This window comes from Somniosus microcephalus, chromosome 16, assembly GCF_052327205.1.
Source record: "Somniosus microcephalus isolate GS21.2 chromosome 16, FLI_Smic_1.0, whole genome shotgun sequence".
Taxonomy (NCBI): domain Eukaryota; kingdom Metazoa; phylum Chordata; class Chondrichthyes; order Squaliformes; family Somniosidae; genus Somniosus; species Somniosus microcephalus.
In genome coordinates this window covers 77369740-77491635 of record NC_141002.1, presented here as the reverse complement: position 1 = coordinate 77491635, position 121896 = coordinate 77369740, and the positions used below count along the sequence as shown (strand labels likewise).

Genomic DNA, 121896 nt, shown 5'->3' with positions numbered 1-121896 from the left:
ATAGTGAACTCATGTGCAATAGGCTGTGCCAGTCATCACAAACAAGCTGCACATTTATGGAATGGAAGCCTCTGCAGTACATATAACTTTCGGGGTTTACATTAGTGCTACATGGTTGCAATTAATACCCCACAACCCTGGGAAATTTGGCAATTTGGAGAAATTTGATGACCCTCGTAGTCATCTGTGTTAGATAGCTGTCAAATTCTATAAATTGAGCTGCCCTGGCAAAGAGAGCATTGGTGACTTGTGTGTTATAAAGGAGTACATGTGGCGACACGCCACCACTGGACATAATCCGCTCACGGCGGCACAGACAGTCTAAGCAGAAGCCCCCAGCCGGGGGCCCTTTTCTCCAGCAACTTGTTTCCCGCAGGGACAGGCTGCCGGGAGCACTTCCTGTCTGGGAAGTATCTAAGTGGATGCGCGGGCTTTTCTAGTTCCTGTTTTGCCATGAGGCTGAAATAAAAAGCTGTACTGTTTCACTGGCTCTGGTCTCGACTCCCACGTTTGCCGCGGTATCTCAACACTGGTGACCCCGACGCTCAGGACGAATCCTAAGCTAGCATGGCGGATACAAACGCAGTCACGGTTAAATTACCAGACTTTTGGGAGAACCTCGCCGAAGCCTGGTTCGTTCAAGCTGAGTCCAGATTCCGGCTGAAAGGCATTACAGTCGACGCCACGAAGTACAACTACCTCGTCGCCTCGCTCACCTACGCTACAGTCCCCAAGGTTTGGGCAGCGCTGCAGAATCCACCAACGGAGGGCAAGTACGAACATCTGAAGGCTGCGCTACTTAAAAAATTTCAAACGTCCTCTTACCAGCGCCACTGCCAACTCCTGGACCTCCCCGGCCTTGGTGACGCTTCACCATCAGACCTGCTTTCCCACATGCTGTCCCTCTCAGACGACAAAAATCCCGGCGCCCTTTTTCGCACGCTTTTCATTCGGCAGCTCCCCGCCAGCATCCGCCCGCTCATTGTGGAGTCCGACTCCACGGACCTGAATGATATAGCCGAAAAGGCCGACCGGCTGCTTTCTGCACAGGCCGCTCGCGACGTCGCGCCCGACCTCACGGCAACGACCACGCGGTCTTCCCGGGCCGCTAGGCCCGACCGCCCTACCACTCCGGGTCACTGCTACTACCACACCCGTTTTGGCGCTAGGGCTCAATGCTGCACGCCACCGTGTACCTTCAAACCCCCCCCCGCACCGGCCCCCGCGATGGCCGCGGGGCAGAAGGAGCCCCTACTGTACGTCACTGACGACAGAACCAACCGCCGATTTCTGTGCGACACAGGGGCCCAGCACAGCATCACCCCCGCCTCCGCCCTCGAGATCCAACGCGGCACACGGGATATCACACTGGCTGCAGCCAACGGCTCTGACATCCGCACATATGGCACCCGCATGGTCACGCTCGACCTCGCGGGCCGCCGCTACCGCTGGGAGTTCCTCACAGCCAAGGTCCTCTGCCCACTCATCGGCGCCGACTTCCTACGCGCCCACGGCCTCCTTGTCGACATTCCGAGGCACCGCCTCGTCGACATCAACACTATGGCCCCCATCCCCGGCGCCTTTACCCCGGCCCGTTCGGCCGGCCTGACGACCTACTGCCTCGCCAGAGCCACGGACGACTACTCGGCACTCCTAGCTGAGTTTCCCGCCCTCACTAACCCGACCTTTTCGGCCAAAGCCGCCAAGCACGGTGTGGAACACTATATCCCCACCACCGGCCCCCCAGTTTCAGCCCACGCCCGCAGACTCAACCCGGCCAAGCTGGAAATCGCGCGGGCCGAGTTCACCACCATGGAACAACTCGGCATCATCCGCCGCTCCAGCAGCCCTTGGGCCTCACCCCTCCACATCGCCCCCAAGCCCGGCGGAGGCTGGCGCCCTTGCGGGGACTACCGCCGCCTCAACGACGCCACCACCCCCGATCGATACCCGGTGCCACACATCCAGGACTTCTCGGCCCGACTGGCCGGACGAACCGTCTTTTCCAAAGCCGACCTGGTGCGCGGTTACCACCAAGTCCCCGTACACACCGCGGACATCCCCAAAACGGCCGTCATCACCCCATTCGGCCTGTTCGAGTTCCTGAGGATGCCCTTCGGCCTCAAGAATGCAGCACAGGCTTTCCAGCGCCTTATGGACTCAGTCCTCCGGGACCTGAACTTCCTATTCGTCTATCTAGACGACATTCTCGTGGCCAGCTCCTCCAAACAGGAACACCTCGAACACCTTCGCATCCTGTTCGGGCGCCTAGCCCAACACGGGCTCATCCTCAGCCCGGCGAAGTGCCAATTCGGCCTAACCGAGATCGATTTTCTCAGTCACCGCATCACCCCTGCTGGGGCCGTCCCCCTGCCCAACAAGGTGCAGGCCGTCCAGCAATTTCCCCGCCCCACAACCATCAAGGGCCTCCAGGAGTTCCTCGGGATGGTGAACTTCTACAACAGGTTCATTCCCAGAGCTGCAGCCCTCATGAAGCCCCTATACGACTCCCTCCGAGGAAAATCCGGCAAGATGGACGTAGCCTGGACCACTGACACGGCAGCCGCCTTCGGCGCCACCAAAAACGCGCTCGCCGACGCCACTCTGCTCGCGCACCCGAGGGCCGATGCCCGGGTCGCGCTCACCACCGACGCCTCCGACCACGCGGTCGGGGCCATGTTCGAGCAGTGGGTCAATGGCGCGTGGCAGCCACTTGCCTTCTACAGCCGCCAACTGCGCCCCCCGGAGGTCAAATACTCCACTTTCGACCGCGAGCTTCTCGCGCTCCACCTGTCGGTCCGCCATTTCAGGTTCCTCCTGGAAGGCCGCCCCTTCACCGCGTATGTGGACCACAAGCCACTCACATACGCGATGGCCAAGCACACCGAACCCTGGTCCGCTAGGCAGCAACGCCAGCTCGCGGCCGTGTCCGAGTTTACTACGGACATTCAGCACGTCTCCGGTAGAGACAACGTGGTCGCCGACTGCCTTTCCCGTCCCGCCGTCTGTGCGAATCACCTCGCGGTCGACTACGCACAACTAGCAGCGGACCAGCTCACGGACCCAGACCTCCTCTCGGCGGCTACCAGCCTGCCAGGGCTACGCCTAGCCAAGGTCGCGCACGGGCCCGAAGCCACGGCAGTCACTTGCGACGTCTCACTCGGCCACCCCAGGCCGGTCGTCCCTGAGACCTGGCGCCGCCGTGTCTTTGACGCGCTCCACGGGCTCTCTCACCCGGGTTCCCGTGCATCCGTCCAACTCCTCTCCAAGCGCTTCGTCTGGCGCAGCCTCAGCAGAGATGTTCGGACTTGGGCCACCTCCTGCCTCGCCTGCCAACGGGCTAAGGTACAGCTGCACACCAAAGCACCCCTGGGAGACTTCGAGGTACCCAGCCGCTGCTTCGACCACGTACACGTCGACATCGTCGGTCCCCTGCCGCCATCGCAAGGCCAAACTTACCTCCTCACGATGGTCGACCGCTACACACGCTGGCCTGAGGCAGTGCCGCTGTCCTCCACCACCACAGCCGACATCGCCAGGGCGTTCGTTAACACCTGGGTTGCGAGGTTCGGCGTGCCGGCCGACATAACCTCCGACAGAGGCGCCCAGTTCACCTCCGAACTCTGGACGGCCACAGCACGCAACCTCGGGGTGACGCTCCACCGCACCACGGCATACCACCCGCAGGCCAACGGACTTTGTGAACGCTTCCACAGGTCACTCAAGGCCTCACTCCGCGCCGGCCTGCAGGACAGTACCTGGACTGACCGCCTGCCGTGGGTGCTACTCGGCCTACGCACCGCGGTCAAGGAAGACCTCCAGTCCTCGGCAGCGGAGTTAGTCTACGGACAACCGCTGCGCGTCCCAGGCGAATTCCTTCCGGAGCCTACCAAGCCTTGGTCGGCCGAACAGCAGCGGCTCAACTCTTTCTCTTCCGCTCAGCAGTTCGCCCCACTTCCGGTCAACCGACACGGCGAACTCGCACCTCACGTCCCGCCAAATTTACAGCAGGCGCGCTTCGTCTTCGTGCAGCACGACGCGCACCGCGGGCCCCTGCGACCCCCGTACGACGAACCGTACGAGGTACTACAAACCGGGGACAAGGTCTTCAAGCTGCGACTCGGCGACAGGGTCGACACAGTCTCCATCGACCGGCTCAAACCAGCACACACCGAACCAGGGGAACAGGTCCCCGTGGCCCAGCCTCCAACTGGAGGCCGTCCCCCCGGCAAGCCAGCACAGCCGGCGGCGAACCGCCCGACCCAACCAACCAGACCGGCGACCACTCAGAGCCGCTGCGGCAGAACCATTAGACCACCGTCACGACTCGTCCACTCCTCCTAAGCGGATTCTGGGGGGAGCTCTGTGGCGACACGCCACCACTGGACATAATCCGCTCACGGCGGCACAGACAGTCTAAGCAGAAGCCCCCAGCCGGGGGCCCTTTCCTCCAGCAACTTGTTTCCCGCAGGGACAGGCTGCCGGGAGCACTTCCTGTCTGGGAAGTATTTAAGTGGATGCGCGGGCTTTTCTAGTTCCTGTTTTGCCATGAGGCTGAAATAAAAAGCTGTACTGTTTCACTGGCTCTGGTCTCAACTCCCACGTTTGCCGCGGTATCTCAACATACACAGCAAAATGGCTGATCTGGCAAAAGTCCCCTGTGTCTCCCTGGAATGAGCTTGTGACATAAATGTTTACAGGCCACAGTGAAAGCTGTACGTGCTATGGTCCTTAATTGCAGATCGGGCTGCAGCAGCAAACTGAAGTTCTCCAAAGCTTAATGACTGAAGTACAGCCTCCTGAGACAGAGCTCCTAGGGCTGGTCTCTGAAATTGCGCCTGGATCTATAGATCCTGCTTGATGGGTAGTACTGGGATGGTCTGGCTCGCCTCTGATGCTGCCTGATTAATCTAGCCTCCCTTACAGCTTCTCCTCCTCTTGCATGAATATCAGGTAGTGGCATTCCCATTGGCCAATTTCTAAGCCAACATCTCTTCAAAGTGATTGCAGCCGCCAAACTGTAAAAAATTGTTATTTATTATGGAGATGATTGCGCATGTCTAAGTGTAAATAATCTGCAGATTCAAAATAAAGAGTTTCACTGAGATTGAGGGAGCAGCTGATACCTGATGCTTGGCATCTCCACTTTGGGGGTGATGTGCCTCAATAAATCCGAGACTCGATGTTAGCGAAACAAAACAAGGCTTTTATTGACTTAGAAGGTAACACACAGAGGAGAATGTATCTTCCATCCAGAGGTCTGCCGTACTGGATGTGCTGCAGGCTGGGCCAGCTTACATAGGAGCCAGGTATGGGCGGAGCCCTACACACAGTACAATACAATGGAAATGAAACTGAAACCAACCACAGTCACAGGCAGAGAAATACTGATGAGTGATGAATGGAATATTTCATCACATTCACCCCTTCTATAGATTTAGTCTGTTCGGGGGTTTGATAGTCCTCTGCGACCGACGTGGCTGTTGTGGTGCCGCGGGTGTCGGCTGGGTGTCCCCGGTGGCCTCCTGGGTCTCTGCCGGGGGTGCCGCCAGGGTTGTTGAAGGGGTAGTTGGTGGGGGTACCGTTGGTCGATGTTCTTCCGGGGGTGATGAAAGAGTAGTGGGTGGGTAAGAGTTGCTGTGGTCGTTGTTGCTGCTGTTGTCGTGGTTGTTGTCGTTACCGGCTGGGGCGACGTCTTTTATGGACACGGTGTCCTCCCTTCCATCGGCGTGCCGGACATACGCGTATTGGGGGTTGGCGTGGAGTAGGTGCACTGACTCCACGAGTGGGTCCGTCTTGTGGCCCCTCACATGCCTTCGCACGAATACCAGACCTGGGGTGGAGAGCCATGACGGTATGGATACGCCTGAGGTGGATTTCCGGGGAAAGACAAACATTCACTCGTGAGGCGTGGCATTAGTGGCAGTGCACAATAGCGACCGTATCGAATGGAGCACATCTGGGAGGACTTCCTGCCAGCGGGAGATAGGGAGGCCTTTGGTCCTTAGAGCTAGAGTGACTGCTTCCATACTGTCCCGTTCTCTCGCTCCACTTGACCGTTACCCCGGGGGTTGTAGCTGGTGGTACGGCTCGTGGCGATCCCCCTGGACAGCATGTACTGGCGTAGCTCTTCACTCATGAAGGATGCCCCCCTATCCGTATGGATGTAGCTCGGCATACCGAACAGGCAGAACAGGCTGTTGAGGCATTTAATGACTGTGGCACTGGTCATGTCTGGGCAGGGGAAGGCGAATGGGAAACGAGAGTATTCGTCCACAATGTTCAGGAAGTAAACATTGCGGTCGACGGACGGGAGGGGGCCCTTGAAATCTAAGCTGAGCCGCTCAAAGGGCCGTGTAGCTTTGATTAAGTGGGCTCTATCTGGGCAGTAGAACCGAGGCTTGCACTCAGCGCAAGTGCGACAGTTCCTGGTCAGGGACCGAACTTCCTCAATCGAGTAGGGTAAGTTGCGGGACTTTATGAAGTGGAACAGCCGCGTGACCCCTGGGTGGCAGAGGTCATTGTGGAGGGTCTGTAGCCGATCCCCGGTGGCGCTGGCACACACCCCTCGTGAGAGGGCGTCGGGGGATTCGTTAAGGGCCCCTGGCCGGTAAATGATGTCATAATCGAAGGTGGAGAGCTCGATCCGCCACCTAAGAATCTTATCATTTTTAATCTTCCCCCTCTGTTTATTATTGAACATAAACGCTACCGACCGCTGGTCGGTAAGTAGAGTGAAGCGTTTGCCGGCTAGGTAGTGGCGCCAGTGGCACACTGCCTCCACGATGGCTTGGGCCTCCTTTTCTATGGAGGAGTGTCTGATCTCGGGCCCTTGGAGGGTCCTCGAGAAGAAAGCTACGGGCCACCCCACCTGGTTGAGGGTGGCCGCCAAGGCAAAGTCAGATGCATCACTTTCCACTTGAAAGGGAGTGTTCTCGTCCACTGCCTGTAGCGTGGCCTGCTCAATATCCTGCTTAATGCTTTTGAAGGCGGCATGGGCCTCAGCAGAGAGCGGAAAAGAGGATGCTTTCAAGAGGGGGCGGGCTTTGTCGGAGTAGTTGGGGACCCATTGGGAATAATAAGAAAATAACCCCAGGCACCTTTTCAGGGCTTTGGGAGTGTTGGGCAGGGGCAGCTCCCGTAGGGGGCGCAATCGGTCGGGGTCTGGTCCGATTTCCCCATTCTCCACCACGCTGCCTAGTATGCAGAGGCGCGTGGTGTTGTAAATGCACTTGTCCTCGTTGTAGGTGAGGTTGAGTTTTTGTGCGGTTTTCAGGAACCTCTCGAGGTTCGAGTCGTGATCCTGCTGGTTGTGACCGCAGATGGTGACGTTGTCGAGGTAGGGGAAGGTTGCCTGCAAGTGGTGGTCATCGACCATGCGGTCCATCTCCCTCTGGAAGACCGAGACCCCATTCGTCACCCCAAAGGGGACTCTGAGGAATTGGTAGAGGCGTCCGTTCGCCTCGAAGGCGGTGTACGGGCGGTCCTCTGGTCTGATAGGGAGCTGGTGGTACGCTGACTTGAGGTCGATGGTGGAGAACACCCGGTATTGGGCGATTTGGTTCACCATTTCTGATATGCGGGGTAGCGGGTAGGCGTCTAGTTGGGTGTACCTGTTGATCGTTTGGCTATAGTCGATCACCATCCGTTTCTTCTCGCTACCCCTTACCACCACCACTTGGGCGCGCCACGGGCTATTGCTGCGTTCAATAATGCGCTCTTTCAGGAGCCTGTCTACCTCGGTCGCGATAAACCGCCTGTCCTCCCAGCTGTACCTCCTGCTTTTGGTCGCTATTGGCCGGCAGTTAGGGGTAAGGTTCGCGAATAGCGAAGGCGGCTTTACCTTCAGGGTAGCCAGACCGCACACTGTGAGGGGCGGCTGGGACCCACCGTAATTGAGCGTGATGCTTTGGTGGTAGCACTGGAAATCCAGGCCCAAGATCACGCTCGCACATAGATTCTTCATGATTAATACTTTAAAATTATCGTATACAGTTCCGTTAACGGACAATTGTACCGTGCAGTAACCCATAATGGTCGATGTCTGGGTTTTATCAGCCATAGAGATGGTACCCCGAGTAGGGACCACCTTTAGGGAGAGTTGTTGTACCAGTTCAGGGTGGATAAAACTCTCCGTGCTTCCACTGTCAATTAAACATTTAACCCTGCACCCGTTTACCTCGATGTCCACCATTGATTTGGATAGCGGGTGCGGCCTGGTCTGGTCCACTGTGACCGATGCCACTGTAGGGCCCTGATCGAGACAAGATGGCGTCCACGCTGTCTGCTCACAAGATGGCGGACCCCACGAGGTCGGGCAAGATGGCGTCCAAGATGGCCGCTCCCGCGGCGCACACGCGGCGGTGGCGGGTTTTCCGGCGGGGTTCCCTCTGCACACCTTCCCGAAGTGCCCCTTCTTACCGCACTTAAAGCAGGTGGTGCCTTTCGCCGGGCACAGGTTTCTGGTGTGCTTCGGCTGCCTGCAGAAGTAGCAGTTGGGTCCCCGACGCATCGCGGCTGTCGTAGGGCTTCTGGGGGGAGAGCGGGGCCCCGACGGTGTCGGGCTGCCGGGCGGGGAAGATGCCTTCCAAGATGGCGGCGCCCTTGGTGCACACGTGGCGGCATGGACGGCGCGGGCTGAAGAGTAGGCGTCCGAGTTTCTCTGGGCCACATCCAGGGATCGTGCTGAGTCCGCAGCCTGTTTCAGGTCCAATCCCGTTTTTTCCAGCAGTCTCTGCCGGATGTAAGTGGAGCTGAGGCCTGTGATAAAGGCATCGCGAACAAGCTCATCAGTGTACACTGCGGCTTTTACATCTTGGCACTTGCAGTCTTTGCCAAGCGTTTTCAGGGTGCCTAGGAACTCCTCCACCGATTCCCCAGGTCGCTGTGCGTGAGTAGCGAGCAGATGCCTAGCATACACCTCATTCGTAGGCTGCTGGTAATGCGCCTTTAAGATGTCGCAGGCGGCCGGGTACGTGTCGGCGTCTTGGATGAGGGGGTAAACCCGGTGGCTTACCCAATTCCGCAGAATTCCGAGTTTCATACTCGCAGCGTCCGTAGCGTCTTTGACGGCTGCGGAATTGTCCAGGAAGAATTCCATACACATAAACCAGTGTCCGAAGCGTGCCGATGCGTCCGAAGCATGCTGGTCCAAATCCAAACGTTCGGGTTTCAAGAGTTGATCCATTGTGTTGAAAATTAAGTCAATAAAATTGATGTGCCTCAATAAATCCGAGACTCGATGTTAGCGAAACAAAACAAGGCTTTTATTGACTTAGAAGGTAACACACAGAGGAGAATGTATCTTCCATCCAGAGGTCTGCCGTACTGGATGTGCTGCAGGCTGGGCCAGCTTACATAGGAGCCAGGTATGGGCGGAGCCCTACACACAGTACAATACAATGGAAATGAAACTGAAACCAACCACAGTCACAGGCAGAGAAATACTGATGAGTGATGAATGGAATATCTCATCACAGGGGGATGAGCCGGTTCTGACATTTTACCCAAGTAGGTGCCACAGTAAGTTGAAAACTGCTACAATGCAATCTTAATCACGTGCCCAATATCAGGCCCTTCGTTGCTCAACCTTCGAACAGAACTATATAAACCTGGGGGAGGTAGAATGGTTGTTGCAACTGTAAATTGCTTAAATTTAAAAAAAACCTCTTGTTTACACGAAATCGAAAATCATTAGGGGGAGGGGGGGTTAACGTTACTAGAAGTCGATTTAGAAAAGCGTTTCCCTTTAAGTGAATGGTTTGTGTTGTTGGCTGTCGTCACTCTGGAGGGTTGGAGTTCAGTGAAGGTGTGGTTCTGTGTTAGAAAGACTCGAGCCTCCCATCATATGAAAGCTCCTTCCTCAGTCCCTGAGCGCACCGACACAGATCCTCCAGTAGCATCCCGACCATTCACTCATTGGTGTCACATTCGTTAAACAAGGTAAGATAATGCGCACAATTGTAAATTGGAGCCCAAAATATTACTCTAATTTGTAAAGCCTGCAATTATAATTTGCAATGAATTATAATTTTGATATATTGCATTGTTTCATGAAGGCAGAGTAAGATCTATTGGGATAGGTTTGTGCATCAGAAAATTGTGAAGAAAATAATCTTTTGTCAGTGCGCGGAGGCGCTCGCTCGGTTTTCATTCATCTTGCTGCAGTGTCTCCAGTTAGTGGATTGAAGCAAACACGCGCTATTGTTGACGGGGGCGGAACAGAGGCCGGCGGGATCTGTTCATTTATTTTATTTGCCCGTGGATCAGCTCGTAACACGGCGGATAGTCGGTACCGTAGAGGTGATGGGGTGTGTATGTTTGGGTTTGTATGCAAATTTGAAGAAGCGGTTCTGTCTGCTCAGCTCACTGCGTCTCCTCCTCTCCCCTGTACTGCACATACAAGTAAATAGACACACAGACAGAGACATGGATACGCATACTAATACAGACATAGACACACAGAGACAGAGACATGGATACGCATACTAATACACACACACAGACAGACAGACAGACATAGACACACAGACATAGACACACAGAGACAGAGACATGAATACGCATACTAATACACACACACAGACATAGACACACACAAATACGTAGACACACAGACATGGACATGCAAACACACACACAAATACATAGACACACAGACAGACATGGATACCTATACTAATACACACAGACACACAGACATAGACACACACACAAATACATAGACACACAGACAGACATGGATACCTATACTAATACACACAGACACACAGACATAGACACACACACAAATACATAGACACACAGAGACATGGATACCTATACTAATACACACAGTCACACACAGACATAGACACACACACATAGACACAGAGACAGAGCCATGGATACGCATACTAATACACACACAGACAGACAGACACACACAAATACATAGACAGACAGACAGGGACACGCAAACACACACACAAATACATAGACACAGAGACATGGATACGTATACTAATACACACAGACATAGACACAGAGGCAGAGCCATGGATACGCATACTAATACACAGACAGACAGACACACACAAATACATAGACAGACAGACAGGGACACGCACACACACACACAAATACATAGACACAGAGACATGGATACGTATACTAATACACACAGACATAGACACACACACAAATACATAGACACAAATACATAGACATATAGACGCATACAAATAAGACACACATACAAACACACACATACATACAAATACACATCCAAACACAAACCCAACACACACGCACACAGCAGAGAGACATTTTTCTCTATTTTTGATCGTATGATCACGTTATTTGTCCTTGCAGTGTGCGGTGCATTTGATCTACGGCAGTCTCTCTTCAGCAAATTACCATCCAAGGTCATTAGAGTGTCTCCTCTCCCCCTCCCCCTCGCTCCCTTCAGTTTGTTTGACCCACACCTGTCAAGTTTGAATGGTAATCTCTTCAGATTATTTCTAAAATGATTTCATGTTGACTTCCTATTGCTTTATATTCGATGATCACTGGGGGGTATTACTGTCGATGACGCGGTTCCCTAGAGCCGATTATCTGTCTGTGGACAGGCGCGGGGTTTAAAGGATTGGCAACCCCACACCCCCGTCAAGGACGAAGGTCTCAGACAGATCTTAGTGCGTGTGTATACATACACACATACACACGAGGTCGGTTTGTGCAGAGGCAGCCTGGTGCCCGGGTGGGTGCAGGACGCAGTGTTTCTGATCCAGCCGCGCCTTTGCCTTGCAGCACCCCGCGATGCTGTGAAACAGACTGCAGGGGAGCAGTGAATGTCACTCTTGGAACCGGCTTATTAAATAAAATGATTAATTCCTGAATGTGTCAGAACGATGCCAAGGGAATCACCGAGCATCTTACTCTGACACGTGCTGTAATGATTGTTTTGTGTGTGTGTGTGTTTTTGCAACACATTTTCATTTTAATTCTACAGGCTAGCCTACTGCCCATGAAATGATTTGCCAGTCAACCCGTATAATGCGGTAGCGGGCTGCCTGATTTTAAATAGGATTGCGATGTCAGGGGTATTGATTTCCTGGGGACAGCTTGACAGACATTGGAGTGTGATCTGTTTGATCTCTCTCTCTGGCGATGCAGCAGATTTTAAAAAAAGGTTTCATCTGAAATAATGGCATAACATTTCTTGATATTATGAACATTGCTTTCTAGTTAAATAAGCAACAGGCTGAAAACAGTAAACTATAATTTTCTGCTTTAAAGCCGCAAACTACCTCCTCGAATGGCTCAATCCTACTTTTACTTTGTCCTGTTTAGTTCTCAAATATTAACATTGAACGTTGTGATGTTCAGTTGGACTGGTTTGGTGTGTCAGCAAGTTTGCAGACGCGAGAAGCGGAATCCCAGTTTATCATTGTGAGACTACCGCAAATCATTGAGATTTAAATCATTTATCTAATTGGGAAAGAAGATTTGATAATCGTATGGTAGTTATCGACCATTTTAAAGTTGTACATTACTAATACACGTAATGTGCCCCGGTTTATCTTAATAACACTGGTGCAGTTACAAAGATGAGTGAATTTATTAAAAACATTAGTTGCTTGCTTGCCATAAATAAACACAACCATTAAGAATCCTGCCAAACATATTAACACAACCTTTTGCTTCAAACACAGATTTGTAAGTAAAACTTAGTGAATTTTAGGAATTTGAAACCATACAGAGGAATAAATATGGCTAAATGATTGTGCTACTGATCAATTAATCCTCTCCAATGTGCACATCCTGATCGTAACGTGCCAGAATTAATCAGATCTTTGCATAAATTTTACATTATTTGGAAATAAAACTCTACCTAAAAATAAAGTCAGTCGTTTAGATCTAATGTTGCTGGAGATTTTGGTGCCTGGCATTGGAACTGTTCAAGAACCATCGTTAAATAATGCCAATATTCTGGTGCTGTTTCTGTCTCACACAGTTCTATTTTATTGAAATGTCTGGTGGGTGGGGGTGGGGTTTCTGTGCATTTGTACCAACATCATATCCTATCCCTGCTCTTTATAAATGGATTCATGATATTGTTACATGAAGTACTGAGGGAACCTTTCTTCCAGGTGAACTGAAGGGTGATACCATTTGTACTTAGACAGTACAAAAGTGATGGATCACCTTTCATAGAATCATAGAGCACAGGAGGTGGCCGATCGGCCCATCGTGTCTATGCTGGCTCTTTGAAAGAACTATCCAATTAGTCCCACTCCCCTGCTGGTTTGCCATAGCCCTCCAAATTTCTAATTTTCAAGTATTTATTCAATTCCCTATTGAAATTTACTAATGAATTTGCTTCCACCAGCTTTTCAGGTCATGCATTCCAGATCCTAACAACCTGTTGCATAAAAAAAATTCTCATAAATTTTCCCCTGGATTTTTTGTCAATTATCTTAAATCTGTGTCCTTTGGTTACCGACCCTCCTACCAGCAGAAATAGTTCCAACCCATCTACTCTTATCACTCATAATTTTGAAAAACTCTATCAAATCTCCCCTTAACCTTCTCTGCTTTAAGGAAAACAATCCTAACTTCTCCACAAAACTGAAGTCCCTCATCCTTGGCACCATTCTGGTAAATCTCTTCTGTATCCTCTTTAAGGCCTTGACATTGTTCCTAAAGTGTGGTGCCTGGAATTGGACACAATGGGGGCGATTTTGTGAATGGAGGCGCGTTGGAGGCGGGACTGCTGCTTGTCGGGTTTCAGTCCCGCCTCCATTGATTTGTGGCCAACCCACGCTATTTTCCCTTGATTGACCTTGTTAAGCCCGCTGGGCAGGCTTAGCGGGCCAATTAAGGGAAAGCTGGTTGCAGAGCACGTCAATGTATGATGTTTCATCTGTCAAAGATCTTTGACAGGTGAACTGACATCGTTTGACAGCTCTGTGAAGCTGACCCTGGCGAGGTTCGCAGCTGTCGGGAAGCCCACAATTGCAGGTGTAAAATGGGGAAAAGCCTCAAAACTGCCTGTTAACTACCTGTTAACAGGCAGTTAATTGGCTCTAATTCCCTTCCCGCCTCGAGGAGACGGGTCTCTGCGCGACTCGGGGACCTGCCTCCCAGAAGATGGCATGGAGGCGGGTTGGGAGCGGGGTCGGTGCCCGCACCCAGTTTCTGCCATTTTCCCAGCAGCCCCGCCTCCATACCCGCCTCCCCAGGGCTGGGAAAATTCCCCCCATATCTCTATTTATAAAGCTAATGATCCCGTATGCTTTTTTAACAGCCTTATTAACTTGTCCTGCCACCATCAAAGATTTGTGTATGTGAACCCCCAGGATTCTCTGTTCCTGCACCCCCTTTAATATTGTACCATTTTTATGTAAGTTTTTTTCAGGCGGGGTTGGAAGTGGGTTTGCATCCAATTAGGAAAATCTGAAGGTGTCAGAAATTGTATGGGTGGCAGAGACCAGCAGCTTTCAGTTGCTTCATGCAAAGGATAGAAACATAGAAGATAGGAGTAGGAGTAGGCCATTTGGCCCCTCGAGCCTGTTCTGCCATTTAATGAGATCATGGCTGATCATCCAAATTCAGTACGCTGTCCCTGCTTTCTCCCCATATCCCTTGATCCCTTTAGCCTTAAGAAATATATCTAACTCCTTCTTGAATATATTTAATGAATTGGCCTCAACTGCCTCTTGTTGGTTGAGATGGAGCAGTATTTGCATAGTTTACTCCTACTTTCCTGGCTGAAGGCCATGAAGATCATGTGGAGCTAGTTAGGTATCAGAAATGAGGATAATAATAATATATAAGAGGGCAATTACAACAACAGCAACAACAGGCATTTATATCGCACCTTTAAAGGTATTTAAATGTCCCAATATGCTTACGATAAGCCAGATAAAAAAGGAATTGCACACAGGTCACCTAGCTTTGGTGGCAGTAGCAGGACACTAATTTATTTTTTCTGTAGTTATATTCAATAAGTTGATAGCAAGCTCTAATAAATGTTAACATCCATTTTTAACCACAATTTAGAGAAAAGGTAACAAAATGGAAAAAATACACTTTTTGGTTGGTATTTTCTATGACAGACCGATGCAAAGGACATAGTTAGTACTGGATTACTACTTTTCATTCCAAAACACACAGCACCTATCACCTGTAGCCTGATCATCTTCAACACAAGAAGTGACTCTTTTTAATGTTAATGGAAAAGTACCTGACAGCTTCCCTACCAGAATCAGTAGGGCGCGGTTCTTCTTTGAAGGCCATCCATTGTATCTGAAAGTGTCTTTGAAAGTGTGGAGGTGGCTTAGACCTTCATTTTGTTGGTGAGCAAAATAGCTCCAGTTGCCCCAGAACAATATACTTGCAAGTGTGATGACTTTTATACATAGAATTAATTGACTTGTGCCAAGTTTTCTGAGAGTTTCTGGCTTTTGTAATCCCAAGTGGAAGACTGGTTATCGCAAACTAAAGCGTGGATTAAGGTACATGCTAACAGCACTGGAAGTCCCAAATAAATTAATAAATTAATTTTGCTTTATGGGAAATGTGTGAAGAAGTAGAAGAAAAATACTTGTGCCTTTAAGAATACAGCAAGCTAGTTGGGATAATAGTCTAAGGTATTAGCTTCCATTGTTGACTCTCAACTTAGCTGAACTAGAAGGGAAGTAAGCAATGGAAGGTGATCTCTCCTACTAGATCCATGAGTGATGCGATTTTGAAACTTTTATTGCACGTTAGAGTTGCTGCAAAGCAATTTCCACACCAACCCTGAAGTTACAGTATAAATCTTTAACTATGGTCTGATCTGACTCTGGAGACAAGGGCTATGAGAATCCCTGGAGAAGGCAGTCTCACACCACTTGGGGTTGATACCACTTATAGTATAACTCTAGAACCGTGTCAAAGCTGGTTTCCAAAAAGTGTTCAGGAGTCTGTTGAATTTCCTGGATACTTGTTAAACTCAACTGGATATATTTGGAACATGGGCATTCCCGCCTGTGCTCTCATTTTAATGTTAACTGCTGGAAGAGGAGGGCCTAGAGTTCACTGCTGTGCAGGAGAATTGCAGTATGCACAGATTAAGTATAAATGCAGCATTGATCCAAAACTCAGAGCTGTGAGGGGCATAGAGTCAGAACATCTTGGAGCACAGAAGGAGGCCATTTGGCCTATCATGCCTGTACCATTTCTCTGAAAGAGCTATCCATTCCCGCCCTGCCCTTTCCCCATACCCTTTTATTTTTTTCAACTAGTTTACCCACTTCCCTTTTAAATGTTATGGATTCTGCTTCTAATTCTGGTAGAGCATAGAGTCATAGAGTCATAGAGTTATACAGCACAGAAAGAGGCCCTTCGGCCCATCGTGTCTGCGCCGACCATCAATCCCACTCTATGACCCAGTCACCCTATGCATTAAAAACATTTCCTAACCTTTTATTTGGTGACAATCTAACCTCTGGTTATTGACTCTCCAACCAGCAGAAATAGTTTTTTTTTCGATTAACCTTATCACAATCCCTCTTAAGTATGAACCTCTATCAGATCTCCTCTTAACCTTCTCATACTGAGGTCATTCTCATACTATGGGCTGGATTTTATGAATGGAGACATGTTAGAGGCGGGACTACTGCTTGCCGGGTTTTAGTCCCGTCTCCAGTGACGTCTGGCCAACCCACGCTACTTTCCATTGATTGGCCTTGTTAAGCCCGCCCTGAGGGTTTAGCCGGCCAATCAATGGAAAGCCGGTGACAGATGATGTCAGCGAATTACATTTCATCTGTCGAGATTTTTTGACATATGAATTGTCAGCGTTTGACAGCTCTGTGAAGCTGTCAAACACTGACAATCTGTCTTCTAAGGTGAGACCTTGGACGCAGGCTCACTTAGAAATCTCTCCTGAGCAGAAAGCAGAAGGCTGCTGCATCTGTGAATGCAGCGGCCATTCTGCATTCTCTGCCGTTGAGATGAGGCAGCGCTGCAGCCTTAAGGGTTGAAGCCGGGAGGAAGAAGCAAAGGTAAGTAAACTTCTTGGAGCACTTTACACTCACCTCACACACTTACCTCTCCACACTTGCACCCATCACTCACCTCCACAGTGGACATTTTGGCCCCTCATACCCCCGCAGACCCACTGCTCGCCTGGCTGACCCTGGTGAGGTTCGGAGCCATTGGGAAGCCCACACTTTAGGGGTCAAAATAGGAACAAGCCAAAAAGCTGCCTGTTAACTACCTGTTAACAGGCAGTTAATTGGCACTAATCCCCTTCCTGCCTCGAGGAGACAGGTCCCTGCGAAAGTCGGAGACCCGCCTCCTGGGAAGATGGCACGGAGGCGGGTTGGGAGTGGGATGGGTTTCCCGGCAGTCCCGCCTCCATTCCTGACTCCCCAGGGCTGGGAAAATTCCCCCCATATTAGTTTTATAAGTTCCAAAACTGGGAGTACAGCAAGTGATAAAGCTCATGCATATGCTGCAGGAGTTACTCGTTTGAACTTGAGTTTCAGGTGCATTGGTGGCTGGGTTAAAAAAATTTAAGTATTGTTGTTATTGGTTGCAAATATTTATCTAGGTTTATAATCTCTTCACATAACCACTTTCTGCACACACTGCTGAATAAACAAAAATGTTGTTCAGATTGGACACCAAAATACCACTAGTGCTTCTAAAGCTAATGCTTTGAATACTACAGTAATGTAGATACAAAGGAACAGGATTGGGGCATTCAGCGTATTGAGCCTGATCCACCATTTCATTAGCTTGGGAGCTCTTTCTCTTTTAAATTGCAATTCCCTAATCTTTCTCCATATACTTTAATACCCTTACTTCCCAAGAATCTATTTCCCCTTTAGCAATGGCCTTCTAGGGCAGTGTATTCTACAAACAATTTATTTTAGTTTATTTAACAGTGCAGTTTTTACAGAAAAACCCTGCCGCATTCTTAATGATCACAGTTCTTCAATATGCACATTTAATGTTGACTGTCTAACATTAGTCCCAACAGAAAATAAATTAAGAAATCAGACATGAATTCAAGTGAGAATATGACATCCATCTGAACTCAATCCCAAGTACCTGCTTATAATTTTAAGTACACAAATTATGCTGCAGTAGAACTGAGTTCACCATAGTCGTTACACAGATTAGGAGGGAGCGTTCGATGGAATGCAAACCTTCCCGCCCCTGTACTAAAAAAAACCCTACATTTTCCATTTCTCCTAGCAAGCTGGCTAGATAGTTAAAAAATGTCAGTTTCTTACACAATATTGGGCAGGTACAGCTCAAAAATGAAAAACTGTTTTCCATTTATCAGGAGCACAAGGCGAAACATTAACCAACTGACAATGAAGCGTAAAACTTTTCCATCAGCAAAATGAATCCTTTTGCTGCCACAGTAAAGATTTTTGCTATGTAGGAAAATTTACATCGGTTTCTAAACCATTTGCATTACTTTGGGGAGTATGTAATAGAGTCAGAATGGTACAGAAGGAGGTCATTTGGCCCATCCAGTCTGTGCTGGATGTCTCTTACAAGCTGCAGAGATTGCTCAGTCTAGTTAATTTTACAATAAAGGACAGCAGTGTCTTGGCAAGAGAAACCTCCATTACTCTACCCCTTGAAAGTTTCTCCGACTTAATGGAATTATTATTATTATAATCTCATTCTTCAAATGTCATGTGTTGCTTACTTGTGTTATGCATTTCTTACACAGAACTTGAAACCGCAAGTTCCCTGCAGAGAACTGCTCTAATAAGGTAATTTATGAATTCTGCAAGACTTTTATGTTTGAACCTTTGATCAAATTGGCTCAGAATTGTTTTACTCCTGCAATGTTGGATAATACAGCTATTTTATGCCCTTCATTTCTTACCAATTGTAAGAGGTACCTTCAGTGACTACGAACAACAACTCGCTCTGAGGTTTGTCACCTCACAGTTCTTAATGCAAGAATTGCTGAGACTTGAAAATTCTTTGGGTTTAGCAGTTCTATTGCCCAATATTATATATTCTATCACCGCACAGTTATGCCATCTTTTTGTGCAGGCAAAGCAGATGTAATGTTCTATGATTGGGAATAGCTCCAACAAAGCTGTTTTAATCCAATTAATTCAAAAGTTGCATTCATCAGCTGCTTTCCCTAAGCAACCAGACTCATTATGCATGAGCAGAACAGGAATAGTTTACCAATGAAATATGCGACTTATATTTACTATTTTTAAAGACTACACTTTTCCATTTCAGAATTTTGCCCACCTTCATTGCATCAAGAATCAACTTCTCAAATACCCCCTGGCGGGCCTCTCCTTCTTGGCGATTCACAAACTCCAATTAATCCATGTATCTGTGGCCCACGTCCTTCTACTGATATTTACATCCATCCCCATCAAACTCAACTGGCTCACCAACCCCCAACATATTAATTTCAAGGACCTTGACCTCATCTTTAAATCCCCCCATGAACTGACACCTCTCAAGCTGAGCAATGTCTTCCGACTATATGGCCCAGCATGCCTCTTTCACTCCTCGGACTCCTTTGCTCCAGTCTGCCATTTGGGACAGACCCTTCAGCCACTATATCCCTTCCCTCTGGAACTCTCTTCAAACCAACCCCTGCCCCCACCCCTCTCCCCGTGCCCTCAAATGCTCCTTAAAACTCTTTGACCGCGCTGTTGGCCCGTCTCCTTAATTTCTCCTCCCCCTGCATGATGTCCTTTTTCTCCTCATTAAGCAGCTGAAACGTTATGCTAGTTGAAGGGTGTTATACAAATGCAAGCTGTTACTTTGCAGCTGATCTTCAAGAATAATATGAAGAACATAAGTTATGGTATATAATGACAAACCTTTAAAATGTTTCTAATATTTGTTGTTTTCGGTGACCAAAATGTAACTGTTTTCCCCCCAGCAGATTTTGAAGTACAGAATACTCTTTCAGACTCACTAAGAATCCACCTCAGGCCTTCAGTAACTGTGTTCTGTTTGTCTGTTGGGTTCCTCACTCGCCTGCTTCACATCGAGTTACATTTGACTGAAAGTATTGCTGCTAGACTTTTGTAGAGTGTTACAGAATCTGTGATCTAGTGTTTCCAATGCCTAAAAACAGCAAAGTTGCGAAGAGGGAACTGGACGAAGATGTCACAGAGTCTGTCAAGGATCTTCTTTCCAATGAGGACATGAATGACGATCAGTTTAAGAAGAGTGCATTATATGTAGATGATTCCCAGACTGACAGAGATGTGGACATTGAAGAAGGATCTGATGCTGAAGATGAAAGGCCTGCCTGGAATAGCAAACTTCAGTACATTCTGGCACAGGTTGGATTTTCTGTTGGTTTAGGCAATGTATGGCGATTCCCATACTTATGTCAAAAAAATGGTGGAGGTAAGTGTACAACCACCAACATAGTTTATCTTAGAGCTGCAAAACACATCGGGCAATAAAATAGTGTTCTCCTCAACGGAGATGAGATTTAGTTTATATAAAATAATTCTTTGCATTTTTCAAAACCTTGTCATTACTATGACCACTGTGTTTGAAATTTAGAAACTTGTTGCTTTATCTTATAATTAAGCATAATTAGTTTTAGGATTAACACCTGCATTCCAATCTCAAATTTATGTGCAGCCATGTCTAATAATTTAATTGGACCTGGAGTTTCTGTGATCTCTACTAAGCCTAAGAAGTATATCATGAAGCTCACTTATCCTATAGTGACACAAGCACTTCATAATGACTCCATTCTCTGCTTTGAACGACAAGGCTTGCTTGCACATTTAGGAAATGTTATACACACAGTTAAAAGAAAAGCAGATGAATGAATGTATGTCAGTTTGAATAGCTGTGTGTTAAATTCAATGGTTCTTAATATTGGTGGAAAACACATCTATGTGAAAGAAAAGTATAAAAAACTGATCTCAATGTAATAAACCTCCGCCAATTTACGTCACAAAATTGATGAATCAAAATTAATGTGTTTCACAAAAATATGGTACAGATCTTTGGGACTTTACAGTAAGTAAAATATCAGCAAAGACTGAGCTGCACAAAGAATTGATATGAGACAGTGATGGCAGGTTATAAAACCATGTTGTCTCTTCTTCAGGTGCCTACCTTGTGCCGTATTTGATTTTGCTGCTCATTATTGGGATACCACTGTTTTTCCTGGAGCTTGCAGTGGGTCAAAGAATCAGACGAGGCAGTATTGGTGTGTGGAATTACATCAGCCCAAGACTGGGAGGAATAGGATTTTCAAGCTGCATTGTATGTTGATTTTTTTTTTCTTTACATGATTTTTTTTGTTTTGTCTGTGCAAGTTCACAAAGCATGTTAACAATGCCTGAGGAAATACTTTGATCTTACCCCCATTTCTTCTGTAAAAAACGACAGAAAAAGTTATTTCTTCTTGATCCAATCACGTGAGCATTCTTTCACAAATGAAAGAAGTGATTCATGCCATGGTGTTTTAAGTCGTACCATCATATAATGGAGTACTCCGCAGTATGTGGAATTGCATCTTTCTTTTATCGCCTCACCCCTTTGAGTTCTTTAGAAGAAACAAAAATGTTCAGGGTTGCTTACAGTTACTATAAAATTACAGATCAGTCACAACTGTAATTGAAACTAACTGTGCATATAATTATGAGCTCTGATTTTGTGGCTAGCTCTTTGTGCAAAAAGTTGGTCAAAAGTGCACTGAGGTGATTGCTTGCAGTTATGTGGGGTCAGGTCATTTGAATAATGAGCATAAAATCTCAGTACAGCTTTGGCCTTCCATCGGCAGCTATCCTAATGGGAAATGCAGTGTTCAATTGCCACAACTTCTGTTGCTGCAATGAAGTGGCAGCTGGAAGTAAGACTGTTCAGAGGAAACTGAGTTTTAACGTCTTGCGCCTCAAGAAATCAAACCTAACCAGCAACAAAAATTAATGCACCAATGGAAATGTACAAATAGAAAAGCAGGGGCTGTGGGCCCATGACTCCTCAACCAGTACTCTCTACAAGTTCGATCCCTCATCAAGAGTGCTTGATGGGTGAATCAGCCTTATTAGGGGAATCATGACCCCAAAAAACAGATGGTTTGGGGTCGGGTGGGAGGTTAAAGTGTTAAAAAAATCTGAATCCCGACCCCAAACCGCTTCCTTCCAGTTTTAATGGGGGGGGACTGAGGAGCGGGCGGCCAATCCACTCTCAGGAGGCGGGTTAGCACTTTAAATATTCTAATGAGGCTGCGTGCCTCATTTTGAAGCTCCGTTTTAAATTTAAATGTGGGTGGCTGGGATTCCTGGGCCACAGGGAACCAGGCAGCTAAAGGAAGGCGAGGCATGCTGGATCCAGGGGGTAAGCGCTTTTCCACTTACCTGCTGGGTTCAGAGTTCCTGCCATGCCGACAGGCTCCACCCCCGACCCTTACGCCCACCGTCGCCAATCTCTCTCCCCAGCCTTCCCCCCACCCCCGCAAGGCTACTTATCCCACCACCACCCCCCCCGCCGGCTTCCGATCCCCCCCACACACTCCTGGACCGATCTCCCCCCTCCGACGATCCCTGGCCCTGACCCCCTCAGATGATCCCTGGCCCCCGACCCCCTCCGATGATCCCTGGCCTTCCTCCTCTCTGCTCCCCGGGCCTACCTGCCCAACAGCCAGCTAGCCTCTCAATCTGGCTGGCTGCAGGTAGGAAACAGAGAAAAAGAATATAAATCCGGCCTTGCCGTTAAATGGGAAACCTGTTCTGCCAGGTCCCAGCCCCGCAGCTCCCCCCTACCTGTCTCCAAGTAAAAATTCCGGCCATTATCTCTGTTTGGCCAAAGACCACTAGTTATTTCAAGTACTGCAATTCTCTAAAAGTTAGTACAGTATTAAAAATATCACTCTCTGTTTTACTAATTTGGTTTTTGGGGAAAGGAAAACCTTGGTACACTACAGAATGCAACAGTTTTAACTCTGTTATATGAAACAATGCTTATTGTGAACATGCACCATAACATCTTTCAGTCAAAACTCCAAACACGGTGTTGTATGTGGAGCAGAGTGTAATTAATAGTAGCTGCAACAGCACTTCACCATTCCTCTCCCCAGAACCTGCTAGGCTTTGCCTTATTTATCTAACTTCTCCCTTTTCTTCCCCAGGGATGGGAGGAGCCATTACTCCACCTTCCCACTCTCCAGTTTGTCAGGATTGTTACATAATGATATTGAAAACGAACCTGAATGTGTTATTCATCAATGATTTTATTCTTTACACACATTGTTAACATTAAGCAGTTTTGCCACACCATTATGAGAATTATCACTGGCTTTCTGTAGTGTACCAAAGGTGACATATGAGAAATGGAGGATCAAAAAGGCTCAATAAAATAACTCTCAAGCTTTCTTGTTAAACTTCCTATTTATAGCTGTATTTCTTCTAGTTACCCCTCATTGGTTTATTCTTCCCGTGTGACTCACTTGAACCCCAGTCCCCCGAGCTGCCAATTTGCATCTTCAAGCTGCAGGTTGCACTGTTTTCAATAGCTCCATTTGCCGGAGGCATCTGAAGATCAGGCCGTTGATTTGAAACCTTGCTGTCTCTTCCCGCTCTTGGCTGCTACCCAATTTTCTTTCCCTGTTCGCGATCCACCCTGAGAATTGATGCCATCTCCCTGCCTCCAATCTGTCCCCACCTAAAGGCCAGTAGTTGTCCCCTCTCCCTGCTGCCAATCTACACCCATTCCAATGAAGAGCAGATTGCCACTTTCTCAGCTGTGAACTGGGAGCCAGCACTAACTTCAAGGCATTTGCTGCATTTTTATTAAGCTAGTAAAAGCATCTTAAGTGCTTTAAAGAACTTCAAGCTGGTATCCAGGTCATATCTGGGAACATGGCAATAAGGCCTTTCTGCGAGCAGGGGCAGGTTGCCACAAAAGGTTTTCTTGGCACTGAGTTGGGAGCTTAGAGCATATATACTGTATGTCAGTAAATATAGAATGCCTATACTTTATTACTGACAAAGTCACCATATATCTCCCATTGCTCCCAGACCCTGGAAACCCACCAGTGCTCTCATGTCCCATAACCTCCCTGTCAATATTCCCATCCCCACTTCCAGGAATCTCTCTCCCAATTTTTCTAGCCCCCGGGATCCCCTTCCCGTGGCTCCACACCCAATTACAATTCTCCTAGATCCCACCCTCCCAACACAGCCACACCTTAGCAACTCCCTTCCTCTACTTCTAGATTCCCATCTTACAACTCCCATACCCTAGACCCCTCACTCCCACCACTCCCACACCCAAGGACCCCCTCTCCGTAATACTCCCAAAACTCAACAACCCTTTGATCCTCTCATGCCCCTCTCCCAGGAGTCCCAGACTCCAGAACCGCTCTCCCAACATCACCCTTACTGATCTATAAAGCGGGATACTTTATCATCTTCCTATATATCCTGGGTTTAAAAAAAATTAAGGCATAAAATTCAACGCATAGCTAAATGAACATAGAATGATCAAGACCCATTGATTTACAATTCCAAGAAAATATGGATGTATCCATTCAAACTGGAAAATGCCACCAAATCTCCCATAATAGAGTGCAATAAAAATGCAGTCTGACTGATTCATCAATCACCATAAATCAGTGATCTGGATATATTCTACATTCATTGGTGTAAATCAGCATATTCTCTGAATGTTTAGCAGCACCTTGGGAAATACATGTCCCATAGCGTTGTTCAGAGTATTGGAGCTTACATTATTTTAAAAGGATAGGAGCATTATACTGTGCAACACACAGTATTATTCTGCCGCTGAAGTGCAGCTGTGTGTAACTTAGGGGGGAATTTTAACCCCCAAGGGCAGGTGGCAAGGTAAAAAAATGTAAAATTCTCAAACCCGACCCCAACCCACCCACTTCTGGTTTTAATGGAGGCAGTTTGGGGGGTGGGTCAGTCACAAATCTTTTAAGGAGGCTGCGTGCCTCTATTTTACCTGGATTTAAATTTTCAACACGGAGGCCAGGAATCCTGGGCCTCGGGAAGCCCGACAGCTATAAGGAGGTGAGAAGAGCTGGAACCATGAGGAAAGTGTCTTTATTGCACTGCTTTTGGGCAAGGAGGAGCCGGACTGTTTCCCCCAGGCCTAACAAGCTTACCTCAATGCGATCGGACACCCATGATCAGCCGCCGATCCCTATGTGATCTCCGATTTGACTCCCGATGTCCGAGCCCCCCATGATTCACGATTTCCCCCCCCCCACCCCTCCTGTGTTTTCTGGTCTGGCCCAACCCCCTAGCAATGTCAGGATTACCTGGCATTCGCTCCCCTGCAGCTTTCCCGCCCAACAGACAGCCTCTGAATCTGACCTGTTGAAAAAAATTTTAACAACGTCCTGCGGTTAATTTCTGTAATACGTCCGGGAAACCCATAATTCCAGGTTTTACTTCCAAAAATCCAACCGGCACCCGCCCTCCTCCCAGCCCCGAGAAAATATCAGGGCCTTAATGCGTCCCTTTAAGGCAAAAAGTTGCCATTGTGGTACCTTCTTGGTCAATTAGAAACTAATTATTATTAGACATCTTTAGGCCAATTACAGGCCAGATTAGCTTTTGTTTTTCTATACTATTTAAACTGCGACTCCTGAAATCAATTAGAAAATATTTTTTGTTTTATTGTTAGTGGGGAAGATTATCTGTACTTTAGAAATAATTGGCTTTATTTTTTAAGTGTGAAACAGAAATTTGCATGTGTGACAGCGTGACACAGGAAGTGTGATGAATGTGTTCCAAAACTTTTAGAAATACAAGAGATACATATAACTGTATATACCAGAATGCAGGTTCTTGGTGAAGCTGTATTGCTACTCCAATCTCTCAGTTGCCCTTCATATACACAATGCACAGCCCCGACTTCCTCCCACTTTGACACAACCCAGCTTTACTTTCACACTCCCACTGATTTATTCAAAGGTCTGACGTTTCATTAAAATACTGCATATTAAAAAGGGGCAGCTATGCAAAAAAATGCAGAGTGCTTATTAGAACATAAGAACATAAGAAATAGAAGCCGGAGTAGGCCATTCGGCCCTTCGAGCCTGCTCCGCCATTCAGTGAGATTATGGCTGATCTTCTGCCTCGATTCCATTCACTGGCCTTATCGCCATATCCCTTGATGCCCTTACTAGTCAGAAATCTATCGACTTCTGTTTTGAATATATCCAATGACTGAGCCTCCACAGCCCTCTGGGGTAGAGAATTCCAAAGATTCACCACCCTCTGTGTGAAGAAATGTCTTCTCATCTCAGTACTGAATGGCCTACCCTTTATCCTGAGGCTGTGGCCCCTGGTTCTAGACTCCCCAGCCAAGGGAAACATTCTCCCAGCATCCACCCTATCAAGCCCTGTACATAAGAACATAAGAACATAAGAAGTAGGAGCAGGAGTAGGCCATACGGCCCCTCGGGCCTGCTCCGCCATTCAATAGGATCATGGCTGATCCGAATCTAGACTCACGTCCACTTCCCTGCCCGCTCCCCGTAACCCCTAATTCCCTTATCTGCTAGGAAACTGTCTTATCTCCATTTTAAATTTATTTTTTGTTTTTCTGCACTTAAATACATGGCAGATCTAAATAAAATTGCTGCCCCCTTTTCATTAGTGACTAATTAATTAAATAAGTGGAATAGACTACTAATGTGATTTCTTTTAATTCATTGAAAGTCACATTGTAGAAAACAAACCCGTTTCTTTGATGGTCATGACTCAACAGGCACAAGAAATTTATTCGCTATAGAAAACTGGAAAACTATAGAATGCTTTAATTTTGTGCATTCATATCAAATCTCTACTTTAACAGGCGTCAGCTCTGCGTTAAAAGGAATTTGATATGTCTACATTAAATATTTGGATAATAATATTGCACAGCATAATTTGCAGATTATAATTGTTCTAAATGATAAGGAAAATTTTCAAAATATTAATAACATAAATTCAGTGCGGTATCTTATATTTAACAGAATGAAAGGATTGTAAAATACATCTTGGTGATTTGATTGTAGGTGTGCTTCTTTGTAGCTCTGTACTACAATGTCATTATTGGCTGGAGCTTCTTTTACTTGTCCAAGTCCTTTCAGCATCCACTGCCCTGGGATCAGTGTCCCTTGGAGAAAAATGGCACCAAGACCTGTGAGTATACAACAGCAGATGTCCTGTTGTTATACGAGATGCCATTGTGTATTAAGTGATGGAAACAATGTGATGTCTTTCGGTTTGTTTCAGTTGTTGTGCCTGAATGTGAAAAAAGCTCCGCCACTACCTATTTCTGGTATAGAGAAGCGTTGGATATATCGAACTCCATCTCAGAGAGTGGTGGTCTGAACTGGAAGATGACTATCTGCCTCTTCATAGCTTGGCTTATGGTGTGTCTTGCCATGATCAAAGGCATTCAATCTTCAGGAAAGGTTAGTGTTTTTCTTGACTCTGCCAGAATTAATCACTGTATTAAGATTTCCAACTTTAATTTGTCTGTAATATACCTATTTTGCAGTGAGGCAAAATATTTATTTTCTATTCACATCTGTAAATATGAATGTTAACATTTATATATTTTTATGTAGAATATTGTGAAGTAGAAATTACAGTCCTGAAAATTTCCAGGTCTGCTCCCAGTGTGGAGTCTCGCTCAACGGAAGCACACATTGGAGGATTAAGCATGGAGATCAGTGTGCTTGATTCATAGTACTCCCAATGTTCTGGCCATTAATTTTAATATATTGTTTAGCCCTGAAATTGAGAGAATCCAGTCCTCTGGATACAGAAACTCACAATTTCAGGACTAAAGCCTACAAAACCGAAATTCTTCATTTAACATGAAGAGTTGTCAACCTGGTTAGACTTTTTAATTTGGGGGAATAAGAATGCTTCCATATTTCTTAACAAGTAATTAATCTATACGTAATATATTCCAAAATTAGCACTTCCACTTTGAACTGATGTGTTCTTTGCTAGATCTAGCCAAGCCATGAAAAAAGCTTGAGCTGCTCCTATTGCCGTTCCTATGCTGGGCTTGGACTAAGTTTGGTATTCAAAAACTATAGGGTGGATGTCACAAATCCATGCTCCAGTGAATTTATGGTATGTCCTTGATTTGAATGTGAACTGAATCATATGAGGGCTCACTTGATCAGAACACGCCAGCAACCATCGAACAATTGGTAGAGAGACTACAACGCTGTAGCTGTTGAAACAACATTACATTTGCACGCTTCCAGTTACATCCCCTAGTTTCTTTGCAGCCTCTTGGCACCACCTGCTCGCTAGTTCACACCTCCATTACGCTGAGAATGAGGATAAATGTTACATGTAAATGTGACCACTATCTCACCGTTCCAGATGTCACCAACAAATATTGGTGTTTGTTATGTGTGTTGTTTACTTAGAGTAGCTCAGGTTCCATTTTGGCTCTTTGGGTCAAGAGATAATTCTACTTAAGCATCTCTGGCTTTAAGAACATAAGAAATAGGAGCAGGAGTAGGCCATTCGGCCCCTCGAGCCTGCCCAGTGTGCTTACCCGGCTCTATTCTTTTCCTCCATCTCCTCCCACCTCCAAGCAGTTATTCTCTATCCATCTCCCACAACAGTGCATCCCCTCTCTTCTTGCCCCACTCAAAATAATGCACCTTTCTTCCCTCCACATACCACCAGTGTCTTTTTAGCCCCCAAATCAGGCCCCCAAGAAAGTGGGGCCAATTTTTGTCTCACTACCCCACCATTTACAACTGTAAATGGAATCAGGTGGAAGAATAATTAAAATATTCAAGCAGGAGTCCGCTGACATTGTCTGGACCCCAAGGCCTGTTTTCTGTCAGTCAGCACTGCAGTGTTACTCTCTTAACCTGTCCACAAACCATGGGCGGTACAGGTCGGGAGGAGGCCATTATAGCATGCTTTAAAGAGATTTTTAGCTGCAGTCAGGAAAAGCTGAAGCAGGTCTGGCACATGTTTCCTTCAATCTCGTGAGAGTTCGGAGCCTTAAAATCCATCTCCTTGCTGGCATGTGTGCTCATAAAATGTCTCCGCTGCTGAAGTCTGCCGCTCTATTTAACTCCCGTTGCTTCCTTTAAGGTGCAGCTGTATGCCAATGTTGGGCATTTGTCCTGCCAGGTTTCCCACCTTCCCAAATGTCAAGCTCCCTATAAGCAGCTCACTGATAGCTCGCCTTTTCTATTTAAATGTGGCTATAACAACCAAAATCAATCGGGCCTCCTGCCAACGTTATTAAGCAAGCGGAGATGCCCTGCCCCCATCTGCCCCCCACACCAAAATCAGCCACTGTATCTTTAGCTTTCTCTTTCCCTCTCAAGGGCTCGCTCTTCCTCTCCCATCCACCCTCAATTGGATCTATCCCTTTCCCTTCCCTCAACACCATGGGGTAAATTTTCATCTTCACCACCTGAATGGCAATCATGGAATGAAAATCAGACAGGTTTTACAAAAGGCTGAGGTTCTGTCCCACCAGGTGATCCCCCCAGACGGTGAAGATGAAAATTTACCCCCATTACTGAAATAAAGCCAGGAGCTCATTCACTGGAGACGGAATCCCTGTGCACGCATGTCCCAGGGAGTCTGTGTTACATGAAAAAAGTGTATCCTTTTTTATGGGTTTGAGCCCCAGCCATGCAATAGTTCTTAGGAATTGTAGTCTTTCCCGTGAACATGCAGTTTGTTGGTTTACATTGGGGTCTCTGAACATGGAACGTTAGGTGATTGTGTGGAGATGGTTAGGTATGGGTGAGAAGGCTGGACTCGAAGTTCAGGAAATCATAAGGGGAGAGGAATTGGAGCGGAGTTAATGGGTATGTTTATGATTTATGTGAATATTTTATGTTTACCTTTAATTTTAGGTCATGGTGGGGTGGGGGGAAAGAGGAACTGTCATGTCAGACTGGAGGATGGTAGACAGTGGTGTTCCCCAAGGGTCAGTGCTGGGGCCACTGCTTTTTTTGATATATATAAATGACCTGGATATTGGAATACAGAGTAAAATTTCAAAATTTGCCGATGACACCAAACTTGGGTGTGTGGCAAACAATGAGGATGATACCAATCAACTGCAACAGGATATAGAAAGGCTAGCAGAATGGGCAGACAAGTGGCAGATGGAATTTAATACAGAGAATTGTGAGGTGATGCATTTTGGCAGAAGGAACAGGGAGAGGCAATATATACTTAATGGCACAGTTTTAAAGAGTGTGCAGGGACAGAGGGACCTGGGAGTTAATGTGCATAGGTCCCTGAAGGTGGCAGGACATATTGAGAGAGTGGTTAGCAAACCATATGGGATCTTGGGCTTCATAAATAGAGGTATTGAGTACAAAAGTAGAGAAGTTATGCTGAACATTTATAAAGCGCTGGTTAGGCCACAATTGGAGTATTGCGTCCAGTTCTGGTCACCACACTTTAGGAAGGATATGAAGGCCCTTAAGAGGGTGCAGAGGAGATTTACCAGAATGGTTCCAGGGATGGGGGATCTTAGCTACAAGGGCAGGTTGGAGAAGCTGGATTTGCTTTCATTAGAGCAAAGGAGGTTGAGGGGTGATTTGATAGAGGTGTACAAGATTATGATGGGTTTGGATAGGCTAGATGGGGAAAGGCTGTTCCCACTAGTTGATGGTACAAGGACTAGGGGACACAGATTTAAGGTTTTGGGCAAGAGATACAGAGGGGATGTGAGGAAAAACTTTTTTACGCAGAGAGTGGTGAGGACCTGGAATTCGCTGCCGACGGAAGTGGAGACACTCAATGTTTTCAAGGGGAGACTAGATAGGCACTTGAGGGAAATAAACTTGCAGGGCTACAGGGATAGAGCGGGGGAGTTGGACTGACTGGATTGATCCACAGAGAGCCGGTTACGGACTCGATGGGCCGAATGGCCTCCTTCTGTGCCGTATGACCATGACTCTATGGTGGGGTGGGGGGAAAGAGGAACTGTCATGTCTGGTGTTTCAATTTTTTCCCCCCTCAAATGTGATTGGCTGGAGAATGTGAAATTAGGAAGAATTGTTTTGTACGTATGATTGATGAATACCAAAAAATAAGAATATAGACACTTAGCCAACAAGAAAAAGCAAATTGACAGAGACATGGCAGTCATGACATAGATGATAGCCTGAACATACATGACAGACACAAGAAATGTAAATCTAACCATACAAGGATAAGCAGTGGCCTTGTGAAGACATTTTGTTTTCCAGTATAATTTCCAGGATGTATTACCAGAAAAAATAAACAAGTTTAGAGCTTGGTAGACAATTCAATGTTCTGTATTTATAAAATTAGTCGAAATGTACCTTGCTACTGCCTACATCTTCAACAGTGGGATTGATAGGGCTGTTTCCTGCCTTATAGCAGCTATCTTTTTGGTAAAAGAAAGGTTGTTTGTAATATGTAATATTAAAATCTATACATGTTTGTATGGAAGTCCTTTGCCTGTCATTTATTAAACTGTTTATTTGAAACAGGCTAAACTGGTAAAAAAGAAAGACTTTATTTATACAGCGCCTTGCGTGACCGCAGGAGGTCTCAAAGTGCTTTACAGCCAATGAAGTACTTTTGAAGTGTAGTCACTGTTGTAATGTAGGAAATGCGGCAATTTGCGCACAGCAAGCTCCCACAAACATAATTTGTTTTTGAGATGTTGATTGAGGTATAAATATTGGCCAGAACACTGGGGGTAACTCCCCTGCTGTTCTTCGAAATAGTGCCATGGGATCTTTTACGCCCACGGTTTAGCGCCTCATCCGAAAGGCGGCACCTCTGACAGTGCAGCACTCCCTCAGCACTGCACTGGAGTGTCAGCCTAGATTTTTGTGCTCTAGTCTCTGGAGTGGGACTTGAACCCACTGAGCCACAGCTGTCACTTGGTAGCAATGTTCCCTGTAGGCTGCACTATGTTTTGCGCGGCCTGTTTCTTTCAGTGCACGGTCCCTTTAAATTTGTGCGGTATTTCCAATGTAAAAGCTTGTGAGCGGCCTGCGTGGGACCGTGCAGATTACTGCGTGGTTGCGCACGCGTGCAGCTTAGAGAGAGCATTGCTTGGTAGACAGAGGAATTTTTATAAAAAACACATTTGGTTCCTTGCTCTCTTCTATAAAGTAACTTAGATAACACCAGACTCTCTCTGCAGACAAAGGCTAAATATTTATTCACATAGAAGATCCCCATTTTCCATTCTAAGGAGTTAGGTTCCGATATTGCCAGCTATTTCCCCCCCTGGAAGCAGAGGTCCTGATTGTAGCCATTGGTTGCCCTTAGAAGCAAGGAAGCTCCTCAGCCATCCGTCTGTGAAAGCACCCACAGTGAAGCAGGCTAGATTTAAATGAGATTGGCTCCAAAGTGCGGTTGTAAGATTGCTGGCTGCTCAGAACTCAGAATTTTAATGATGCCATCTGCCCAGCGATGCTCATTTAATCCTACAGCAGGACTTCATCTGTGCAGAGGAGTTTATGACTTGAGTAATGAAAAGGACTTAATAATTTTTTTAAATAATTTCTTTGTATCGTGCTTTTTTCTACCCCCATGTCAGTTGTCCAATCTCATTTCATACACAAATTAAGGGGGAAAATGAAAAAAAAAACCTACAGCATGGCACTTCTTCACCCTTTTGTGCACAGCCCTTTACAATTTCTGGAACTTTCTTTCACATGGGCTCCTCTTTTGTCCTTCGTGTTCTGCTTTCATTAACCTCTAGCTGAAAGTTTATTTCAATACACAAGCAGAAACCCATGAGGAGTAGGTGGCTGTGCATTTACTGCGGTGTTAAACACGCATCAGGTGATTTTAAACCATGTGATCTCCAGCACAGCTACCCTTAACACCCGCATTCTGTATATACGAGTGTTTCCTTTCCCCAATGTCACTTCAACATGTGTCATGCATCAGTGTGTACTATGCGTTTACCCACACAGTGTTAGTTAACCCTTACTCAGCTCCCTGAGGGAGATGCACTACTTCAACAGATCGCCCCACCTTGCACACATATTAAAATTAATATGTGGATGCAGATAAGTGCTATTCAGCCTCAGTATTCCGGCCATAAGCACAGAGGTGTACTGGTCAGAAGAAAATTCAGCTAACGGTCTGATTTCCAGATCCTAAAATTGATGGCACAGTGGAGCGTCCAATTATCCCCTTCCTTATTTTCTGCCAGAATTTTTGCAGGACCACCCCTTGCACAGGATATCCCCACACTCCACAGTCCACTAGTACCAATCTCCTCCTGTTTGGCATAAACCAACCCGACAGTCGAAAAGAGATTAAATTCAAATGTTATTATTTATATTTTTCTTCATTACCATCTCAAGGATTTTGCTGTACCATCAAGCAAGACCAAATTTTGGGACCTTTCGACTACCTATTATCCCCTTGGCGGGGAGTCTCTCCTCCATTGCTGCCTTCATTATGGCAGATAACGATGGTTCCACTTTTTTTTTAATCGTTATCGGCACCAGACAATTCTATGGTGGAAACAAAAACTGTAACTTAATTTATGGAGCTACAAAACGTATTGTATATAATTTTCAAAAGACATGTTTGCACTTATATGATGTTTTATATCACAAGTAATGGCTTTTGGAGAGCAGAGACATTTGTCATGCAGTAGTCACTCTCTGTTAGCAATGTCCAATGGATATCAATGCGCTGAATGAGCAGTTCATCCATTTTCGGTGGTATCAAAAGGATTGTTGGGCCGGACACCACAAGTACTCCCTACACTTCTTCAGACTAGCATTTGTGCAGCACCATTTCTGGAAAGTGGTTTGATTGCTCCCGTACCTCATATAGCTATCCTTCCTTATTTTGAGATTGAAAATCATGGAATAAAAATATTCACAGGAAAAACAGCCAAGATATTCCAGGAGCATTGCATTCATTTAAAAAAATGCCCCTTGGGAGGCCACAGACCCTCATTTAAAGGATGAAATGGGCTTATAGCCTCCTCCGTCTTAGCGTACTGCATGGTAGGCCCGCCATGCACTCATGGTCAATAGGCCGAACCTATGCTAACTATTCAGATCTTCCCACTCAACAAAAGTAATAAAATAGGTTGATTTAATATACACTGAACTGGCTCTAATGTCCTGAGGCGGAGATATTTCTGGATATTCCAGTCATTTCATCAGAAAAGTTCAAAGGCGATTTTTGAGCTTAGGTCATCAAAGACAAGTGAAGCCTATCTTCTGGGTGGGGAAGGCTGGAAGAGAGCACGCTATTCCCCAAAATAAATAACTGATATAATACCCTTAGTCCATTCTTATGTTATGTTTAGTCCATGTAAAGCTGCAACAGTGATCCAATATAAATGTTGTTTTAAAAAAACCTGTGGCATTTAAAAACCACTAGAAAAAATAAAGTGTTGATCAGATTTATTTTTTAAGACAACTCAGTGGAGGCTCAAAGGTCAAACTCACTAGCATTGAAAAACAATGGAAGAAATGTATCTATTGAGTAACTGGGCATGCAGAGCAAGAAGGTCCCAGGTTTGACCTCCCAGTCCGTGCTTAGCTGGCTGTTCTCAGCCTGGGAGTGTGGATTGGGGAGGGGAAAGCAGGCAGTTTTGCCACTCCTTATTGCTATCAAGGAAACTCTGATAAAAGTCTGCCAGTGCCCACAACTGTCTCCGAACCTAGACATTTGTTCATTGATTCTTCAAGCTGACTCCACCCTATCTACAAGTTAACTTCATCCCACTACAGGACCTCTAATTTTGGGCTCTCTCCTCGCTATCCTATATTTACAACCAGGACATATCTCTCCTAATCTTTGCCATGCCGATGTAACCTGAATCTTCTCGGTATCTATTCCCGGAAATAGTGGAGAACCAAGGGTCTAGCGAGAATGAGGAACTGAAACAAATTAGAATTAGTAAAAAAAAAATCACTGGAGAAATTAATGGATTTGAAAACCGATAAATCCCCTGGACCTAATGGCCTACATCCTCGGGTTTTAAAAGAGGCGGCTATAAAGATAGTAGATGCATTGCTTGTCATTTTCCAAAATTCCATAGATTCTAGAACGGTTCCCGCAGATTGGAAGGTAGCAAATGTAACCTCACTATTTAAGAAAGGAGGGAGAGAGAAAACAGGGAACTGCAGATCAGTTAGCCTGACATCAGTAGTAGGGAAAATGCTAGAATTTATTATTAAGGACATGGTAACAGGGCACTTAGAAAATAATAGGATTGGGCAGTGTAAACACGGATTTATGAAAGGGAAATCATGTTTGACAAATCTGTGAGAGTTTTTTTGAGGTTGTAACTAACAGAATAGATAAGGGGGAACCAGTGGATTTGGTGTATTTAGATTTTCAGAAGGCATTTGATAAGGTGCCACAGAAGAGGTTATTAAACAAAATTAGGGCTCATGGATTGAGGATTGGTTAACGGACAGAAAACAGAGAGCAGGAATAAATGGTCATTTTCGGGTTGGCTGGCTGTAACTAGTGGATCAGTGCTTGGGCCTCAGCTATTCACAATCTATATCAATGATTTGGATGAGGGGACCAAATGTAATATATCCAAGTTTGCTGATGATACAAAGCTAGGTGGGAATGTAAGTTGTGAGGAGGATGCAAAGAGGCTTCAAGGAGATATAGACAGGCTAATTGAGTGGGCAAGAACATGGCAAATGGAATATAATGTGGAGAAATGTGAAGTTATCCACTTTGATAGGAAAAATAGAAAAGCAGAGTATTTTTTAAATGGTGAGAGATTGGGAAATGTTGCTGATCAGAGGGACCTGGGTGTCCTTGTACACGAATCACTGAAAATTAACATGTAGGTACAGCAACAATTAGGAAAGCAAATGGTATGTTGGCCTTTATTACAAGAGGATTTGAGTGTAAGAATAAAGACGTCTTACTGCAATTATATAGGGCCCTGGTGAGACCACGCCTGGAGTATTGTGTACAGTTTTGGTCTCCTTACCTAAGGAAGGATATACTTGCCATAGAGGGAGTACAACAAAGGTTCACCAGACCGGTTCCTGGGATGGGGGGGTTGTCCTATGAGAGGAGATTGAGTAGACTAGGCCTATATTCTCTAGAGTTTAGAAGAATGAGAGGTGATCTCATTGAAACGTACAAAATTCTTACAGGGCTTGACAGGGAGATGCAGGGAGGATGTTTCCCCTGGCTGGAGAGTCTAGAACCAGGGGTCACAGTCTCAGAATAAGGGGTCGGCCATCTAGGACTGAGATGAGGAGCAATTTCTTCACTCAGAGGGTGGTGAATCTTTGGAATTCTCTATCCCAGAGGGCTGTGGAGGCTCAGTTGTTGAGTATATTCAAGACAGAGATCGATAGATTTTTGGATATTAAGGGAATCATGGGATATGGGGATAGTGCAGTAAGGTGGAGTTGAGGTAGAAAATCAGCCATGATCTTAGTGAATGACGGAGCAGGCTCGAAGGGCCAAATGGCCTACTCCTGCTCCTATTTTTTATGTTCTTATGTTCTTATTCATGTGTGCATTTTGGCTGTTGCTCTGGAATGAGACCATCACTTCTATCTGCTTTTTTCCCCCATCACAACTGGTTTCACCATCCATCGTCAGATCTTGCTGGACCACATCAGCCACTATCGGGCTTTGCTGTGCTCTTCCAAAACTGCTCACTACTCCAGGATCATCCTGGAATGCAAAGATAACCCCAGTCCTTTTCTCTACTACCAACAATCTCCTTAAACCCGTCTTGCCTTCCCCCCTGCACCCACATCTCCAATAAGTGTGAGGAGCTCCTGGAATTCTTTGTCACCCGCATTGAGGCCATCTGTTCAGCTGCTTCTGCCGCATACGGTCTTCCTCTTGCCCACCAAGCCACACCTCTGCCAAAATTTCCCCTGCCCTAGTCCTGAACCCATATTCTCTTCTATCTCCCCTCATGCGACTTGAGCCCATAATCTAGGCTGATTCCTCTGTGCACTCCCGTGCTTATCCAACTGTGCCAGAACATGCCCAGCAATGGCTTTTCATGCCACCCCTGGGCCATTACCTCTAGAGTCCCCCAAGGAGCTATCTTTAGCCTCCTCTTAACTACATGCTGCCTCATGGTGACAGCATCCAAAATCACGGGGTCAGGTTCCACATGTATGCTGACGACACCCAGCACCACCTGTCTTGAGTCCTCCATTGCCTGTGTTGTCACACTGCTAGTCCGACACGCATTCCCACAATTTCTTCCAGTTAAACAACGGGAAGACAGAAGCCATCATTCTGACCTTGCCCCCTCCTACAAACTCCATACTCTCTCCACTGTTCCATTACCCTTCCTGGCCACTGTCTCAGGTTGAACCAGCTGTTCTCAACCACGGCGTCCTATTTGACCCAGAACTGAGCTTCCAAACCCATAGCCACTCCATCGACCTCCACCTCCGTAACGTCACCTATCTCTGTTCCTGCCTCAGATGATCTCAGATGCAGCACGGTGGCATAGTGGTTAGCACTGTTGCCTCACAGCGCCAGGGACCCGGGTTCGAATCCGGCCTCGGGTGACTGTCTGTGTGGAGTTTGCACATTCTCCCAGTGTTTGCGTGGGTTTCCTCCGGGTGCTCCGGTTTCCTCCCACAGTCCAAAGATGTGCAGGTTAGGATGATTGGCTATGATAAATTGACCCTTAGTGTTCGGGGATCGGGTGGGATATGTGTCGGTGCAGGCTCGATGGGCCGAAATGGCCTCTATCTGCACTGTGGGGTTTCTGTGATTTCTGTGATTTCTGGGATCTGCTGCAAAAACCCTCATCCACACCTTTGTCACCTCCAAACTCAACAATTCCAAAGGTCTCCTGGCCAGCCTCCCATTCTCCACCCTTCTTAATCCATAGCTCATCGAAACTCTGCTGCTGTTGCCCATATCCTATCCCGCAATGAAACTCACCCATCAGCCTATGCTCGCTGACCTATACTGGCTCGCAGTCCCCCAAAGCCTCAAGTTAAAAGAAATATTTTCTTCATGGCCTGGCCCCTCCCTATCTCTGTAACCTCCTTCCGCCTTCTGAGAACTCTGCATTCCTTCAACTCTGGCCTACTATGCATCTTGAAATCTCTTTGCCTCACCATTGGGAGCTGTGCCTTCAGCCATCTAGGCCCTCATCGCTGGAATTCCCTCGGTGATCTCCCTCTCCTCCTTTAAGACCCTCCTTAAAACTCATCTCTTTGGCTTACTTTGTTTTCATTCGTTCTTGGGATGTGAGTGTTGCTGGCAGGACAGCATTTATTGCCCATCCCTAATTGCCCTTGAGAAGATGGTGGTGAGCCGTCTTCTTGAATCGCTGCAGTCCGCGTTGTGAAGGTGCTCCCACAGTGCTGTTAGGGAGGGAGTTCCAGGATTTTGACCCAGCGACGATGAAGGAACGGCGATATATTTCCAAGTCAGGATGGTGGTGGTGTTCCTATGTGCCTGCTGCCCTTGTCCTAGGTGGTAGAGATCGTGGGATGGGGAGGTGCTGTCGAAGAAGCCTTGGCGAGTTGCTGCAGTGCATCTTGTAGATGGTACACACTGCAGCCACGGTACGCCAGTGGTGGAGGGAGTGAATTTTAAGGAATCTTTTGGTCACATCTTCCTTTTTGGCTCGGTGTCAATTTCTGTCTAATTACACCTCTGTAAACAGCCGTGGAACATTTTCCAATATTAAAAGGGCTACATAAATGCAAGTTGTTGTTTTTGTATGAAAGTTGAATGAGAAAAAGATCTGGCACCAGAATGATGACACCCTCCCCCCGGCCCGGCGAGGAAACTTTACTGGTGAAGCTCACTGTGAAGAATAGCCACTCAGGTGACATGCCAAAGAGTGACGAGTATCTGTGGCACTGTACGCCGATAAGAGAGCCAATGCCTTCAGCAGGTTGATGGCAAGGAGAAAATTGTTGAGGATGAAAAAAAGAAAAGTTTAACTGCTGAATACTTTGTACAGGAAACTTTTGTTTAACCGGAGGTTAAATGTCCAGAAAGCTCTATCTACCGGCAAAATTCAGGAGCTGTTTCCTATAAGTTTTTTTACTTCTCGTTGCTTTTTTTTTTCCAGTCAGGCTCTGCAAGGTCTAGCTGAAGCTGTTGCTTAGCTACAGAGACGCTTCTAAGCTGCGGCCGACTGTTTTGAAGCTGTTGCTAAGCAACAGGGTTTGTTGATTCACACGGAGCTCAAAAGCTCCATATGTTTTAACATTAGCGCTGGTTTCTACGGCAGTTTTGATGGTTCGGCACCAGCTCGGTCCCGTCAGTGCCGGATACCAGAAAGTTTCCTGTACCTTCAGTGCATTGTTAATCTAGACAACATTGTTGTTACCTGGATATTTTCTACTGTCCAGCTGCATTCAAATCGATGATTGCCCACACTATACAGAAGATACCAGCAGGGCTGATCCTGATATTTTTGTATCACTGCATGTAGCAAAGTTTCAATCATGCAGACATGGCTGAAATGCAGTTATCAAATTGTTAGTGTTAACACATCTTTTAGATCTGAAAAAAAAGTGTGGATTTTTTTTGCTGCAATAATTTATCTCTCAATACAATTTTTTTTTCCAGGTGATGTACTTTAGTTCTCTATTTCCCTATGTTGTACTTATCTGCTTTCTGGTTCGAGGTCTTCTTCTGAAAGGTTCCTTGGATGGCATCCGCTACATGTTTACCCCTAAGGTACGTTCCGCTCAGTTTTATCGTTAACATGGAAATGCTTCTTACTGACAGCATGTTTGTATTTAGAGGCACAGCTATTAATGTACATATTAAGTAGAATGGGAATAAATTGCTAAGCACTGCCCAGCTAGTATAACTTCTGTGATGTGCTCTCAGAAGCCTGCAGTACTGCTGTCAGTACCATCTGGTGGTGGGATTTTAGATGAACACTCCTCAGTGTTATACTGCACGCCACCTAGTGGGACAGTGAACTAGTGTCTTTAGGATGTTGACCACCAACCAGCTTATCCTGTTACTCGAATAAATCTAGTCAGATCAAACGGTGCACTCAATCTTATATAAAATTAATAAAATGATTTAAAATCTTCTTCAAAACTGAATTTTATTCTAATAATAGCAGAAAATCACAAACAAACCTCGCAGTGCTCAGAAAAGTGTATGCTATGTGGTTAATGTATCTGTCAACATAAATATATGGCTGGTGTAGATCACAGCTTCAACAACAGATGCCGGTTATATTCTGGAGAGGCTTAAAAAGCTACATCAGCAAAAGAGATGATATAAAGATCTCCATACTGCGATGGAGGAGCCTGAATGGTAAAAGCAGTTACAAGAGGCAGGGCTCTCATGTACATAAATATAAGATAGTCACTAATAAATCCAATGAAGAATTCAGGAGAAGCTTCTTTACCCAGAGAGTGGTTAGAATGTAGAACCTGCTACCACATGGAGTAGTTAAGGCGAATAGCATAGATGCCTTTAAGGGGAAACTAGATAAGTACACGAGGGAGAAAGGAATAGAAGGATACGCTGATAGTTAGATGAACTAAAGTGGGAGGAGGCTCGTGTGGAGCATAAGCACTGGTATAGACCAGTTGGACCGAATGGCCTATTTCTGTGCTGTAAATTAGATATAATGTAATTCTATACCAGCATTATAGTTTATGTTGTACTGTAATTATTTACAGTTACCAAATTTGTCATAAGCCCAACCTAATTAAACAGAGTGAAAGATTGGTCTATTTTGCAAATTCAGAATAAGTGTGCACTTTTAGAAATGATGCCTAGCACCTGTTACTTAATGCAACTATTGAAGGGCGCACCGTATTTCACTTTGCTGTAGTATCCCTTCCTAAAGCAGTTTGAATAGAGCTGCAACAAATGGTACATTTGTCTATTTGCGTAACAAGTAAGAAATCTGCAAGGAAACCACAGAAATAATTCCTATTACCGTGTGAGTGGGAAGGGGGGAGATTAGTTGAGCAAAGGAGATAATGAGCACAAGTTCAGGTGGAACCCTCTGTGACAATCAGCAGCTGTGTTTAAATTGTCATTGGCCTTTACCTCTCTGAAATTAGTGCAGAGAGTCCGGTGACAATGACCATTGCCAAGGTGGAAAAGCAAGGATGTTCCAGCCAGCTATATCAGGAGAGGTCTACCGCGCTTCTTTAAAAAAATATATTGCTGTACTGCAAGAGTGATACTTATTTCTATTTAGGCCTTTTATCTTCAGGCCGATTTCATCAGTTTTGATTCAAGCACATTTTGGAGAGTTTGTGGGAATGACTGAGCTCGCACAGTGCACTAATCACAGACTCTTTTCAAACCTCACAGCTGGAGATCATGTTAGACCCTCAGGTCTGGAGAGGGGCTGCAACCCAAGTGTTCTTTGCTCTCGGGCTGGGATTCGGTGGTGTGATTGCTTTCTCCAGCTACAACAAGCGAGATAACAACTGCCATTTTGATGCAGTCCTCGTGTCCTTAATCAATTTCTTCACATCTGTCTTAGCAACACTTGTGGTGTTTGCCGTCTTGGGCTTTAAAGCAAATATTATAAATGAAAAATGCATTGCTAGGTGGGTACCGATTCCCTATTCTATGCCTAAGACCATGTTTTGCCCATGTTCGCATGTTGTTACTCACACTGATTTGGCCCTATGTGTTACATTGCAGAAATGCAGACAAGATCTTGGAAATGCTAAAAGTAGGTGTGGTCAGTCATGATCTCATCCCTCACCATGTTAATCTCTCAGATGTTTCAGCAACAGATTACCATCAGATGTACAACATTATAAAGGAAGTGAAGGAAGAAGAATTTCTGAAGTTAGGCCTGGATTCATGTCAACTAGAGGATGAACTTAACCAGGTCAGTCTATAATAAAACAGATTAATAAAGAGTCCTGAAATTGCTTGGCAAAGATCACACTATCTGGGCAGGGGGTTGGAATTTGGGGCAAGATCCTGATCCACCCCATTTGACATGTGAAAATTTCTACCGGAACAGGTTAGGGGGGTGGGTGCAAGAAGTGCTCATTCCACTCCCAGCGGGTGTACGGAAATGATGGGATAACGACGGGATAATATCATCCATCCAAAATCCTCATCATTTCCAGCTGTTGTGCGCTCAATATTATCTATGCCTGAATAAAGCAGACGTTTGTGGCTGCCGCAGATAATTAAGGTGAAAGTGACTGAAATGCCCTGAGCCTGTACAACTATTCACAATTTAAACATTTGAGCAGCAATTTTTTAAATATAAATTGTGCAGCTTTTGAGGGCACTTTCAACCTGCCTGACTACAATCTCTGGAGCCACCAAAGGAACCTTAATTGGCATCCCTCAGACAGGCTGCAAAATATCTAATTTACCCGTGTATCTTCGATGCCCTAGAAGAATCATGGACATGAACCTACTACTCCACTGCAGTGTTTTAGTGTTCCACCATCTTATTCTTAACACACTCTTTACTTGCTTTGTGTTTTGTAGGCTGTACAAGGGACTGGTTTAGCTTTTATTGCCTTCACTGAAGCTATGACTCACTTCCCAGCATCCCCCTTCTGGTCAGTGCTATTCTTCCTGATGTTAGTAAATCTGGGCTTGGGCAGCATGTTTGGTACCATTGAAGGAATACTCACACCTCTCGTAGACACGTTCAAAGTGCGCAAAGAAATTCTCACCAGTAAGTAGCACTGTCACTTGGTGACACTTTCAGTATCGTTCCAAAATCAGCTGTCATTTTAACCTCTGATAAATGTATATTACATGTGTCAGGAAAATTCTTGCTTGGATAAGGTTGAATTTAACTGAACATGAATAGGATTCAGGAAGGCTAGGCATTATCATTGGATTTATCTTCACGTATTCAGAAGACATGTTTTCAAATTGCCGTATTTCTTGTAATATTTTGGTGTATGAGGCTGTCAAATACCAAGTCACATTTATATAGAAAATTAGTATATTAGGACTAAAGCTCCTTTGGTTGGATAGATTGGTCCACATGGTATCCACCCGATTTGAACTTATAACAGGAATGGATCTTGCCAACACCTTTCATCTTATAGCAAATATTGAAGTCCGTACTCCAAAGTCCATAGCATCTAAAGCAGCCAGCACCATGTGCTTAATACTGCCCCATCTGTTTTATCCATGGCCTGTGTCTCAGTGCTTTCAGACACAGAAGCTGAGCTCCACAAGGACTCATCAGTACTCTGATGGAGCCTCTCAGACGCCATTCCCTCACGCAGCTACACATGCTGCCTGCTGATTACCATTAACAGCTTAGAAAATTATGGTAAAAACAATAGGTTAAACGCCCCCCACCCCCCACACCGCCGTTATAAAAAAAATCTTATTATTTGTAAAGAGCCACGACTGAGCTAACAGAAAATGTGCTTACTCAGTGTACCTATTTTGACCCAGTGGCTCGAACTTCCATGGGAATTATATTAAAGCTTCAGCATCCCATTGTTTAGCTTTGACTGGAGGGCAATTTTTCAAATTCAAGATCAGCCAACAAGTGAGCTCTCTGTCCCTGACTTTGTACGTGAAAGAAATAAATAGTGAAACTCTCACAGTGGACAATGTATAAATTTTATTTTCAATGTAGACCCATGAAAGGCTTTGGACAAGGAACACTGGTGCCTTTATTCAACAAACATCGCTTGTAGTATCGTACTGTGTGGAAAAGTCTTACGATTTTTAAATTCTGCCTCCTTTTCATGCTTACCCTGATAGCAATTACAGGATTACAGTCAGCTTATTTGTAGCTGATTTGCAATGTACTTTGGCCATCTGTCAGGTCTGTAATATATATTTTCCTTTGCTCTAGTTGGCTGTTGTCTCATAGCTTTCAGTGTTGGCCTCCTCTTTGTGCAGCGCTCTGGAAACTACTTTGTAACCATGTTTGATGATTACTCAGCCACCCTGCCCCTACTGATTGTGGTTATCCTGGAGAACATCGCTGTCGCTTGGGTTTATGGCACAGATAAGTACGTACCAGTAGCCCTATGATTCATCTAAATTTATTTCATTTTGTAAAATGCGTAACAAAAAAAAAACACTGGTTCTGTTTATTATACTTTTTCCTAAATTTACATCCCAGTTTTATTGTATAAACCTTTTTTCAGCAGTTGTCCTTTGTGGGCCACAGTAGGTCTTGTAACTCCATACTGCTCCATCCAGTGACCTCATTGAGAACCAGTAACACTCACTATTAAGAGGATAACTTGAGTTCACCTGCCTGAAGACGAGTGTTTATGCTTGGCCCCTCTGAATTCAAGTTCAAGGCTACATCACTGGAGCAACCTGGTCAAATCCGCCAATACAGACCCATTATAATTTATCTATCGTTCTCTCTATTCTCCCACTCTATGCAAATAGATTTGTCCCATCAACACCACTGATGATTTCACTTTCTAGAGTAAGACATGCAGAATTACCCCTCGCCATGCCCAACAGGTTATAGAGTACGGACTTGAGACTTATGAGAAATTACACCAGACACACCGGTTCTGTCTTAAAACTTTTATTGTTCCTAAGACAGATTCAAAACCCCAACCACTATTCAAGCAGTACAGAGAAGCACCCTCGCAATCAATATGCTCACAATTTACCGTAAAAGTATTTCCCTCGCAATTAATATGCTGCACAGTTTAGCTAAACGTACATAAACGCATCGCCACAATTTATGCTAATCCTTGGCACTCCATATGCCCACAGTCAACCATACACAAAAGTACTTCCTAGCAACTTATATGCTAATCCTTGGCGATTCATATCCCAAGTCAACCGTATGCAAAAGTACTTCCCAGCAACTTATATGCTAATCCCTGGTGATTCATATCCCAAGTCAACCGTACATAAAAGTACTCATTAGCAATATCTATGCCTTATGTCCAACTTCCATACATACACTTCCCCCTGGGTGATCAGTCCGGAAAAAGTAGGTTGCAAACATAGACTGGCCAGTCAAACTGCTTTCTTTGTCCCTGAATTTCCCACTTCTGGGTCATTCCTTTATAGTGCCTTCCTGCCGGCCCCCCTCGTATTTCTTCGTCTGCCTTCCTCTGATAGGTCAGTTTCACTCCCAACCTTCCCTGATTTGAGTTCCTTCTGCATGACACGTTCATGTTCCTGTGATGTGTGTGGGGTGGGACTTCCTCTTCATCCAGTGTTTCTCATTCCTGTCCATGTGGTCTCACAAACAAAGGACCATATGCTGACCATTTTGAGTCCTTACAGTCAAAGGACCCCCTGCTGACTTCCTACATTATGAGTCCGTCCGTTATCATTTCACAATTCGGTCGCAATTTCAATCTCCAATATTAACTGGGATAGTCAGAGTGTGAAAGGCTTAGAGGGTGCGGAATTCTTAAAGTGCATCCAGGAGAGCTTTTTGAGCCAGTATGTAGAAAGTCCTACAAGAGAGGGGGCAGTACTGGACCTAATTGTAGGGAATGTAGCAGGGCAAGTGGTAGAAGTGTCAGTAGGAGAGCATTTTGGTGACAGTGACCATAATGCGGTGAGATTTAAGGTAGTCATGGAAAAGGACAAAGATGGACCAGAAATAAAGGTAATAACTTGGGGGAAGGCCGATTTTAATATGATAAGGCAGGATCTAGCCAAAGTGGACTGGGATCAGCTACTTGTAGGAAAATCCACATCAGAGCAGTGGGAGTCTTTCAGAAAGGAAATAGAGAGAATACAACGCCAACATGTACCCGTAAAGGTCAAGGGTGGGACCAACAAGCCCAGGGAACCCTGGATGCCAAGGTACTGTATATACAAGAATGGATTAGGAAAAAAAGGGAGGCTTTTGGCAGATACGAAGGACTAAAAACAGTGGAAGCCCTAGAGGAGTATAGAAAGTGCAGGGGGGTACTTAAAAAAGAAATCAGGAGAGCGAAGAGGGGGCATGAAAAAACACTGGTGGGCAAAATAAAGGAAAATTCCAAGGTGTTTTTTAAGTATATTAAGGGCAAGAGGATAACCAGGGAAAGAGTAGGGCCCATTAGGGATCAAAGTGGCAATCTGTGTGTAGTGCCGGAGATGTAGGTGAGGTTTTAAATGAATACTTTGCATCTGTGTTCACTATGGAGAAGGACGATGTAGGCATAGAAATGAGGCAGGGGATTGTGATATACTTGAACAAATAATATTGAGAGGGAGGAGGTACTAGCGGTTTTGGCAGGCTTAAAAGTGGATGAATCCCCAGGCCCAGACGAGATGTATCCCAGGCTGCTGTGTGAGGCAAGGGAGGAGATTGCAGGGGCTCTGACACAAATTTTCAGAACCTCTCTGGCCACAGGGGAGGTGCCAGAGGACTGGAGGACAGCCAATGTAGTGCCGTTATTCAAGAAGGATAGTAGGGATAAACCAGGGAATTACAAGCCAGTGAGCCTAACATCAGTAGTAGGGAAATTATTGGAAAAAATTCTGAGGGACAGAATTAGTCTCCACGTGGAGAGGCAAGGATTAATCAAGGATAGTCGGCATGGCTTTGTCAGGGGGAGATCATGTCTAACCAATTTGATTGAATTTTTCGAGGGGGTGACTAGGTGTGTGGCTGAGGGTAGTGCAGTTGATGTAGTCTACATGGACTTCAGTAAGACTTTTGACAAAGTCCCGCATGGGAGACTGGTCAAGAAGCCCATGGGATCCAGGGCAATTTGGCACATTGGATCCAAAATTGGCTTAGTGGCAGGAGGCAGAGGGTGACGGTTGAAGGTTGTTTTTGTGACTGGAAGCCTGTATCCAGTGGTGTACCGCAGGGATTGGTGCTGTATCCTTTGCTGTTTGTATTTAGATATGAATGTAGGAGGTATAATCAGTAAGTTCGCAGATGACACGAAAATTGGTGGAGTGGTAAATAGCGAGGAGGGAAGCCTCTGGCTACAGGATGATATAGATGGGTTGGTTAGATGGGCAGAACAGTGGCAAATGGAATTTAACCCTGAAAAGTGTTAGGTGATGCATTTTGGGAGGACTAACAAGGCAAGGGAATACACAATGAATGGTAGGACCCTAGGAAGGACAGAGGATCAGAGGGACCTTGGTGTGCATGTACATAGATCCCTGAAGGTAGCAGGACAGGTAGATAAGGTGCTTAAAAAGGCATATGGGATACTTGCCTTCATTAGCCGAATGTAAGAAGTCACACAACACCAGGTTATAGTCCAACAGTTTTATTTGAAATCACAAGCTTTCGGAGCGCTGCTCCTTCGTCAGGTGAAGTGGAGAGATGCATAAAGACACAGCTTATATAGTCAGAGAATAATGCCAGATGATTACAGGTAATCTTTCTAACTGCCATTTATCACACCTCGGCAGAAAGATAACCACAGCAGTCAAAGGTGTGAATGGTGTCCAAACAGGTCAGTCAGGAAAACATTACATCAAAGAACAATGAGGTGGGGTCACAAGGGGTCAAATGTTGCAGATGCTGGGGTCTGTATGAAAAACAAAAAACAGACAAAAAAACATTTTTTTTTGCTGGAAATCACAGCAGGTCCGGCCGCATCTGTGTAGAGAGAACAAGCCAATGACGACTCGAGTCTGGATGACCCTATGTCAGGTGGGGTTACATGTAGCGTGACATGAATCCAAGATCCCGGTTGAGGCCGTCCTCATGAGTGCGGAACTTGGCTATCAGTTTCTGCTCTACGATTTTGCGTTGTCGTGTGTCTCGAAGGCCGCCTTGGAGAATGCTTACCTGAAGATCGGAGGCTGAATGTCCTTGACTGCTGAAGTGTTCCCCGACTGGGAGGGAACACTCCTGCCTGGCGATTGTTGCACGGTGTCCGTTCATCCGTTGTCGCAGTGTCTGCATGGTCTCACCGATGTACCATGCTCCGGGGCATCCTTTCCTGCAACGTATGAGGTAGACAACGTTGGCCGAGTCGCATGAGTATGTACCATGTACATGGTGGGTGGTGTCCGCACGTGTGATGATGGTATCTGTGTTGATGATCTGGCATGTCTTGCAGAGGTTGCCGTGGCACGGTTGTGTGGTGTCGTGGTCGCTGTTCTCCTGAAAGCTGGGTAATTTGCTGCGAACGATGGTCTGTTTGAGGTTAGGCGGCTGTTTGAAGGCGAGTAGTGGAGGCGGGATGGCCATAGCGAGGTGTTTGTCGTCATCGATGACATGTTGAAGGCTGCGAAGAACATGGCGTAGTTTATCCGCCAGATCATCAACACAGATACCATCATCACACGTGAGGACACCACCCACCAGGTACATGGTACATACTCATGTGACTCGGCCAACGTTGTCTACCTCATACGTTGCAGGAAAGGATGCTCTGGAGCATGGTACGTCGGCAAGACCATGCAGACACTGCGACAACGGATGAACGGACACCGCGCATCAATCGCCAGGCAGGAGTGTTCCCTCCCAGTCGGGGAACACTTCAGCAGTCAAGGACATTCAGCCTCCAATCTTCGGGTAAGCATTCTCCAAGGCAGCCTTCGAGACACACGACAACGCAAAATCGTAGAGCAAAAACTGATAGCCAAGTTCCACACTCATGAGGACAGCCTCAACCAGGATCTTGGGTTCATGTCACGCTACATGTAACCCCACCTGACGTAGGGTCATCCAGACTCGAGTCATCGTTGGCTTGTTCTCTCTACACAGATGCGGCTGGATCTGCTGTGATTTCCAGCAAAAAAAAAATGTTTTTTGTCTGTTTTTTGTTTTTCATACAGACCCCAGCATCTGCAACATTTGACCCCTTGTGACCCCACCTCATTGTTCTTTGATGTAATATTTTCCTGACTGACCTGTTTGGACACCATTCACACCTTTGATTGCTGTGATTATCTTTCTGCCGAGGTGTGATAAATGGCAGTTAGAAAGATTACCTGTAATCATCTGGCATTATTCTCTGACTATATAAGCTGTGTCTTTATGCATCTCTCCACTTCACCTGATGAAGGAGCAGCGCTCCGAAAGCTTGTGATTTCAAATAAAACTGTTGGACTATAACCTGGTGTTGTGTGACTTCTTACATTTGTCCACCCCAGTCCAACACCGGCATCTCCACACCTTCATTAGCCGAGGCATAGAATATAAGAGCAGGGATGTTATGATGAAGCTGTACAAAACGCTAGTTAGGCCACAGCTGGAATACTGTGTGCAGTTCTGGTCGCCACACTATAGGAAGGATGTGATTGCATTGGAGAGGGTGCAGAGGAGATTCACCAGGATGTTACCTGGGCTGGAGCGCTTCAGCTATGAAGAGAGACTGGACAGGTTGTTTTCCTTAGAGCAGGGAAGGCTGAGGGGGGACCTGATTGAGGTGTACAAAATTATGAGGTGAATAGATAGGGTAGATAGAAAGGAACTTTCCCCCTTGGTAAAGGGGTCAATAACCAGGGGGCATAGTTTCAAGATAAGTGGCAGGAGGTTTAGAGGGGATTTGAGGAAAAACATTTTCACCCAGAGGGTGGTTGGAATCTGGAACTCACTGCCTGAAAGGGTGGTAGAGGCAGGAACCCTCACAACATTCAAGAAGCATTTAGATGAGCACTTGAAACGCCATAGTATACAAGGCTACGGACCAAGTGCTGGAAAATGGGATTAGAATAGACAGGGCTTGATGGCCGGCGTGGACACGATGGGCCAAAGGGCCTCTTTCTGCGCTGTATAACTCGACTTTATGACTCCACTCGGTAGCAGCAGTTGTATTATGTTTTTTTAGAATCTTACACTAGACTGCTGTTAGGAGCTGTGTGTGAACTGCTTTGGTTGACTCGCTCTCAGATTTTCTCCACCTTCTCTGAAGGGAAGAACTTTATCTCCACTCAGCACTTTACAAAACAGCCCATCCGCAAAACATTTCAGCTCACCCTATGGAGAATCAGGTCACAAATGAATATGCCACAACAACTTGACACTACTGTATAAGAGGCGCTACCTTTTGGAACTATTATTTTATAGACTTCTAAAAGTACGAATACGAAAGGGTCTTTTGATTTTGTGTTTAATTTTCATAGGTTCATGGAGGACCTGAAGGATATGCTTGGATTCACTCCATTTCGATATTACTATTACACATGGAAATACATTTCTCCACTTATTTTGATTGCTCTGCTTGTGGCAAGCTTAGTACAGATGTGCTTGAGTCCACCAGGCTACCATGCCTGGATTAGTGAATTGGTGAGTGCTGTTTAAACCCATTAGTAATGTTCTGTTTCACTGTGATTCTGCCTGTGAGTTCAGGTGATGCTTTAGTTAATTTCTGAGTGCGCATTCATGCAGAGATGTTATTTGGGGTTATGAACTTGTATTACTAATGGTACGGCACTCCACAGGCAATATATTTGAACCCCAGCCTTGCCTATCATTTAGCCCTCTCTGCTGCAGCAGTTCAGAACCTATCATTACAAGTGGTAAAAAACAGGCAACAGGTTGGCCCTGGACTCTACACATGCAGTCATGGAGCAGCATGGACAGTGGCCATAGTATTGCCACGGTTCAAACTGCTGACCCTCTAGATGAAGAAGACAGTCTGGTTGGACATCTCGAAAGGAAATAATTTATTTAAGTTCAGAGTTTGAATTCAGAGGGGGTATTTCAGGCGGGAATGTTCTGGGCAGGTATTAAGATGCCGGTTGTTTTGGCAAAGTGTTCCCGCACTGTCCCGCACCATCTTAATGTGCCTGAAATCAGGCACGGGAAGACTACCTGTCCCAGAGGAGCGGAGCCTAATTTAAATGGGGAAGTCGCATCCTGATGATGTCATCAGGCCACGTACACCAATTTAACTGTGGGCTGACCAAGGGATGCAGTCTCAGACCCGGCCAACGAAAGGCAGCAACAGGCAGCATCCTACCACAGGAGGCCCAGGCAAGTTTTTTGTTGTTGCTATTTACAGTTCCTCGTGGGCTAAGTGGAGCAGGCGTGCTCCTCCTGGCCCCACAAGGATACCTTGGGCCTTCCCCTGCCCTGGGCTTTGCCCTATCCCAGATAGTTAACTTTGCCGATTTACCCCCCCCCCCCCCCCCCGACCCAACCTACCAGGGACCATTTCCGTGGGGCCCCAGTGGCAGATGGACTCCCTACAAATCTCCACTCCCGCCCGATGGCGTGGACATCATTCCCGCCACCTTCAGGCAGAAGTCAGTGTCGGGGCATGCAAATGAGGCCTGGTAGTTAAAATGGGGGGGGGGGTGGGGGGCAAACAGATCCCCGTCCACTTCAGTACCCACACCCACAATTCACTTCCCCCCCCGCCGCCACTTAAAATCAGAGTTCAATTAATATCATCCAATTATTTGAATAGAGTTTTAGAAAGGTATATTTGTCATTGTTATAAATTAATACTGTCCAAAATAAAGCAGAAGTTGTCTGAAGACATTCGGGAAGTAATGGTGCTCAGGATATGCACCACTTTCAAAGCTCTTGGGAGCAAGTTTACTCTCCATAATGAATGGATGCGTCATCCTTGTTAGTTGCACGCTTTAAGATGGCGAGCTGGCAAGTTTTCTGGCTGAAATGGTTTTTGGATCCCTGGATTTATCATGTGAAGCCTTTAGGTCTTTTAATTAAAGAATAAATTGGTGCATCATTTGTTTTTCTGTCATTGCCACATTAGATCACACTGAGGCTGCTTGTGTGAAGGAGTCAATCTCAGTTTTAGAAACATGGAAAACTGTAAAACAAGATTGAAACCTGTAACATTTAGGGGGGTGAAATTGGCCTTCGCCAGGAGGGTGAAACAGACTCACAGTGAATCGGCAGCCTGCTTTACACCACACCCCATTGTGTTTTCCATAGAAGGAAAATGGGTTGCCCATTCTATATGAGCCCATTTTGGGCTACTGGCATAGACCAATTTCTATCAGAGAATTAATACTACATAATTTAAAAAAAATCCAGGAATTACCAAACCCATAATAGAAGCAAATTACAGATTATTCATGTGTCTCGGTTATAAAAAAATTGTTCTATCCATTTTCCTAGGGTGGTGAGAAGTTTCTGAATTACCCGGCGTGGGGTTTGGCTGTCTGTATCTGCCTCATGTTAGTGGCATTACTCCCTGTCCCAGTAGTCTTTATCTTCCGTTATTTCAACCTCATCGACGATGGCTCCAACTCTCTGGCCTCGGTCTCATACAAAAAAGGACGGATCCTGAAGGAGAACTCCAACCTGGAGGAAGACGACGCCAGTCTCCTACACAGCAAGGCCCCAAGTGAGATGCCCTCCCCAGTGGCTGGCAACAGCATCTACCGAAAGCAAAATGGATCCCCCACTCCAGAAGCAGACACAGCTCCAAACGGCCGCTATGGCATTGGGTACTTAATGGCCGACATGCCTGAATCAGACTTGTAGCTTCTGAGCAAGCTTTGCCCGTCTATATGTATGTTGCTATGTTGAGCAGAATTGCCACACAGAAGCACGCAAAGTACTAACGTGGCACATGTATCATGTATATCCTGTAGATAGACTATATTTTTCCATATTAATGATACTGTCTGAAATACTGTTGCCTACAAGTAGCTGTGAGCAAAGCTGAACATTATACTTTTCTGCACCGGACAGATTTTATGCAGTGATCCCTCTGAGGAAAACAAAATGGTTATTTTTCTCAAAGAAAACCTGTTTGTTTCCTCGCCACAAAGTATTCTTTCTCAGCACGTCAGTAAGATTAGTAAATTTGTGAGTTTATCATTCCTGACCTTTATGCAAATTATGCTAATATTTAAAACGATTTTCATCACTGAATTAAATATACAAACTGATGTAATCTCAAATTATTTACTAGCTTATCAAACCGCAGTACATGTTCTGAATTGTAAAAAAAATATTTGAGGCGTTGAGGGAACACTTTTTTTTGCTCTGCAAGGGGTAATTCCACAATCCTGCCCACAGGGAGCGTGGGTGGGAGTTGAGGCTGCAGTATGGTGCTCTGACACACAGGCCCAGGAATTAGGTCACACAGCGACCATTTTTTGGACATGACTCGGACTTCGGACTACTAAAGCCCCAATATAGCGGCAGGAAGCGTGCGCAGATTTCTGGCCCGAAGTGCACCGCCCGCCATATTAGGCAAGGACAAACAAGGGGTGTCCTTTACCAGGCGTTAGACACTCTGCATATGCAAATAAGGGGCCCAACGCCTGGTAAAGGACACCTTTCCAAGATTGGTTTGCCAAGTCAACCAGCGCAATCGCGGGCTGCACTTGGAACCAGTCCTAGGGGCAACGAAGTAGGCAAGTAAATTTACCTGAATGTGGAGCTGTGAGAAACAGGAGTGCTCCTCCTAACCCTACATTAAAAAGGACCCGATCCCCCTCGCTTCACCCCACTCCTCCGGGCCCCCACACAATCACCACTACTCCCGACCCCCGCGATCCCAGGCACTGACAACCACGATCCCCAACATTGTCCCCGACCCAGGCTCGGCTCCACAGCCCCGCGTTCCCATGCCCCGATTCTCGAAGCCCTGATCCTCGGCTCCACATTACCTGCCGCCCAACCCCCAAATCCCCGACTCGACTCCGCTTATCACCAGCGCTAGCAGCATCCCAGTTCTTCACTATGCTTCGCCGGCGAGCTGTTATAATGAGGCCCGAAACCCAATATCTGGAGAGGCTGAATTTCTGGGCCGGGCAAGGACATTTGCAGCTTCCTGTTGGGGAGCACAGAATCATGGAATTTTCCCTAAGAATTCCTGTTTTACTCCATAATTAATAATCTAGCAAAATCATATTCTCAGAATGTACATGTCAACCCCGTGCGTTACCCCAATTTCGTTTAGCTAGTTTGTTAATTCTGGTGGAAAACAGGCAGACTCCCAATTATTTTTCTAAAGAGAGGAATTTTCCCCTCGACAGACTGATAACAGCACCTACCCTTTAACAGTTGTATGTAAAATGGAGATTATGTGCTTCTCTGCTGTGTGGACACAAGTGGCCGGCATGAGCTACTGATAGCTAGAGGGAGCTGTAATTTTAAAACTGGCTGTATATTTTGTGTAAAGTGTTTGCTATTATTAATTTGAAGAGGTAAAGTCCTATTTTTCAGGAGTCAAAACTGACTCTTATTATCAAACTGATCAGTACAGTTAATTTGGTGCCTAATTATTTTAGATATTTATTGTGGTTTAGAATATTTAGTGAACAAGCTGTATATTTATATTGCATATTGCAACGTGTATATATGTATATTTGTCTGGATTTGTTTGAACATTTTGATGCAAAAAAAGCTTTTTTTCCAGCACTGATAAGGCCTTTGATGAAATTCTTTGTTAATTTTGTTACTCTTGCGAAGTCGGTTTCCTTATAGTAAAGGTACCACTTTACTTTTCCTGCAGGAGGAAGGTTTAGCTTCTGGAGTTCTTCTAGAGCTCTGCAGCCCTTTGTTATATTTCACGTGAAATTAAACACCCAGTGATAAGGTTTGGGACTACATTTGTGCTTTTTATTCTTGTGGTTGTATTTTGTTTCCAGAGGTTTTTGGTTCAAACTTAAATAGTAAATATACTCTTCCGCAAAGAGAAAGGAAAACTCTCTCATTCTCATTGTTTTCTTTAACTTTGTAACAGGAGTATTTGGGCATTTACTGGGATATTTGTACAGGAGTATTTACATTCGCCACCTGGTTTGCAGTTGAGATGACAGTTGCAGAGCCTATTCAGTGCCCCTGTAGTTTGTCACCAGGAGAAGCTGGAGACCACTCAGGCGTGTTATTTTTTATTCGTTCATGGGATGTGGGCATCGCTGGCAAGGGCAGCATTTATTGCCCATCCCTAATTGCCCTCGAGAAGGTGGTGGTGAGCTGCCTTCTTGAACTGCATTGAAGGTACTCCCACAGTGCTGTTAGCGAAGGAGTTCTGGGATTTTGACCCAGCGACGATGAAGGAACGGCGATATATTTCTAGGTCAGGATGGTGTGTGACTTGGAGGGGAACTTCGAGGTGATGGTGTTCCCATGCACCTGCTGCCCTTGTCCTTCTAGGTGGTAGAGGTCACGGGTTTGGGAGGTGTTGTAGAAGGAGCCTTGGCGAGTTGCTACAGTGCATCTTGTAGATGGTACACACTGCAGCCATGGTGCGCCAGTGGTGGAGGGAATGAATGTTTAAGGTGGTGGATGGGGTGCCAATCAAGCGGGCTGCTTTGTCCTGGATGGTGTCGAGCTTCTTGAGTGTTGTTGGAGCTGCACTCATCCAGGCAAGGGGAAAGTATTCCATCACACTGCTGACTTGTGCATGGTAGATGGTGGAAAGGCTTTGGGGAGTCAGGAGATGAGATACTCACTGCAGAATACCCAGCCTCTGACCTGCTCTTGTAGCCACAGTATTTATGTGGCTGGTCCAGTTAAGTTTCTGGTCAATGGTGACCTCCAGGATATTGATGGTGGGGGATTCAGTGATGGTAATACCATTGAATATCAAGGGCGGTGGTTAGACTCTCGCTTGTTGGAGATAGTCATTGCCTGCCATTTGTGCCCAAGCCTGAATGTCGTCCAGGTCTTGTTACATGTGGGCATAGACTGCTTCATTATCTGGGGCGTTGCGAATGGAACGGAACACTGCAATCATCAGTGAACGTCCCCACTTCTGACCTTATGATGGAGGGAAGTTCAATGTTGAAGCAGCTGAAGATGGTTGGACCTAGGACACTGCCCTGAGGAAATCCTGCAGCGATGTCCTGGGGCTGAGTTGATTGGCTTCCAACAACCACAGAGTTTTCCCCAGGATTCCTATTGACTTCAATTTTACTAGGGCTCCTTGATGCCACACTTGGTCAAAAGCTGCCTTAATGTGAAGGGCAGTCACTCTCACCTGACCTTCTCTTACCGTGATTGATTGCAAAGGTTTTTCGAGCCTTGTAATTTATAAATTCCTTCTTCTGCCGTCCTTTGCTTCTCAATTGCTACAGTGGAAAGGACATCTTCTGCTGTATTTCCATCATTTGCATAGCTTGTGAGTATGCCTGCCCATATTGGAATGAATTATACAACCACAAACTCCTCCCCCATCACTTATGGCAGTAAATGCCATTAGTGGCAGGGGCAGGTGGGGATCTGGCAGAGCTGCTCCTGAAGAATTTTCTATAGCATTGCATGTGAGCTTTGCCTGATTCCTGTCATAAGTGCAATGAATGATCTAGGCCCTTATCTCCCAAGTGCTTTAGGAGACATGTTTTCATCTCTGAGTAACAAAAAAAACCTTTCAGCTTTCAATAGATGCTTCATCACCTAGAAATTAGTGTCGACAATATTATTTCATGAATGCTTAATATGTTCATATTAAAGTCTCTCTTATGTTAATAGACGTGTCAATCTGTTTATTAAGTGGTTCTATAACAACATAGAATCATAGAATAGTACAGCAGAGAAGGCGGCCATTTGGCCCATCGAGTCTGTGCCGGCTCTTTCGAAGAACAGTCCAGTTAGTCCCTCTCCCCCACTCTTTCTCCATACCCTGCAATTTTTTCTTCAAGTATTTATCTAATTAATTCCCTTTTGAAGGCTACTATTGAATCTGTATCCACCACCCTATCACGCAGGGTATTGCTGTGGATATGCACTATGTGATGACTTAATTGCAGGTTTCCCTTTCACTTGCATCAAAACTTCTGGAATAAATTGCTCCAATTAAAATGGAGACCTGCAATGGCTTAGAACCAAAGAAGGTTACAGCATAGAAGGAGGCCATTCGGCCCATCATATCTGTGCCTCTTTGCTAAACATTGTCACATTGTGCACATATGCAAAATTACTGGTCTTTGTATTTCCAGTCACAGAGAAACAGTGAGAAAAAGAGAGAGAAAAAGAAACAAAGGACTTGCATTTATATAGCATCTTTCACGATCTCAGGACGTTCCAAAGTGCTTTACAGCCAATTAAGTACTTTTGAAGTGCAGTCACTGTTGTAATGTAGGTATCAGCTGTGTACAGTTGCTTTCCCTTAATCATTCCATAGTAAAAGAACCTTTAGTTGCTGGTTACAGAATGGCATTAGTACAGAGCTGTGAGTAGGACACAAAATATATTCTGGAAATAATGGGGAACCAAGGGTCTAGAGAGAATGAGGAACTTAAAGAAATATGCATAAGTAAAGACATAGTACTGGAGAAATTAACGGGACTAAGAGGCAACAAATCCCCTGGACCTGACGACCTGTATCCTAGGGTTTTAAAAGAGGGAGCTGCAGAGATGGTGGATGCACTGGTATTAATCTTCCAGAATTCCCTAGATTCTAGAACAGTCCCCAAGGATGGGAAGGTAGCAAACATAACCCCGCCATTTAAGAAAGGAGGAAGAGAAAAATGGGGAACTATAGGCCAGTTAGCCTGATATGCTAGAATCTATTATTAGGGACGTGGTAACAGGGCACTTAGAAAATTCTAATATGATTAGGCAGAGTCAACATGGTTTTATGAAAGGGAAATCGTGTTTGACAAATATGCTAAGAGTTTTTCGAAGATGTAACTAGTAGGATGGATAAGGGGGAAACCAGTGGATGTAGTTTATTTGGATTTACAAAAAAGTGTTCGATAAGGTGGCACAAAAGAGATTATTACACAAAATTAGGACTCATGGTCATAGAGTCATAGTCATTGAGTTATACAACACAGAAAGAGGCCCTTCGGCCCATCGTGTCCGCACTGGCCATCAAGCCCTGTCTATTCTAATCCCATTTTCCATGGTGTGGAGATGCCGGTGTTGGACTGGGGTGGACAAATGTAAGAAATCACACAACACCAGGTTATAGTCCAACAGCACTTGGTCCGTAGCCTTGTATTCTATGGCGTTTCAAGTGCTCATCTAAATGCTTCTTGAATGTTGTGAGGGTTCCTGCCTCTACCACCCTTTGAGGCAGTGAGTTCCAGATTCCAACCACCCTCTGGGTGAAAATGTTTTTCCTCAAATCCCCTCTAAACCTCCTGCCCCTTATCTTGAAACTATGCCCCCTGGTTATTGACCCCTCTACTAAGGGTAAAAGTTCCTTTCTATCCACCCTATCTATGCCCCTCATAATTTTGTACACCTCAATCAGGTCCCCCCTCAGCCTTCTCTGCTCTAAGGAAAACAACCCCAGCCTGCCCAATCTCTCTTCATAGCTGAAGTGCCCCAGCCCAGGTAACATCTTGGTGAAACTCCTCTGCACCCTCTCCAATGCAATCACATCCTTCCTATAGTGTGGCGACCAGAACTGCACACAATATTCCAGCTGTGGCCTAACTAACATATTGTACAGCTCCATCATAACCTCCCTGCTCTTATATGCTAAGCCTCAGCTAATGAAGGCAAATATCCCATATGCCTTTTTAACCACCTTATCTAACTGTCCTGTTGCCTTCAGGGATCTATGTGCATGCACACCAAGGTCCCTCTGATCCTCTGTCCTTCCTAGGGTCCTACCATTCATTGTGTATTTCCTTGCCTCGTTAGTCCTCCCAAAATGCATCACCTCACACTTTTCAGGGTAAAATTCCATTTGCCACTGTTCTGCCCATCTAATCAACCCATCTATATTGTCCTGTAGTCTGAGGCTTCCCTCCTCGCTATTTACCACTCCACCAATTTTCGTGTCATCTGCGAACTTACTGAACATACCTCCTACATTCATATCTAAATCATTAATGTACACTACAAACAGCAAAGGACCCAGCACCGATCCCTGATGTACACCACTGGACACAGGCTTCCAGTCACAAAAACAACCTTCGACCATCACCCTCTGCCTCCTGCCACTAAGCCAATTTTGGATCCAATGTGCCAAATTGCCCTGGATCCCATGGGCTCTTACCTTCTTGACCAGTCTCCCATGCAGGACTTTGTCAAAAGCCTTACTAAAGTCCATGTAGATTACATCAACTGCACTACCCTCAGCCACACACCTAGTCACCCCCTCGAAAAATTCAATCAAATTGGTTAGACATGATCTCCCCCTGACAAAGCCATGCTGACTATCCCTGATTAATCCCTGCCTCTCCACGTGGAGACTAATTCTGTCCCTCAGAATTTTTTCCAATAATTTCCCTACTATTAATGTTAGGCTCACTGGCTTGTAATTCCCTGGTTTATCCCTACTATCCTTCTTGAATAATGGTACTACGTTAGCTCTCCTCCAGTCCTCTGGCACCTCCCCTGTGGCCAGAGAGGTTCTGAAAATTTGTGTCAGAGCCCCTGCAATCTCCTCCCTTGCCTCACACAGCAGCCTGGGATACATCTCGTCTGGGCCTGGGGATTTATCCACTTTTAAGCCCGCAAAAACCGGTAGTACCTCCTCCCTCTCAATATTATTTGTTCAAGTATATCACAATCCCCCTGTCTGATTTCTATGCCTACATCATCCTTCTCCATAGTGAACACAGATGCAAAATATTCATTTAAAACCTCACCTACATCTACCGGCTTTACACACAGATTGCCGCTTTGGTCCCGAATGGGCCCTATTCTTTCCGTGGTTATCCTCTTGCCCTTAATATACTTATAAAACACCTTGGAATTTTCCTTTATTTTGCCCACCAGTGTTTTTTCATGCCCCCTCTTCGCTCTCCTAATTTCATTTTTAAGTACCCCCCTGCACTTTCTATATTCCTCTAGGGCTTCCACTGTTTATAGTCCTTTGTATCTGCCAAAAGCCTCCCTTTTTTTCCTAATCCATTCTTGTATATCCCTTGACATCCAGGGTTCCCTGGGCTTGTTGGTCCCACCCTTGACCTTTACGGGAACATGTTGGCGTTGTACTCGCTCTATTTCCTTTCTGAAAAACTCCCACTGCTCTGATGTGGATTTTCCTACAAGTAGCTGATCCCAGTCCACTTCGGCCAGGTCCTGCCTTATCATATTAACATCGGCCTTCCCCCAATTTATAACCTTTATTTCCGGTCCATCTTTGTCCTTTTCCATGACTACCTTAAATCTCACCGAATAATGGTCACCGTCACCAAAATGCTCTCCTACTGACACTTCTACCACTTGCCCGGCCACATTCCCTAGACTTAGGTCCAGTACCGCCCTTTCTCTTGTAGGACTTTCTACAAGCTCTCCTGGATGCACTTTAAGAATTTTGCACCCTCTAAGCCTTTCACACTCTGACTATCCCAGTTAATATTGGGGAAGTTGAAATCCCCTACTATTATTACCCTATTATTTCTACACTTCTCTGAGATTTGCCTACATATCTGTTCCTCTATCTCCCCCTGACTAGATGACGTTGTTCCGAGGATTGTTGTACGAACATTTCCCAACCAGAAACCATGGGTAAATGCCGATATCCGTGCTATGCTAAAAGCACGGTCCATCGCATTCAACTCTGGGGACATAGATGAGTACAAGAAATCAAAGTACGAGCTAAGAAAAACCATCAAAAATGCAAAAAGACAATACACGAATAAAGTGGAGTCACACTATCATAGCTCAGATTCACGAAGGATGTGGAGTGGACTACAATCTATTACGGACTACAACGGGAAACCCAGCTGTGTCATGCCCAGCCATGCCTCTCTCCCGGACGAGCTTAACACTTTTTACGCCAGGTTTGAGGCTAACAACAACTGGCCTGTTACAAGGGCGCCCGCGGCTCAGGACAACCGGGTCTTCTCAATCTCCGTGGCTGATGTGAGCAAGACTTTTAAGAGAGTGAACACCCACAAAGCACCTGGTCCAGATGGAATCCCTGGGCGTGTCCTTAGAGCCTGCACTGACCAGCTGGCAACCGCGTTTACAGATATATTCAATCATTCACTGTACCAGTCTGTAGTCCCCACCTGCTTCAAGATGACATCAGTTATTCCAGTCCCCAAAAAAACAAAAGTAACCTGTTTAAACGACTACCACCCCATAGCACTCACTTCTGTCATCATGAAGTGCTTTCAGAGGCTGGTCAAAACCCACATCAACTCCTTACTAACTGACACACTGGACCGACTCCAATATGCTTACCGCCCAAAAAGATCTAGGGATGATGCTATCGCCACTGTACTGCACACTGCCTTATCACACCTGGATAAGAGGAACACCTATGTGAGAATGTTGTTCATTGATTATAGTTCAGCATTCAATACCATTATCCCCTCCAAGCTTGTCAACAAGCTGTGAGCTAGGACTTAACACCTCCCTATGCAACTGGACTTCCTGACGGGCAGACCCCAGGTGGTGAAAATAGGCAGTAACACATCCTCCACACTGATCCTGAACACGGGAGCTCCCCAGGGTTGTGTGCTCAGCCCCCTTCTGTACTCCCTGTTTACTCACGATTGCGTGGCCACGCACAACTCCAACTCCATCATCAAGTTTGCTGATGACACTACCGTTGTAGGCCTGATCACAGATGGCGACGAGACAGGCTACAGGGAGGAGGTAAGAGCTCTAGCAGAATGGTGCAAGTACAACAACCTCTCCCTCAACATCAGCAAAACAAAGGAGATGATCGTGGACTACAGGAAGCGGCAGGGGGAGGGACACACGCCAATCTACATCGAAGGGGCTGAGGTGGAGAGGGTCAGCAGCTTCAAATTCCTGGGTGTATTCATTACGGAGGACTTAATGTGGTCACATCACATCGACGTTGTAACGAAGAAGGCATGCCAACGCCTGTTCTTCCTCAGGAGACTGAAGAAATTTGGAATGGCCCCCCAGATTCTCACCAACTTCTACCGGTGCACCATCGAGAGTATCCTGTCCGGCTGCATCATTACCTGGTATGGCAACTGCACCGCCACAGACCGCAAGGCTCTACAGATGGTGGTGAAAGCTGCACAACATACTATAGGAATTAAATTACCTGTTGTCCAGGATATCTACCCCAAGAGGTGCCGGGGGAAGGCCCTGAGAATCATTAAAGACGCGAGTCACCCCAGCCACAACCTCTTCGCCCTGCTCCCGTCCGGTAAGAGATACCGAAGCATACGGTCTTGTACCAGCAGGTTTCGAAACAGCTTCTACCCCCAGGCCATAAGACTCATGAACGTATAATTTATTATTATTTATTACTGTTGTTTTATTTATTATTACTGTATTTCTATTAGTATTTTTATCATTGTTATGCCATATTTATTCCAATGTTGGGAGGACTCGTAAAAATCAACATTTCATTGTGCAGTACACACATCTGCTGCATATATGACAAATAAAATTGAATTGAATTGACTGGGGGCCTATTGTACACTCCCAGCAAAGTGCTTGCCCCCTTTTTGTTTTTAAGTTCTACCCATATGACCTCATTAGAGGAACCTGCTAAATATCATCCCTCCTTACAGCAGTAATTGACTCCTTGATTAATATTGCGACACCCCCTCCTCTTTTACACCCCCCTCTGTCTCGCCTGAAGATTCTATACCCCGGAATATTGAGCTGCCAGTCCTGCCACTCCCTCAACCATGTCTCTGTGATAGCAACAATATCATACTCTCCCATGTGTTCATCAACACCTTCAATTCATCTGCCTTACTTGCAAGACTCCTTGCATTAAAATAAATGCCATCCAGCCTTGCCATACTCCCTTGTGCCGTTACATATTTGCTCTGCCTTCCAGGCTGACTTGATTTTTCCTCTATATTTGGCTGTGCATCACCCCCTACTATAGCTCCACTCCGTATCCCATCCCCCTGCCAAGTTGGTTTAAACCCCCCAACAGTACTAGCAAACCTCCCTGCATGGATGTTGGTCCCGTTCCGGTTCAGGTGCTACCTGTCCAACTTGTACAGGTCCCACCTTCCCCAGAAGCAGACCCAGTGATTCAGGAAACTAAAGCCCTCCCTCCTGCACCAATTCTTTAGCCACGCATTCATCTGCTCTATCCTCCTATTCCTATGCTCACTAGCACGTGGCACCGGGAGTAGTCCAGAGATTACAACCTTTGAGGTCCTGCTTTTCAATCTGCTACCTAGCTCCCTAAATTCTTGTTGCAGGACCTCATCCCTCTTTCTACCCATGTCGTTGGTACCCATGTGAACCACGACCTCTGACTGTTCACCCTCCCCCTTCAGAATGCCCTGCAGCCGTTCAGTGACATCCTTGACCCTGGCACCAGGGAGGCAACATACCATCCTGGAGTCACGTCTGTGGCCACAGAAAAGTCTATCTGTTCCCCTTACGATAGAATCCCCTATCACTATTGCTCTGCCACTCCTTTTCCTCCCCTCCTGTGCAGCTGAGCCACTTGTAGTGCCACGGACTTGGCTCTTGCTGCATTCCCCTGAGAAACCATCTCCCCCATCAGTATCCAAAATGGAAAATCTGTCGGAGCGGGAGATGGACCCAGGGGACTCCTGCACTACCTTCCTAGTTCTTTTACTCTGTCTGGCAGTCACCCATTTCCTGTCTGCCTGTGCACTCTTTACCTGCGATGTGACCACCTCGTTTAACGTGCTATCCATGAAGATCTCAGTTTCGAGGATGCTCCACAGTGACTCCAGCCGCAGCTCCTGCTCTGAAACGCTATTGGGGGTAATATATTAGCATGGATTGAGGATTGGTTAATGGACAGAAAACAGAGTAGGAATAAATGGGACCTTTTCAGGTTGGCAGGCTGTAACTAACGGGGTACTGCAAGGATCAGTGCTTGGGCCTCAGCTATTTACGTTCTATATTAATGACTTAGAAGAAAGGGACTGAGTGTAACGTATCCAAGTTTGCTGATGATACAAAGTTAGGTGGGAAAGTAAGCTGTGAGAAGGACGCAAAGAGGCTGCAGAGAGATACAGACAAGTTGACTGAGTGGGCAAGAACGTTGCAAATGGAATACAATGTGGGGAAGTGTGAAGTTATCCACTTTGGTAGGAAAAACAAAAAAGCAGAATATTTTTTGAATGGTGAGAGACTGGGAAATGTTTGCACTCAGAGGGACCTGGGTGTCCTTGTACATGAATCACAGAAAGTTAACATGCAGGTACAGCAAGCAATTAGGAAAGCAAAAGGTATGTTAGCTTTTGTTGCAAAGGGATTAGAGTATAAGAGTAAAGAAGTCTTACTACAATTATACAGGGCATTGCTGAGGCTACACCTGGAATACTCTGTACAATTCTGGACTCCTTAGCTAAGGAAAGACATACTTGCCTTAGAGGGAGTGCAGCAAAGGTTCACTAGACTGGTTCCTGGGATGAGGGGATTGCCCTATGAGGAGAGATTGAGTAGACCAGGCTTATATTCTCTAGAGTTTAGAAAAATGAGAGGTGATCTAATTGAAACATATAAAATTCTTAAGGGGCTTGACAGGGTTAATGCTGAGAAAATGTTTCCCCTGGCTACGGAATCTAGAACACGGGGTCACAGTCATAGAATAAGGGGTCGGTCATTTAGGACTGAGATGAGGAGAAATTTCTTCACTCAGAGGGTGGTGAATCTTTGGAATTCTCTACCCCAGAGAGCTATGGATGCTCAGTCATTGAGTATATTCAAGGTCAATAAATTTTTGGGGACGAAGGGAATTAAGGGATATGGGGATAGCGCGGGAAGGTGGAGTTGAGGTAGTAGATCAGCCATGATCTTGATGAATGGCAGAGCAGGCTCGAAGGGTCAAATGGCCTACTCCAGCTCCTATTTCTTATGTTCTTATATTTGGATTATAATTTGTATTTGGTAAAAACACAATGGGAGGGAGCCAATTTTAGTCAATCAAAATGATTAAGACTAGCAAACTAGTCATGGAGGCATGCCAACATATCCAACCCAATTAACTTTGACTGCACCATTTAAGTCAGAAACCTTGGGCTCAATTTTAACTCCCGGGTGGAAACATGGCAGTGTGAGTGGCTGGCCTGTCTGGGAGTGGCAGCAGGCAGACTAGGCCAAGTTTAACAGCTGGGCCTCATTAGCATGCTACTTGCTGACCAAAGGTGGTGGGAGGCTGGCAGGAAGCAGCTGGCAGGCCGGTAAAATCAGGCGGCAGGAGGCTGCTGGGGACCCAGGGGTCTGTAAAAATCAAGACCCTTAAGTCTTTGACTTAGCTCAGGACCTGTATGGGGGCACCCCGAAACACCTCTGATATGATGTTATCCAAAGTTTCTGCTGTAGAACTCTGGAGCACATTTTGCTCTTCTAGTGCTTGTGTATGAAGGATCGCTTGGGTGGAGGAAAATAAGGCAAGGAAGATTGCCTGGCTGTAGCAGAGCTCACCCAGTTCTCTGTAGCTTAAATGTGTTTCTCAAACCGGGGTCCGTAGGTGCTTTACAGGGAGTCCGCAACCGGAGGCAATTTCAAGGCTGCTTCTCTTTATAAAAATGGACACTGATTCAGTTCTTGCAAATTATTTTCAATGGCTGGGCCTGCCTCCTCAGAGGCCCACAGCTCTCACTCACTTTGCAACAAGCGCTCCCTGCCGGTTAGGCCCATTCCTCTCCCTCTGCCATCCTCCTGACACGTGATCAGAGCGCCTGCGGGACCCTTCAAACACGTGGGGCAGGAGTTTAACTCAGGAGTTGGGTTGGAGGCGGGACCACAACTTTCGGGGTTGTAGTCCCGCCTCCATCAAGATGCGGCCAATCCACGCGATTTTAACTTGATTGACCTCGTTGAACCCGCCCAGCGGGCTCAGCAGGCCAATTAAGGGCCACCCGGCAACTGGTGACATCACAGACTGAAATTTCATCTGTCAAGAGCTTTTGACAGATGAAATATCAGCGTTTCACAGCTGTTTGAAGCTGTCAAACACTGACAGTCTTACTTCTAACCTGAGTCCTTCTCCACAGACTCAGTTAGAAATCTCTCCTGCACAGTAAACTGAAGGCTGTCACTTTTGACAGTTCGCAGCCATTCTGCTTTCTGTGCCGGTGAGATGAGGGACTCCCGGAACCTAAAGGAAGGAAGGCTGAAAAGGTAAAAAAAGGTATGTAAAACTTATTTAATCACTTTAGACACACCAAACACACTTACCTTTGCACTCATGCACACATCACTCATCTGAACACTGACATCTCGACCCCTCCAAGTCCTTCAACCCGAAGGCCCGCCTCCTCTAACTTGGCGTAGTTTGGAGCCGCCGGGAATCCCACACTTCAACCTTAAAAATAGGGATTAGGCTAAAAACTGCCTGTTAACTACCTGTTAACAGGCAGTTAATTGGCACTAATCCCTTCCCGCCTCGGGTAGGCGGGTCCCAGTGCAGGGCGGGTACCCACCTCCTTTGAAACTGGCATGGAGGCGGGTTTGGGTGTGGGAAGGGGTCGGGACCTCTGATTTTGGGATTTTAAACCCCCCCCACCGCCGCCTCCAATCCCGACTCCATGGCACAATGAAAATCCTGCCCGTACAATCCCACAGTGCTGCTGTTAGAGAACATGCCAGTGGGACAGTATGGCAGTGAGTCATGCTTCCAGCAGCATCCCAGCATGTGCATGGATGCTCATGCCCTCACTCACCTTGGCCAGCCTGCCCTCACTCACCTTGGCCAGCCTGCCCTCACTCACCTTGGCCAGCCTGCCCTCACTCACCTTGCCCAGCCTGTCCTCACTCGCCTTGGCCAGCCTGCCCTCACTCCTCACTCACCTTGGCCAGCCTGCCCTCACTCGCCTTGGCCAGCCTGTCCTCACTCACCTTGGCCAGCCTGCTGACGGCTTTAAAAATTGTCCAGCACTAAGTGGATAATAGTGGCCATCTGTTACTGTGAAGTACACAGAATTGATGCGAGAAGCAGGCACACCCATCTCGCTGATAGCTGTAAATAAATACCTGTTTTCTTAAAAGCATTATTAAAACACATTAGCAGCACTTTCATATTATGAGTATTATACTATTCGAATTTAGAAGGGGTGGTGGGGGGGTGGGGGAGAAAAGAGTCCATGATTACTGATCCATTTGACAAGGGGTCCATCAACCAAAAAAGTTCGAGAACCACTGGCTTAATGACCCTCCCTGCCAATTGTCCTCAATGTGCTCTACCCAGGTGATCCCTTACACCTAAGAGCCTGAAGAGGAAAACGTGCCCTTCTAGCTGAGGCAACATCACATTTTAAACCAAGATTAAAATGTTAAATTTACAGTGCCGGGCATGATTAAAAAGGAAGTGGTGACATTGCCAATAGCATCCCACCTTCTCGTTTATAAAGGTTAACGACTGTTGCCAGCATCATTTCCCATTTAGACCTCAGTCCGTTGAGAAATGATAAGATCAATAGTTTGTGCAGATGAAGAGCAATCTCAAAACAGAACTAATGGGCCCAGAAATTCGGGAGCACCCATTAAATACCCTGCATCAGATTGGTGAGGTCTGAGGCTCCTGAGATATTGTGCCTTGGACCTCATTGTAATCGAGCTGGTGTGACGTAACAGCCCGCCCGCGAAGACTGGATGACGTCTGAATAACAATTGGGCTGCTGCTAGCCTCGGGGGTTGATGGGAGTTGTTACGTTCCAATCCTCTGCCACACTTTCCATATCCAACCATGTTTGAAAGATTGCAGGCACAAGCTCTGCTATTGTTTTTTCTGATTTTCTTCAACGTTCTAGGATTAGGATTGCCAACTCTGGTTGGATGTATTCCTGGAGGTTTGATCATGTAAGTGGGTCCGGGGGTTGGGACAACGTGAGGCCAGGGGTTCGCGATTGGGGCGGGGGGGGGGATCAGGTCCTTTAAGTAGGAGCACTCCTGATCCTCCCGGCTCCACAATCAGGTAAGTTACATACCTTAGCAAAATACTGCAGATGCTGGAAATCCGAAATAACAACAGAAAATGCTGGAAAAACTCAGCAGGCCAGGCAACATCCGTGGAGAGAAAATAGAGTCAAGACAAAGGCCTAGAAATTCCCTTGGGTTTGCGCCCATTTAGGGGCGCAAGAGTGGGTTGCGCCGGAAGTTGCGTCGCCGCTGAAATTAGGTGGGCCTTTAAATCGGCGTAAGCTGGTAGCGCTGCGCCAGCACCGATGACGTCATCGGTGTGCGCAGCGCCCCGGTACCGCCCGAAACCACGCCGATCCCCATCTTCAGTAGCGGCCGCCTCTTCCCTGGCGGCCGCTAACAACGTTTTGAAAACCTGGCCGTGCTGCAGCCTTAGAGGCGCTATTTAAAGCGGAGGTGCGGCCGGCCGCTTTTTCGGCGGCCGCCTGCCCGCACCTCCTTCCCCGGCCTCCTCCACCCCCCCCCCCGCGGCATTGCCGGCTGGTTTCCGTGGAGCCTGGCACTTCGCCGTTGTGCCGGGCTCTTTTGCCGGCACTTTCAACGGGGCTCCGGCCGTTGCAGGCACCTCCCCCTTAAGAGAAGGGGGAGGCCTGCAGTACAGCAGCCTGCCGCTCCGCATCGGGTGGCGCAGCGGGACCGGCAGCGCTGAAATTCACTTTCAGCGCCCCAAGTGGGGCGGGCACACCCTGTACCAGTGCCCGCTTCCGCTTTGGGGCGCTGAAAGTGAATTTGGGGCAGGCACAACTGGCTCGGCGGCGGGCGCTAAATTTCCGGCGCAAACGTGCTGGCGGGGCGTCACCGAATTTATAGGCCAAAGGATTTACATTATGACATTTTAGTTTCTCCAAAGGAAATTGAACATTTGAACAGATCAAAACCAATACTTAAAACTTCATTCTCTGTCCTAAAAAAAAATCTTCCAACCTTTTTTTCTAATTATTGTACCTACAACCAGGAAGAATTTTTTTTTTATTTTTTAAACTGTTTACCTAATCAAAACCCTTTATAATTTTGAACACCACTATCAGATCCCCTTGTAATCTACTTTGTTAAAATGAAGAGACACCACGGGGGTGATTTTGCCAATGGGGATGTGATGGAGGCGGGACTGCTGCTTATCGGGTTTTAGTCCCGCCTCCATCGACGGCCAGCCAACCCACGCTATTTTCCCTTGATTGACCTTGTTAAGCCCACCCAGCGGGCTTAGCAGGCCAATTAAGGGAAAGCCGGTTACTGGCGACATCAGCGAGTGACGTTTCATCTGTCAAGAGCTTTTGACAGATGAATTGTCATCGTTTGACAGCTCTGTGAAGCTGTCAAACACTGACAATCTGTCTTTTAAGTTGATTCCTGGGACACAGGCTCAATTAGAGATCTGTCCTGAGCAGAAAGCAGAAGGCTGGTGCATTTGAGAATGCAGCAGCCATTCTGCTTCCTCTGCCGACGAGATGAGGGACTCCCGAGACCTGAAGGGATGAAGCCTGGAGGAAGAAACAAAGGTAAGTAAAGCTTTTAAAACACTTAAGACTCACCTCACACACTTACCTCTGCACACATGCACCCATTACTCACCTGCACACTGGACATCTCGGCCCACTTTAGAGCTCAAAATAGGAATTATCCCCAAAACTGCCTGTTAACTACCCGCCTCCTGGGAAGATGGCACGGGGGTGGGATGGGTACCCGCCCCCAGATTCTGCCATTTTTCCAGCAGTCCCGCCTCCATACCCGCCTCCCAGGGCTGGCAAAATCGCCCCCATCATTTCCCTTGTCTCTCCTCATAAGCAAAGCCTCCATATACACAATATCCACTGCATTTCCTTCCTCAATTAACTCTGTTATGTACCCAAACTACTTTGTCAGAAATACCTTTTACAAATCCAAGCTATCCTTAATTAACCCATGTATTTCTTGGTGAGTATTAATATTATCCTGTGTCATGGCATCTGGAAGCTTACCCACTGGTTTGTAGTTTCCTGGTTTATCCCTTTTTTTTCTTTTTTTGATGGGAATTGTTACTTTCCCAATCCTCTGCCACAATTTCCATATCCAACGATGTTTGAAAGATTGTGGTCAGAACCTCTGCTATTTCTTTTCTGACTTTCTTCAACATTCTGAGTTGGATGTATTTCTGGAGGTTTGATCATGTGATATTTGTTCATGTGGTGCTTGATCATGTGGCATTCAATCATGTGACATTTGATCACATGATATTTGCCCATTGTTTGCAAATGCTATTAGTTGAGTGTCTCTGTATCATCAAGGGTCAAATAAAATATTTCAGTCTTTCTGTTTTGTAGACTACAAAGATTTCAGTGAGTTGAATTACAATGTAATTTATATATCAAAGTCTGGGTAATCCATTTCCTGAGGTGTTTTGGGGTTAATACTAAGCTTTTTTTCTCTGTCAAGCGAGAACCTTCCACTGTTTCCAAATTGTTTTACCCTCACATTCCCTGTGTTTATCTCACATTCCCTGTTTCTCCTCACGTTCCCAATTTTTGTCCTGACATTCCCTACTTTTTCCTCCACACCCGTATTTTCCATCACTTCTCACTGATGCTGCCCTTTGCCTTTGTCTATTATCCTGGCCCCGCCCTCTCCCTTCCTGTCAATCAATTGACCTCACATGACCAATCAGGCCTAATACATTCTTTCAGGTCTCCACGCGGGTAATTTAAATTGAGGGGAGAATTGGATTGGTGCAGGGCCAAAGGTTAATATTTCAGGTTCAAATTCATACCCCCTCCCCTGTGCAGGGACTTTTCTGGCCCCCCCCAGTTCTCAGCTATATATTACCATCTTTGTGGTGATATATCCTGGGTTTTCTCCCCTCTCTAGTCTGTCTTAGGCGCACCAGCACACAGTTTGCCTGAACCGGGAGGCTCGAGGCTAGCCTGAAATTGGGCCTTTGCCCCCTTGTAATAATTGGGGCAAGCTGCCGGCATCTCTTGCGCCTCCAGAGGCAGCTCACCCATTTCAATCTATCCTGCCAGAAGCGGCCCTCAGGTAAGTCCAGGGTGGTAAATTCTAGATTGTGGCTGGCAGCGGCCCTCAGGAGTGCTGTGGAACCGGGAGGAGCACTCCTTCTCCACCTAGTTCTACATGAAAGTTTGTTTTTAAAATTTACCTTTAGTTGATGGCCGCTTGTTAGGTCTGGAACCTATTTTGCTCAGGACAGCCCAATTTCCGGAAGGGGTCATAAAACAGGCATTAGGTCCTCATTAGTATATCCAAGGAGCCTAACTCCTATTTTAGACGGTTGCCAGGGACACCTGAATATCTGCTGAACCCAATACAAGGTCGGACATATTTCAAGCGTCTTTGGGGTGCAGGACATAGCCCCGGGAAATGCTGTGAAATGTCTATAATGACTGGAAGAGGTAAAGAGAGGGCAACTGGGTTCTCGGATGTAGCTCTGGAGGCCCTGGTCCAGGCTGTCGACAGGAGGATGCCGATCCCGTTCCACCAGGGGGCAGAAATCCCTCCATGTAATGCCTCCCATGCCAATGGGAAGAGGTCGCTGAGGAGATCAATGCCAGGAGCTGAGCTCCCAGGTCTCATAGTATTTAATAAGGTGGAAGGTACACAGAGCAGGAATTAACGAGGAAATTTAGTGGATTAGACTGAAAGCATGGTCAAAGAGGAGAGACTTTAGGAGGTTGTTGAAGGCCGGGAGGGAGGTCGCAAGGCAAAGTGGTTTTGAAACCGACTTCCAGGGTATATATTGATAGTTATTAAAGATCACAAAATTTGACTGACTATGGCTACGTATGGGCTTGGAAATTATTTTGAACTGAAATTACATAGGTCTACTTGAAGGGCCAGAACAAATGCTTCATGTATTTTGTTGGCTGCTAACTCTCAAATATCACCACGGCACACCAACATAAAAAAGCTCAACTAGTCAGTATTTTATTTCCTGAAAGGCAAACTCTGGTTAAAGGACAATTGCTGCTGTTTCAGGCAGGGTAAGAACTTGAAGAACCATGGACTACAAATGGCATCACACGCACTGTTAACATGTCAAAGTGACATTTTTATTGTGCAGTCACATTTTCCGCAAAGTGGTAATGTCCTTATGACACAAATGATTTTACAGCAAGATTGTACGATCTGGGCATGGAGGGAGGAATTGGGGGTGTAATCCCTTCCTGATTGGTATCTGCCTTGTTTGGCTCACATTGAAAATTTCCGACAGAAATCGTACGGGAGCTTTTTCCACCCACTCTCCTCCTCCCTGATGTCACAGTAAGAGGCAGGACTGGCGGGATGATGGCCTCCGCCGGAAATCCTACCAGTGTACAGCCAAGGTACAGGTGTCATAGGTCAGGCCCACAATGCTATTTCCCCAATGCTGATTGATCTCAGGATAGGTTTGCAAACTCTGGTTGGAAGTATTTCATCACATGACCTCCTGCCTCCAACCACCCCACCCCCACGCTCCTGCCATTGGTCGGCCAACACATCCATCCACATGCTGCACCACCCTCCCACACCAATTGGAAAGCAAACAGACTCGTCGTTACCTGATTGGATGATTCTTGACTCTCAGTCAAACAGCCATTTCTCCCCCCATCTCCAATATTTTTATACTTAATAAGCGAAAGTGTTCAAAGAAAATGAAAACGAAACACAATTTGTTTTTAAAGCCCCAATGGTTTTCCTCCCTGGTTGCTCGCAGCAATGTCCTGGAGATTAATCTTCAATTCCTGGAGACTCCAGATCAATCCTAGAGGTTTGGCAACTCTATCTCAGAAAGATCGATTACCGATAGGAAAGTAGCTCAGGACTTAAAAGTTGTGTGTTCAGCCAGACCAGAACAGAGCAGCCCACGCCCCTCGACAGAGTGGCTAAGCACCCATGGAGTGCTGTCAATGGTCTGGATGCCACCCCTTTTATGCAAATGACACCATCCCTGGGATTTGTGATAGGTCACTGTCTGGGCAGACTGGCAGGTGGAAGTCCCACCCCTCCACAGGTCACAGGGCATAGTGGTTAGCACTGTTGCCTCACAGCGCCAGGGACCCGGGTTCAAATCCGGCCTCGGGTGAATGTGTGGAGTTTGCACATTCTCCCCGTGTTTGCGTGGGTTTCCTCCGGGTGCTCCGGTTTCCTCCCACAGTCCAAAGATGTGCGGGTTAGGTTGATTGGCCATGATAAAAATTGACCCTTAGTGTTAGGGGGGATTAAATATGTAAATACGTGGGGTTACGGGGTTACGGGGATAGGGCTTGGGTGGGATGGCTGTCGGTGTAGGGACCGGGTGCTAGGGTTTGGATGATTAGCCATGATCTCGTTGAATGGCGGAGCAGGCTCGAAGGGCCGAATGGCCTACTCCTGCTCCTATGTTTCTATGTTTCTATGCAGCCCAATTAGAATTTCTAGGCTTATACGTGTACGACTGGGCCAAGAAAACCTTTTTAATAAGCTTGCAGTTCAGTGATGCCCCTTTGATATTCCGCTGTGCGCAACAAAGGGCACTTTTAAGACTTCATAGCAAAATCAACCCCAGCTGTGCGCACCATATGCTGCTCTATAAATCCTGGGTATCATTCCTTAATAGTGATGCACTCATAACAATATAATGTAGACCTCAACTGAAATAAATAACAATGTTTTACTGTATATACTTTTTTCTCCTTTGTGCAATCTTGAAGAGTGACAGTACTGGAGAATAGAATCCAAGTGACAGCACCAAACACTCATAAAAGATTGACATATATTTTGTTTTAAAGAGCTTCTCTAACACTGCTGAAAGAAGACTGTATATCTCAACCCAGCCACTGCAGAGTTTGCTTTACTGCACTAGTGACAGATTAGTGTTGATTTATGAAGAATTTTGTGGTATGGACTCATCCACTGGAAACTGCATTAAAAATGCCTGTATTTACTTTGAATCTTAAGAAACAGACCATCAGAGACAGGCTGCGGCTGGATTTGAACCGAAACCTTCCCAATGAAAAAAGAGTGCTCTAAATAGGAATGAATGCTGAGATAAATTTGGAATCCGGCTTCATGCCTCCTTTATTTTGCCACCAATGTTCTGTTCCAGCTACAGGAAACTTTCGATTTACCAGCAGCTAAATAACCGGAAATCTCGGTTAACCGGCAAAATTCAGGAGTAGGTTCAGGTAAGTTTTACTTCATATTCTACTTGCCTTCCTCAATCTGTTGCTGTGCAAGGTGTGATGAAATATATGCCTTCATCAGCCCCTGTGTTTTACCTGCATTGTATTGTGTGTACCGCCCCCTTTTTCCTATTGTGTGTATTGGCTCCGCCCCTGTCTTTTGTCATATAAAGGTCTCAAGAGCTGTATGAGTCATTTCTGCCAGACGAATCCGATGTGGAAAGACATGCAATGTTCTTAGTGATTAAAAGCCTTCAGTTGAATCCTTTAATTCCTTGTCTTTGAGTTATTGATGGCACATCAATTTTAATCACTAAAACACCAAGATGGATCGACTCCTGAAACCAGAGCACTTGGATCTGGACCCCCATGCCTCAGATGCAGCCACACAGTTCGGACACTGGTTCCAATGCTTCGAATTTTTCATCGAAAGCTCAGCCACCGCCATCGCAGCCGCGACTGCCACCGGAGACGTGAAACTGGGAATCCTGCGAAACTGGGTGAGTCATCGGGTCTCCCCTCTCATCCGAGATGCCACCAGCTACGGGGATGCCTGCACCTTTCTGAAGGCCCACTATGTGCAGCCAATAAACGAGGTGTACGCCAGGCATCTTCTGACTACTCGCACGCAGCGGCATGGTGAGTCACTAGAGGACTTCATGCTAAGCCTAAAAGTACTGGGCAGAGACTGTAACTGTAAGGCCGTGTCTGCCATCGTGTACACAGAGGAGCTGATCCGAGACTCCTTTATTGCAGGCCTCAGTTCAAATTACATTTGGCAGAAACTGTTTGAAAAGGAGGGACTGGACTTAAAACAGGCTATGGGCATAGCGCGATCGCTGGATATGGCCCAGAGGAACTCTGAATCCTGTTCCTCAGGCCACGCGGCCCACTCCACCTCATGCGCGCCGTGGGGGCCGCCATCTTGGAAGCCATCTTCACCTCCCAGGTCTCAGGCCAGCCCAGCACCATCGGAACCCCAGCCTCCACCCAGGAGCCCCACTACTGCCGTGATGCATCGGGGCCCGAAATGCTACTTCTGCGGCCAGGACAAACACTCCAGGCATCTGTGCCCAGTGAAGGGCACCACCTGTTTTAAATGCGGGAAGAAAGGACATTTCAGCAAAGTCTGCAGAGGGAACCCCGCCTCCAACTCCGCCACCGCCACCGCCGCGTGCGCGCCGTGGGGGCGGCCATCTTGGACGCCATCTTGTCCACCCTCATGGAGTCCACCATCTTGTCCCGACTACATGGACCTCCAGGACCCACTGGTGGCCTCGATCACGGTGGATCAATCCAGGCCGCATCCATTGTCTAGATCGATGATGGACATAGAGGTAAACGGGAACAAGGTTAAATGCTTGATTGACTGCGGGAGCACCGAAAGCTTTATTCATCCTAGCCTGGTAAAACGACTTTCACTAACGATAGTCCCTACACAGGGCAAAATCGCCATGGCTGATAAGACCCATACCTCAAAAATTACAGGTTTCTGCGCGGTTATGTTGTCGGTAAAAGGCACTGATTACAGAGATTTTAAACTATTGATAATGCCAGATCTCTGTGTGAGCGTGATCTTGGGTCTGGACTTCCAGTGCCACCACCAAAGTATCACGCTCACCTACGGTGGGTCCCAGCCGCCCCTCACAGTGTGCGGTCTGGCTACCCTGAAGGTCAAGCCGCCCTCTCTGTTCGCCAACCTCGCACCCAACTGTCGACCCATAGCGACCAAGAGTAGGCGGTACAGCTGGGAGGACAGACGGTTCATTGCGTCGGAAGTAGAAAGACTCAAGCGGGAGGGTATCATTGAATGCAGTACCAGCCCGTGGCGCGCCCAGGTAGTAGTAGTTAAGGGTAGCGAAAAGAAGCGGATGGTGATAGATTATAGCCAGACGGTAAATCTATACACCCAGCTAGACGCCTACCCTCTGCCCCGCATAGCGGATATGGTTAACCAAATCGCACAATACCGGGTGTTTTCCACCATCGACCTAAAATCGGCATACCACCAGCTCCCCATTAGGCTGGAGGACCATCCATACACCGCCTTCGAGGCGAACGGACGCCTCTACCACTTCCTCAGAGTCCCCTTTGGGGTAACGAATGGGGTCTCGGTCTTCCAGCGGGAGATGGACCGCATGGTCGATGAGAACCAGTTAACAGCCACCTATCCATACCTAGACGACGTCACCATCTGCGGCCACGACCAGCAAGACCACGACTCGAACCTCGCGAGATTTCTGAAAACCGCCCTCAGACTCAATCTCACCTACAACGAAGATAAGTGTGTCTTTAGCACCACGCGCCTCTGTATCCTGGGCTGCGTGGTGGAAAACGGGGAAATCGGTCCGGACCCCGACCGATTGCGCCCCCTACGGGAGCTACCCCTACCAAACACTCCCAAGGCCCTGAAAAGGTGCCTGGGGTTTTTCTCCTATTACGCCCAATGGGTCCCCAATTATTCCGGCAAGGCCCGTCCCCTCCTGAAATCAATGTCCTTCCCGCTCACGGCCGAGGCCCACGCCGCCTTCAACAGCATTAAACACGACATTGAGAAGGCCGCGCTGCAGGCAGTGGACGAAAACATCCCTTTCCAGGTCGAAAGCGATGCATCCGACTTTGCTTTAGCAGCCACCCTCAACCAGGATGGGCGGCCCGTAGCCTTTTTCTCAAGAACCCTCCAAGGGCCCGAGATCAGGCACTCCTCGGTAGAGAAGGAGGCCCAGGCCATAGTGGAGGCAGTGCGGCACTGCAGGCACTACCTAGCCGGCAAACGCTTCACCCTGCTTACCGACCAGCGGTCGGTAGCCTTCATGTTTAACAACAAACAGAGGGGAAAGATCAAGAACGACAAAATTCTCACGTGGCGGATCGAACTCTCCACATTTGAGTACGACATAATATATAGGCCGGGGGCCCTCAACGAATCCCCCGACGCCCTATCACGAGGGATGTGTGCCAGCATCCAGGGGGACAGGCTACAGGGCCTCCACAATGGCCTCTGCCACCCGGGGGTCACCCGGCTATTCCACTTTATAAAATCCCGTAACCTGCCCTATTCCATCGAGGAGGTCCGGTTTTTGACCAGGGACTGCCGCACCTGTGTGGAATGCAAGCCCCGTTTTTTCAGGCCCGACCGAGCCCACCTGATCAAAGCTACACGGCCATTCGAGCGCTTGAGCTTAGATTTCAAGGGACCACTCCCCTCCACCGACCGTGTTGTGTATGTAATATGTATGTTACTTTAAACCTATGGTCAGGGCAGCACTACTTTGTAGGGCGTAGTGATACCATAGTACCACTCCTGGCCATAGGGGTATAAATAGTACTGTGGGTACTGATCTCCCCTCAGTTCCCGCCTGTTGGTATTAAGTAAAGACCTACGTTGAATCTTCCAAGCTGTCTCTTCATTATTGCATTAAGTATAGACACATACTTTACACTGGCGACGAGTAAGGTTCGAACTCACCAGTACACGGTGCAACAAAGGAACGGTAGCAGTACGGAGAGAGAAGGAGAGAGGCTTCTTACCAGCCAGCCTGCAGAGTCCAGCGTCGACCGAAGGAGGCCGCCCAGCACTCCGGGTTCGGGAGGAGCGGCAGCAACGGAGCGAGAGAGAGAGGGTTCCAACAGAAGCTGCAGGAGCTGAGAGAAGATGCTGAATGGGCGCTCCAGCCACGGGGCAAAAGTCCACCCAGGGCCAGGTAAACTGAAATCCTTCCCGGGGAACGGGAGCTGCAAGGGCCAGAACGGGCAGGCGATCTGGGGAACAAACGGAGCCACGAGGACTAGCAAGCCACGAGAGGGGAAGGTCGTTGTTAATAGCGGCGGTGGCAATAACGGGAGCTGCAAGGGTCAAAAATAACGACGCTGGAGAGAGGTTGTTAGCAGCAGCAGGAGAAAAGGCGGGAAAAACGTCATCTAGTGGACAAAGGGGAAAAGTTTTTTCTCCAGCAGTTTAAAATAATTTTTTTTTTAAAACGCCATCTAGTGGACAAAGGCGGGAAAAGCTCTTCAGCAGTTTAAAATGTCTAAAGAAGGTTGGTTGTCAGAATTTGTTGAGGACACAGAAGAGTGGGATGCCTATGTCGAAAGGCATGAACTTTATTGCATAGTACACAAGGTGAAAGATGACGAGAAGGCAGCAACCTTATTAAATTTTATGGGGGCAAAAACATACGGTCTGCTGAGGAATCTTCTTACTCCAGAAAAGCCAGCAGACAAAACGTATGCCCAAATTGTTGATACGTTAAGGGTACATTGAAACCCTAAGCCACCATTTATAGTGGAAAGGTACCGCTTCTATAGACGCGACCAAAGGAATGATGAGTCGCAGGCAGCCTATTTGGCTGAGCTCAGAAGGTTGTCCAAACATTGCCAGTTTGGAGCCTTTTTGCCAGACGCGATCAGAGACAGATTTGTCTGTGGCATGTTAAATGAGAGTACACGAAAACGGTTGCTAGCCAAGAAACAGCTCAGCCTAGATCAGGCGATTGAAATAGCATCGGTCCACGAAGCAGCAGCACAGGGTGCTGCTCAAATGCGACAAAACACAACCTGCTATGACACCCATGAGGTGACATTTCACAAAGGTAAATGCTACCGTTGTGGCAAAACCACCCACGACCAAAGTAATTGTTGGTTTCGTGATAAAATATGCCGGCAGTGTGGGAAAAAGGGGCATATAGCGAAAGTTTGTCGGTCGGGTACGAAACCCAATAGTGGGGGCAGTCCGAGCAGTACCAAGGCAAGGACAAAAATACATAAGATGTCTGACAGTAGCTCAGACGAGTCACAGGAAGGCACAAAAGCAGAGCCTAAAGGTCTGGGATGTCTCAAGTTATATGGTGTAGACAAAACGGAGGACCACAGCACAATGTGGGTTAAAATGAAGGTAGCAGGCGTCGAAGTTAATATGGAGCTGGACACGGGTTCAGCCCTATCAGTAATTAATGAACAAGATTATAACAGGCTGTTCAAACGCATTCCCTTAAAGGATACGGAAATTAAATTAAAAATATATACGGGACAAAAAGTTTACCCGAAGGGAAAAATGCAAGTAACAGTTAAATACAACGGCAGAAAAGTGCCAGGACTTTATTTATACGTTGTAGCGGTTCGCGTAAATCGCCACTAAATGAAAGAGTTTAACTTCGACGAACTATAAATAAGTTGTTTATTTACCAGAACAGGATAATTACAGCAGGTAAGGTAGCAGGTAAGATGGCTGACTGCAGGAGCACCATGTTGTAGGTCTTGTCCCAGCGGGGACACCACAAGGACTCAGTTCCCAGTCCCGTGGGGAGCGTCATGACCTCATCACGCTCTGCTCTATATTCCCGCGCTTTGGGCATCACGTGATCGCGTCGTGACGTCAGCACGTTCGCGTACGCTTAGGCGGTCACGTGACCTGCGCTGTTACATCAGCACATCTCCCCAGTACGGAGGCTGGCCTTTGAGGCCGAGGTTACAAGGCCGGGCTGTGCTGGTACTTGCCGCGGGAGTGGAGGATTGCTTCGCTCCCGCCTGCTGGCCAATGCGGCCGAAGTCGCGGTAGGCCGGGCTGTGCCCGCGGCCGTCTAGGAAACCCGAGTCGGGCCAGCGGCCGACGCGCATGCGTCACGTGATGCGTGACGTCAGCGCGTTAGGTCGCCTCTTAAAGGGGCAACAGCCCTAACTGGTAAGTTATACAAATAAGTAAGTTAAGTACATACAATTAGATAAGTTATACATACATAAGTAAGTTAAGTTAAAGGGAATTATGTATCTCAATGTAAAGGACAACCAGTAGGACCGCCACAACGTCCTACCAAACGGTGGACCATCACTTTTGGGTAGGGAATGGATAAGAAAAATCCATTTTGACTGGAAGTCGATACACGAGTTAAAAGTAGAGACCACCAAGGATGATACAACCATTACAAGCAGGCTGTCGAAAATATTGGCAAAAATGCCAGAGGTTTTCCAACAAGGGCTGGGGACCTTAAAGGACATTAGAGCAAAAATAACTATTGCTCAAGACGCAAACCCCAAGTTTTGTAAGGCCAGACCGGTGCCTTACGCCATTCGGCCAGCTGTGGAAGCAGAACTGGATGCCTTAGAGAGTGTAGGTGTCCTTACAAAGATTGAATGGAGTGAGTGGGCCACGCCCATCGTCCCAGTTATAAAGAAATCTGCAAATAACACACCGGGGGAACCAAAGAAGGTTCGCATTTGCGGGGATTTTAAGATAACTATTAACCCAGTCCTGCACACGGTACAGTATCCGCTGCCGCGGATAGAGGACATATTCGCATCGTTAGCTGGGGGTAGACACTTTACGAAGATTGACCTTTGTCAAGCTTATTTACAGATGGAGGTGGAACAGGACTCGAAAAAGCTCCTAACGATTAACACACACAAGGGATTGTACCAGTACAATCGCCTGGTATTTGGTGTGGCGTCCGCCCCGGCAATATGGCAGAGGACCATGGAACAGGTCTTACAGGGCATTCCAGGAATGCAATGCTACCTGGATGACATCCTGGTGACAGGACAAACGGATAACGACCACCTCGCTAACCTGGAGCGAGTACTTCTGCGGTTACAACAATACGGACTCAGGGCGAACAAGCAGAAATGTGAGTTTTTCCAGGAACGTATCTCATACTGTGGTCACATTATAGACAAGGAAGGCCTGCATAAGTCCCCGGAAAAGATCGAGGCAGTAGTGAAGGCCCCGCCCCCGGAGAATGTATCTCAGTTACGATCATTCTTAGGCCTTATAAACTATTACCATAAGTTCCTCCCGAACTTATCGTCCATTTTACATCCACTAAATTCATTGCTGCAAAGGGGAGTCTCCTGGAATTGGGACGAAGCGTGTGAGGCTGCTTTTAAAAAGGGTAAACAACTCATTACATCAAAGGAAGTGCTCGCACACTTTGACCCAAAAATGCCAATGAGGTTGGCATGTGACGCCTCCCCGTATGGTATAGGGGCAGTGTTGTCACACAAATTTCCCAATGGGACGGAGAGGCCAATAGCATTTGCCTCAAGGTCATTAACTACAGCCGAAAGAAACTATGCGCAAATCGACAGGGAGGCCCTCAGTCTGGTGTGGGGTGTGGTGATACCATAGTACCACTCCTGGCCATAGGGGTATAAATAGTACTGTGGGTACTGATCTCCCCTCAGTTCCCGCCTGTTGGTATTAAGTAAAGACCTACGTTGAATCTTCCAAGCTGTCTCTTCATTATTGCATTAAGTATAGACACATACTTTACAGACCGCAATGTGTACTTTCTCAACATTGTGGACGAGTACTCCCGCTTCCCATTCGCCTACCCCTGCCCAGACATGACCAGTGCCACGGTCATCAAGTGCCTCGGCAGCCTGTTTTGCACGTTCGGCATGCCTAACTACATCCACACTGACAGGGGGGCGTCGTTCATGAGCGACGAACTGCGCCAATACCTGCTGTCGAAGGGGATAGCCACGAGTCGGACCACTAGTTATAACCCCCGGGGTAATGGGCAAGTGGAGAGGGAGAACGCGACGGTGTGGAAGGCGGTCACCTTAGCACTAAGGTCTAAAGGCCTCCCTACCTCCCGCTGGCAAGAGGTCCTCCCAGACGTACTCCACTCGATAAGGTCGCTACTGTGTACTGCTACTAACGCCACTCCTCACGAGAAGATGTTTGTTTTTCCCCGCAAATCAACCTCAGGAGTGTCCCTACCTTCGTGGCTCTCCACCCCAGGGACAGTCCTATTACGGAAGCATGTGAGGGGCCACAAAACGGATCCCCTCGTGGAGGCAGTACACCTACTCCACGCAAACCCACAGTACGCGTACGTCAAGCACGCCGACCGGCGTGAGGACACCGTGTCCATAAAGGACCTCGCCTCGGCAGGAAGCGACGACGACCCATCCTCACCACCCCCAGAAGAACCTCCACCATCCCCAGAGGTATCCTCACCACCCCCAGAAGTACCTGCAACACCCCCAGCACAGGGGTATGCCCAGCAGGGCACCACGGACTCCCGGTCAGAACCCAAGGTACTGTTGCGACGTTCAGGAAGGACTATCACACCCCCGGACAGACTAAATCTGTAGAAGGGGTGAATGTGATGAAATATATGCCTTCATCAGCCCCTGTATTTTACCTGCATTGTGTTGTGTACCGCCCCCTTTTTCCTATTGTGTGTATTGGCTCCATCCCTGTCTTTTGTCATATAAAGGTCTCAAGAGCTGTACGAGTCATTTCTGCCAGACGAATCCGATGTGGAAAGACATGCAATGTTCTTAGTGATTAAAAGCCTTCAGTTGAATCCTTTATTTCCTTGTCTTTGAGTTATTGATGGCACATCACAAGGGTGTGGCTGCAGCTGTTTCTAAGTTACAGAGCGCTTGGAACTTGTGGCCATTGTTCTGAACCTGTTGCTAAGCAACAGGGTTTGTTGTTTAATACGGAGCTCTCAGCTCTCCGTATCTTTTACTGTAGCTTTCGGTTATCCAGAATTTTTGATGAACCGCCACTACGTCGGTCCCGTCGGTGCCGGATAAAAAAAAGTTTCCTGTACTGACTCTATGGGTTATATTTTTCAATGACCAGAAATGGGTAAAGTCCATAGAAAGGAAAATCAGACAGGCAACCGATCCGCGACTGCCATTTTCCAACCTACGCCCAAACCGAAAAGTGCCCCCCAAATCACCACTACCTTGAATTTCTTCACAACTGAATCCTTCCAGGTAACATCTGGTGACCTTTGCCACATTAGTCAGGCAGCAAATCACCAAGAAGGTCACTGATGCTCTATTCGTGACAATAATGCAAATCATATCCTTCTCATTGGAAGAAGACAAAGGAGTAGAAATTGGTATGTGTTGCACCCGCGTGTCGGGTGTAAAACAGGTGCAATGTATATCTATTTATCAGCGGGACCACCTGCACCTAACCTATGCAGGCATTCGGGCGACTGCTAAAATTGTCGGCCAGCCACCTAAAACAAGCGCTAGGCCCCTTGCACATCTAATACATTTTGAAGGACCACTTGCCAAATTCAGCTTACGATAAGGAGATCAGGCAGCGGGCTGCATACATGTTGCCATCAGGGCATCAGAACACCACAGAAACAGAATCACAGAAACCCCACAGTGCAGATAGAGGCCATTTCGGCCCATCGAGCCTGCACCGACACATATCCCACCCGATCCCCGTAACCCCTACACCAACACATATCCCACCCTATCCCCGTAACCCCACGTATTTAATCCCCCTAACACTAAGGGTCAATTTATCATAGCCAATCAACCTAACCTGCACATCTTTGGACTGTGGGAGGAAACCGGAGCACCCGGAGTAAACCCACGCAAACACGGGGAGAATGTGCAAACTCCACACAGACAGTCGCCCGAGGCCGGATTCGAACCCGGGTCCCTGGCGCTGTGAGGCAACAGTGCTAACCACTATGCCACCGTGCAGCCAGCAGAATTCATGAATAGAAAAAGATACCACTCCATTAATGTCCAGGTAGTGTCCGATCACAGAAACAGGATCATGCAAGTTTGTGCAAGGTACCCAGGCAGCTGTAATGATGCATTTATCCTTTGACAGTCCACCTTCCCTCCAATATTTGACCCTTCCAGGAACGTGGCAGGATGGCTGCTGAGGGACAAGGGATACCTCCTACTCATGATACCCTTTCGCAACCACACCATGCCTCAGCAGCACAGGTAGAATCAAAGCCAGTGGACCACCAGAATGTTTATTGAGCACATAGAAACATAGAAGATAGGAGCAGGAGTAGGCCATTCAGCCCCTCGAGCCTGCTCCGCCATTTAATGAGATCATGGCTGATCATCCAAATTCAGTACCCTGTCCCTGCCTTTTCCCCATATCCCTTGATCCCTTTAGTCTTAAGAAATATATCCAACTCCTTCTTGAATATATTTAGTGAATTGGTCTCAACTGCCTTCTGTGGCAGAGAATTCCACAGGTTCACCACTCTCTGGGTGAAGAAATTCCTCCTCATCTCAGTCCTAAATGGCTTACCCCTTATCCTTAGACTGTGACCCCTGGTTCTGGACTCCCCCGCCATCGGGAACATCCTTCCTGCATCTAGTCTGTCTAGTCCTGGTAGAATTTTATAAGTTTCAATGAGGTCCCCTCTCATTCTTCTAAACACTAGCGAATACAAGCCCAATCGAACCAATCTCTCTTCATACGTCATTCCTGCCATCCCAGGTATCAGTCTGGTGAATCTTCACTGCACTCCCTCCATGACAAGAACATTCTTCCTCAGGTAAAGCAACCAAAACTGCACACAATACTCAAGGTGTGGTCTCACCAAGGCCCTGTACAACTGCAGCAAGACATCCTTGCTCCTGTACTCGAATGCTCTCGCTAAGAAGGCCAACATACCATTTGTCTTCTTAACCGCCTGCTGCACCTGCATGCTTATCTTCAGCGACTGGTGCACAGGGACACCCAGGTCTCGTTGCACTTCCCCTTTTACCAATCTATTGCTGTTCAGATAATAATCTGCCTTCCTGTTTTTGCCACCAAAGTGGATAACCTCGCATTTATCCACATTATACTGCATCTGCCATGCATCTGCCCAATCACCCAACCTGCCCAAATCATACCGGAGTTTCTCGGCATGCTCTTCACAGCACACATGCCCACCCAGCTTTGTGTCGTCTGCAGACTTGGAGATATTACATCTAGTTCCCTCGTCTAGATCATTAATATATATTGTGAATAGCTGGGGTCCTAGGACCGATCCCTGCGGTACCCCACTAGTCACTGCCTGCCAACCAGTTCTCTATCCAGGTCACTACCTTACCCCCAATCCCATGTGCTTTAAGTTTGCACGCTAATCTCTTATGCGGGACCTTATCGAAAGCCTTCTGAAAGTCCAAGTACACCACATCCACTGGTTCTCCCTTATATATTCTACCAGTTACATCCTCAAAAAATTCCAGTAGATTAGTCAAGCATGATTTACCTTTTGTAAATCCATGTTGACTTTGTCCGATCCTGTCACTGTTTTCCAAGTGCTCTGCTATTACATCTTTTATAATGGACTCTAGCATTTTCCCCACTACCGATGTCAGGCTTACCGGTCTATAATTCCCCGTTTTCTCTGTACCACCTTTTTTAAATAGTGGGGTTACATTAGTTACCCTCCAATCCATGGGAACTGTTCCAGAATCTATAGAATTTTGGAAGATGTCCAGCAATGCATCTACTATTTCTAGGGCCACTTCCTTATGTACCCTAGGATGTAGATTATCAGGCCCTGTGGATTTTTCGGCCTTCAATCCCATCAATTACCCTAACACAATTTCCCTACAAATACTGATTTCATTCAGTTCCTCCCTCTCATTAGACCCTATGTTCCCCGACATCTCTGGGAGGTTATTTGTGTCCTCCTTTGTGAAGACAGAACCAAAGTATGTATTTAATTGGTCTGCCATTTCTTTGTTCCCCATTATAAATTCCCCTGATTCTGACTGCAAGGGACCTACGCTTGGAAATCTTTTTCTCTTCACATATCTATAGAAGCTTTTACAGTCAGTTTTTATGTTCCCTGCAAGCTTACTCTCATAATCTATTTTCCCCCTTAATTAATCCCTTTGTCCTCCTTTGCTGAATCCTAAACTGCTCCCAATCCTCAGGTTTGCTGCTTTTTCTGGCCAAATTAGATGTCCTCTCCTTGGATCTTATGCTATCCCTAATTTCCCTTGTTAGCCATGGTTGAGTCACCTTTTTTGTTTTATTGTTATGCCAGACAGGGATGAACAAATTCTGTAGTTCATCCATGCGATCTTTAAATGTTTGCCATTGCCTATCCACCGTCAACCCTTTAAGTAACATTCCCCAATCCGTCCTAGCCAACTCGCGCCTCATACCATCGTAGTTTCCTAGCGCACCAGAGGGCTGCTGAAGTAGAGGCCCGGGTGTCTCAGCAGATTTGGGGGCTCCTTACAATATGCCCAATAAAGTGCCTCCTGCAGCATAGTAGCGCGTTACATCCTGCACAACCGAGCCGTACAGAGAGTCTTGTGTCTGAGGAGGCACAGCAGCAGCTGCAGTCCTCATCGGATGAGGAATTAAAGAACATTGAAACCATCCAGCCAGAATCTGCAGTAAACACCTGTTATAACCAACTCCTGCAGTCCGTGTCTCAATTACACACGGACGTTACACTGGCGACGAACAGATCCGAACTTACCTAGAGTTCTGCACCACCTCACGGGGATCCATCCCTGAAGCGAAGTTGTTAGAGGTCGAGGCCAGAAGGAAGAAATCCAAAAAGAAAAAAAAAACAAACAGAAGAAACGGGCGTCGACCGTGGGCAACCGCCCTCTGATTCATCGAATTCGAAGATTTGCAGGAGAGGCTGTCGAGAGCTGGGCTTGGTTATCCAGTCTATGGTGTTCCAGCTAGTTGGGCTGGTGGCAGGTAGTACACTGATCCTTCCTGGGCTGCGGCGGGCTAGAGCTCGATCGGGTGGCTTTTCAACCGGGCCGAGCAGCGTTGTCGGGAAGAGGAGAGAGAGAGAGAGGGTGGAGCGCACAGGGTGCGGCCGGTGCTACGAAGCCGGGCAGCATACAGACCCGAGAAGAGGGAGGAAAGTGTCCCATAGGGTCTGCTCTGACGACGGGAACAGTAATTAAAATAAAAGAAATTAGAAGCGCAGAAAACCGCGAGGAGCTGCAGTTTGCCACGGGGACCATGGAGAGCGGCGTTGGCAGCAGCGCGGGGGGGGAAGTGCGCGAAGACCATAGGGCGTCGCCATCAAGGCATAAAAATGCCAGCAACAGCGCTAGCAGCAGTGGAAAATACAGAAAGCACGGGAGGCGCCATCTTAATCCAGCGGGGAAGAAGGCAAAGCGCAGGAGGCGCCATTTTGTTCAATCGGGGAAGAAGGCAAAGCGCGGGAGGCGCCATCTTAGATCTCCAAGATGCCGAAGACTGGCAATATCACTGCCTTCGATAATGCAATAGAAGACTGGACCACGTATGTGGAAAGAGTCGAAGTATATTGCAAGGCAAATGAAGTAGCCAATGAGAAAAAGGCATCGGTACTACTAAACTTAATGGGCGCAAGAACGTACGGCCTATTGCGGAACCTGATCACTCCAGTCAAACCGATGGCAAAGAGTTTTAACGAAATTGTTGATATCCTACAGGAACACTTAAATCTTACACCGCTGCTGATAGCAGAAAGATTTAAATTCCACAAGAGAAATCAGCATAAAGATGAGAGCAATGCTGATTACCTTACGGAACTACGCAAGCTATCAAAGCACTGCCAGTTCGGAGCAGGACTGGCAGATACCCTACGGGACAAATTTGTCTGTGGACTCCTGAGTGAAGGAACCCAGAAGATGTTACTCTCAGAGAAAGAGCTGACGCTAGATAAGGCTTTCAGCGTGGCAGTATCGTATGAAGCAGCAGCAAGGGGAGCTGCGGAAATACAGCAAAAGCCACAGGAATACGGCACCCATGAAATGACACGGGGATTTGAAAAATGTTATCGCTGCGGCAGAACAACCCATGACCAGAAGGACTGCTGGTCCAAGGACAAAACATGCAGGCAATGCGGAAAGATGGGACACATTGCACGAGTTTGCAGGTCTGGGAAGAAGACCAACGACAACAAAAAGACTACTAAGGAAAAGTACAGGAAAGTACAAAAGATGACGGACAGTAGTTCCGAAGACCAGAAGAGCGATAGTGAATCCAGGAACAAGAGACTAAGCTGTCTCAAACTATACAACATAATCACAAAAGAGGATCACCGAACCATTTGGGTCACCCTCACGATAGCAGGGTCCCAAGTCAAAATGGAATTGGATACAGGATCAGCCCTGACCATCATGAATCGACGAGACTACGAGCAGCTATTCTCACACATACCCTTGAAAGACACATCCATTGTCTTGAAGACATATACGGGGCAGAAAGTATACCCCAGAGGGAAAATAAGGGCGCCTGTCGAATACAACGGCAAGGAAATACAGAAATTGTATCTGTACATACTGCAAGATGGTGGACCACCGTTATTGGGACGTGAATGGATTGGAAAGATAAGTTTAGACTGGCACTCCATTCAGGCACTGACGGTGGCTGGTAAAAAGGATGACGACGTCACACCTGGACGATTGTCAAAAATCTTGGCTAACGTTAAAGAGGTATTTCAACAAGAACTGGGAACTATTAAAGGCGTAATCGCCTCGATAAAAATAGAAGAGAATGCAATTCCCAAGTTTTTCAAAGCAAGACCGGTACCGTATGCAATTCGCCCAGCCATCGAGGCAGAGCTGGAGAATCTGGAGAATGCAGGCGTGCTAACTAAGGTAGACTGGAGCGAGTGGGCGACACCCATCGTTCCTGTCATGAAGAAAACGTTAAACAATAAGTCTGAGGAGCCAAGGAAGGTTCGCATCTGTGGGGACTTCAAGGTGACTGTGAACCCAGTCCTTCACACAGTACAGTATCCTCTTCCGAGGATAGAAGATATTTTCACCTCACTATCTGGAGGGAAACGTTTTACAAAAATTGACCTAGCGCAAGCATATTTGCAGATGGAGGTTGAAGAATCCTCTAGGAAATATCTCACGATAAACACTCACAAAGGTCTTTACCAGTATAATCGACTGGTATTCGGAGTTGCATCAGCTCCAGCTATGTGGCAAAGAGCGATGGAACAAGTCCTGCAAGGGATTCCGGGGACTCAGTGTTACTTGGACGACATCCTAGTGACAGGTGAAAATGACAGTGAACACCTTGCCAACCTAGAGCAGGTGCTCACTAGACTAAAAGAACATGGGCTACGAGCCAATCGCCCCAAGTGCGAGTTTTTAAAGAAACAAATATCGTATTGTGGCCATGTGATTGATGAAGAGGGGTTACATAAGTCCCCTGACAAAATTGAAGCGGTGGTTAATGCTCCAGCACCTGAAAATGTGTCGCAACTGAGGTCATTCCTCGGATTGGTGAATTACTACCATAAGTTTTTGCCGAATTTGTAGACAATTCTGCACCCACTGAACGCCCTGCTACAAACTGGAGTAGCATGGAAATGGAGCGATGAATGTAAGCGGGCCTTTCAGAAGTGTAAAGGCCTGATCACTTCAAGAGAAGTATTGGCTCACTACAACCCATCACTACCGATAAGACTGGCGTGTGATGCGTCTCCCTACGGCGTTGGAGCGGTACTGTCACATAAATCCCTTGATGGTTCAGAGAGGCCGATAGCTTTTGCGTCACGCTCGTTAACTGCAGCCGAGCGTAACTACGCCCCGATTGACAGAGAGGCCCTCAGCCTGGTGTGGGGGGTGAAGAAGTTCAATCACTACCTGCACGGACAGAAATTTATTCTACTAACTGATCATCAACCTCTTGTCTCCATTTTCAACCCTAAGAAGGGCGTCCCGATAATGACAGCACAACGGCTACAGAGGTGGTCCCTTTTCCTAGGGGCACACCAATATGACATCGAGTACAAAGGAACTAAACAGCATGGGAATGCTGATGGATTGTCGCACCTAACGTTGCTGACGGTGGAAGAAGCACCTGCAGTGGATCCTGTGGAGATATTCCACTCGACCATAGTCGAATGTCTACCTGTGACGAATGCAAACATAGAAAAGGAAACACGAAATGACCCGACACTCTCCAGGGTCTATGATTTAACAGTGAAGGGATGGTCAGCACATGGCGAACCACTGTTGCCAGCATTCTCGCCGAGAAGAGAACAGCTGTCAGTGTGCCGAGGAACCTTGATGTGTGGATCCAGAGTAGTAATTCCACCCAATTTGAAGGATAGAGTGCTCAATGAGCTTCATGAGGGTCATCTGGGAGGGGTAAAAATGAAGAACTTAGCCAGAGCGTTTGTGTGGTGGCCGGGAATCGATAGAGAAATCGAAGAGATGACCAAGAGCTGTACAGGATGCCAGAAGGTCCAAAGCGCCCCACCACAAGCCCCTCTACATCCATGGGAGTGGCCCTCATCTCCATGGCAAAGGGTACACATTGATTTTGCTGGTCCATTTATGGACTCGATGTTTTTAATTGCGGTAGATGCTCATTCAAAGTGGCCAGAGGTAATAAAAATGTCCTCAACCACCACAGAAAAAACCATCACAGTCTTACGAAGCATATTCGCCAGAAATGGGCTGCCTGAACAGATTTGCTCCGACAATGGACCACAGTTTGTGTCTGAAGAGTTCCGGAGGTTCTTAAAGAACAATGGTGTTAAGCATTACACATCCGCCCCATATCATCCAGCCACCAATGGATTGGCTGAGAGGTTCGTTCAAACATTCAAGGGTCAATGATAAATTGACCCTTAGTGTTAGGGGGATTAAATACGTGGGGTTACGGGGATAGGGTGGGATATGTGTTGGTGTAAGGGTTACGGGGATCGGGTGGGATATGTGTCGGTGCAGGCTCGATGGGCCGAAATAGCCTCTATCTGCACTGTGGGGTTTTCTGTGATTCTTCTGTGTTTCTGAAGGCTATCAAGGCAATGTGTAATGAAGACATACCCCTACAACACAAGGTGGATAACTTCTTGTTTGCCTACCGGAATGCGACACATGCGGTTACCAACCAAACTCCAGTCATGATGTTCTTCAATTGAAGACTAAGATGCCGCTTGGATTTGGTTAAGCCAAACATCAGAAGAGATGTGGAGAACAGGCAGTTTCAGAATATGAATGAAAGGCCAACCAGGAGTTTTAAGATAGGTCAACCAGTTTTGGCCCGGGACTACCGCACAGAGAAATGGCAGCCAGGAACGATCTGCACACTGCAAGAACCTCTAATGTATACCGTGGACGTTGGAGAGAGCATTGTAAGACGCCATGCTGACCAGATTCTAGAGTCACTGGAAAACGTCAAATCCACACCACGATCCGATACACCTGGCGATGAAACTGAAGTACCAATTGCATCTACCTCAGAATCGGTGATATTGGAAGCAGACGAACCAAACAACGGATTTCCAACATCTGCAGTATTTTGCTATCGAACCAAACAACGATGTTGATCCCGAATCAACTTTGCCAGAAGAACCTGATACCCCAAAGAGGCGTTGTCCGGACAGAATCAGGAAGCCTCCTCAAAGACTGAATTTATAATTGCTTAACTTCAGCTAATGTATATAGCAACTGTAATTGTAAATATGTTATTTAATTATTAATCGAATGTTATGTACTGTTTAGCTAAAAGGGGAGGAATTGTAGGGTATGTACTTTGAAGAAGGAACTATATTCTGCAGCCCCTGTATACTGCAGTACCAGTAGTGACCACCCCAGTATATAAGCCTGTGTAGTAACTTTGTATAGTAGTTCCAGTTTTGTCTCCATTCAGTAAACACCTGTTATAACCAACTCCTGCAGTCCGTGTCTCAATTACACATGGACGTTACAATCCGTCGCCAGGGACGCCGCCTGCGCTTTCTTGGTTTTTTTTTTGGGGCGTAAAACTGCAGGGGGAACGGCAGCATCGTGCTTTCGCGCCAAAACGGGTGTGGTAGGAGCACCAGCCCGCTGTAGGAGAAGCCGGAACCGCGTCTGTGGGGGGTGGCCACCTCGTGGCAGCGCAGCACTGCTGGGTAACCGTGAAAATCTTATGGCTTCGGCCGCAAGCTTGGCGCAGTCTGTAATGTCGGATCTGGCTAAGGCAGCCTGAACCTGTTCAGGCAGTTGATAGAGGAAAAGCTCCCGGAAGAGGAAACATTCCGGTTCAGCACCCAAGAGCGTGAGCATTTGGCTCATGAGCTCGGACGGTTTGGCGTCCCCGAGGCCGGGCAGCGTGATGAGCCGGCGAGCACGCTCCGACTTTGATAGCCCGAAAACCTGAAGCAACTGCGCTTTAATTGCATCATACTTGCTGTCAGTCGGAGGACTACCGAGGAGGCTGATGATCCGTGATGCAGTTGCGCTGTTGAGGGCGGAGACCACGTAATAATAACAGGTCTGATCCGCGATGATGTTCCTAATGGCGAATTGAGCTTCAGCCTGGATGAACCAGGCGTCTGGTTGTTGCTCCCAGAACTGTGGCAGTTTCAGCGTGATGGCGTTCGTGTCCATGTCGAATCTTCCACGAAAATCGTTCGTAGAAGTCGGGGTCACCAATGTAGGAACGGAGGTTCCTATCAAAAAGACTGAGTTCGACTCAGGCAATTAAAATAATGAACTTTAATGAAAGGAAACGAGTTTAAACTGGAAACTGCAAGAACACCTCAATAACAGGTCTACTCTCCTCGAGGGCTCCACGAGGACTGATCCTCTGGTCAGAAGACTGATGTCATGACGTCATCACATTCTTCCTGCCATTGGGGCATCACGTGACTAACGGCATGACGTCATCACGTTGAAACCGCGCTGTAAAGATAACTAGACATTGTACAGTCAAACAGTGTAATTAAAGGTACAGGCACAGACAGTAACTACATTGCTGTTAAAGGAATTATGTACAACCGCTCTGAGTCCTTTGGTGGCTCCGCCACAGCCTTATAATATTCACTTCTGTCACTGCTGTTGTGATACTTCAACATTTTTCTGTTCTTTAAGTTCATCAGCGCCAAGTCTGACTTGGAATTAAATACTTTTCAATTTGGTACTGAAGAAAGTTGCTTGAGTTTCTCATTAAATGACCTTAACAAGGGCTCAACAAGTAAAAGATAGACTTTTACTCACTTTTCACTGATGCCTATTAATCCACTTTTGAGTGGTGAGAACTCACAGATCAGCACTAAATATGGACACATAGTCCATTGGTATTTTCTAACATGCCACAACTCTACTTTTTCATTAGCATTAGTGAGCAGGGGGAAATATAGCTTACCAGAGGAAAAGATGCTATCTAAATTTCTTTTAGGATGTGCAGTGCCAAAGTACCATTACACATTTGCAAAATAGCCAAAAAAATTGGAAATTGTTTCACTTTATGTGCCAGAATTCTTCTTAGCAGACAAGCAAGTCTGAATCTAAACTAAATTGAGCCAACATTTGGCTATTGATTAAATAAACTGGATTTGGAAAATGCCTCAGAGCTTGTCTCCAGTTCTAAACCATTGCACCACTCAATTTCCAGTTTGCTTTTAATAAATACCATGGTGCCTATGAAATTTCTATTCAAGTGATCAACTCAAAATGCATTTATGTGGAACAAAAATGCAAAAGCACTGAACAGAAAAAATAGACTAACCATTTCCATTATACATAAATCATACTTTCTGTCTGTTTTCAACCTATCTTGTATAACAGACAAAAGTAAAAGTGGAGGGGGAGGGGGACAGGGGGCCAGTTCAATCTGAAGAAGCACATGGGAATTACAAAATGAGTCAGATAAAATATGTAAGTGGGCCAAACTGTGACAGATGAAATTAATATATTGTAAAATACTTCATATAACATTTTTTTTAAATGGTTGATGTAAGTCCTCCAGGAATAATGTTGAAATAGCTAAGGGTGAAGCTGAAAAATATTTAGGGATATTAGTCCACTTGGTGCTTAAAATGTCCAACATCTGCTGAGCAGTGGCCAACAAAGCAAATCGAACACTGAACTACATAATCGAAATAGTAGATTAGTAGTTGAAGGAAACCATGCTTCAACTGTACAGCGCTCTGGTTAATCTGCAAGTTGCATATGTCTCCAGTAATGGTCAGCAAGACACAAGAGAACATTCCATTGAAAAGCGCCATGAATCTGATCCCTCGCATCAGAGGACTAAGTTAGGGAAAAGACTGGAGAAACTTGGGCGAATCATTAAGATAAAAAAGATAAGAACTTGCATTTATATAGCACCTTTCATGACTTCAGGATGTCTGAAAGCACCAATTAAGTATTTTTTGAAGTGTACTCATTGTTGCAATGTAGGAAACGCGGCAACCAATATGCACACAGCAAGATCCCACAAACAGCAATGAAGCAAATGACCAGATCATCTGTTTTTAGTAATGTTGGTAAAGGGATAAACATTGGTTAGGGCACCAGGGAGAACTCCCCTGTTCTTCTTCGAATACTGTCGTGGGATCTTTTACGTCCACCTGAGAGGGCAGACGGGGGCCTTGGTTTAATGTCTCACCCGAAAGACAATGCAGAACTGCCTCAATACTGCCCTGAAGTGTCAGCCTAGATTTTGTGCTCAAATCTCTGGAGTGGAGCTTGAACCCACGAACTTCTGAATCAGAAGCGAGACAGCTACCAATTCAGTCACAGATTACATAGGTTATACAGCACAGAAACAGACCATTCACCCAACCAGTCCATGCCGATATTTATGCTCCACTCGAGCCTCCTCCCATCTTTGCTCATCTAAATCTATCAGCATAACCTTCTATTCCCTTCTCTCTCATATGCTTATCTAACCGCCCCTTAAATGCATCTATACTTTACACTTCAACCACTCCCTGTGGTAGCGAGTTCCATATTCTCACCACTCTGGGTAAAGAAGTTTCTTCTGAATTCCCCATTTGATTTCTTGGTGACTATCTTATATTGATGGCCTCTAGTTTTGCTCTTCCCCACAAGTGGAAACATTCTCTCTGTATCCACTCTATCAAAACCTTTCATAATTTTAAAGCCCTCTATTAGGTCACCCCTCAGCCTTCTCTTTTCAAGAGAAAAGAAACCCAGCCTGTTCATCCTTTCCTGATATGTATACCCTCGTATTTCTGGTATCATTCTTGTAAATTTTCTCTGCATCCTCTCCAGTGCCTCTATATCCTTTTTATAATATGGTGACCAGAACTGTACGCAGTACTCTTTGTGGTCTAATGAAGGTTCGATACAGGTTTAGCATAACTTCCCTACTTTTCAATTCTATCCCTCTAGAAATAAACCCTCGTGCTTGGTTTCCTTTTTTATGGCCTTGTTAACCTGTGTCGCTACTTTTAGTAATTTGTGTATTTGTACTCTTTTGTATTTGCTTGAAAGGAGGAGATTGAGAGATGGTCTTACAGAGTTATAAAAGATAGTAAACTTCATAGAATAAATAAGTCTGGAACACTATCATGTCAGTATGGCAAGAGGGCACAGATTCAAACTAGTGAAAGTCAAATTTCAGACTGGGGTCAGGAATGATCAATAAATGGACTGGACCTCTGGGTGAGGTAGTGGAGGAATAGATCCTGGAATCATTTAAAAACAGCTGGCAATATGTTGAGGGTACTGTAGGATATGTTGAGAGTACTGTAGGATATGTTGAGAGTACTGTAGGATATGTTGAGAGTACTGTAGGATATGTTGAGAGTACTGTAGGATATGTTGAGAGTACTGTAGGATATGTTGAGAGTACTGTAGGATATGTTGAGAGTACTGTAGGATATGTTGAGGGTACTGTAGGATATGTTGAGAGTACTGTAGGATTTGTTGAAAGTACTGTAGGATTTGTTGAGGGTACTGTAGGATATGTTAAGAGTACTGTAGGATATGTTGAGAGTATTGTAGGATATGTTGAGGGTACTGTAGGATATGTTGAGAGTACTGTAGGATATGTTGAGGGTACTGTAGGATATGTTGAGGGTATTGTAGGATATGTTGAGGGTACTGTAGGATATGTTGAGAGTACTGTAGGATATGTTGAGGGTACTGTAGGATATGTTGAGAGTACTGTAGGATATGTTGAGAGTACTGTAGGATATGTTGAGAGTACTGTAGGATATGTTGAGAGTACTGTAGGATTTGTTGAGGGTACTGTAGGATTTGTTGAGGGTACTGTAGGATATGTTAAGAGTACTGTAGGATTTGTTGAGAGTACTGTAGGATTTGTTGAGGGTACTGTAGGATATGTTAAGAGTACTGTAGGATATGTTGAGAGTACTGTAGGATTTGTTGAGGGTACTGTAGGATATGTTTGGATGAAGTAGAATTGGCCAACTGGTCTTCCTCATCCATATCTATTTTGTGAATAGAGTTTCAACTTACTGCACCACAAATATTTTAATATAGGTTCATTAACAGGAAATAGAACAACAAATGGAATTCAATCTGGAGAAGTGTGAAGTAATGCATTTGGGGAGGGCTAACAAGGCAAGGGAATACACAATAAATGGTATGACACTGAGAAGTGTAGAGGAACAGAGGGACCTTGGAATGCATGTCCACAGATCCCTGAAGGTTTCAGGACAGGTAGATAAGGTGGTTAAGAAGGCATACGGGATACTTGCCTTTATTAGCTGAGGCCTAGAATATAAGAGCAGGGAGGTTATGCTTGAACTGTATAAAACACTAGTTAGGCCGCAGCTAGAATACTGCATACAGTTCTGGTCACTACATTACAGGTAAGATGTGATTGCACTGGAGAGGATACAGAGGAGATTTACGAAAATGTTGCCAGGACTGGAGAACTTTAGCTATGAGGAAAGATTGGATAGGCTGGGATTGTTTTCTTTGGAACAGAGGAGGCTGAGGGGAGACTTGATTGAGGTGTGTAAAATTATGAGGGGCCTAGATAGAGTGAATAGGAAGGAACTATTTCCCTTAGCAGAGAGGTCAATAACCAGGGGTCATAGATTTAAAGTAATTGGTAGAAGGATTAGAGGAGAGTTGAGGAGAACTTTTTCACCCAGAGGGTGGTGGGGGTCTGGAACTCACTGCCTGAAAGGGTGGTAGAGGCAGAAAACCTCATCACATTTAAAAAGTACTTGAATATGCACTTGAAGTGCCGTAACCTACAGGGCTACGGACCAAGAGCTGGGAAGTGGGATTAGGCTGGATGGCTCTTTTTCGGCCGGCACAGACACGATGGGGCGAATGGCCTCCTTCTGTGCCGTAAATTTCTATGATTCTATGAACAAATGTTCTATCAAATTCAATAGAACAGTTATTTAGGGTGTAGGACAATTAATTGTAATTAATATGTGCAATATGTTTCTTTTCTTTCATATGGAAGCATATTAACTTTGTGTGATCGATACAGAATTTGCTCCATCAGTGAAGTGCAGTTCCACTTTAATCAGCAATGAAATGGATTTGTTCTATATTTGAACAGAATATGCGGCCTTTTAACATGCATTTTCAAGCACTTTCAGTTATTGACAATGTTAGTTATCCTAGGGGCGTTACCTTTTAACAAACTGGTTCTGTCTGTGGAGTGATTTTCCTGAATATCTGAGGAGCTTCTCAGAGCATGGCACTAATAATATAACTTACATAAGAAAATGTGTGTGTTTCCAAACAAGATGGAAAAACAGGAAACTACAGGAACACAGTAATTATAGAAGATACAGCACAGGGGGAGGCAAGTCAGTCCATTGTGCCTGTGGCAGCTCTTCAACAAGAGCTAGCCACTCTCAACCCACCCAATTCCCTTGCTCTTTCCCTGTCTCTTTTTATATTCTGTCTTTTCAATCACTTACCCAGTCCCCTTTGAAGTGATGTTATAGTCTCTGCCTCAATAACCACTTGTGGTAAAGCATCCAATTTTCTAATAACCCTCTGTCTGAAAGTAAATCTTTTAATTTCCCCCTTCATTGTTCTGATGATAATCTTAAATCTGTGCCCTCTTATTACTGATTTGCCAGCCAGCTGAAACAATCTCTCCCTATTTACCCTCAAAACCTTTCATAATTTTGAGAACAGTTATTAGATCTAATTTTGTTATTTCTGTTCCAGTGTAAAAAAGCATCAAGTTTTCGAGCCTTTCTTCATAACTATAACCTTTCCTTTTTAGCATAATTTTAGTGAATCATTTTGTACCCTTTCCTTCCTATAAAACTGTTCAGAACTGCATGCAATAAGAGTGCTTTAACAATCAGACTATGCTTTTTAAAAAACTGAGGAAATAAAATGGTTATCCAGATCAAAACCACTTTTTTTTGGTTTATTAGTCCCAAGAAGAAAAGCAAGCCAATTCTGCGCTAGCTTATGGCATTAGTTAGTCTGGGCTTAGCTTTTTTTTGGAAGTATAGAAACAGTATAAACACATTGGGCCGTATTTTCTGATCGGAGGCTTCCTGCGTGCGGAGGCCTCTGATCTGGAAAAAATGTACGGACTTACCTGAGGGCTCCCGGGACGCACACACTTCCGCTCCTGGGCCTCTCCAACTCGAAATGCGCAGGCTGTTCGCAGCGTTCCTGGGATCACGTGGGCCATGGGGAGCCGATCAAAGAGGGGAATCTCCCTTTATACACTTGACAGATAGACCTGTCAAATATATGAATGGAGATCACCCCCAAAACATAGTAAAACATTAAATAAGTTATTAAAAAAAAATCACATTTTAAAAATTAGTTGAAATCAATAAGTTAAATATTTTAAACAAAAATTTAATTCTTTGAAAAAATAATTAAAGTTTTTTACAGGGCTAAAAATAAACTTACCTTTTTAAAAAGTATTTTTAAATGATAAATGAGTGAAAATTTAAAAAAAACTTTTTTTCAAATCTTATGCTGGTAAAAGCAGGCCTTTACCAGGCGTAAGATTTCTAAGGGTTTTCTGCGGGCGGAGGTTCTCCAGAAAGCGGAACTATCCGCCCGCAGAGACCCTTCTCTAGGGCAGGTGTCCGATCTGTCAAGAGCATTCTTGACAGATAGAAAATGCCGGTTTTCAGCGCATGCGCTGTGCATGCCTGAAACCGGCATTTCCGATGTCCCTACGGGTGTGTACACAGCGCGTACACACGTGTAGGGATCGGAATATACGGCTCATTATTATCCACAGTCAATCCTGTCAGTTGAATGTAAACGGGTCACTGTATTTTCCCAAACCTTCAATAGTTATCCCTGGGACAGTCTTAGATCTGGGCTTCCTTGCTTCCCAGATCCAGACATCAGACGAGATAGCCCATGGCTGTGCCTCCCAACCCAATGAGAATTTTATGAGGGTAAAAACTTCGTCAAGTTTCAAAAGTTCAAGATATAGAAAAAACATTTTGTAATTCAGAAGCTAGTTTTGTACCCCAGAAACTTTGGATTGTCACAAACACTTCATTTATTCAACTTGATACAAAATATACCAGTAAACTAACTAATACTAAAAAATACCAGTGACTGTTCAAAAATTAAAATGTCTAAATAATGGTGAGTTGGAAGTTTTATACTATTTTGCATTAGCCTTCCAAATTCTCATGAGATTTATCTGCATTTTGTTTTATTATTGCATAACTTATTTTTGAAAATTCTCTTTTTTGGTAATTGTACATTTTTTGACACTTAAAAAAGGTTTCCTTTTTATTGTGAAAGCGTTTTAATTTAAGTTTTTACTTTTTAAAAATAAAATATTACGGCCTTCCTCCCGGAAAATAGCAAATTTGCGTGCTATTTTCTTCCACTCAATGCCAACCCACAATAAGCCACACTCGACAAAGGTATGCCAAGCAAGTAAATTGCAGTTGTTAGTATTATATTGAGAGAAAGAGGTTCTTCCTGACAGGGGCACTCTGGGGGTGACATTTGTCTTGGGCAGTAGTCGGGGCAATAGCAAATCGGCAAACTATTTTACACTCTGGCCAATTTTCTTTTCCATTGAAGTCAATGGGAAAAAATGTGGCTGCAGTGTGAAACAGGCTGCCAATTCATTATTGCCTGCTTTACGTTATCGCCCATGATGAATTCCGCACCCCCCACCCCCGCTGTTTCTAATAACCATCGGCATCCAGGAGAGTATTGGATAAGAAGTTGAATAATAACTGGAAAATACTTTAGAGAGTGTAAGGGCAGACTGGAGAATAATATTGAGTAAACCATTCCAGGGGTCAGTGCGAGGACCTCTGTTGCTTCTTATCTACATAATTGACCTGAATGCAGAGACTAATTGTAAGCTTGCTAAATGTGAAGATAATACTGAAATAAGGAGACGAGTAAGGAAAGAAAAGGATATGTAAGTTATGAAACTAGACAGACAAATGGAAAATGGAATTTAATACGGGCAACTTATGACTATTAAATGAAAAATTGAGAAATGCCAGTATACAATGAAGGAAATAGAATAGCAAATGGAATATTGAGATATATGGCCATAATAATAGAGTATAAATCAACAGAGATAAAAGCAGAAAATGCTGGAAATACTCAGCAGCTCAGGCAGCATCTGTAGAGAGAGAAACAGTTAACAGTTCATCGACCTGAAACGTTAACTTTGTTTCTCTCTCCACAGATCCTGTCTGACCTGCTGAGTATTTCCAGCATTTTCTGTTTTTATTTCAGATTTCCAGCATCTGCAGTATTTTGCTTTTGTATAAATCAACAGAGGTTATGCTTAGACTTTATAATGCACTAGTGAACCACATTTGGAACGCTGGGTATAATTTTGGTCAGAATACTTCAGGTACAGAGAAGAACAAGAATGATCCCAAGTGTAAAGGGGATGAGCTGTGAGGGAAAGTGAAGAGGTTTGGGCTCTTCTATGTGGAGAAAAAGTGGTAAAGGGAGAACATCACCAAAGTCCATAAAATACTTTATGGTGTAGATAAGGTGAACTCAGAGTATTATTTCAAGGTAAAACAGTAGGATCAGGGGACATTAAATTAGTGAAAAGTAAATTTAAAACTTATATCAGAAAATATTTCTTTACTCAAAGTGTAATAAACATTTGGAATAATCTACCAGGTAAGTCAGACATACAAGATGTTGGTGCTGAAATGGTCCTTCGTTCCTTGTCAATTCAAGACTCAAAAAACAAGTACGCTTACAGAGAGACATTTTATTGATACATAAAGCAATACCTGCTGACCAAGTATAAGCTCAGCCTGGGGAATAAGCAAGTTGCAGTGAGGAGCTCCCATTCCTAGGCTGAATCCAAGTTCCTTATCCAAACCTTTTGCATCTTCTCCTATCACTATCGCATGACAATTCCATATCTTGCTCTAACTGCAACTTCCCTTTGTTTCCCTGGCATCACATCACCTTTATCACTTAAGATATTTCTAAAACAACTGTCAAACCAGCCCCAAGGCCATTTTCCTAAAACTCATAGATATCCGTTCCCCTTTGCTACACAATTGGAGATATTGCGGAGAAATCCGGTATCGCCCCGTTTGGGCGCTAAGTGTTGAAATGATGTAAATGATGCCTATGTCAAGCTGTCAAGGCAGCATTCTTTGCCGACTAAAAAAAAACCGGATGTTAACGCCTCTATATAGTGCTCCTCCAGCGCTTATCCGACTGCATACTGCCTCCTCTACCTGTCATTGCTAGTGGCAGGCGCTCAGGCAGGGGTCGAGAGTGGATTTCTGAGCCAGGGCACTGCGCAGCTGGCTGACATCGCGATCACCGGGCGCAGGAGATCGTGGCATTAATGGTTACCACTGCCGCAAACCTCTACGTCAATTTTGCAGGCATTGGTACTATCGCTGTGCCCAGTCGCAAAGCCGGTAGCGCCCCATTAGCGCCCCCCAGAGGCACTAATGGGAGGCATTAAGGTACCGAATTTCTCCTCCACTGTGACTTAATGATATCATCCTATCCAAACACAAGCAAAAAATTTCAAAGATGTTACACTGGGTTAGGACTCTGACAAGTTACACGTCCATTTATGGTTATATTGCTCAAGCTGTCTGTGGGGCACTTACGACAGTATTGAAACTGTATTTGTATGCTAGGCTGGGAGAATGAAGGTGCAGTGACAGTGGGAGCATTGCCCGGTGGCTGCATTTAGCTGGAAATTGTGGGCAGCACCCCTGTGATTTCCTGACATCGGCAAGCCTACCCATTTTGCCTTTTGAAATTGAAAAATGATCTATAACTGCAGCATCCATGCAAAGTCAAGCTATTTTGTGCCAATCCTACACTTGGAGTGTAACTGCATCCTTCAATGGCCTAAATAGCTTTTTCTCCTCCTCGGCTTTCTCTTATATCAATGATATGTGAATAATATGCTTAACAAGAAAAACTTGATAATCTACATGTTGGAGTAAGCGTTACATTCAATTTTATGCAGCATTTTAACGCAATTTGCATACAGTGCCTTAAACCTCTGCTTGACATAAGCCATATTTGCCGGGAATGGCCAGGGTTTCCACTGATCTTCCACTGATGTTACAGAGGCCAATTGGAACCAACCCCGAGGGAATTCCCAGTGATATGATTTGTCAACTTTGTAGGATTTATATCATTTGAGCCACATTGTGCTTATGTGTAGGAAGAGCAGCTAAGAGCACAATTGCCATATTCTCCAAAACCTGGATGCTATTAACTGCAGCCACATAAGTGGAGCTTTAGTGTAGGGATAAGTACCGTGAGTATTTGGTACTTACGCCTCCTGTTCTTTGACCCTTTAGAACATACATCTAACTTCGTAGTGATCCCGTATCATTTAGGCCCCATCAGACTTCTTGTTTATTTTCTGCACTGAACTGTTATTTTTTGAACACTTTGCCAAAATAAAATCCACATTGAAACTGTGGGTCTTTCACACCCACTGCTGACTAAATTTGACATTTTCTCATTGTGTAGTATTTGCGGAGGCGGGGGTCTCAAAGTTGACTTTGTATCTTAATCATGCTGCCAGCATCATTAGTATTTCTTTACATTAGCTCATATGCAATCTAATGCCATTCTACTTAAATTATAGTGATTGGCAGCCATGTATTGCAACCTGGGTTAATGTGGTGACATGAGCAAACAAAATTGCTGCAGCATTCACCTAGATCGTCCAAATATGCGATATATATGCCCACCTTAAATAGAGCTTAGGCGACCATTTCTACTCTTCGAAGTTGTAATGAATGCTTATTTCCACTAGATGGTGCTGGCATCTCTAAATTTGGACATGTTTGGAAAGTGTATTATGAATTGAAGTGATGCCAGCCCCAGAAAAGAATATCACAACAAACATCTCAAATATCAACATGGGATGTTCTGTCTTCTTACAAGTAACATTATCTTGTCAGGACTGCATTAAATCAGCACAGTCTAAGATGAATAGCGAAGCTTACTTTTAAAAAGTCAGATTTCTTAAAAATAATCTTTACTAATCGTAGGACTTCAGTCAAAATGCAGTACAGGGGTATTTGTTACAGGGCGGGGATTGGGGAAGAGAGATTTGAATCCAAGTTGTGGTTGAAATTGATGAACTATTATGGGCCTATGAGAATAATACTGGGTTACATGCTTTTTATTATTCAATTCATGGGACGTAGACGTCGCCAGCAAAGCCATCCCTAATTGCCATTTCAGAGGGCAGTTAAAAGTCAACCACGTTGCTGTGGGTCTGGAGTCTCATATAGGCCAAACCGGGTAAGGAGGGCAGATTTCCTTAGTAACCAGATGGGTTTTTACAACAATCCGGTAGTTTCATGGTCACCATTACTGATGCTAGCTTTTTATTCTAGATTTTTATTTAATTGAATTTAAATTCCACAGCTGCCGTGGTGGGATTTGAACGCTATGGCCGCGATTTTGCAAATGGATGCGGCTTGGGAGCAGGTCAGCTGGTTCCCGGTTCCAGTCCCGTCCCCAACTGCATCCGGCCAATGGACGTGATTTTACGTCGATTGGCCTTGTTAAACCCGCCTTGTGGGCTTGTCAGCCAATTAAGAGGAAGCTAGTCAGACGACGTCATTTGATGACGCGTCATCTGCCGGTTTTCTTAAAGGGACCACGAACAATTTTTCTTTGACAGCAAATTTCTCAGTGTTTGACAGTATTGAGGTGCTGCAAACACTGACAATCACTGTTCACAGGTGAGTTCTTGCACCCAGGCTCTCCAATGACTCCCTCCTTAGGCTAGAACAGATGGCAGGTGAGGTTACAGAAGCGATCTGTCACTGGTGAGAGAGGTTCTCCCAACGAGGTGGGACTAGACAGCCAATTCAAAACTTGTTAGCTACAGAAAAGTGTAAACGCATTAAAAATGATTTTCCCAACATTACCTCTGAAACTCACCATTGCACCATTGGATCCTTCACACCACTTCTGCAGCTGTCATCAATGCAGGAACATTACAGCAGACTCACAACACACCACACTTACCTGGCATGGTGTCTGGACGTCGGGGAACCCGAGGCAGAAATGGCAAAATTGAAAAAGAGCCTTTAACAAGTCTCAAGTACCTGTAAACCGGCAGTTAAGTGGTTATAATCCTCTTCCCACCGCCAGATGTCGGGTCCATGCGCAAATCGGGGACCCGACACTTGGGAAGATTGATTGGAGGCAGGTTTACAGCGAGTTTCCTGCCCGCTGTCAATCTTTGTGATTTTGACAGCGGTCCCGCCTCCAATTCTGCACTCTGAGGACCGGCAAAATTCCGGCCATGTCTCTGGATCATTAGCCTAGGCCTCTGGATTACTTAGTCCAGTAACATAACCACTATGCTACCGGACCCAAAGGACAAATAGCAGTGACAGAATAGGTAACAGCACTAACATTAAAGGTATTGTCAAATCCCTACTTACACAGGCGCTCACAGTGGGGGGAGTTTTAACCTTAAAAAATGGATGGGTTTGGAGTGTGGGGGTAGTTAAGTTGTTAAAAATGGGATTCCCGACCTGATCTCATCTCCAACCCGCCCACTTCCGGTTTTAACGGAGGTGGGACGGGGATGACCAACCCACGCCCAGGGGGTGGAACGTCAATTGAAATATTATAATGATGATGATGCTCGAAGCCTCTTTTTTAACCTCACAGAATCATAGAATGATTACAGCACAGAAGGAGGCCATTCGACCCGTTGAGCCCGTGCCGGCTCTCTGCAAGAGCACTTAAGCTAGTCCCACTCCCCTGTCCTTTCCCTGTAGCACTGCAAATTTTTTTCATTCAGGTACTTATCCAATTCCCTTTTGAAAGCCACAATTGAATCTGCCTCCACCACCCTTTGCAAGGCAGTGCATTCCAGATCCTAACCACTCACTATGTAAAAAAGTTTTTCCTCATGTCGCCTTTGGTTCTTCTGCCAATCACCTTAAATCTGTGTCCTCTGGTTCTCGACCCTTCCGTCAATGGGAACAGTTTCTCTCTATCTACTCTGCCTAGACCCCTCATGATTTTGAACACCTCTATCTAATCTCCTCGCAACCTTCTCTGCTCTAAGGAGGACAACCCCAGCTTCTCCAGCCTATCCACGTAACTGAAGTCCCTCATCCCTGGAACCATTCTTGTAAACCTTTTCTGCACCCTCTCTAAGGCCTTCACATCCTTCCTAATGTGCGGTACCCAGAATTGGACACAATACTCCAGTTGAGGCCGAACCAGTGTTTTATAAAGGTTTATCATAACTTCCTGCCGTTAAAGTCGTGGCCTGACAGTCCTTCAGATAATGGAACGAACCAATTCACAGGCAGTGTGATGTCTGAGTGTCACATTTGAGGGACGATTCCACAATCCCACAGTCCAAGCAGGTAGGTGCACCTGCAGGAAGTGTGGTTGAGAGATATCAGAGAACAACCACAAGCATCTTCCTTTGTGCCAGGTATAATTCCAGCCACGAGAGAGTTTTTCCCCTGATCCCTATTGACTTCAGTTTTCCTAGGACTCCTTGGTCCCGTGCTCGGTCAAATGCTACCTTGATATCAAGGACACCTCACCTCTGTTGTAAGTTGCAAGAGATGCTCATACCACTCTCATACAAGACACCTTGGGGGTCATGTTAACCTAACCTAACCTGCCCAATGAGAAACAGACAGCATCGGATCGGCTGCCTGTTTTATATCACGTCCGATTATGCTTTCCAAAGAACAATACATTGCATTTTATTCACTTCTTGTGCTTCACTTCATTCAATTTTTGTATTTCGTTTCATATGCTGTATTGTGATTTTATAGAAAACCATTGTACAGAAGTTATTATGAGTAGAACCAGTTGATATTTTCAAGGAGGAGGCATTCCACAGGATGAAAACTCCTTCGCCATTGTTCTGGTTGAAAAAAGGGTTTTCAACTTAAGCTCCATTTAACTGCAAAGACAATCTAATGCAATCTGTCCAGACTACAACGTGAAGTTCTCATTTCAAGCAATGTAATCAGTTTGGCAAAAGGAATTTCTTAATTGTTTCTGTTGAAGCATCCCACCTGAAACATTAGCCTATCTTTCTCCTTCAGAAGCTGACCGATCTGCATTTCTAGCATTTTCTGTTCTTAGGCATTGTTAACTTTCGAAGCACAGTTTATTCACGTCTTTATATTCCCTCTAGCAATTAAAAATTACATGTATATTTTTTCTTTGAATCGCTGTTTAAATACTTTATTTATGCTGTAGATACTGGGGGTAAAATTCACCCCCTTTGTACCCGTCGTTAGCACCTCCGGGGGGGGGGGCACTAACGGGGCGCAAAGGGCTTATCGCCTGGGCAGGGACACTAATAGCGCTTGCCAAGAAATTCGGCGGGGCGCTACTGAGACGTTCACCGATAACGCCGTGCCCCCGCCGGTAGCACCCTGGGCCGCTGCGCCGCCACCGATGACGTTATCGGCGAGCGACACGGCCCCTTGGCAACCCTTGGCATGGTCTGTGGCCGCCATCGCGCCGTCCAGCACCGCGTCTTGGTGCCGGGCTGCGGCCACGGCATCACGCCACCCTGGTGGGCTAGTGGAGGCCATCAAACGGCCTGCAGAGTGCGCAGCGGCCCTCCCCTTTAACGGAAGGGGAGGGGCGCTGAAACGTGTCAGTGCTACGCTGAGCGGCCGCATGGCGCTACCACGCTTTGTGCCCCAGTCACCGCCCCGAGAGGAAGTGGAGCGCCGGAAATAGCGCTCCGCTTCCTTGTCGGGGTGTAAGCCCAATAACCGAATTTCGCCCCCACTGTGTTTTCAAATCGTCTGCTGTGTAAAAATGCATTCATTTACCTTTATAAAATGTCTTTGTTTGCCATTTTAATGAAAGAATTAAAAATAAATGGGTTAAAGCCCCCATTAAAATTGCAGACAAAGGAATTTCATACAATTGTATTAATATATTTGTATGCTAATATTGCATAGTATGATTTGGCCCCATCTATTTCTCTTTATATCACCTTGTTTCCTGTTACATGCTCTTATTTTTTAATATAGGCATGGTTTCTTTTCTTTAAGCATATTTTGCATGAAAGGCACGGTTTGAGGATTGATCTGCTACTGCAGAATTAGATGACACTTGACATACTTAAAACTTACTCAACTTGGTGTCCATTCCACAAATATGCAGAAATGTCTCTGATTGTCTTAAAAGCAAACCACATCATATTTACTGTTCACAGGGAATGCTTAATTCAGACCAGGCACAGCCACTCTGGGAAGATGAATGGGGGTAAATAGATGCTTTTTTTTATTCCTAAAGTAGTTCAAGCTGTCGTGTGGCTAACTCTATAAATGAGAAGTAAACTTAAAATAAAATAATGTACAAAAATGTCAATGTTGCTGATTAAAGTGTAGTATTGGGGAACCCCGCTGACACTGTTTGCACCAAAGAAGTCTGAGTCCCGTGCCGCCTGACCTGCTGAGTATTTCCAGCATTTTCTGTTTATATCCTAGAGATGTTTTCAGGAGATAGTATAAAAATAAGGGCATTTGATACCATTAGAAGTTACGAAGAAACAAAAATCGAAACCTTGCTGCATACATTTTGTGGTAAACAGATGGCACTGGAGACTATTGCTAATGGGATGTCTACAACTGCTTTTAACCCCAAGGTGTACCCAGTCTGCAACTGACCTTTCCAGACTGGGAAGGTCCCAGGTTTGGTTCTTGGTGTGTTCTGTCAGCTAACCTCAGCTGGGATGGTGAAAGGGTTGCGAATAACTGGTCTCAGCCTAGAGAGGCAAATAAGCAGCTAAGGTTCCCACTCTTGATCACTGTCCAGTGACCTTTGCTGGAAAATACATGAACAGAAGCCAGTCGAGGACATGATCAGGCTCAGCTGTGATGTTTCCAAGGTGAAATAGCCCACTGATTCCCACTATATTCACAAATGAAGAATGGCCATTTGGGCGAGGTACTGGTTGTAGTGTATGTGCCTTTAAGAGCCCCAGGTGTGCTGTAATGCCGGTAATTGCTACTCGGGCTATATAAGCCTGTATATTGTGTATATCCGTTAGAACCCCCCCCAGACTTTGCTTAGTAAACATCTATGAACCAACTCCTGTCTTCAGTGTCTTTATCAACACACGGACACTACAGTGGCGACGAAGTGGAAACGGACTTACCTGCAATTCGGCAGCACCTCAAGGACATCGATTCCTCGGGCGTCCAGAAGACTCAAGAAAGTGAGAGAAGCTGTGGTTTCACCAGCTGGCCAAGCTGGTGGCAGGTACTGCGCTAATCCTTCCTGGGCGTCAGGCTGGGGCTCCAGCGGCTGGCTCTACAGCTGAGACAGGCAGCGAAATCGGAGGCAAGCAATAACGGACTGGGAGGGAGCACTCGGGAGACGGCCGGCGCGGCAAGCAGGTCAGCGTTCAGACCTGGAGAGAAAGTCCGGCGGGAACGAGTCTCCAACAGTAAATAAATTTGAAAAAACGCGGTAAACAGCGTTGTCATCGGCAGCAGCGGCAGAAAAGCGCCATATCTTTTCTGAAATGCCTAAGTCTGGCAATATTGATACTTTTGATAGCGAAATAGAGGATTGGACCACATACGTGGAAAGAGTAGAGGTATATTGCACTGCAAATGGAATAGAAGATGAAAAAAAAGCTTCAGTACTGCTGAACCTAATGGGCGCAAAGGCATACGGGCTGTTACGAAATGTAATCACTCCAGCCAAGCCAAAGGACAAGAATCTTAAAGAAATTGTTGATACCCTGCAGGAGCACTTAAACCCTACACCGCTGCTGATAGCGGAACGATTCAAGTTCTTCAAGAGAAATCAACACAAGAATGAAAGTAATGCTGATTACCTAACCGAATTAAGAAATCTATCAAAGTACTGCCAATTCGGGGCTGGACTGTCAGATTATCTTCGAGACAAATTCGTTTGCGGTCTCTTAAGTGAAGGAACACAAAAAAGGCTGCTTTCTGAAAAAGATTTAACATTGGACAAAGCTTTCAGTATGGCTGTATCATACGAAGCAACAGCAAGAGGAGCTGCAGAAATACAACAAAAGACACAGGACTTCGGCACCCATGAAATGACACAGGGTTTCAAAAGATGTTATCGCTGCGGCAGATCCACCCATAACCAGAGGGACTGCTGGTTCAAGGACAAAGCATGCAGGCAATGCGGAAAAATTGGACACATTGCACGGGTATGCCGATCTGGACAAAATAAATCCACAGACAGAAAAAAAAAAAATCAATAAAGAAAAGTACAGGAAGGTACAAATGATGACGGACATTAGCTCCAAAGACCAGAAGAGCGATAGCGACTTCGAAAACAAGAGACTAAGCTGTCTCAAATTATATAATGTACTTGCCAAAGAGGATTACCAAACCATTTGGGTTACCCTCACGATAGCAGGGTCCCCAGTTAAAATGGAGTTAGATACAGGATCAGCTCTAACCGTAATAAATCGATGGGATTACGAGAGGCTATTTTCGCATATACCTCTAAAAGACACATCCATTATCTTAAAAACATATACGGGGCAGAAAGTATACCCCAAAGGAAAAGTAAGGGTGCCTGTTGTATACAACGGCAAAGAAATACAAAAGTTGTATTTATACATTCTACAAGATGGTGGTCCACTGTTGTTGGGACGTGAATGGATCAGAAAGATATGTTTAGACTGGCACTCCATTCAGGCACTGACGGTGACCAGTAAGAAAAAAACCAATGATGACATCATACCTGAATGATTAAAAGACATCTTGGCCAACGCCAAAGAAGTGTTTCAAGAGAAACTAGGAACCTTGAAAGGCATCACCGCCTCAATAAAAGTGGAAGATGCAGCAATTCCCAAATTTTTTAAGGCAAGACCGGTGCCATACGCAATACGTCCAGCAGTCGAGGCAGAGCTGGAGAATTTGGAAAAAGCAGGCGTATTATCCAAAATAGATTGGAGCGAGTGGGCAACACCCATCGTTCCAGTCATGAAAAAAGCATTGAATAATGATAAATCTGAAGAACAGAGAAAAATTTGCATCTGTGGAGACTTCAAGGTGACTGTAAACCCAGTCCTTCACACGGTACAGTATCCTCTTCCGAGGATAGAAGATATTTTCGCCTCACTATCCGGAGGGAAATGTTTCACCAAAATTGACTTGGCACAGGCATATCTACAGATGGAGGTTGAGGAGGCCTCTAAAAAGTATCTCATGATAAACACACACATAGGCCTGTACCAGTACAATCGACTGGTTTTTGGAGTAGCATCAGCTCCAGCTATCTGGCAAAGAGCTATGGAACAAGTCCTGCAAGGGATTCCGGGGACTCAATGCTACCTAGATGACATCCTTGTAACAGGAGAAAACGACAACGAGCACCTTGCCAATTTGGAGTAGGTGCTCACTAGGCTAAAAGAACAGGGCCTACGAGCAAATCGCCCCAAGTGCGAATTTTTCCAAAATCAGATATCATATTGTGGCCACATAATTAATAATGAAGGGTTGCATAAGTCACCTGAAAAAATTGAAGCGGTCATAAATGCCCCAGCACCTGAAAATGTTTCACAATTAAGGTCGTTCCTGGACTTAATAAATTACTATCATAAATTTTTACCGAACTTATCAACTCTTCTACACCCTCTTAATGAACTTCTACAAACAGGAGTGATTTGGAAATGGAACGAAGACTGTAAACTTGCCTTCCATAAATGCAAAGACTTAATCACATCCGAAGAAGTTTTGGCTCATTACAACCCATCACTGCCAATCAGACTGGCGTGCGATGCATCCCCTTACGGCATAGGAGCAGTATTATCCCATAAATTCCCTGATGGCTCGGAACGGCCAATAGCTTTTGCGTCACACTCATTAAACTCAGCTGAGCGTAACTATGCCCAAATCGACAGGGAAGCACTCAGCCTGGTATGGGGAGTGAAGAAATTCAACCATTACCTACACGGACAAAAATTTACCTTGTTGACTGACCATCAACCCCTCATCTCCATATTCAACCCTAAAAAGGGTGTTCCCATTATGACAGCGCAAAGGCTACAGAGGTGGTCCCTTTTTCTAGGGCACACCAATACAACATAGAATACAAAGGATCAAAACAGCATGGGAATGCTGACGGTTTATCGCACCTACCGTTGCCAACGGTAGAAGAGGCACCTACCGTAGACCCAGTAGAGATGTTCCACTCTACCATAGTGGAATGTCTACCAGTAACAAATTCTGCCATTGAAAGGGAGGCGAGAAATGACCCGGCTCTCTCACGGGTCTACGATTTAACAGTGAAGGGATGGCCAGCACATGGCGAACCACTGTTGCCAGCATTCTCGCAAAGAAGAGAACAGCTGTCAGTGTGCCGAGGAACCTTGATGTGTGGATCCAGAGTGGTAATTCCACCCAAACTCCAGGATAAAGTGCTAAAGGAGCTTCACGAGGGGCATCTGGGTGGAGTGAAAATGAAAAACCTAGCTAGGGCGTTTGTATGGTGGCCAGGTATCGATGGAGACATCGAAGAAATTACCAAGAGCTGCCTAGGATGCCAGAAGGTCCAAAACGCTCCACCACAAGCCCCTCTACATCCATGGGAGTGGCCCTCATCTCCCTGGCAAAGGGTGCACATCGACTTTGCTGGTCCATTTATGGACTCAATGTTCTTAATCGCGGTTGATGCACACTCCAAGTGGCTGGAGGTAATAAAGATGTCCTCCACCACCACGGAAAAAACCATCACAGTATTAAGGACCATATTTGCCAGGAATGGGCTGCCGGAACAGATATGTTCTGATAATGGACCGCAATTTGTGTCCGAAGAATTCAGAAAGTTCTTAAAAAGCAATGGGGTTAAGCACTACACGTCCGCCCCATACCATCCCGCCACCAATGGATTGGCTGAAAGGTTTGTCCAGACCTTCAAGAAGGCCATCAAGGCCATGGGTAATGAAGACATAAAACTTCAGCACAAGGTGGATAACTTCTTATTCGCATACAGGAATGCAACACATATGGTTACCAACCAAACTCCCGCCATGATGTTCTTCAATAGAAACCTAAGATGCCGGCTGGATTTGGTCAAGCCCAACATCAGAAGGGACGTGGAGAATCGGCAGTTTCAAGGCATGAATGAAAGGCCAACTAGAACCTTCCAGATAGGTCAACAAGTTTTGGCCCGGGACTACCGTACCGAGAAATGGCAGCCTGGAACTATCTGCACACGACTAGGACCACTGATGTATACCGTGGACATCGGAGAAAGCATAATAAGGCGCCATGCTGACCAAATCATAAAGTCATCCGAAAAGGGACAACCTACACCACAACTCTATACGTCTAACGATGAAGTAGAGATACCCATATCTACCTCCGATCCGGTGATATTGGAACCCGATGAACCCGACACTGGCATTCAAGCCGAATCAGCCTTGCCAGAAGAACCTACGACACCACCAGAAACTACTACACCCCCGAGGCGTTATCCGGACCGAGTCAGGAAGCCTCCTGAGAGACTGACTTATAATTAATTAACTACAGCAATGTGTATATTATTTTGCTTATAACATGTAATTAATAATTACTTAAAATATGATATACTGGTTAGCTAAAAGGGGGGGAATTGTAGTGTATGTGCCTTTAAGAGCCCCAGGTGTGCTATAATGCCGGTAGTTGTCACTCGGGCTATATAAGCCTGTATATTGTGTATATCCGTTAGAACCCCCCCCAGACTTTGCTTAGTAAACATCTATGAACCAACTCCTGTCTTCAGTGTCTTTATCAACACACGGACACTACACTGGTGCCTATGGAATCAGAGACCAGCACAAACTCACACCTTCGGAGGAAAGAAAGGGAGATAACTAGGGGCAAAAAAACACACAAGGGCGATGTAAGAATGTAAACAAGAAAGCAATTACGTTTAGCTGTCAACAATCCATGACCTCACTGTAAGGCTCCAATCCTAGTGTCAGAGAGTTCCACTGGATAGGTACTGATCTGATATAACCAGGTTAACTGAGGATGACCCTGTGATCCCCTCCAATCCGGGGCAGTTCAGTGTCCCCTCCTGATCTCGAGTCCAATCTTCAGTGACAGATTTAGAGGAACCTAATCTCTGAGACTGGTGATGTGACCAAAGGGTGCCCAGCGACAACCATTAATGATGACTTTAATCTTCTCAAGTCTGGTTGTCATTGTTAAAGGACAAAGTTGAACCATCTAATAAGAACATAAGAACATAAGAAATAGGAGCAGGAGTAGGCCAATCGGCCCCTCGAGCCTGCTCCACCATTCAATAAGATCATGGCTGATCTGATCCTAACCTCAAATCTTCTATCACTCTGCATCCACCCGAACCCATGTGATCTCCCGGGAGAGGCGAAAAACCAGATAAAGACCCAATGGCCAATTTGGGAGAAAAAAATCTGGGAAATTCCTCTCCGACCCATCTAGGCGATCGAAATTCTTCCAGGAGATCACTCTGTCCCTATATTTTCTACAGTACTTACCTTCTGTAAAGGCGATCTCCACCCCAGCCAGGAACAGGAATAAAACCATCTCCTGAAATCTAACAGAATTAGAACACAGTAGGAGCAGAACAAGGCTACACGGCCCCTGGGCCCGCTCCACTACCCACAGGGCCATGACCATTCCGAACCCAGACTCATGTCCAATTTCCTGCCCGCTCCCCGTAACCCTTTATTCCCTTTACTTCTAGGAAACTATCTATTTCTGTTTTAAATTTATTTAATGATGTAGCTTCCACAGCTTTCTGGGGCAGCAAATTCCACAAACCTACCACCCTCTGAGTGAAGAAGTTTCTCCTCATCTCAGTTTTGAATGAGCAGCCCCTTATTTTAAGATTATGCCCCCTAGTTCTAGTTTCACCCATCATTGGGAACATCCTCACCGCATCCACCCGATCAAGCCCCTTCACAATCTTATATGTTTCAATAAGATCGCCTCTCATTCTTCTGAACTCCAATGAGTAGAGTCCCAATCTACTCAACCTCTCCTCATATGACCACCCCCTCATCCCCGGGATTAACCGAGTGAACCTTCTTTGTACTGACTCGAGAGCAAATATGTCTTTTCTTAAGTATGGACACCAAAACTGTATGCAGTATTGCCTCTGACAGCGCACATGTAATGCTTCTTACTTAAGCAGTGTCCATGGCTGGAATTTTCCTTACCTTGGCGGGGCCGGTGTCCGTGGCAGTTCGCGACCCCGCTGCTGGCTCCATCCCACTGTACAAAATTAACTTACCTTAATGGGGCCTATTAAGCCTGCCCAACGCGTTACCCAGCCCAATTAATTGGAGCGGGTCTGGTGACGTCATTCATCACGCGTTTTAAGCCCGATCCTTAAAGGGACCCTGGCCACATTAAATTTTAAGTTTAATCTAACATAGTGGATGTTGAATCTTTACTGTACAATAATATAATAAAAGTTATGCGTGACAGAGAAATATTTAAATAAAATTATCATTAAGTAATATGACTCCATCTACAAATACAATCAAGAACATAATTTAAAAAGTACATTAATTGGGAAGTTATTGGTGCTTTAGTCATAAACCTATACATTTTTGTATCAGTGACTGGTACAAATAAAAGATGTGTGTGTATAGGTAATACATAAAATTAAGCAGATTTTAAATGTAATTGTAAAGGGGTGGATTTACAATCTTATGCAAGTTTAGCGGAAGAGTGTAAGTGGTGCTTGCAGTGTGTTTCTGGGATTTCTGCAGCTCTTCCATTGAAGTTAACAATGGGCAAGTGAGAGAACCTCCACAGAAATTCACCCTAAAGTCTCAGACTGAAAAATTAAATTAGTCATATTCAGGGACTGAAAGCAAATTGAACCAGTGGAATGAGTGATGAGAATGAAATTGTTACGGTTGATGATTTGATTTAATGTGTAACTGGACAATCACAGTATACTGTGAGAAAAACCTGACCAGAAACAACACAAAAATGTATTTAAATGGCATATGTCATTTTTTATAGTGCAGATCAATTCACTGCAATTACTGTTCAGTTGGAAGGTAACAGCTGAGAATGGCCAGTGAAAAATTAACAGTTACCACTAGCTTTTCAAGTAGAACCAAATCTCCATCAATCTGTTAGCTGATGTAATCAACATGTTTTTATTTTTGTTTGTTTTCCATGCTGTCAAGTAATCAGTGGAAGCAATGGCCACGGAACTCATGCCTCACGTTGACAGACATGGTTCCCAAGCTGTGTGAATCCTGTGGCCATGCAGGGAAATTAAAAAAGTGTGGGGCAGGGGAAGGCTCTTAAGTGCCTGTAAAGTACCTCATAATGATTTCAATTGGGTCTCCCGCCACTGCAGGTCGGGTTGGGTTGGCTGCGTGCTGATAGATGTGCCTATGGGAAAGGTGCGTGGGAGCGAGTTGACAGCGGGTTCTCAACCCAGTATCAAAAAAAACAACTTTCCCACCTGACCCGCCACCTATCGCGCACACTACCACCACAGAAAATTCAGCCCCATGTTTCAGATCCATACAAAAGTATGGGAAGGACACAGATCTGGTAGATTCGTGCCTTCGTAGAGATTTTCCCCTTTTGACTCCAGACTCTGTATTTCATTGCTGAAGCTGCTAAGCCGATTCTCTTCAGTATGTCTGGCTCACTTTGCCCATCTTATGTGATTTGCTACCTAGGTAGATAAAGTCATCCACTGCCTCCATGTTTTGTCCATCAACTTGAATGTCTTGTACCGCAGCGTTTGCTCCGTCACTCTGGGCTTTTGTCTTTGCCCAAGAAACCAGTAGCCCAAAAGTGGCTTCCTCATGCTGAAAGCTCTCCAATGTGTCTCTGAGATCACTCGTGTCCTGACCGAGAAGGATAACATCATCCACATCGGTAAAAGACGCCTGATTAATGGTAATGCCGATATTTGCACAGATGCAGTCGAGAATCCAGTCCATTGCATGGCAGGGTTGGAGCCAGGTGACATCCCTGCCTTACTCCAGATCTGGTGTAGAACCTCTCAGACTTGTGGTTCCCCAGTCAGACTCGAACTCCAGGGCCATTAAACCCGGAATTAAGAACATAAGAAATAGGAGCAGGAGTAGGCCATATGGCCCCTCGAGCTTGCTCCGCCATTCAATAAGATCATGGCTGATCATCGGCCTCAACTCCACTTTCCCGCCTGATCTCCATATCCCTTGATTCCCCTAGAGTGCAAAAATTATCCTCGGAAGATGTCAGGGACGCTGATGCCTTCTACAGCCTTCCGTGGGGAGCTTCTGTGGATAGAATCAAAGGCTTTCTTGAATTTTATATATTCCATTGCCAGAGTTGGTTGAAATTGCAATGAATCTCAGATAATAGGTGGAGAGTAAGTATGGCCTCCATTGTGGGTGAAATCCAATTGCTCAGGGTGACGGTGTCATGTTAGGAGAGGCTGAAGCCGAGCAAGAAGAACGTATGAAAAGATTTTTCCAGGAATTGAAAGGAGTTATTGGTCTTTAACTGCCACACTTGGTATGTGGGCCTTCTCCTTTAATGAGCAAGATATATGCAATAATGGGAGGTATTTAAAACCATATTATAATGCCTTGAAAGATCAAAGTGCTGGCTGATAGAGAATTATAGAAAGGGGCCAACGCACATATAAATGAGAAATAAAATGGATGTTCATTCATGAGACTCTAGGTATGAATTTAAAATGCTAGTATTTTATTGGGCCTATCATGTTATAACTTGTAAACCTCTTAACAAATTTACAACTTCACTCCATCGAGTGCACAGAAGAAATTCCCCACCTCCAAACTCCAAACCAAAGTGTGCGTTTGCAAACCAAATGGCTTGTCCAACATTACTCCATCGAGGCACTGTCAGTCCAAGCGTACAATCAATATATTTAAAAAGAGTAGCACACCACACTTTTGCTCCAACACAGTGTAAAGGAATAGGGTAAATGAAGATTCATGCTCTGATGCCCTACGTTTTGATTTCTCAATTACACCTGTACCATCAATCGGAAGTGCCAAGTGGAGATCAGGCACTTTGCTCAAAAGGTTAGATGGAAAATTGCCAGGCCAGTCACGCTGGTCTATTTTTGCTCCAGTAACTAAGTTAACGGCATTGTAAGTAAAACCCTAGGAGCCCATTACTTGCCCACTTTTTCAGTATTGTCCAGGAATAGTGCACAGCCAAGGGAGATAGAAGGAAAGGGAGAAAATAAAGTACATATTAAAAATGGGGCACAAAAAATAATGCTTTTAATAAACAGTACATTGCTCCAGGGAAATGCAGTGTTGAATTTGATGAAGTGTTAGAGACTGGTGACTTTCTGGACTAAAACTTAATAGAAGCAGCTCCAAGAGAAAATAAAAACAAAATGAAGGATTACAGTACTGGAGGAGAGAATTGAACTGGAATGCAATAACAGACTGTCACAAAGATGAATGTAATTGATTTGTCTTTTATCAGATTTAGCCACTGCCAAAATAAATAAAGTATGTTCGTATTTTGTAAAAATGTTACACCAAATATGGATGACTCTAATTCCCTATGGCTTCAATTGGGCAGTGTTAGAGGAAAAATTGAATGGAAGAAACAAGAAAAGGGCAGCAAGCATTCCGTCTTCTTGTAAAATGTCATTGTGTGGACAACTGACAATTTTCTGGAATTTAAAAATGAGGCACATTAAACAATTTTTAGAAATGTAAACTACAATATTAACACTTAAGGATATTATAAATAGAGTAATTAAAAAAAGATTTTATTGCAGCAAGTAGTATTGTTTATTTAACCTTTCGTAGAGAGTGCCAATGTTTATTAAGGGAAATGCTTTTCAACTGTTGCCATAAATCACATACATTTATATAACGCCTTATCAAGCCTACAGGATGTCTCAAAGCACCACAACCAATGAATTACTTTTACATGCACTTACTGCTATTATGTATGTAAACACAGCAGTCAATTGTGCACAATAATGAAATCATTAACAATTTTTCTTTGTGGTGGCGTTGGTTGAAGGAGAAACATTGGCCAAGGCACCAGGAGAACTTTCTGCTCTTCTTCGAATGGTGCCATGAACACCAGGGCAGCCAGACTCTCCATTTAGCTCAGACTCTCAGCATCCGCAGTATTTTGCTATTGTCTCAGTTTACTCTTTCATCCAAAAAAGAGCCCCTCCAACTTTGCAGCAATCCCTCGGTTCTCCACTGAAGTGTCGGTCTGGATTAGGTGCTCAAGTCCCTGGAGTGCGACATGGTCCCACAGATTTCTGAATCGGAGGCGAGAGTGCTACCAATGAGCCAAGTGCTAACACTGAGCCAAGGCTGACACCTTGTTAGGGGAAACAGAATAACCAGGGGCTTGTGAATAAAGTGCCTGTTCACCCTCTTGGACAAAGGATGGTGTGAACCGGCATAAAATGTGGGTTTGAGATTTTCAAGTATACAAGCAAAAGGTATTTACATATTATTTAAATGAACTGATAGTCAACATTACCTGATTTTAGCTTTTTAAATTATCATTCATAGAACAACATAACAGAGATGTGAAGTGGTACATATATGGCAGTACCTCTTATATAGCAACAAAGGGTCAGGAGTAACAGATATCTAGTATGGGATAAATACATGATACATAATGTGGAGATTCAATTATGGTCCGTGAGTTAAGTGCCATTATACATGTGCTCCTGGAATTGTTACTGAAGCCTTTGAAAATAGGTACTGCAAAATGAATGAAGAAGTAGTTGTAATACAGTACAATCAGCAATATAGAAACCTGCAATCACAAGTGACTCTTAAGAGTGTTACCTGTTTAACTAACTGAGGGAAACACTGAATTACAGTGAACCATCTATGAAACATTAGCATTATGCAATGCATAAAGAATAAATAATAAAGGACTGACATCAGTGATCTGTGACACAGTAATGTTTTACATTGAAGACAGGAAAAAGAATGATATGAGAACTAAAAGATTCGACCTAGTCATAATTCTGAGAAGAAACATCTTTCTCGGTCCAAAAATATCTTTCAAATATCAATCTCAACTGATTATGTGGAATGGCTGTGCCCATTGAAATGCCATTTTTATTAATATCTATAACAACTTTTGAAGTTGTAACCATTATCTTAGTCTATATTCCAGCACGAGGAAAAATCATCAATTCAAGGTTTTGAATGGTTCCTCAAATTCTCCCACTCCTTGGGGGCGATTTTGCCAGCCCTGGAGAGGCGGGTATGGAGGTGGGACTGCTGGGAAAATGGCAGATTTTGGGTTGGGCCTCCAACCCGCCTCCATGCCATCTCCCCAGGAGGCAGGTAGCCGTCTCACGCCGGGTCCCATCTCCTTGGAGACGGGAAGGGATTAAAGCCTATTTACTGCCTGGTAGTTAACAGGCAGAAAATAGGATTATCCCCTTTTTGCCCTCACAAGCGCAGGCTTCCCGAAGAATCCAAAACATGCCAGCTCAGTGAGGCGAGTACTGGGTCTGTGGGGGTGCAAAAGTGTGGTGTGAAGGAAAATGATGGGTGCAAGAGTGGAGAGGTGAGTATCTGAGGTAAGTGCAAAGTGTTTTTAAAAGTGTACTTACCTTTGTTTCTTCCTGCAGGCTTCAGTCGGTTTGTATGCGGAGACTCTCGGACCTCCGTGTTGCAGATGAGAGACGGCTGTTGCATTCTCAGATGCAACAATCATCTAATTTCTGTAAAAGAAAGAAGTTTGATGAAGTCTTGTATGCAAGACCTCATCAAACTGCAGAGATTGTCAATATTTGGCAGCTTTACAGAGCTGTCAAACGATGACAATTCATCTGTCAAAAATTTTTGCTCTACAACTGGCTTTCCCTTGATTGGTCTGCTAAGCCCACTGGGCAGTCTTAACAAGGTCAATCAAGGGAAAATAGCGTGGGTTGGCCACAAGTCGATGGAGGCGAGACATCGACCCGACAAGCAGCAGCCCCGCCTCCAACGCGCCCCCAGTCACAAAATCGCCCCCCTTGTTTTTTTATTTCTCATCGCAAATTCACCACAGATTTATTTCTGACACTTTACAAATTAAAAAATGTGTGGTACTTACGAAAGCATTAACAATTTAAAAAATGATTAATATATATTATGATAAATATTTAAGAAAATGTTTTTGCAGTTATATGCAAACAATATGCCTTTCTCACAAAATAGCAAGGTGTCATTAAATTGTAGGCATACTGTTGCAATGGCTTTAGAAATGGAGCACTAACATTTCACTGAAGACATTGGGGGCTAAATTCGATAAGGCTCGAAAACAGGCGCGGGGATTGCGATGCGCGATCTGCCCGTGCCTATTGAAAGTAATGCAGGCAGCACGCAATATTTGTGCTGCCTGCTAGTTAACATGATTGAAGCGTTGAGCCCAGTACTGAATGTGCTGTTAGTTGACTCAGTGCTCAGCAGTTAGCCCAATTTCGTGGGAAGTGATCTCTATTTAAAACTAGCCTGCAGTATGAAATGCAGTCTGTACCTCTTAAAAGGGAGGTGCTTTCTGAAATAAGCAGCTCATTATTATTGTTGCACAGGCAAGTGGAAGATAGCTATGGTGCAACAGGGCAGTGAAAGGTGACCTAGGTTCTCCGATGCAGCACTGGGGGCCTTAGTGCAGTGGGTCGAAAGGAGGAGCCAGGTCCTCTGCACGCAGGAGGTCAGGAGGCCCTCCAGACTGACTGTGAGAAGTCAGTGGGAGCAGAATGCTGAAGTGATCAGTGCCACCAATCTTTCTCCAGGTCCTGGATCCAGTGCCAAAAGTTCAATGAACTCACACGAGTGGTCAAGGTCAGTGAATGCATCTTCAAATGCCACATTCCACCAACTGCACCATTAGCCTCACACACTGCTCAATGCACCACACCCCCAATCACTCACCTACCAACAATCTCTAACAATCACGACTCATAACTCACATTCATAGCTTCACCTCACCCTCACACACTTACCACTGCTACAAGCTTCACACCCACATCTCACACCTTGCACACACTGCCAGCTATTCAACCACGACATTCAGATCACCCAAACACATTGCAGCAAAATCACTGAAACACTCTTGCCGGCCAAGGTGGTGCATAACTGGCACGAGCTGCGGCTAACTGGCAGGGGGCAAACACAACTGCAGAACCTGACCCAGCTGGAGGAGACAGTTCTGGATATCATTGGAGGGGCCGTCACTGAGGCCGTGGCGATTGACAAGGCTGAATGCATTGATGATGATGGTAAGCCCATACCTAATTCTTCTTCTCACATCCTACTTCCCCCTCATCGCACAATCTCTTCTCACTGACAAGCTGTTGATGGTGTAAACATGCACATCTTGCTTTCCCCCACCTCCCCTCACCACAACCCTACCCTTGTGACTTTCTCCTTTCAGATACAAAAGAACTCCAACAAGCCAGGCCAGTGCAGGAAGAACAAGAGGAGGAGAGTGATGGAGAAGAAGAGACACCGTCAATTGATCTGACACTCGCAGGCACCAGCTCACAAAACAAAGTGATTATTTGCACGCTGTTTTTTGACTCCCTCTGCGCATGGACGTCTGTTTGGTACTGTGCTTGCACACTCGATCCAGTCGGGCATGTGCAGTACGATATGTGAGGAAGCCGGGCGTAGGGCTGAACCACGTTGCCGAGCCTGAAGCTGCTGCCATGCCGCCTGCCTTGTCTGCTGCTCGAACCTGAGCCTTCGACTAGGGCTTTTGGGTTATCTTTCGAAAATCAATGACTATGCTAAAGGAGCCTCCAGGACTTTTGCCTAGAATATCGCTGTGATTATCTACATGAAAAGTGGGGGAAGAAGGTCAGGAACTTGGGCAGGGGGAGAAGGACAGGAACTCGGGCGGGTGGGGGTGGGTGGTTAGTGGCGGTGGAGAGGACAGGAACGTGGGCAGTGGGTGGGGAGTAGGTCAGGAACTTGGGCAGGGGGTGGGGAGTAGGTCAGGAACTTGGGCAGGGGTGGGGAGTAGGTCAGAAACTTGGGCAGGGGATGGGGAGTAGGTCAGAAACTTGGGCAGGGGTGGGGAGTAGGTCAGAAACTTGGGCAGGGGGAGAAGGACAGGAACTCGGGCGGGCGGGGGGGCGGTGGAGAGGGCAAGAACGTGGGCAGTGGGTGGGGAGTAGGTCAGGAACTTGGGCAGGGGGTGGGGAGTAGGTCAGAAACTTGGGCAGGGGGTGGGGAGTAGGTCAGAAACTTGGGCAGGGGTGGGGAGTAGGTCAGGAACTTGGGCAGGGGTGGGGAGTAGGTCAGGAGCTTGGGCAGGGGGTGGGGAGTAGGTCAGGAACTTGGGCAGGGGCAGGGAGTAGGTCAGAAACTTGGGCAGGGATGGGGAGTAGGTCA

General features: G+C 45.8%; 1 protein-coding gene across 1 annotated transcript; it reads left to right on the top strand.

Annotated features, from left to right (window-relative positions):
* The first annotated feature begins 9792 nt into the window (after nucleotides 1–9792).
* Nucleotides 9793–54347, top strand: slc6a15 (solute carrier family 6 member 15). The gene is made up of 13 exons (XM_086009297.1): nucleotides 9793–9942; nucleotides 18725–18767; nucleotides 19919–20391; nucleotides 21113–21270; nucleotides 27038–27164; nucleotides 27258–27439; nucleotides 39555–39665; nucleotides 41280–41521; nucleotides 41619–41811; nucleotides 42432–42624; nucleotides 43774–43933; nucleotides 49941–50103; nucleotides 51910–54347. Exons 3-13 carry the CDS (start codon nucleotides 20100–20102, stop codon nucleotides 52276–52278), a joined length of 2190 nt encoding a protein of 729 aa, XP_085865423.1. The 5' UTR covers nucleotides 9793–9942; nucleotides 18725–18767; nucleotides 19919–20099; the 3' UTR covers nucleotides 52279–54347.
* The last annotated feature ends 67549 nt before the right edge of the window (nucleotides 54348–121896 follow it).

What these genes read in the sequence shown, in the direction of transcription:
- slc6a15 (XM_086009297.1), top strand. Translation starts at nt 20,100, where the DNA reads ATGCCTAAAAACAGCAAAGTTGCGAAGAGGGAACTGGACGAAGATGTC. An exon ending in GCTACATGTTTACCCCTAAG is followed by an intron (nt 39,666 to 41,279) that starts GTACGTTCCGCT and finishes CAAACCTCACAG; the next exon opens with CTGGAGATCATGTTAGACCC. An exon ending in GCGCAAAGAAATTCTCACCA is followed by an intron (nt 42,625 to 43,773) that starts GTAAGTAGCACT and finishes CCTTTGCTCTAG; the next exon opens with TTGGCTGTTGTCTCATAGCT.